Source organism: Haliotis cracherodii, unplaced genomic scaffold (assembly GCF_022045235.1).
Source record: "Haliotis cracherodii isolate W230 unplaced genomic scaffold, xgHalCrac1.p SCAF_9, whole genome shotgun sequence".
Taxonomy (NCBI): domain Eukaryota; kingdom Metazoa; phylum Mollusca; class Gastropoda; order Lepetellida; family Haliotidae; genus Haliotis; species Haliotis cracherodii.
The window spans coordinates 20,455,939-20,575,805 of record NW_027266343.1 but is presented as its reverse complement, the minus strand read 5'-3'; the positions used below and the strand labels follow the sequence as shown (position 1 = coordinate 20,575,805).

The following is a 119,867-nucleotide window of genomic DNA, read 5'->3' as shown; positions in this document are numbered from 1 at the left end:
AGAACTGTCCACTTTTAAGTGCCATGCACCCATTCGAATGCCATGCACCCGGCCCCGCCCCTTCCCAACCATACATTATCATGCAGTCTCGTAGAGCTAAAAGATACACTAGATCTACTAGCTTCAAACGCCCAAAGTCAAATCGAGCTAAAACTGTATGTAGATAATAATATTAATTACATTTAAAAGTTTCCAGTTTCGGTTACATGTGTCAATTGACGATAATTGGAAATTTATGGGCACTAAGAAACAGCGGTACCAGTAGTGACCATTCCTGGACAGTTGTCAGTTGTCATACTACATGTCTACTAATTGTTCTTTGAATATAACTTGCTTATATGTTATCATTATTCGGGCATTTAATTTGAACAAAATTACACTCACAACAGGCCATGTTTGATTACTTGATGGCAATATATTGATATCATCGGATCGATGAACAACAATATCTTTTGTTTGTTTATTTCAAATGAGTACAGTGTGGTGTGTGCCTCCTCATTGGCCCATAGATATAACCTTTCTTATTTTGTGTTAGCTGACGCTGGAGATAATTCCCCATACATGACATTTGTTTTGTCGGTACGTTAACTGAAAGGTAATCATATAACATATTCACAAAGTGAATGGGATTAGGGTTATACTAATATCCGTGAACAATTTTAATATACGTTTTGGGTGGATTGTATGAATTATATGCAAACAGCTTGAGAAAAAATGCTTTTCTGGCTTGATTTCATAAATACGAGGACTACAAAAAGGGCATATATCAAAATAACACAAATTGCCCTAATCTAGCCTGCCCTAACTGGCACTGTGATTACCCTTAAAATGTACTTTTACAAGTAAAATGATGATGATGAACTAAGAAAATATTCGTGTGTTGTCAGGCATGTATGAAATGGCCTATAACCTGAGGTAATTACCTGACACCTGTCCCGAAGTGATGACCTCACACAGTCCCGTGCATTCTCACAGGTGCAAATATCACCGAGTTGGGGATCGTCTCAAGGTATTGCTGTTATTGTACTCAATTGACATGTGCATTGATCGGGTAGCAATTAAGGATATGTACTACATTATACTTGCTTGGAAACATGATGGACTAGTTAAGAGCTAAGAAACGGGATGAGTATTGGAAGGTTGCGGTTTTGGAATCCAGAAGTATTTGTTGTTCTACAGATGGTTTCTTGAGGTAGCATTTATCTCCGCTGATGACGTATATGAATCTGTACTTTTGAATGTTGTGTTATGTCTTGCCACGAACCCTGTACATTTAGCCATGATGGACACAACAGGGTTGAGCTCACAACATCTGACTGGCGTACGTAAGAAAACGTGACCGTGTTGTGCCGCCAGCACATAGGTCCTGTACTTTACAGGGTTCTTATTCAGCCGAATTTTCTCCATGAGTTGAACGTTCGTATCATATAGTCTGAAGCCGACAATGTCATATATTCCTGTATGGTCGCCTTCAGACTACTCATGGTTTGGACGACAGTATCTGATTCCCGGACGTTATATTAACTGGCGTTATCTATGACAATGATACTGACGTTGTTTAAAATGGGCAACAGTTGAAGTTCCAACCAGTCTATGAACACATCACCTCCTTTAATTTCCTAATGAAAATCACCAGTTTTCTTTTTCATCTCGAAAGCTAGCACACATCCATCAGTAAGCCCCATATCATGGTTTGCAGCGTGCAAAATAATGACACGATTACCTTTACCTGGTGGTACCATGGGTGCTTTTTGTCCATCTGCCGATAGCCACATGTAGTCAGTGGAATGATTCACCAAGGTAAATTATCTGGACGCCCTGACTGTGATAGTTATGAATGGTTCGGAGATAATATGACCTCATAGACAGGATAGGGTATTTTCCCCTGAAAGAGCTCGGTCGTCGCCACGCGCAGTTTATCGAAATCCCATCTCTTGGAGAGCAATAGTTAGTGCAGTTAACATTAATTGTGTCTTTAATTCCTACCAAAAAATTTACTACAAGTCAGAGTTACCTTGTACACTATACGCCTAATTACCCTTTATCAAAGCTGTCTGACATACGTTTACGTCCCAGTTTTGTTTTTGAGACCACCCCTATACCTGTTTTGTTTTATTTATCATAGACTTGATGGTATGAATTGAAAACCCAATATCTTGGGCAGTTCGGTAGTTCACCCTATCTAAATCAATAAATGGTTTCCCTCTATTTCTCAAAAGTGTAAAGAACTTGTATGCATTTCCCAGTACAGACTCCATATCGTGTACCATTGTTATGGCCATGCAAGTGTAATGTAACATGCAACATGGGAGCAATGTTAACAACAACAAACGCAACGTCATTTTGTCATTTTAGAAGATGCACATCTAGAACTTTCTCAAAATGATTTTTGTGTGTGGATTAGACATTTTATCATCATTATAACGGAGTCACGTGCGAATATTTCTATAGTCCGTTTCAGACTGCCACCGTTGGACTTAAAATAAATGTATTCTTCCTGTTTTCGTTCGAATTTGTCTCCTGTAAACTTGCCGATATGACTCCTTGTTACTGAAATACTTCAAACCACAGGTAGGTTGATCGGTAGTTACTCGATATTTCAATAACAACAGTCTGTGAAAAATAATATCTTGTTTTAACAAGCAAAAAGCAGTTTTGTAGCATTTCCGACAGTACTTTAGCGGCCGATTGACGTCTGCCTACATTCCACAAATAAACAAATGTGAAAACTACATTTACATACAGTAATACAGCTTATTGTTAGTGCCCGCGTGTGTTGGATTGGTGAGGTTATTGTCAGAGAGTTGATAACGGAAGGGGGAGTAGCCTAGGGGAGTGACGCCTCGGCTCCCTAATTCGTCGACTCGCTTGCATGGTGTGCATGTGGAACTCATTCTCAGTGTCCTTCGCTGTGATGGGGATGTTGGAAACAAATGCAAAAGGTAACCTCAAGCAACACACTCACTCACTCACTCACCCACTGCAGCCGATTTGTGTGTCAGTTTTTACACAGGCAGCTATCAACAACTCGTCATAGGGCCGAAAGGCGTTACTCTCCTGGACAGAAGGGATGACAGAAGCGTACTGATATAGCGTGGCCACCTTTTGGGGCACAAAACTTGGTTCAAGCAGAATCTCTGGTTCCAGTCAGGAAAACTTCAACCGAGACAAATTGTGATGCCAGTTCATCCCAAATATAAAGGTCCCATGCGGATTCCGGGCGTTGATGGGTCGATCCCCTGGACTCCTGCTTTTAAGTGTCAGCTACATGATCCGGTGGCTACAACCCGTACCCGGCTTATAAATGTGTTATCGTGCCCCGAACACGTGGAGCCGTGTACCTGCCGGTGAGCTCTATGGGTTTGGTCCAGGATTTCTTCTTCACCGGCGAGATGGAAGACAACGTGTTTAACGTCGTCGAAATGAGCGTTTTGCCCGACATTGTGTACGTGAGAATTCGACAATTTCGTTGGAGGATGTGTCATGGCGTGGCCGGGGGCCATATCCTACACCACGAGATCTGACTTGGTTGTGGTTCAGGGATATTTGACAGCAAACCGCTACATGAATCAAATTCTTCAACCTCACCTTCTTCAACAGGACAACACTCCACCGCACACAGCTCGTGTCACGGTAGACTACCTTCATAATGCCAACATCAACGCCTTGCCCTGACCGTCGAGATCTCCAGATCTCAACCCAATCGAACACCTCTGAGATGGACTCGATCGACGTGTACATTAACGTCAGAACACGCCGCAGACACTCCCACAAATGGCCAACGCGTTTCAAGCAGAATTCCTCAGGACCAAATTCGTACACTTATCCAGTCAGTGCCGAGGAGATATACAGAGCCGTGATTGTTGCCCGAGGCGGTCACACGAGATACTGAGTTCAGCGCAACATTGTGGCCTTATGTGACATGACAATGAACAGTTTTTAATGCCTTTGTACAACGACAATATCTGACTACCGAGCTCCAAACTGTCATATTTGTATCTATGATATTGAGTTAAATACACGACTTTATAAGGTACAATAAATTTATCAAAAATCTACCCGTGCGTTTAATTTTTTTAAGAGTGTATATATCAGTAAACTAACCAACGTCTGAACAAGCAAAGAACACAAGTGACGATACATTTGACATTTAATCATGTTGACATGGCCATATATAACAATCCATATAAAATATACAATATATAATAATCATAAATATATGATGGTTATAATGAAAAATATAATTAGATATATTCTCCCGTGAGAAAAATACATTTTCACCGTCCTAGTGGTATCGGCAACCTGAAAGAAAAAGCATCCTTGGTTAATCAACAACGACGTCTCACAATGCACCCTCAACTTTTACGGTGTTGTATTAACCCATGAAGATTCGGGTCAGAACTGGTATACTTGTCGTAAAAGATGACTATACTTAGAGGCGACTAAGGGGACCGGATGGTCAGGCTCGCTGACCTTGTTGATGCCTTTCATAGTATCTCAATTGACTGGCCCAGACACAATTATTTACAGATCGCCATCATTTAGCTGGAATATTGTTTTTACATCGATAAGAGTAAACTTAATGTAGGTCAATACGGAAACAAAGCGGCGCTTCACCGCGTCACCTTTATGAACATCTTCATTTGTCCTTTACAGTGTAAACAAGACATGAAGCAATGCCGATGCTCATAGTGTAAAGGAAAATAAGTAAACCTTTAAATGTGAAGACATTTAGTGTCACCAAGACCGTGAAGTATTGACGATACTCACAATGTAAATGTGTAAAAGTAAACAAACAGCTAAATGTAAAGAAGTATAGAATCTTCCATGTGAAGGCGTATGAAGGATAATATCACAATACTGTAGGGTCTTTTATGAAGTGTACTAAGTGGTGTTGTCTGGTTGTGAAAATGAAACCATATCCTACAAGATCATCACTATCCAAGGTTACTATATATGAGCTAGACTATAACAAGAGGAAAGACGGAAGTAGATGCATGTGTCAATCACCTACTTTATTTGTCAGACACAGTATCTCGTTTCTCATGGGTGTTATGCTAAAAAACCCTTCTTATTTAGTTTCGCGGAATCTACAATACTGGGTTTGAATGTCCCAAAATAAATTTAACGTGACTAATAGTTTTAGATTCGATATAAGAATCCTTGCCTTAAGTTGATTACTACATGCAGCAGTGTAGGGTTTACCTTCGAAACATTAACTTGTCTTGTTTTTCTCCAAGGGCAAACAGCTTTCCCATGTGACAAGTGTCTTGGTGCCCCGTCGTCTGCTGCTCGGGTGAGATGCCGATGGTGGGGCGGCAGGATGTTCAGCACCGGAAGCAGTAGTGGAGGACACGGTAATGGCAGCTCTAGGGTCGGCCTGGCTAGCTGATGGCTGGTCATGTCGAGCTGCAGGTGGTGGGACTCTACCGCCTGTGTCTGCTGTGGCTGCAGTATTGGTGGTGGCAGCTGTCATGCATCTCTTTCTCTTCTTTAAAGGAAGATGGCGTTCATCAATGTCATGGGATACTTCTGAGCTCAGTGATCGCTTCAGGCATCGTGTCTTGATGTTCGGCCTTCTGCTCATGTCTTCTGTGATAGTGGTATGGTAAACATCGGTGACTGTAACGGCACGTGGTTCAAATAAGGCGACATAGGAGATGTGCTTGATTCGCCTCTTGATGTCGCTGAAATTGGTGTACCATCGATGAAGATGATACTCTGTATTGTGTTCGTCTCCATCTGTCCGACCTGCGTTCCTTAATCTCTGTTGTGAACTGCCCTGTTCGTCAGATGAACGGGAGGGTGGTTTAAAGGATGCTTTGGACGGAGCAGCTGTGGCCGTGGGTTGGCACCTTGAACACACACACGACAGACATGATGCTTCTCCTAATTTCCCATAAAAAAACACGCAGTGTCGGTGGTCGAAAACAACATTTATTCTTAAAATGTAATAAATATTAAGCCCACTTTTTTAATAAATTGGTTAGAGGATTACTTTTTTCGAAATATGAAATAAACATTCATTTTGACCATGTTTAAGTGATATCTTCATGAAATGTCGATCAGGTCAATTTACAAAGAAATAATATATGTCGCATTGGGGATGACAAATCAAAAAGTTACTTCCCTTCCTATTCATGTAATTAAGTTATGACAAACACTTATATTCCTCGAGCTCGTACATGCAGTTCTAGAAACTCACCTCGAGCAGTTGTCGTCAAGATCCTCCCATTCTACTGTTGCGATATTGTATTCATCTTCCAAGGTTAAGTCTAGGTAAACAACAACAAACTGATCAACCACACACAGACATTATATTCAACAAACATACTGTTTCAATTACGATCTGAAATGTGATATGTTATATTCTTTTTGCCACTGTATCTGTATTTCAGGTACATCCGACTTTTCATCTCATTCCGCGATTCACAACACGTACCTCTGTGTAGCCATGCATAGGACTTTCCCTGTTTCCGTCGGCAAGTCAGTGGGTCTCCAGCACCACCTTGAGATGAGCCTAACGTCCTGGACGAGACTTCATCAGCAGACACTACCAGAACACTAGATGTGGGTGGCATTGTGGAGATTCCTGTTGGTGATGATGCTTCACTGTGACTATCAGACGTGGACGCCTCACCACCGCGACTGGTGTTGAAAACACTGTACATATGCGGGTCAGTGCGAGGACACAGGTGCGGTCTTTGGGGTTGATCTGAAAACAATTCCTCTGTGCAGTACACATGATTCATCAAATGCTTACATCCCTGCAGACATTCAAATATTTTACCGCAGTGTGTATGAAGAATCTATACATGTATACACATTATCTTACGAAATATATATTTTTTCCTACCATTTATGGGTATGAGTAATATCATGAGCACCTACAAAGTTCAGAACCACAGCCTTTTCTCAGGACGATCACTGCCGTAGGTCACAAGTCACTAAGACTAGCAGCCAAGTTTTCTGAGAGTCCGACGAGTGGTGCTGAATTCTAAAGGTAGGTCCAATACACAAATGTATACATGTGTACAAATTCTCTTCAGAAATACATATTTCTTATTTCTTATAATATCATAATATTTCAGTCACGTTTAGATAATCAAAAGCTTTCCTCCCACATTAAGCTGACACGCCGCGATATAACTGGAATACTGTTAAAAGCGGCGTTAAACCCAACTCACTCACTCACTCACTAGATAATCAAAACTTACTTTTGAAGCTCATTCTTCGTTGCAAAATTATGTGAAATCAACGTCAATGATTACAGAAATGTTTCAGAGAGAAGTCCCCACATATAACATGCAATCAGCTCGATGATCTCCTTGTAACTGAGCTTCTCTTCTATGATGTCACAAGACTGTGACGTCACCAATAGTATATTGTTTGTGACGTCATACCTTTGTAATTCATGACCGCGTAGATACCAAATTTGGATCCACTCCGTACATTCTGCTACCTGTGGATGCCATCCGAATGAGCATCCGTTAGACGTTAACATAACCTTAAGGGAGTGTTTATTTACAATCTGTCTCTTACAACAGAGGGTATTGATATTAACACATGTGTGTATACGGTTAATATAATAGTATGTAGCATACATGGTTTTATTAATCGAAATCCCAGTTGATTATATTATCTGAGTTTGTAGAGTTGCTGTTCTGCGCCAGTCAGCAATATTTCAGCTGTATCAGCCAGGTCACATATTGTAGCCTCCCGATCCATAACTGTCAACCCTTAATAGGCAAGCAAGTACACTCTTCAAAAAAGGAAACGCACAGGTAGTATGTAGTTCACTGAACCCGACTTCACAAAATATCCGGTATATAAATTGGATATATGCTATTGGAAAATGTTGATGGCCTGATATTCGACAAAAGGTGGTCAGAACGCAACCCCTGCGATTTGGAATGTCTTAAACGGCATTTTTTTCACACTTGTTCAAAATTGTCATGGAGGAAAACAGAAAAGCAAAATGCACGTGCAAGTTCGTAACTCGTTACTCGTGGTAGTGGCTATAAAAAGTCAATCATGAGCCAATAATTTGTCATTCAATTGTCAACATTTTTCAAGTTCGAAAATGCCGAGACTCAGTGCTGCCGATCGAAACATCGCCATTTGACGTATCCAAAGAGGGAAATCGCAGTCTTCTGTTGCACGCCACTTCAACGTCCACCCCAGCACCATTTGCCGCCTTCCTGGCCGAATTCCACTGCAGACCGTCCGAGAACCGGTCGACCAAGAGTTACCACCCCTGCACACGATCGCTACATTCGACTGTTCAGCCTACGTCATCGCAATGTCACAACTACGGAGACCACAGGTTTGAAGAGGATATCGGACAAGACTGTCAGGAACCATCTTCGCCAGGCTGGAATCCGGCCCAGAAGACCAGTTATCGTCCCTGTTTGCAACAGATCCATCGACAGCCTTTGGATTTGAGAAACTGGAGACGAGTGTGGTTTAGCGATGAATCACAATTTCGTCTTCACCGGCGAGATGGAAGTCGTATTTATCGTCGTGTAAATGAGCGTTTGGCCCGACATTATGTACGTGAGTTCGACAAATTCGGTGGCGGTTGTGTCATGGTGTGGGGGCCATATCCTACACCACGAGATCCTACTTGGTTGTGGTTCAGGGACATTTGACAGCAAACCGCTACATGAATCAAATTCTTCAACCTCACCTTCTTCAACAGGACAACGCTCCACCGCACACAGCTCGTGCCACGGTAGACTACCTTCACAATGCAAACATCAACGCCTTGCCCTGGTCGTCGAGATCTCCAGGGCCCACTTGCACAAAGCGATCTTAGCGTTAAGATGATCGTAACTCCCATACTTTAACATAGGCTTTTAATAGTCGTAGCGCTAAGATCGCTTTGTGCAAGTGGGCCCTGATCTCAACCCAATCGAACACCTCTGAGATGAGCTCGATCGACGTGTACGTTAACGTCAGAACACGCTGCAGACACTCCCACAACTGACCAACGTGTAACAAGCAGAATGACGCAGAATTCCGCAGGACAGAATTCGTATTTTTATCCAGTCAGTGCCGAGGAGATGCAGAGCCGTGATTGCTGCCCGGGGCGGTCACACGAGATACTGAGTTAAGTGCAACATTGTAGCCTTATGTTACACGACAATGAACAGTTTTCAATGTCTTTGTACAACGACAACATGTGACTATCGAGCTGCAAAAATTCATATTTGTAGGATAAGGAAAGCTTGTAATAATTGCATTTTTCTGAACTTAAAACATGCGATGCCCATTTTTGCAAGTATATATCCTTAAGTCTTTGGCGTAAAGATACTTAAAATGAATCTGGATTGTTTGGTACACATTGATTATGCCAAACATACCCATAGCCGTAATCATTTAATAACGAATTTACATCATATACCCAATTGCGGATTCCATGTTTTTCATACAATAACATCATATTGTAACATTTTCTAGGTAATCTATCAATAAGCATTTTAAGAATCTTGAACCAATACTTGAGAATTCTAATATGTTGAAATATGTAAAGTGGTACACGTCCACATTCACCATACACCATAACCCATGTACGCCAAGAAATCGTTTACAAGCATATAGATGGACCAGTTAAACAGTTCTGTATTCAGTATGCCCCCAGACCTCTGCTCCATATAAAAGAATTGGAGTAATTTTTGTATCAAATATTCTAAAAAAGGTTTGATATGAAAGATCAGTGAAAGTTTTTAAACTATGTATCTTATAGTATCTTTTTTGCCTGCATTGCTGCATTACTGGTGTGGTAATTCCACGATAATCTGCATGTGAAGGTTACCCCCAGATATTTATAAGAAGTGACAATTTGTAACGGTTGTGAGTTGAAGAAGCATTTTTCCCTACTTGATAGTTTATTTCCCTTTTGAAAACTAACACTTTCGTTTTCTCAGTGTTCACTTGGAGATTACAATTAGAACAGTATAGCTCCAGTTGATCTATCAAATTCTGTAAACCTTTTATTGTACTAGAGAACAGGACTTTATCATCAGCAAAAAGCAACAGAAATATCTTAACAATATCTGGATGCAGCTGTATACCATCCGTACTAGTTTCCTTAATTTGTGCAGCCAGTTCATTGATGAAAAAACAACAGGAAGGGGCTAAGAATACAGCCTTGGCGTACACCAATTTTACATGTGAAGAGTATATTCCCCGATGTTTAACACATGACTTTCCATTCTGATAAATATTGCATAATAGTTAACCCATTTTATTACTCACACCATTTGAAAGAAACAATGACCACATTATATTTCTGTTAACAGAATCAAACGCTTTTTTGAAATCTACAAAAATTGCATAACATTTTCCACCTTTTCTCTGGATGTATTTGTAAATAATCGCATTAAGTACGAAAATATTATCCGTGGTTGAATACCCTTGTTTAAAACCTGCTTGTTCTTCCGAAATTTTATCTAATGAATCTGACCAAAAAGTGAGCCTTTTATCAATAATAGAAACAAATATTTTGCTAAAAACACTCAGAAGGGTAATTCCTCATAATTTTTGGTATCGGTATGTGATCCTGATTTATGTAGTGGAACAATCACCCCGAGAGTCCACTCTTTTGGGAAATAAGACGTTTCTAAAATCATATTAAACAGTAATTCAAGGTATGGGAGTAGAATATTAACAGAATGTTTAAAAAAATCTGTAATTAAACCATCTATGCCGGAACTCTTGCTTTTTGAATTTCCTCTCTTGTGATTGGCGAGTCAAGAATTGTAGCTGTTATGTCATTATGACATGTTTCCTGATCTGATAATTCAAAGTAGGTATCATCCCCAACAACATTACCACTAAACATATTTTTGAAATAATCATACCATTTATCAATTTCAATATTATTTTTAAACTCATAATGTGGATTTAGCTTGTGGAGGGTTGTCCAAATTTCTTTCGACGACTTAATGTTATCTTCCAAATACTGTTTTTTTCTTTTCAAGAAATATAATCTTCTTTTCCCTGCACGTGGTTTTGTAAAGATTTCTAATTCTTGTATATTCCCTTAACGACTGTAAATCTTTATCTCTTCTGAATTTGTTCAGGCATGTACACCTCTCTTTTTTTAGTAACTGACATTCCCTATCAAACCATTTTTGTGTTATCTTGTCCACGAGAACCACTTTCTTCATTTCGTTCCAAGGATAGGAGAGTGCCTCTCTAATAAACTCGATACTTTCATCAATATTTGTGAATACGGCATCTACTGCTTTTTCAACCAGTGCTACAAACTTGTCCGAAGCTAAGTTACAAAGAAATACTTCTTCTTTATCAATTCTCCACATAAAACTAAATGTACTTGCATAATTAGTATCATCATAACCCTCGATGACTGAGTGAAGCTTACACGTACGTAAAGCCATTGTTAATGGAAAATGTTGCGACTCGTACCGTGTGTCTATGTCGAATGTTTTACAGAGTTCAAACATATGCACGGTGGAGGTGAGGTGAAATGGGGTTTAACGTCGCGTCTAAGATTATTGCACTTATATAGCGACGTGTATGTACGGTGGAGATATATAGTCATTTACGCTTGCCCCTGTACTACTGATGAATGTATAGTCCCCAATACCAGCGTCACTGCCACAACGACCATTCATAATATGAATATTTAAGACAGAGCATAGGTTCAACAAACATTTACCAAACTTATTCAAAATAGTGTCAGCAGAGTATCTATGCAAATCAAAATGGTCTATCAAGAAATCCCACGACGAGTTATCACGCCCTTCAAGATAATCCAAAATGTCGTCTTCCACAAAGTCGGGTTCTGTCCCTGTTCTGGAGTTAAAATCTCCCCCCAAAATACATGAAACGTCATCGATCTGATTTAAAATGTCCAGGAGCTCGTCTTGAAACATCAGTAAACCATTTCTAGAAGTAGCACATTTATCATAATAGGTTGAGCCTTTTCGGTGTATATATGCACAACAGTATAGCACATCTGTTACAATACCAAACAGTAATTTATCTAATAGAATGTAAATACCACTTTCTTTCATCCAATTCCGCTTAATATATTTGTTCAGCTGTTTTCTAACCATAACTATGATGCCACCAGAGAGTCTCCCTGCTTTAGCTAACTTATCACCTAGCCTATTATAATATAAATAATCATCAAACTTGTTCTGGAAGTCTAACTTCTGAATCCACGTCTCTGTGATGCCTACAATGTCAAATGAATGTAAATATGAAACAAAGTCACAGTCATCTTATTTAGATTTCAATCCAGATACATTCCAATATAAGAGTTTTATTGTAGGAGAGTCATCACTTTTTAAATCCTCTGAGTCTTGGTATGGGCCCCGGCCACACCCTTAGGTAGTGCGATAGTGAAGCTTTTTAATTCCAGTCAGGAACAAGTTTTCTGAAGCCACCCTGAAAAAAACATTCACGCCAGCTCAAAAGTCATCGTTGTCGTCATAGTGCTTTCCACGAAGGTGTTCTTTCAGTTTAGGGAACAGGTGGAAATCACTTGGTGCCAGGTCTGGAGAGTATGGAGGGTGAAGCTCTTCGAACCCATATTGTCGCACGGCAACCTCTGCCAGTCGAGAGGTGTGAGAAGGGGCATTGTCATGAAATCGTAGAACTCAAGCAGTCAGCATTACTCGCCGCTTTTCTATGCTAGACGATCTCAAGCGATGAAGCAAATCAGCATAGTAGGCACCGGTAATCGTCTTTTGACTTTCAAAGTAATCAACAAGGATCACACCCTTCACATCTCAGAATACAGTGGCCATAACTTTCTTCATTGATCTTGAAGAATTTCTTTGGTGCCGGAGAAGGGGAATGGTGCCATTCCATGGATTAACGTTTTCACTCGGTATCATATTCGTAGAAACATGTTTCATCACCCGTGACTAATCTCTTTTTAAATTGGACGAAATCCTCCTCAATTAGCTCTAAATTTTCTCCCGCAATGTCAGTTCTTTTTTCCTTCAGATAAAAATTTAGAAACGTTGGCACCCAACGAGCAGATACCTTATTCATCTGGAAATGTTCATGAATAATAGTTTCAGTGTATCTATGGCTTTGACCTGTGTATTCCTCGCGTTCAGCAATGATAATTCACCTATCTGACAGTAAGTGTTTATATTTCCTTGATTGAATCTTCATTGATTGAAGTTATTGATCCTCACTTATTTCTGTGTTTCTTATCTCCCGCCGCCTGCAAATTTCAATCCTGCCGAAAGAAAAACATATTTTCATCCTGAATTATCCCTTTCATGCGATCGCGTGTAATGTCAAATGACATCTCAGCTTTTCGTCGCCTCGATTTCTCGGCTCGGATACGATGTTTTTAATGCCAAAATATATGCATATGAAATCTTTGTCACAGCTCGTAACCTAGCACTATGCATCCATGAAGTTCCATATTTTTAATATAGATCGCGATTTCATGCTTAAAACGTTCAGAAAAACACATTCGTGAAGTCTGAAAATTACCATACACGAGGATAGTACCGTTGCTGTAATTTGATTGGCTGACTTAGGTCACGTGCTTAAATTTGACCAATCACGAACCTTGTAGCAGATTGTATCGGGTTTTTTAATGTACATATTGACATGGCATCCTTCGACATGTGTTATTCATACGAAGCTTTGAAAACGGAGGTATTTCATGTTAGTGAGCGGACAACCACTATCATCGGGAAATGGGTGATGACAGATATTATTTGTAATTCTTTTTAAAATAATGTTCCGACTACGTAAACAAATGAAAATAAAAAAGAAATAGGTTAGAGGATTTTATGAAATCGTATATTTGTTAAATTTTCGCTTCATTGGTCCTTAATCTGGACGTTATGAAATTTTTCTTTATTAAAGTATTAATGAATTAATGAAATAACGTAATACACATATCTTTCATATTTATAAACAATAGGGTTAATTATACCTTTCAACTAGTGTATGCCCAAACATGTAGTAGCCAAGATGTTTTACAAGCAGATAATTTCCTTGATAAATGTTGGCTTCATCTATCACACAAGTCTCTAGGAACTTGGTGTCACCGCAGTAATCTTCTGGTTGGCTGGTGTTGAGTAAACAAGCTGAGTGCCAGGGATATGATAAAATGTTCTTGAATTATTTTTTAAATTTTGTTACTCCAGATTATTTGTTTTATACCTACCTAACTTTTTAGGACAAAGTTCAAGTCAATAAAATCTCTGATTTTTTTTTTTTTAAATTGGCCTACCTCACTTTTGAAATGAGTTTGAAAACCCGTAAACCAAGGAATAAAAAATATGTCATAATAACGTTTATTAATTCATTTGTGTCAGTGAACCAGTAGGGAATTCATAACTAGTTCACCTGTTTCATGTTGTGTAAATTCTGGCTCATTGGGACGACGCTGGTTTCAAAAACTGGACACACACTGTCGAAGAGAACTGACATCTGACTTCTCCTTGCTGTAGGAGACAAAGACAAACAAGAGACTTGTGTTGTGTGCTTAGAGTAACATTTATTTCTGGATGGAATTAACTTTCTGCACCAAATAAAACCTTCATCTAAAAACTGAGGAAGAGATAACATTAACAAATTGTTTTCTGAAAAATACAACACAACATGTAACAAGACCTGATTGGGAACCATTCTGATGTACACAGCACAGCCATTGCATAACAAGACCTGTTGGAACCACACTGTTGTACACAGCATGTTACATTGTATAACATCATTGGCAACCTTCTGTTGTACACAGCATGTTACATTGTATAATATCAACGGCAACCTTCTGTTGTACACAGCATGTTACATTGTATAACATCAACGTTAACCTGTTGTACACAGCATGTTACATTGTATAATATCAACAGCAACCTTCTGTTGTACACAGCATGTTACATTGTATAACATCAATGTTAACCTTCTGTTGTACACGGCATGTTACATTGTATAACATCAATGTTAACCTTCTGTTGTACACAGCATGTTACATTGTATAACATCAATGTTAACCTTCTGTTGTACACGGCATGTTACATTGTATAACATCAATGTTAACCTTCTGTTGTACACGGCATGTTACATTGTATAACATCAATGTTAACCTTCTGTTGTACACAGCATGTTACATTGTATAACATCAATGTTAACCTTCTGTTGTACACAGCATGTTACATTGCATAACATCAATGTTAACCTTCTGTTGTACACAGCATGTTACATTGTATAACATCAATGTTAACCTTCTGTTGTACACAGCATGTTACATTGTATAACATCAGTGTTAACCTTCTGTTGTACACAGCATATTACATGGTATAACAACCTGCTGTTGTACATATCACATTCTATTGCATGACATCCAACAATGCAAACATGTGACAACGCACTCAGGTAAATGTCTTGTGGCATGTTTCTGCCGACATGTAAGACAGATTGACAACTATTGACAACTGACGTGCCCTGAGTCCAACATGTCATGTTCGTGTTAGCTGGCACCATTCTCAGCTTCAGCGTGCTCGGATCAGATGCATATTGCTCAACACAACAAACCAAACTGATCGTTACACCATGAAGTTGGGAATATGTATGGCAATATTCGTATGTAATAGTCCAACAGTAAAAACGTTTTACCCACATCTTAGTAATCTTCAGATGAGTGCTTTCATTGGACAGCTAACACAACGTACCAAAATAGATTATATCTTCTTCTAAAACCATGTTCAAAAACCTTGTTTCAGAAACTCATAGAAAGTTAAAGTGGATTGCATAATGAGATGTAGTTACTGCCACATCTACTGGTTCTAGCACTACTGGGAAATCAAGGAAAACAGCATGAGGACATCAACAAAATAGGTAACAAAGAGTCGAGTATTATTCAATGTCAATATATTCACCAAAAAATATGTGCAAATTCAACATGTTCGAAAACCTTTCATATTTGAAGAAATTACTGATTTGATCATTGTATATCATATTCAATTTGAATCTTAAAGTACTGCTAGAAAACAAATAGTCACCTCCATTTTCAGTAGCTGGAGGTAAAATGTGCAAGTTGTATAGCCTGGTTACAACTGTTCAATTTCATTTTCACATTCAGTCTCCATTACACAAATGAACAATGTGGTTAAGAAACAAGCATTATCAAAATAACAAGATAACAAGGCAGGGAAATCCATTTTCCTGGCAGTGTCATGCATAAATAACAACAGACTATGATACTCAATCATTACTAATGGTGATGAGGATTACTGTAAAGAGAAGATGGCAGGGCTTTAATGATGCAGTCACCTGTTCCCTGAGTCTACCTAAGGTTATGTGCAGTGTAATATATGACATGACAGTGAGAGTGAGTGAGTGAGTGAGTGAGTCATAATGTCACTTTTAGCAATATTCCAGTAATATCGTTGCGAGGGATGACAAATGAGATATGAACTTCACAAACATGATACATATACAACACATAACAAGACGTTTCTTGTTCTAAGGGTTATACTTTAACTCACTCACTCTAAGGGTGAAATTGTTGCTCTAAAGAAGAAAACAAAAGGTCAGTGCTGTAATGTTGTTCTAGAGCTGGGATTAATGCCACTTTGAACAATACTGCAGAGGAAAGACCCAATGATGAAGGTGGTAGACCTGTCACAATTTTGTGGAACCCACCAACACTGGCATGGTGCTGACAAACTTAGAAACATAATCAGGGCAAATCTTGTTTTCAAACGGATGATCATAGGTTTCTGGTACTCCAAAGGGATGTAACTCTGCCTTACAAATTAGTTTACCTGGGCTCTCCTCCCCTGAAGGTGGGATGTGTAATAGGCTCTTGTAAGAAAAGATAATTTGCCTAATAAGAGGTATTATAAAATTAATATCCTGAAGTCCTATGTTAATGATCTCTCTCTTTGTAACCTGATCTTCAGTCAGATATGACTTGTGGTTCAAAAGAAACATCTTACTGTCCTCTGTATGTTCACTGATCCATAAAACAAGAAACACAAATCCTAGAATCAATTATTGCTTAACGCTGCATCAGCAATCTTGCAGCAAGAACATGTCTAATCTAAGAGTCAAATTGAAAGGACATTGACAACACGAGACTGTTTCTACTGTAACAGCAAGTTCCATTTCTTCCACTGTTTATGCAATTTGAATACATATATATGTATACATAACCAATGACGATCCGCAAACCTGCGTGAATCTGGAGCTCTATGAAAGACAAAGTTATCCCTGAATAGGGGCTACTGCTTGTGCAACTGTTCATGTCTAACCAAATCGTCACACTAACAACTCTCATACAAACATTTAAAAGAGAGCTCAACTAATTACCAAAATAAACACAGATGTTCATTTAGTGTTTAAGGGTGAATGGGAAGCATGCTGAAATCTCAGTATTCCACATACCTGGGGATAGCAATAATTGTCTTAAGTTATTAACATATAAACTTTGATTTGCTTTTCCTTTTAAAACTTGCAGATAAGTGAGAATTAGTTGTTTTATCAATACCCATGTGATGATATTCTGTCTAAAAGCAATCAACATCACAGGCAAAATTGACATCCTAGTTGAAATCTACATGATAACCAGAGCGTTAATGGGGGAAAACCTGTTTCAGAGTATGCACACCTGTTTCAGAGTAAGATAGTGAGAGGTGTTTAACAAAGCCTCTCAGCAGGGGATCAAGCTACGCTGCTACGCACACATTGTAACATGTGGGTCTACTGAGTTGATCAGGGGGGAAGTCAACAATAGCATCTGATGCTCTGTGCTGCTAATCACAATGTAAAGTACAGCCAGAGGCAACACCTACCTGACACCCCCGGGTTCTCAGATGGAAGATCCAATGAAACTACTGTGAAGGCTATTTCTACCAGATAATTATCTCAACATGCTTTCTAATTTGAAAGATACAAAATGTGACATGCATTTCATCAGATACTGTTGTAGAAGTAATTTTTATTAGCAGTTTTTCGAACTAGGAAGTTTTGCTGGATTAACCAATATTCATAACTTATTCTGTTTCACTGACAACATTGAAAATCTTAGATGGCAATATCAGCTAATCAACCCTGGGTCCTTATCTTCATAACTGTCCTAACACGTCTAGGAAGGATGCTATGTACATGTGAAATTGACAACACATGGCTCGATTCAGCTACACAAAACATGTACCGCTGCATCCTATTATTGAAAAAAAAGCATCCTAATAAATATGTCACCAAGTGCATATAAAACAAATTCAAAACAAATTTTTATCGGAGAAACCCTTACTTGCCCAAACAACATTGAGCTTTGAAGTCACTCAATACCTGTGTAAGCTTTATAACCATACTACATCACTAATCTGTGTTGTGTGTAATTCATGACACTGTCATCAGTGATCTTACTTATTAAATTTTTGCATCTGTTTCAACTTGGATAAATTTATAGGACTATGCTGCAACAAGGTTTTCATGTCAACAACACCAGCTGCAAGTTTAATCAAGTCGCTGGAATCGAGCCCTGCAACATCAGTGAGAGAAACTGGAATAAGCCCAATTAATAACATCTAAACATAACCTAAAAGGCTGAACTTTACAAGCCCTCAGGATGCCTAACACGAGGCGGCCATGCTGAGGGTGGATGTAAAGTCTACCCCTGCTACACACGTCAGTCACAGACTACCTAAGGTGATTATCCACAAGCTGCCTTTTGAAGAGCTTATCTTCAAACCTCTTTTCATCACACAACAAACTCAGGCATAACAAAACCCCAAACACCAACAAACCAGTTGACTACACTAATACCTAGGGGAGTAGACGGCGATACATAGACAGACAACAGGAGCTACACAGCTAGTATTATCTACATAACAACCTGTCTCAGAGCAGGCTACAGGAGCTGCAGTACAGGGACTTTCATTCATTAACAATTCAGGAAACGGTCAGTGACATTTTTGCCAATATTCCTACGTAGAAAATTTGGAGAGTTTCACAACTAAAGACAAATATAAAATCCACCCTGCATTACTGATTACAATGCTCACTGATTGGTCTAGGTGTAATCTCTGGGTTACAAAACCCCTGTGTTTTCTACAAAAACTGTTCATGCAACCTTGACTGTTTCTGAGGAGAAGTTGTTAAGTAAAGGGAATTGCTTCACACCTTACACAACTGGGCCATCCGCATCCCAAACTACTGTAAATATGTACATTAATGCGTCTCCAAATTAATATGACTGCTGACCCCTAGCCAAAAATGTGACTCAATATCAATGCAACTCCCCAACCCCATCCCCAGTGGAATGATGCATATCCTTACCTTAATTCAACACCATTTTAATCCAATCAAACAGTAAATAGCACCGCTTATTAGCACTGAGTAGAGCACTTCCATAAAAACAATAAACAGTCTTTTCGTAAAAGCAACACACAGTTTATATGTTTAGTCTGTGGACTGGCATTAAGGACGTTCAAAGGCAATAAAATAATTGAACCAACAACAGTGTAATTCTTATGCTTTGAATGACATAAATTGTTTGATAGGCATTACTTAGAAGTTGATGGATGACGAAATAGACACAATTTTATGGATAACAACTTCTTTAATACTGTGAAAAGCGACGTTTCTGTATAGATCCTTATACCGTTGCCTCTATCCAAAGTGTGCAGTCTTATTGTTGATAGTCATTTTGGAGAAATAAATGTGAAGTTAATTAATGCGAGTAAAGACCACTTGCATTTTTTACATGTAATTCACGCTCACATAATTTCAAGATTTACAGTATACCATACAAATTAATTATCCTAATTTTCAAAAATATCACTTCTTTTTATAAAATCACCTTAATGATGCCTGTTTAAAAATATTACCCAGCAACTGGACATGCATTTGGATAGACCAAGCAACTCCCTCCTTAAGAACTACCTGGTACCCGTCAATTGGCAAAGCTGTCATGGAACATGACCGATGACAAACAAACCCTAGTGGTACATGCTGACCTGTTACAATCAATTTCAAGTCACTTCATGCTAACATCAAAGTACAGCCTGGTAATGCCATTTTTCTGGAAATTCATTACAAAAATAAAGTGAATGTCTTTACAAATTCCTAAAGCATACAACTTCTTATGAAATGATGAATGTTTAATATATATTAAAGATGAATTATGAATAACACTGACAAAATCTGGACCTGAAACAAGTGCCATGAAATATATTAGATATACAAGTCGCTCATCTAATAAATATGTGGTTATACATATACTTTTTTTAAAGTCTGTTTAACAGACTCAAAATGAAGAAGAGACACAAAAAGCACAAGATAGTATGCATAGGCATAAAAGAACAACTCTATTACAGTATGGCGACTACATGCGTGTACGACAAGCTACCTGTAAATATATGCTGGGTATACCTGAGTATCGCACAAGGCAAAAGGGTGAGATAATTTGAGTCCACTAGCCTTCACATCTCAACAAAGGCTAAATTTTCACTAAAGAACATCATGTGGCAAATAAAACATTTGAAAGATTTGAAATGTCATTTGCTTTCCACAAATCAGTTTTTCATGAAGACATAAATGATGTCAGAACACCAGTGATCAGTTGATCTTTGTTATAATAGTCTGAACAATATTCCACTAGCCAAAGGTATTTATAGCCATCAGTACATACATTGACAGCTATCTATACACATGAAAGCTGTCTGTATATATGCATGTAGCTACAGCTATGTTTACATTGGGTTATTCGGAGAGCATCACCAGTACTAGGCAACCTGTTGAGTACATTAGGATCCTACTACAATGATATCTAGAGATGGACCGACACATGCCATAGGCCTCTGGCTGGAGTATTGCCTGGCACAAACACAAGCTGCAGTCCAGACATTGGGGTACTGGCCCTGCTCTCATACACTGAATTCAGGATTACTTTCCAAGCTAAACAAAGGCTATGCTTCAATACACCATCACCATGTAGTTCCTACCAATATTTACATGTGAATAGAAGAAGTATATGTTAAACTAACATGGTCACCTGAATGCAACGTTTCAATGTAGATACTAACAACATTATCAAGCAAGGTAACAGTGTTAGTATCTTCACCTAAACATTGCATTCATTGTAATATAGAAGTTGCATATCCACAGAACTATCTCCCTTGTGCATCATACTACTTCTAAAGGCCACCTAAAGAAGTGAACATGGTCAAATGGATAAACAACAACACCATTGAGGTAACATAATAGCAGAACCTATCTACAGGTAGATGTAACTGAGTTCCAAACACCAAGACAAGTGTTGTATCCCACGGGGAACTGCAGCCCTCTGTGCATAGCGAGATGACAAGATTCACATGACAGAGCACCACGACCTGGACTTAGTAGTGGTGATCTCCATGTCCCCACTTGACGACATGTACCTAGTGCTGTACTCTTCTCCAACCATGTCATCGTCATCATCATTCTCCTCTTCATCATCCTCTCTATTCCCGGAGTAGCTATACTTACTTGATGTGTAGGATCCATCCAAGATGCTGTTCTCATTTCCATATCCACCCCTAGTGCTTGAGGACTTGTACAATGTTCTTGACATGTTCTGCCTGCTTGAGTGGACAGCACTTCCAAAGGAAGACCTGAGACTAGAGTTAGATGACAGTCTTCCTACAGGTGTGCTTGAAACCAGTGGACTGTCGACCAAGTCAGTACTGTCATTAAAACGCCGTTTCTTGGCAGTAAGGCTTTCATAAAAGGGGGTAAGAGCAGTCTTGCGTTTCTGACCAGACTTTAATGCCACAGGGGAAAAGCCTTCAGTAGATCTATATGTAGACGTTACAGATTCAAAAGATTTCTTTGCAGAGCCACTCTCAGATTTTAAACCTGTAAATGATTGTGGTGTTCCAACTGATCTTGTTTTTGAGGAAGTTCCTTCCAAAGAAGACCTGGATGTATTCTGGAGCTTTTTTCGGGGTGAAGCTTTGCTGCTGGTCTGCAAGGTCAATGAGATTGTGGTCAGTTTGATGCTAGGGGTCAAGGGTGATGCAACAGATCTCCTCTTCTGTCCAGATTTAACTGAAGATGATGATTGCCGTCTAGAACCGGTGGATGATCGCTTAGCTGAACTAAGAGAAGATCGGGGCACAGATTTTCTTTTTACAGACTTGGGTGTTCTTGGGCCAGATGAAGAGTCTTTTTTAATTTCTGTAGACAAGAAAGATGAACTTGCGACTTCAAGAGATTTTCTGGCTTTTGAAGAATTCACATGGGTTCTCTTCTGTGATCCGGAGGAAGACCTGGCAGATCTCTTTGTGGATGATTTCTTCTTAAAACTAGATTTTGAGGTTGAAGGTGTCTGTTGAGATTTAACCGGAGTGGATCGGCTAGATGACTTTGATGATTTCCTACTTGACTTAGGAGTTACTTTCCTTGGTGAACGCGATCTGCCTCTTGATCTAGATTTAGCGGAAGTTTTTCTTGGGGTCGTACCAGGTGTTTCTTCTTCAGTTGATGCCACACTTGTGATAGATATATCTGATCCATCAGAGTCACTCTTGTACTCTTCAAATTTCCTTGATTGTGATCTGGATGACTTTGTTGAACTTGATGATCTGGTTGTGCTCTTCTTCTTTGACTTGCTCTTTGAAGTTGATTTTGGAGATCTTTTGGATGCCGACGCAGATTTATCTGCTTTCTTGCTACTGGATTTAGATCTTGCTGTCGATGCCGCCAATAACTGGGAACTGCTCAAGTCACCAAGACATACTTCAAGTCGACGTGGTGTGGATGGATTGGAAGGTGCACTTTTCTTAATAGATTTCTTGCTGCTTGAAACTGGAGACAAATCTGGGGACCCAGAGCTTTTCAACCCATCCACATGTACCAGTAGTCTACTGGATGTTGACCTCTTTGATGCTGAAGACTTTTTTAGTGGTGATGCTGAAACTGACAGCCTTTTCTTGGGACTTTGTCGGGATTTGGAGTTTGATTTACTTCCTGATTTTTTTGAGGAACTAACCACCACACGCCTCCGTTTTGGGGCAGGTGGTGTGATAGGTGTTACAACCTTAAAAGAAACTTCCAAGTCATCTCCTGCTGCTTGTTTAACCCTCGAACGTTTTTTGGTAGATCTTGCTGATTGTTTTGGAGAATCACTTGGACTTCTCTTCGGTGTTGTCTTAGCTTTAAGGGCGGGTGATTTATTTTGCCTCCTTTCAGATCTTGATGGAGATTTATTGGGTGAGAGAGACTTTCTGCTGGATCTTTTAGCACGGCTAGAACGAGAAGACAAAAGTGAAACATCCTTTTTAGAGTCTAATGATATCTTTGAGGACCTGCTCTTAGTTGTAGATGTTTGCTTCTTCAACGATGAAGCCCTCTGTGCTTTCAGAATCCTCCGTTTGGGGGGTGGTGATTCAGTTTCTTCTTCTTCCATCGAGGTAGATCTAACAATCTCCACCATCTCACGGACTGACAGAGCAGCAGACTGCAAGGGGGACTTTTTAGCTGGTCCACCAAACATGGAGGACCGCCTGCTTCGTGTCTTGACCCCAGGTGGGGAGAAGACGGTGGGCATCTTGAAGACATTGCTTCCCTTTACAGCCTTGGAGGTTGACCTCTGAGGAATCTTGGACACTACTGTTTTCTTGGTGTACACTGATGACCTGGGAGAGAAAGTTTACAGTTCAATACTAAATCACAAGTCTGGCAATCTAAACAGCAAAACAGCTTCATAGTTTACAAGCAGCAGACAAATGTAACTATTCAAATATAGATCAAAATGAAAACAACTTCAAATTTATTACATAAAAACGATTATTTACAAATTTTACTTCAAGTGTGGATACTGACCTGCGTGTTCGTGGTCTTTTAGGCGATGGTGATGCCGACTTAGGTGATTCAAAAACAGCAAGACTGCCTGACACCCATCCTGGAGTCAGTGGGGACCCTGGTGACAGCCGACTTCTCACTGGCGTGCTGCAGACAGGAAACACAATTATCAACAAGCATGAAATACTCATATCCCCTGCCAACATGACATGTCCGGTTGTGTGCAATGTATTAGCTCCTTTGAACTATGTGCACTGCGACTTTTTTGTAAATGGCCTACTTGCAGCACTAAAAAGGTTATTGCTGGTGTTGTTTTGACATCTGCCGTATATGATAGAAAATGTAACTGTATTTGTAAAGAATAAGGATGAGACATATGGACGAACAACTTCTTCATTACAATTAGGAGCGATGGTTTCGGTGTTGGTTCTGACACCGTTATCAAGCAAGTGAAGTACAAAGTATGGTTGACAAGAATATATACAGGATAGGAGGCAGTGTTTATACAGTTGAGTAGGTTTAAGATCACTTACACTGTTGTATTTGTAATGAGTTGTGTTTCTGCATGAAGTTAGTCAGTGAATGCAACAACCGTGTCTATGACACTTTTGGAGGAACATACACACAAGCGATGCAGAACTTACCACCAAGAAGGGAAATGTTTCAATACTGCGAGATGACATTATATGCCAAGTTAAGTGAAGAAATATGGTATGGTTTTCAAGATCTAGTCCGGAAACGACGACTACCTCCATTTTCAGTCTAAGTCAAAGTCGTAGCCATGGAAACTCAAAAAATAATTCTTTTAAACATCCCAAACTATCAAAACACACCGGTTCACCACTAGACCTATCTATGTGCCACATTTGGTGAAGAAATATGGTACAGTTTTCAAGATCTGCCCCAGAAATGAGGACTACCGCCATTTTCTCTCCAAGTCAAAGTCGTTGCCATGGAAATTCGAAAAACAATTTTTTTGAAAATCCCAAACTTCAAAAGGCACCAGTTCACCACTAGACCTATCTGCGCCAAGTTTGGTGAAGAAATATGGTATTTTTCAAGGTCTGCTCTGGAAACGAAATGTGACGGACGGCACCCTTTCCTATATCCCCCTTCCACTTCGTGGTGGGGGGTAATAAGGTGCCGAAAACAAGCTATGCAGAAACCTCATCACTAAGGAGTTGTAGAAAACTTTTGTTTATCCTGTAGATGGATTTGTCTTATCTTTTTGACTGCATGTGTAAGTTCCATTCATATTTTACAATAACATTTTATTCTGTTCAAACATTTTATCCTATTTCTGTGGTATCTGTGGGCTAAATCATTTTCTTTATATAGGACAATAAAACTAATTCCCAAAGAGATTCAAAACAAAAACATTTCCTGTAAAATTCAATGTTCGTAAAGTACCAATCTCACCTCACAATATGATAGAAATATACCACAAATCAAGTTCTAAATACAAGAACATGTTACAATTTATAAAAACAACCAATGGAAGCAAAGCTGACCTTGAGAGATTTAAAAAAAAACAATCTTATCTAAGGGAGACAACTGTACTACCCTGAAAACGTCATTTGAATCAATTGCCAATGTTTCACAGAAGATGTCACTAACAGTTATTTTTAACTTGCATGCGAAAAAGGGGAGTAGAACCAAGGGACCTTGGAGTGACAATGAAAGGTCTAACTTGTAACTTTATGAATAAAAAATAAAAAGTATCCCTGCTTTGACTTGGCTAGGGCTGGGACGATACAACTGTGTGATCTGGGGTTGGCGTATTGGCACATGGAAAGTATTGCAAAATATTACGATATGGAGATCTGTATTAAGATACATACTGGGGCCCAAATTATATATATATTTGTACTGTTCAAATGGTACTGCTTCACTCAATAATGCAAACTTCAGATTATGAGATAGGTTTTGACAGTATGGATAGATGAAACTACCTATTACATCATGAATATGGAATGTTAAAACAGTTGTCTAAGGCGCTGCAATTCGCTGTGCAGAGAAACCTATGGTTGTGGGTTCGAATCCTGGTTCGCCCTGATTATGTTTCTAGGTTTGTCAGCACCATACTCGTGCTTGTGGGTTTCACCGAAGTGGTAAACATCTAAGACCTGCATCACTTCGAGCTTTCCTCCCACATAAGCTGACATGCCGTGATATAACTGGAATACTGTTAAAAGCGGCGTTAAACACAACTCACTCTTTTATTAGTGGATCCGTAAACCAAATGAAGACAATATCACTTTTGCATGCTTAAGGGGCCTGAAAAAATCATTCACTTTTGAAAATAAATGGGCACTCAAATATTTACCAATGATTTACTGACATTACAACACTTACAGTGCCCTTGTCCCAATGGGGCTGTTCAGTGTCCTACTTGATGAGACCAGGGTGGTCACTCGAGAGGATGATGATCTGATGACAGTTGTCCTGCTGCTGCTGCTGCCACTAGACGTCGACGACTTCTGTATGACACTTATTCTTCTGCTTGGCATGGTTCAAAGTATAGGCATCACACGCTTACCTGCAAGGGAGATAACTCATGTCAGCATGAAGGCATGGAACAAACAATATAAAACATTTACTGTCACATATTTGTTGAAGGATAGTAGATAATACTAGATATATACTGAAGGATTGTAGATATATACTTAAATATGTATAAGATTTTGGCACAAACATTTACAATAATACCAGCAATAGAAACTAACAGGTTTGAACCACTAGTCCTCATATTGATAACATATAGCAAAACCCTTAATAAAAAGGGCAAATTTCTACTAGTCCTTATGATACCTTAACTATTGGGCAGTTTGGCAAGGACTACAGGACTAGTGCCAATTTCTAATGCTGAATACTAAATAAAATGCCAATTAATAATGTTTGAACAAGTTCACATTGTTAAAGGACAAGATGTTCAGTATTTTTACAATAATATCTGTATCTGTATTTATTTTACAGTGTTTGACACAGACCAAAATTGGTCAGTGGTCCAAACAAGTTACAGTGTTCCTGTTAGCTTTTGAAACAGCCAGTCCTGGTGGACGGGCAACTCTAAAAACTACCAGTCCCCACTAATTTTTGCCAATCCCAACTTTCAACAAATTAATAAAACACAAATGAAAATTATTTAGTTTTAAGTCTTTCAACATCATGTTTAGTGCAAAGAAGTCATCTCTGAAGTAACTTAATTAAATCTATACGTTATCCACACAAACTTCAGTCACAAATTTCTCCATTTTTTAAAAATATTTCGATAAGTCGCTACAAATGGATATTTACCATAGAAATAGACAAGGGGAAACCCTGATGGTAACAGACAAGCTGACTTTGTTAAGAAATGTACTTATATAAATATCACCAATGTTTTGTTCAACAACAAAGATATACAAGGTAATTTATTTGCCGGTCCACAGGGACTGGCAGGCATGAATTACCGGTCTAAGCCTAATTTTACAGGTACAAAAATGGTAATTACCAGTAAACGGGAACGCTGAGTTAACAACCAACACCAATATTTATCTACTGGTTCTGTTGGATCTCTACTGGATACAATGCTGCTGACAAAAATAGGTGTTAGATGGTAGTACTTCATTGTAATACTACAAGCTGTTTACCAAATGGCAGTAAAATAAGACAAGTTAATGTTGGTCAACTTCAGATGTTTATTTGCTTGCAACAAGTCAAATCTTCATGTGTGTGTGACACATCCACTAGTTCCCTTCCTGTGTTCACAGATACTTTATCATGTTTATACAACAAGTGAGCGTATTTACTAGAATGAGAAATCAGTCAAGAAGGTAACAACTGTACCACACACAGTTGTTTAGGTTGCTGATTTAATTGAAGCTTAGTCAATCTGTCACTGATATCAAAAGTCGAACAAACTCAAATTACTTTGTCCGTCCCCAATATAACACTAGACCACCATTCATAAGACAATATGTTAGACTTGGACCAGCGTTTGTGCCAAACGCTCTGTAAGAAGGTATTGTATTTTAAACAGATCTATATTATATAGCCTAGAGGTATTTGCAATTGTACTGTAGTTCTTAGACTAACATCCAGTCTCTGAAATGAACATATTTCACAGAAAAAAAGTTGTTAAATTATAGTCATAAAAATAATAAAAGGAAGCCCATATACTTTCTTCAGCTTTATACTGCAGTAATCTAGACTTGCCAAATATGGACTTGCATGGGCTGTTTAGGATATATTTGTTTCAGGGTCTGTTTGACAGAATATGTAGATCTAGCTTTTCAATTTCCTAATACATCAATGATGAAGCTGTCAAGTTAATAAAAAAAAATTATGAATACTATTTCTTTTTATTCTGTTTTGCAATGGTGTCTGACAGTCGAGTCCAAGAAACAAAAAAATATGAAAAGTCCCGAGAATGTCATGACCTTTGGCAGCTGTTTGTTTTGAACTAACACAAATGACTGGTCAAAATTTATTAAAGTACCTCTACATAGTCGATACATTACCTTGTTGCAGAGCCACCCAACTACCTCCTGGAATTATTGATTTCGTTATACAGCTGACCTATTTCCACTCTCAACTTACTCTTGCCAGGTACAATATGTAGCCTTACAGCAGGAAATAAAATAAAATAGTTTCTCTCAGAGATATCGGTCTATCCGTAGTTCACTGTGCCATGATGATCAAACATGAGCACTGGTTTCGCACCCTGTCCCCCCACACATGCCTTACTGTATTACCTAACACAGAATTGTCATTTTTCTGTTTACCGTTTACGCTATTTTTAGAATTACTACACACTCCAACGATTCGCGCCCAGCGCACCACTGTGCAAACTGAAATCGGCGGCACACCTTTCTGTCACCTGGTTTGAGTAAATGTTATTAAGTGTACCAGAATAATTTTGTAGCCAATAAGATCACGGGAGTCTACTTCAATGGGAAACTGCATACATACCTGTTAATTACTTGCAGTAGCTGCTGTAGCTAGATGAAAAGATCAACAAAAACAACAACACCGTTGAAAGCGTGTGTAAACGCACTATTACGCACTGACCCGTGACCTTTGCTGCTAAATATGGAAATATTGGATAACAGCCGTCCTCTTAGCCAATCAACGCATATCTCTTTCTCGATTCAAACTTTCTGTCTCAATGCGCCGTAAACAGCCAGCACAAAGAACGTTGGCCGTAAGTTTCAAGTAATTTGTCACCCAACAGTAGTTTATACTTTTGCAAACACTAACAATATATACGATATCTAAATCGGGATCATGTATTTATTGTATAAACACTTGTTATCGCAAACATTATCCTTTTTACAGGATGTACTATTTTAACATGCGCATGGATATCATCACTTCCGCAGTGTAGTAAGGTTTTGTACGATTCGCGCGGCGGTTTATCGAGAAGACATTGATAACATAACGCGTTAAATGTTTATTAAAAACATAAGCATCATTTGATTTGATGTCGAAATTACTTCATATAACAGCGCGAAATTAATCTGGTAAGTAACAAGGTAAGATATTTAGCAGTTTTGTTGTTTTGTTATGAATAATATTTGTCCCGCGTGGTTGATGTTTTGGTTTTAGATGCTGATTTCAAAGCTGCAGGCAGCTGATACTTTTTGTTTCATCGAGAACAAAGAATCGAAGTCTGCACCAACCTGATAATTTTCTGAATTGAGCTTGGAATCGTTGTTGTGTGACCGTATTACCTTCCTTCCGCGATTAAGAAATACTTTATAGATGTATGACAATATTTTGAAGTTCCCGCTGAAGAATGACAGCGCGCATCGCTATACGGTTTATGTTGCTTGATGGAAATAGGTCATGTGCCGTGGAAGCAGTCGATGCCAGATATAGCAATCTCAAATTTCAGTTGTATGTCAATATTGCACATGAAATTCAGTTGATAAGAAAAATCCGAATATTGCTAGCCGACATGTAACCAATATATTACTGTTATGTCCACCTGCATGATAGGCCTCAAGATATCTAGATAGATCTACATGAACATCATGTACATGTAGTTATTTTGCAATCGTGTGGATTATAAAAAAAGAAAACATAATTGACAAACTTATGTAAACAAGATAAAAGATATGCATTAAGAGGCATAATATTAAAGACATAGAAGCTAGGACAGACACAGTATAGAAATATGGACACTGTTAGACAGGTTTATTAATTTCTTTATCATATTGTTAGTGCATGGTAGTTACTATATGATATTATTCACTTGTACACATGCTTATCCTCAACACTATGTACTGTTGATATGTACTATATTGAGATATTATCTAGGGTTATGAATTTTGGGAAAAATAGCTCAAATAGGTTTTAGAATTGTAATTTGGGAAAGAAAGGACAGAACTGAATGTGCATCATCGTGGGTGCTTGTCCGTCACATTTTGTTTCAGTAGCTCAACTCGGCAGCCGTTACATATTTTCTTATGAAACTTTGCATACATTGTATGCATAAACGCATGCTCAACTGGTGTCTTTTGATGTTTTGATATTTCTCAAACAAATATTTGTTTCCTTGTTTGACCTAGTGCATATTGTCTGCAATGGGGACAAGTTTTCTCAGAAACCAGTAAAGTTAGAGGAATGAAACTTTACAAGCATATCATCTCAGAGATACTTATCAAGACTGGGATTGAAAATTTGTGCCACAAATATCTGTCCAGAGTTATGTCCCTTGCTACAAGTATTTTACAAACCTCATGCCCTTGCTCCTTTGTTTTCACCATAAAACTTCACATTATTGACGACTATGTGAACAAAAATAATTCTACTGTAATGTTGGGGATAGAGATAACACTGCTTTCTTGTTTTTCGTTAACTGAAAGTGAAAATGGCATTTACTTAAGAAACATTTCATTACAAGGACTCGTGTAGGGAGCTGGTCCCCCAATACCAGAGATGGTGAAAATGTAACTATTTCCACTGTTTTTATTACCTCTTGTTGCTGTATGAAGAAGCCAACAGACTTTTCTATTGCCCTGCACTTTAATGAAGTTTTTTACAATAGTGTGAACATTGATCATAAGGCTGCTTTCAAACATGAATTAATCATAAAGTGTTCCTCTAACAAATGCTGTTCTTATTTTCAGGTAACCTACCATGTTGTATGGAAAAATCGTTGTAATAAAGCGTAATGGTCAGGATGGTGCCCATTTCCCCTTGACTGCATCAGCCTGTCTATTTGGACGGTAAGTAAGAGATGCTTGTGGTTTTACTGGTAGTATTACAAATGTTGATCATGAAGCATACTTACATTACTGTCACTGTTTAAAATTAATCATCATTCATAGTTGACATAGCCTTGGTCGTGCTAATGTTAATAGGTATAGGTTTAGGAGGTCAATAGATCTATATACTTTTTCAGCTAACACTGAATTGAGTGACTTTGATACTGAAAATGATAGAATTGTGCAGAAACTAGTATCAGTGATGATTCAAAGGCAATATAGGTATAGACAATAACTCACTACACATGCTAAAAAGAAACTTTGTGCGGATACATTTTGGGCTTGTTAACTTGTTTCTGTTTTGTTTTTTTAAAAATTTTGTCACAGATTGTAGTACCATAAAAAACTTATTATGGACATGTCCACTTGAGCATAGATTTTAGAACTATATGTCATGTATATAACCTGTCATAACATCAGATTGCTGTTCTGGTTGTGGATTTTGGCAATTTCATGGATTATTGATCATCAATGCACTTTTTTTAGGAGCAATGAATGTGACATTCGAATTCAGCTTCCGAACGTGTCGCAGGTCCACTGTCGTGTTGATGTAGATGACTCTGCTGCTGTAAGTGTTTTCAGCCAATAAAAAAGAAAAAGAAAGTTTATGTTCTGAACTTGCTTAAAGCTACTAAAGGAAGTTTGTTTATGATAAAATCGTTGATAGACCTTGAACATGTTGATAGTGATGTAGCTTTCAAAGTACTTAGAGAGTAACCAACAAGCTACAGGAACTTATGGGTTATCTTTCCCTGAGTAAATGAATGAACACTTTTATTTCAAATTTTGAGCAGCTCTAGATAATCACTGACACATCCTATTTTTCTTGACAATGAAGCACAAGGATGTCATTTGGGTTCAACTGACCAATCAGCATGGCTAAAATGTACATGTGCAAATGCCAGAAAGTTATTACACACTTTCAACTATTGTTTTCTAAGGGTTTGGTCATGGATTATAGAGGGGTTGGCATGGAAAATGACACAGATATTAAGTGGGGGCAATGAAAAAATGTTACTTAAAATGGGAGAGGTGTCATTTTCATAAACAGCAAGTCTGAAATGTGCTGTGGGCTTCTTGATTTTAAGTCATATTGTATGCCTGATCATGTTGATTGATGAATATCCTTACTTACTTTCAGATTTTCTTGACAAACCTAAGTCAGACGAACCCGACCCTTATCAATGGAAAGACGGTATCATCAACGACTCGTGTTAGCCACAAAGACATCTTTACGATAATTGACAGATCATTCAGATTTGAATTTCCACCAGGATCCCCCTTTAGAGAAGGACTGTCACCCAAACCCAACAAGAGCCCCATTAACAAGTCAAAGATTCTTAGTCCAAAGGTAAGGCCTGAATTTGAACATGATAAAAATATAAGGCCTTTTAGTTTTAGTGTTGAATTTTTTTGCCATTTTGTAGATTTCAAGTATTTGCTCATTTGGTGTCTTTAAGAATTGAAATATCTCATTGTCATTGTGATGTAGGCCATTGTTGATGGGTGTGTGGTCACAAAAAAACAATTCATGGATGTGCAAACTCAGTACTTTGTTGTTCAAATCTTTAAAAGAAAGGAATAAACCTTATATTGAGGAATAGCAAATTTACTATTTGTATTCTATTTTCAAAGAGGACAATATGTGTAGAATTACTGCACTTTCCTGAAATACAATCAAATATGAAGTTCTGGGTCCACTTGCACAGAGCACTATGCTTGCTGTAAGAAGTGACAAACAGGAATGGATGGTCACATAGCTGACTTGGTTGATGCATATCATATCCAAATTGCGTAGATCGATACTCATGATGTCAATCACTGGATTGTCTGGTCCAGGCTCGATTATTTGCAGACTGCCGTCATAAAACAGAAATATTGCTGAGTGCGGTGTTAAACAACAAACAAAACAAAACCATTCTTGGTTCTACAACAAAAATAGCTCATATCTCACTTACTTACTTGGTTTGGTTTGTGTGGTTGTTTGAAAAGTTGATTTGTTTTGCAGTCAAAACCTCCAATATCACCAGGGAGATCTGCATCTTCCTCCCCTGCAAGAACTCCGGCCAAAGGAGGTTCTCGACCAAACTCTCCTGCAGCAAGAAGGATGTCTCAACCCCTTTCCCCCAGAGCTGACAATGGCAATATTGTTACACCTTTGTCTGTGAAGCCTCAAAAGGCTGCCACACCCAAACCTGCCACTCCAAAAGCTTCTCCTAAAACTCCCAAGGCTGCTTCACCAAAGCCAAGCCCAAGAAGTAAGACTCCCAGCCCGGCACGATCCCAGTCTAAGACAACCCCAAAGAGTAGTTCCAAAGAAAATGCTGGGGCAAGGAGAAAGAGTCCCGTCATTGCACCATCTACACCTAAACAGTCGCCAAAGTTGTCTCCAAAGGCTTCTAGTAAGATATTGTTTCAATACTACATATACCATATTCTACAGCGGTATTTGCTAATATATTTGGCATGTGAACAATCCCAATAATTGCCTTCCCTATTTATCAATGTACACAAAACTTATTGATTTGTTTATGATACAGGTTTGTGTGTCATACACAACCTCAATTATGGACAATTACATCCTGGAATAATAAATCTCTCGTGTGTATACTAACAGACCTTTCTACAGAATCATTCATGCTGTCAGTGTCAGTATATATATATATATGACTGTCATGATCCGTCAATGATATTGGAATATCAACATATCCATATTGAAGTACACATGTTAACCCTTTTGTTACACTATTTAAGTGTTCATTGTAAAATTGGACTTATCTTTGTAATCTATTTTATTCAAAATTTCTTACAATAATGTTTACATTAGTTTTGGCGAAATAATGTGTCCCTCCTATACTTACAACTTCGTTTACCTTGTTTACCGAGAGCTCGAAAATCAGTCCTTTTCATAGTGGATCCCCAGATTAAAAAATTACAGGAGAAGACCTAAAAACACTCAATCCCTTTCTTCTCTCCTTTTCCTTTCTTCCTCCCTCCCCCATCCCACCCTGCATAATTTTGAATACACAGGACCTCTTGAAATTGTCTTTCAATTGTATTCATATGCAAATAAAACACAAAAGGTGTGAATTTTAACTGGAAATTAAAAACATTGATCAGTTTAGTTTTTTATGAATTTGTTCCTGATATTTAGTTAATGTTTTTGCTGTTCCCTTGTTTTAGGCTCCGGAAACAAGCGGCGTGCGAGTGGAGGGAAGAAGGTAAGCACATTCCTGATGGTATGGAGTTGGGTGGCAGCATCTTGCATATATCGGTCTATTGCAATTGATCCAGGGTCACTCAACAATGATGATGTTGACTGACATTACAAGCTCCCTGTCTATTACACATACATTTTCATGGAGGAAGACCTGTAACTTTCAATTAGGGGTCATATTTGTCCTGAACAGGAATTTAGAAATAAGCAATAACTGCAATGTGTGAATTGTGAAACTAAATAGTTAATGACACGTGAGTCTAAGTGAGTTCAGCTGATATATGGTAGTATTTATACCAGATTATATCTAATTATATGTCCATAGTTAGATTTTGTTATTTATTGATGATGAAATGTGCCACTTGTTAAACAGAAATAAACACTGACCACCTTGAAGAGAATAGTGTTTGTCCTTGTTTTCCGGCTATGACATCAACAATTAACAAGACTCGACTTAAGAAATTGTTAATGTTTAATTTAATGTCTTCTCACCATTTTAATTGGTAGCTAGTTATATTGATTTCAGGATCTTTGTTCTTTGTAAGCATTTTGAGTTTACCTACTTTTTCTTTGGTGAATGATTGGTGAAGAAGTAGGTCTGAAAAAATCATGTAAAAGAAATCTAGAAGTTTAAATGTTGTGCCTCCATGAACTACCAAAATGCCTTCAAAGACCTGAAATGTTTGTTTGTACAGAAAAAAATAAATAAATAGACATGTTTAAAAAGTTTCAATATCCAATGATCATATGAATTTTGCTTTTTCATTAAGGGTAGGTTATAGAGTATTTTTCTGACACGTCTAGATCACACATGCCATGCTATTGTTCTCAGTAAATGAGTCCAGACCAGAGTAATTAGTGAAGAAGAGCTAACCGTGGTTAACGAGCTACCAGCAACTGACAACTCACATCCTGTCAATTAGAGTTATTGGTGACAAGTTGTCTAGGAATTAAATGATCTTATCTGCTTAGGGGATAAGTTGAACATCTATATGGGTTAGTGTCCTTTTCCCTCTGAAGAAAACTGCTCTTGAGGCTGCAGAACACAAAGGTTTGCACGGTCCCCTCTGATTGTGAATGTTGTTGTCTAAAGGTAATACAAAGACAGTACTGAACCAGTAAAAGGATGGTGCTTTTGTGTAACTGAGCAGTAATTGATTTCAGACACAATCTATTACCAAGGCAATGCCAGTTGTAAACTTTATGATAAAGGATAAAACTTGATAAATACATGTAACTAATGTTATATTTGGGATAACACTTTCTTAGTAAAGTACAGATTCTAGTACTTTTTGGGGGGTTGAGTCCCGTCCGGGATTTGAACCCACACCTGCCAGGGTGAGGCACCTTATCGCCAGCACACAAAGTCAGCGGTCTAACCCACTCAGCCACCGAGGCTTCCACAAAAATGGAAGTCCGCCAACTGGTAGTCTAGATCATGTACTTTGAGTACCCCCCTGACAAGTGAAAATTGGCACGGCTCCCATGGCCGAAAGCTATGAATGCTGTCAAGGAGATATGTACATTGTTCACAGCAGCTCCTATTCAAGGACAAATATTGGCCAACAGTGGCTCAAAATTCCCAGTATATGTACTCAGTAGCCAGTTGTAGAATTTGTCTTGATAGACGTGGAGCAAACCAGAAGGTTGATTTTTCTTGTTTGAAAGGAAAGGTGATTAATATTACCTGATAACCACCATTGCATTCAGTGTATTCATAATTTTAAATGTGTCATTACCTTTCATAATGTGTATACAGTCCCAAATCTGAAAATAATGTGGACATTTACTGTGCCAACATTACTATCTCACAGCGTTTCAAGTAGACGTAGAAAGAGAGGTCTGCAAACCTGAACACATATGCTTACCTCCAAATTGTCACCTGCTTGTACTAAACAAAATGTCCACTTTCACACCTTGTATGCTTGATTTGTGTATCAAGTCAACATGATTTCACTCCCTGGATGTGTGTGTAAATGTACTTGTTGTTTCTAGTCCCTCCCAGCTGGCAGCCCTTACCCAACTCCAGCAGGCGGCAAATTGCGAACAAGCATCTCCGACCTGAGACGCAAGTCAGAGCCTGTGAAAGAGGCTGAACCTGTTACCCCAGCAAAATCACCTAAGGGAAAATCCCCGGCTAAAAAAACTCCCTCATCAGGGAAAAAGGGTGTGTGTCTTATTAAATTTTCACTTCTCATGTGTTTTTGTCTAGATTGCTTTCTGTTGTCAGTAATTTTATAGATGTTTCTTTTTTTATTGTGGAAAAACCCCATTCAGAACCGCAGGGTCAGTTGTCAAAATACAAATATTATTGAAAAAAACATTGTTCCAAAATATACAAATTGCTGCTTGATTTTTTTATTACCACCCCAGCCTACTTCAGGAAGTGCTTGTTGTTAAGATTTTCTGGGAAGAAGACAGATTGTTCCTAAAATTTTTAGTTTGTAACACATTTCATAAAAATGTGGTAGGTGAATCTGTGATGCAAGTACCAAATGATGGATCACAGATGATTTTGAAAATGTTAAGACATGTAATTTCTTCTTTCTTTTTTTAGGCAAGACTCCAAATAGTGGAGGAAGAAAGCGAAAATCAACAGATTTTGAACTGCCCAGTGCCAAGAGAAAGCGAGTTTCTTTTGGCCCTCAGCTCACCCCTGAGCAATTTGACAAGAGACTACCCCCAGCCACGCCTATTAGGAAGGGGGCCACACCTATCAAGAAGGGAAACACACCAAGAAGGCTGTCCGAACCCATCCAATATAATAGGAGCCCCAAGTCACTGCTGAGAAGATCCCTAGCTGCGCAGTCAATCAAGGAAGAGAGCCCTCAAAAGACTCCACGTGGGCGCTCCCCAAAGAAATCTCCAAAGGCATCACCTAAGGCTGGACCAGGAAAACAAGATATTAAGACCATGCCATTATCTATACCAGTTAGCTCAAGGTCACCATCAACTCCTAAGTCTGCCAGGAAGGCTTCACCCAAGTCAGCAAGAACTCCATCAAAATCTCCATCACGTTCACCCAAAACACCAACGCATGCATCTTTTTTAACCATTGCTGATACTCCTGTATCATTGGTGAAGAAGACCCCAGCAAAGTCTCCTGCAGAATCTCCAGCTAAATCTCCTGCCAGGTCAGAGACAAGATCTCCAGCCAGATCGCCATCTCCACCATCGGCACGCAAATCCAGATCACCTACAAAAAAAACACCAAGCAAGAGCCCCCAAAAGTCTCCAGCGAAGTCTCCAGCTAGGGCAGCGACACCAACTAAATCTCCAGCTAGGGCAGCAACACCAGCAAAGTCTCCTGCTAGGGCAGCGACACCAACTAAATCTCCAGTTAGGTCAGCGACACCCGTGAAGTCTCAAGCTAGGGCAGCGACACCAACTAAATCTCCAGTTAGGTCAGCGACACCCACAAAGTCACCAGCTATGGCAGCGAAACCGGCTAAATCTCCAGCTAGATCAGCGACACCCGCGAAGTCTCCAGCTAGGGCAGCGACACCAGCTAAATCTCCAGCTAGGGCAGCGACACCAGCCAAATCTCCAGCTAGGGCAGCGACACCCACAAAGTCTCCAGCTAGGGCAGCGACACCAACTAAATCTCCAGTTAGGTCAGCGACACCCACAAAGTCACCAGCTAGGGCAGCGAAACCGGCTAAATCTCCAGCTAGATCAGCGATACCAGCTAAATCTCCAGCTAGGGCAGCGACACCAGCTAAATCTCCAGCTAGGGTAGCGACACCAGCTAAATCTCCAGCTAGGGCAGCAACACCAGCAAAGACTCCAGCTAAGTCTCCTGCAAAGTCGCCCAAAACAACTCCAGCTAAATCATCAGTTTTTTCTTCTCCTATTACATCTCCAAGAAGAGCACAGTCTGAATCCCCCAAGCGAACACCAGCTAAATCTCCCAAGCGAACTCCAGCTAAATCTCCCAAGAGGACACCAGCTAAGTCTCCTGCAAGAGCACTACCTAAATCGCCCACAAGGACACCAGCTAAGTCTCCTGCAAGAGCACTACCTAAATCGCCCACAAGGACACCAGCTAAGTCTCCTGCAAGAACACTACCTAAATCGCCCACAAGGACACCAGCCAAGACACCTTCAAAATCACCCAAGAGGACACCAGCCAAGACACCTCCAAAATCACCGGTCCTAGAACCAGCGGTAGTTGCTTCTCCTGCAACTAAATCCCCTAAGAAAACACCAGCCAAGTCCCCCAAGAAGACACCAGCGAAGTCTAAGAAAACACCATCTAAGTCTCCCAAGATGACCCCAGCCAAGTCACCAACAAGAACCCCAGCTAAATCACCAGTAGTGGTTCCACCTACACCTGAATCAGCTGCTAAATCACCAGCAAGGATTCCAAAAGTTGACACTCCTAAATCGGGAGGGAAAGTTAAAAAAGCTAAAACAACTAGGACATCTGTGCCTATGAATCTGACTGGTATCAAGGAACTGATGAAAACTCCACGAAATAAGGCTGATGATGTAGGTCTGTCTGCAATCGCAAGGTTAATAAAGACCCCCAAAACATCTAGAAGAGGGAGTGGTAATCTGAACTTAAGTGGACTCGAAGATTTGTTCAAATCTCCCAGCCCAGCAAAGAGTAAGACTCCCAAATCTACTCCCCGATCTGTGAAGAAATCTCTAGTTGCTTCACCAAAATCAAGGAAAAATACTCCCAAGTCTGCCAAGAAAGCTGTCACTCCTTCCAGGACTTCGGTAACACCTAGAACACTGAGCATGAAGAAGACTAAGTTGCTACAGAGCCCAGCTGGAAAGATAGTCTCGCCCCCATCAGACATGAATATGGTGGTGGCCCTCAGAGCAATCCATGGAAAGGCAGCAACACCTAAGCTTGGACTGCTTATGAAGAAAACGCCTGGACGCAAGACACCAGCTAAATCAAAGACACCTAAGAAACTATGGGCTGATGTTGTGAAAGTAGGTATTGCTGCTGTGGGTGTTGCTAGCAAGAAGACTGGGCCTAAGCCTAAGGCTGTCAAGATTGTCTCTAAGACGGCAACAAAACAGGTAAGATGTCAATCTATTTCCCCCTATAATTGAAGCAAATGGCAATCATCTAATTTCATGAAATATTGCATTGAGGATGAAGTAATTTCAATGATATATTTCTTTGTGATTTGAAATTCTAATGCAATTGTCACACTGTTAATTTTTTTAAGGTACTGCTGAAATCTGCCAAGAAGACTCCAAAGACTCCCCGAGCCCTGGCTCGTGCCACTGCTCCCTCCACTGGACATGCAGATTCCCCAGCTACCCTGGTTGTGGGCAGAAAGATCAGTAAGAGGGTCAAGACACCTGGACCTGTACCTAGAAAGGGACGTAAAGTTAGCAAGGTAAGCTAGAGTTATGTAATATATTAGCTTCATGTTCTTTCATGTTATCTTTCTCATCTGATAAACGTGAACTGAAAATGAAAATTCAGATCATTATAATGAAGATCAAAACACTGTTTGCAAAATATTTTTGGTAGCTATTTCACTTAGGTGTTTTTTTTTGACATTCACTTTCATTCCCTATTTTAGGCTGCTCGCAAATCTGTAGGAAATACAAGTTTTACTGGTATTTCTGAACTGTTCAACACTCCAGTCAAGACCGGAAAGACTCCAGGAAAGAAAAGTCCCAAGTCATCGTCCAAAAAGACACCTGTTTCTGTACAGGGTACACCCCACGCTTTGTATGAAGATCTTCCTGACACGCCCATGGGTCCTGGTGAGATGATTGTCTCGCCCCTCACCAACCGGCGCAGCAGCGGAGGGAAGAGTCCAAATAATTTGAATGGTGTGAAGCAACTCTTGACAACACCAAAGACCAAGAAAGTGAAAGGCGTAAGTCCAACAGGTGTGAAAAGATTGATGAAGACACCTAGAGGGAAGAACACAAATGCAAGTAATGCCAGCCCATCAGGCGTTAAACGTCTCATGTCCACACCCAAGGTCAAGAACACACCTGCCAGTCCATCTGGTGTGGCTGAGCTCTTCAAGTCCCCTGCAAAATCTGCAAAGGCTGCTACTCCTGCAAAATCTGTAAAGGCTGCAACTCCTGCAAAGGCTGCTACTCCTGCAAAATCTGCAAAGGCTGCTACTCCCGCAAAATCTGCAACTCCCGCAAAGGCTGCTACTCCCGCAAAGGCTGCTACTCCCGCAAAGGCTGCTACTCCTGCAAAGGCTGCTACTCCTGCAAAGGCTGCATCACCAGTTGCCTCTCAACCAGCACCTAGAGGAAGAAGAGGTGCTGCAGCAGCCAAAGCCAAGACAACTCCTGCTAAGGTAAGTAGCATGAGAATTTTGTTTAAAAGCATTAACAATTCATTTGGATATAACCTTGCTGAAAGCTTAAAAAAAGTGGCATACATGCCACTTTACCCATTGTTAACCTGAAACAATTATCAATCCTACTGAAATAATTAGCCCCCCCCCCCCATAACCTTTTATATGGAAAACTCATACTTAACTATAGTTTGAAATATAAAATATTGGTGCCTAACACAAATCTCCAATCATCGTCGACAAGAACGATGTCAAAGTGATACAGCTTTATTCACAATTACATTGAGTAGTCTCTGATTTCATTTGCTGGTATCTTATGAACTAATGTGTACATTACAGACAACTGGAGGTGGTAGAAACAGGACAGCTTTGAAATCACCAAAGGTCAGCCCAGCAAAGACAAAGAAAGCAGCTGCAGCAAAGAGTGCATCCCCAGCCAAGTCCCCATTACCTGCAAGGTATGTTTATATTAGTACAGTAAACTGCGGTTATAACGAACACAAAGGGACCACTAATTGTAGTTGTAGTAACCATTGTTATAAGCATATACACAGCATGTATACAACAAATGTCCGGGACTAAAATTAAGTTTGTTATGTCGGTCAGTTCGTAAGAAGCGTGTTAGTTATTAACGGTATTTACTGTATGTGAATTAATCGGCTTGTTTTGTCTAATCGTGAAGGGGTTTCGCCCATTTCTGAAACAGATACATATTTATTTTGCCAAGTGCTATGGCTTTGGTTGTTTTTTTAATTACCTGCTGTGGAATATTTGTGTGAGTCATTGATTTGTGACTTTGTTTCAGGCGTAGGGGAAGAAAACGTCCTGCAACTCCTGTCAAGACTGTGAAGAAGAAGGCCAAGGTTGAACCAGAACCAGTTGAGAAGGAAGGTGAGTACATGCTTTTCTTATCATTTGTGGAGCGCTAATATTTGTGTTTTTACTGTCTTACTCTTGGATTCTCAGTCTTAGGATTATAAAGTTTGGAGTTTCTCATCTTCACTATCTTAGCCATTGGGCATTCTTTATTCGGCTACATTACTAATTGCAACTTTCTCAAGACTTGGAAGTCAATGGTTGAAAAATGTTCTTTCAGATTCTTTTTTTTTTTTGTCTTTTGTGTAAACATATGATGGATAGGTATGAAAATTATTATTTTTTAATTAATTCAATGTCATGGCCAATATCGTGAACTATTATTGAAACTGTTTAGTTTAGTATCTTGTCTCAATTAATTTATTTTCCTGGTAGATCCGTAACCCAATTAATTGTGAAAAAAGCACCTTAGTGTATGTGTACCAAATAAATTCAACTGTAGAGGATGCACAGGGAAAATATTTTATCAGTTAAATTCTGTTGTATGGTGTAAAAACATGCAGCTGGTAAAATGTACCACTAATACAGATTTTTTAAAATATTATCGGATATTTAATAACCTAAACATTTTTGGAAGAAAAGATGGACATATGAGTGCACTTTGAGAAACTTTTGATTAATGTAAAATGTTTCCCTTTCCTTGTAGTCTCACCAGTGAAAGCAGCCCCTGTGAAGAAAGCAACTCCAGTGAAGAAAACAAAAGCAGTTCAGTCTCCTAAGAAGGCTGTTTCCCCATCTAAGCCAGCAGCAAGATCAAGAAGAGGGGCTCCAGTTCCAGCCCCAGAACCTGAAACCAAACCTGCTCAAGTAAGAGGCACAAAGAGAAAGGCGGAGGATGTCAATCCTCCCACCCCAAAGAAAGCAAAGACAGTTGTCAAGTCGTCCACACCTAGAAAGAGCCCCAAGCCAGCTGGAAGAAAGACAAAGGCAACAAAAGCTGCTTCACTGGTAAAGTCTCCATCGCCAGTTAAGGCTCGAGGTCGAAGGGGTCAGCCTGTGGCCAGTCTAGTGGCCAGTCTAGTGGCCAGTCCTGTTAAGACACCAGAGAAGCGTGGTAGTCGAGGTAAACCTGTCAAGGCTAGTCCAGTGAAGACAAAAACTCCACCAGCAAAGGTAGCCAAAGGAAAAGCAAAGGCAAAGGAACCAGAGGTTGTGGTCAAGGAAGTAGAACCTGTAGCAACTCCTGTCAAGGCTACCAGAGGAGGAAGAAGGGGGAATGCTGTTGCTAAGTCACCAGTTAAAAAGTCACCAGCAAAGAAGACTACAAGAGGGAAGGCAGCTGTTGCTAGCCCAGCAAAGAGCCCTGCCCCAGCAAAGAGAGGAAGCCGGTCAAAACCAACTGCTTCATCTGTCAAAATAGTCACTAAGGCTCAGGAACCAACTCAGACGAAAAGTCCAGCTCCTGCCAAGAGAGGCACAAGGGGTAAACCCGTTGCCAGTCCGGCCAAGACTCCTGTCAAAGTTGGCAGCAAGAGATCTGTTATTGGTGCTGCCCCATCTGCTCCATCTCCTGCCAAGAAAAAGAAGGCTGCTAATAAAAAAGCTGTAGCTAAGAAAGATGTCCTAGTGGCAATTGAAACGCCAGCAAAATCTCCAGCTGTGTCTGTTTCCAAGAGAGGAACAAGAGGGAAGCCAGCTCCCAAGACCCCTAAAAAGCTGCCATCAAAGAAGTCAGTTTTGGTTGTAGTTACACCCCTTTCTGCATCAAGGGGAAGGAGTGGAAAAGTAGCTGACTCAGCTGCAACTCCAGCAAAGGGCAAGGCTAAGAAGACAGCAACGCCAACAAAGGCTGCCACTCCCGCTAAGACTCGAGGAGATAAGAGAAAGGCAGTAGTAAAGCCCAAGACTCCAAAGCCGACCCGAGGAAAGAAGGTTGCCCCTAGCCCGAAAAAGGCAGCCCCAAGTCCGAAGAAGGTGAAAAAGGCATCAAAGACTAAGGCAACTCCCCAAAAAGCCACACCTGCAAAGAGAACTACACGAAGTAGAAAATAATTTCATGCAGCCTTAGCTGGCCAAAATCTGTCTGTAACATTGGCTGTAGTTCAACTGTACATTTGTAATATTTTTAAATTGTGTTGGAGACTTCTTTGAATTTGTAACCTCAATAGTTACCTCAGATGCCTTTGAAAAGACAGTGTTAAATAATGTGTTTAAATGTCTCTTTAATAAATAGTTTTTATTTTTATGTCCACTATGTTAAATGGTCATTTGATTTTATACCAAGTTTGACTTGGTGGTGTCAACGTGTTATTTGTTGTCATGTTATCTTTTAGTCACTGTTAAGTGTCCCATTTGTAACATACTCATTCATTGCTCTTTGGGCAGCTGCGACAAAGATATATATCATGTTATGCTTTATGTCATCTTGTTTTTAACGTCATCACATCCTCATGATTGCTATGCATACTTGCTATGCAAGAAAGCATAGTTTAAAAATTTATGATTGTGCTCATTGTAAATAGCCACTCTTCTCATGGACAGATAGTTTATGATAAATGCTGCTGTTACATTTGGACAGGCAATATTTATTAATAGTGTACAACCTGAGAAACCATATCAATTCTTTTGCCTTCAACCTTGCATGATTTTCCTTTCTGAAATTGAGGTGAAATTTAAAAAGGTTTTAATGAAATTTCGTAATTGAATAGCATTATTTCTTCATGCATCAAATGTGTAATTGACTCATTGGTTTAATGGCATTTTTATAATGGATCTTTATTGTAATGGAAATATTTGATTATTTCTGCAACATTGTTAGAACTTGGTACTGAATGATTAACAGTAATCAGTAAAGTGGTACATGACTATGTCTCAAGTATTTGTATAACAGTATTGTGGTTGGTGTTTTCCATGTGAAGTAACTGTTAGACCTATTTATTCAGCTTAGTTTGTGTGGGGTAACCCAATCATTTTATGTACCTTTTGCAAATGGGGACAAAAAAGGTGATGAAATATTTGGGATTTGGCTGAATCTTAAAAAGTGCTCTTCCATTTTTGATACTTTTTGTGTAATATATTTCACAGAACCATTTGACTATACATTTTATGATTCCATGCATTGTCCTTAAATGACCCAATTGTGTTTGTTTTGAATATGCTCTTTCTGGATTAACTGAAACAGATGTATCTTCTCCTCACCAATGAGTTCCGGTCACTTCACATACATATTATTACCTCATGTTAATGTCTGTCAATCAAACAGTCATTTTGGATTCAAAAAATCATTTTGCATACTATCTTACGGACATTTGCGTTGCACATTTCTTATCTAAATTTTAGATTTATATGTGTAGATTTCATTTATGACCAATCACTAAAGCCTATACTCAGGGTTGCAGTTGATGTCAGTTTCATTGTACATAGCCATGAATCATCATGTGTTCTTACTGATCATCTATCATCATGTCTACTTAACCTGGTTCTATAAAAAAAGGTGGAAGGCATTTCAAAATTTATATTTATTTTAATGTCAAGGTGATAGATATATTACCACTTTCTCTAGATACTCCATCTGATTTGTTTTCTTGTGAAACATTCATTTTGGCAGGTCACCACAAACTGTAGATATAACAATATTTCAGACAATGATAATTTTATCACACCTACAATTGTGAAACAAACTGAAGGCAGTTGACTGCTCATTATTTACTGCAAATAGTGTAACCCGTATTTCAATATAAGATCTTACAATAAAAAATAATCACAAATTCAATCAGCGTTTTGTTCTTTAGTTCATTGACTGTTCAGTACTTGATATGCTGAACACCTTATATAATATACACCTTGCTGCCGCAAGCAGTCAGCTTGAGTGCAGTATTTTTGCATACAAATATGACACTAATTTATCTAAAATACCATGGGCCAATTGCCTGATAGTAGGAAAGCAAAGCTTCCTGCAGTTTGTGTTGGAAATGCTGATTTCCTGATTGCATCAGTTGTGGCACAAGCATTGAGCAGCTTGTTCAATTCATCTCTGGATCTGGGAGTCAAAGCCAAGTGTAGAAACTGTAATCCACTTTCTGATGTACACAATATTTCATGTTTATTTCAAGTTCAAGCTACACAAGGGACTATGGCCACCTTGAGCATTGATGCAGGTCTGTCCAGATTCAATTATTTACAGACTGCCATCTTATTGTTATCTTGTTTTGCTATAAAACAAACAAAAATACCCATTTGCTTCACTTAGATTAATAAACGTTGAACAGTGGCTGAAAGGAAATACCCTGAGGAAGGATAAGCCAGTGTTCCTACAACATTTAAGGATTGAAGTTTTACTTGTTGACGTTCATCAGCTGATGAAGATGGTGCCTCACATGAGCAAATTCCATAATATGCATATACAACTTCAATCCTTATATTGACAGATACATAATTCCTAACAAAACAAGCCATTAAACATCAAACTTAAATTATTGAAAGCGAACTATATCAATGTGGAGAATCGTGACGTCATCCGTACCACACATTCCATTTGGAGTGACATCCTTTGGTTTTACAAACGGCAGAAAATGGTAACTTCCGCAATGTCATTCGCTTGAAATACAAGTTTCACCCAGTAAAGTTAGCTTTGGAATTGGAAAGAAATCCAGACCCAGCTCATCCTGAAAATGGACACATATTAACGTGCTGTGAACTTCTGGTGTGTGTTTGAGTCATACTACGGCTGCTGATGATAGGAATTACTGCTTAAGGCAGTGCAGTTGGACTGATGCCGATTTATAGTGCTAGCACACATGAATATCCCACTCAGACACAGTATACTGACTCCGAGCCGACCAGTCCTTGTTTTAAGCCCCTTAATGCCGAGCGCCAGACAGGGTAACAACAAGTACCATCTTTTGACGTCTTTGGTATGATGCGGCTGGGGATCGAACCCCGGACCTTCCGCGCTCCAGGTGGACGCTCTACCACTAGACCATGTAGGCAGTCTAAAAATTTTGGGTAGAGTTTTGGTATGATCCATGTTTACAATATTAAATATCCTAGCTTCAGCAAACTTGCTACATTAAGCACTATGATTGTTTTTTATCTTTTATTAGATTCTGAAAGTTTACTCTTTTGCTGATTTCATGGAAACATGATGGAATTTAGAAATTTTGATGACTGGTTTTGTATAGCTAATATATTTTCAAAATTGTTTCCACACATGTAGATCATCATAAGTATCTGTGCTTTGTGTTAGTTTGAATTTATGACTTCTTTACCATATCTGTTAAGGCTAGATGGAAATGATTAATTTATTGATTTTCTTATATGATATTGTTCGATGTTTTATGTGTTTTTATATCAACAATTTTTGGTCCTTTTGATAATTCTTCTTATGTAACTCTTCAATCAAATTTTTATTCAAAGGTGTTCATGGTGATCTACTTCCTCATAGTGAACACTGGTTACATGGGAGATTGTGGGGTGGGGGTGGTGGTGGTGGGGGTGTTCAATTGTCACTGGAACTCAATCTTAGTTTTTAAATCATGGAAGTTAAATCAGTTAGAAAAGTGTAATATTTCATTAATTAACAAACTATTTACTATTTGTTGTTGAGCAGCAGGGATAACGGGTGTATGTCAGCTTTGATCACTTCCTTCTTGTGTGGTTATCACGTTCAAAGGGAACATCAGTTCATAGGTTTAATTCAACTCTAAAATCCATCTACAATCATACACTGAAAACCATTGATATTTATCGCAATAGTTGCTTGCAATATCAATAGTTATCGCAATAGTTTCTTTAAATATTAATAGTTATCGCAATAGTGATTTCCAGACCAATAGTCACCCCTATTCCCTACAATCACAATCATTTGAGTCCTTGTAACCATTAGTGCACCCCCGATCATGACCTAGTGCAATCGCTGTCAAGAACGTGGTGTAATGTAATGTTCACCTTGATGCCTGTAGACTTGGCCTTGCCAATTGGATTTGTGAAGGAGGCCTCAAGGATCCTTCACAACAATTGTCTGTACAGCTGGAGATGGCAATGTTGCTTGGCTCCTGACGCCCCTAACAAGGATACCACAGATGTCGTATATCTTCTCTCACAGATAGGCATTTGCTGATGGGAATGGCACAGACTGTAAGACTTGCTGTCTTGGTTGGTTGGTTTGTTGTTTTACGCCACACTCAGCAATATTCCAGCTATATGACGGCAGTTTGTGTAAATAATCAAATCTGGACCAGACAATCCAGTGAATAATATCATGAGCATGGATCCACGCATTTGGGATCGATGACATGCATCAACCAAGTCAGTGAGCCTGACCACCCGATCCCGTTAGTCGCCTTTTACAACAAGCAGAGTCACCTTTTACGGCAAGCATGGGTTGCTGAAGACCTATTCTACCCCGGGATCTCTTGCTGTCTGGGACCCCAGTCAAAGCTGTATGGTTCGAATGAACAAGCAGGAAGACTATTTGGAAGTGTGCATGTTAAAAACATTCCTCATAATTTACCTTCTATACCTGAACAATTAGGTATTTGGACTGCAATGTTGGGATATTATTTGCAATGTGTCACGTTTTAATGTTCCCTGTGAACTCATAATCAAGTCCAAGAACATGCTGATTAAATTGTATATGATTCTACTGTAACTTTGGAAATCCCTTGTGACTTGTCAGTCAGAAGTTTCAAATCATGTCCCAAATTGAACTAGCTAATTTTAACTGAAACTTAACTAGGTGATACATGTATCTTCAAGCGGATCTTGACTACATGGAACAGGTATGTTCAAGTGAATTGTTTGAGTAAATGTTGCATAATGCCACAGCTGTATTATGATGGTGTGTAGATATTCAAGTCTTGACCAGACACTCCAGTGATTGAAAGCATGAGAAAAGATCCAAGCCATCAGAGCACAGTGAAGTGACCACCCCTGCCACTGACTTACCACAAGAATAAGTTACTTGAGACCCATTCTAACCCAGACTCCCATGGGGTAAGTGAATGTTAATTGGGTGATACAGGTGTAGTAGGTGTATGTACATATACAGTGGATTGGTTTGTTGTTTAACGCTGCACTCAGCAATATTCCAGCTATATGACACGTTCTGTAAATAATCGAGTCTGGACCAGACAGTCCAGTGACTTATATCATGAGCATCGATCCATGCAATTGGGATACGATGATATGCATCAACCAAGTTAGCGAGCTTGACCACCTGATCCCATAAGTCGCCTCTTTTGACAATCATAGTTGTCTTTTACCTTTGTACCCCGGATTGTCTTCCAAATTCATCTTCACTGTTCCTGTGTTTTCAGAGATGTTTGCAGAACAACTAGGACAACAGTTCCTCGGTCAAATGTTTATTAAAACTTGTATACAAAAACATTTTGACATATTTAACAAACTATCCAAGCATTATGCATGCCATTGGTACAATGTAAGTGTCTATGCAGCAATATGACAACGCGATGGGGAGGTATCATGTAAGTTGTGAAGCATTACCATTTCTTCTGAGGTCTTCATATGCACTTGTTTGATAGGCATTACTTAGAAGTTGACGGATGACAAGATAGACACAATTTTTATGGATAACAACTTCTTTAATACTGTAAAAAAAAGTGCTTGACAATGGTATAAGGATCTATACCGAAACGTCGCCTTTTTACAGTATTAAAGAAGTTGTTATCCATAAAAATTGTGTCTATCTTGTCTTCATACGCAATGAAGATCTTTCGTAACATTCTACTCAACATTTGATGGGGATATTCCGGGTGATAGTTCTGAAAGCGACTTTCTTTAATTGATTAATAACATTCACTGATGCCAAGTTACTGAAGCATGTTCATTCAAGTCCATTAAACATAAGTACACAACTTAATAAGTGATGTCTTCTATTTTCATAACGTTATGAAGTAAGCCAATAATCTTAGCAAATGTTGAGTAGTACACAATGAACACATTCCAACAAAAGGTCTACCAACGATCAGAAACAAACAACAACAACTCTCGAGAACAAGACAACCCTTTCACAATGTGTCGCACTTTGGAATGCTCTATAACAACAGAATAACATAATGGTGTTCCAGTGCATGCTGTGTGCTTCATTTGAGCAACAAGTCTTACAAAATGAAAAACAGTAAATTTATAATGGTGGTCCCAGTGAAATAACAAAAATCTGGTTTAAAGTATCAAATGAACATCAGTGATCTAGTCCAAGTAGCTATAATAACTATTGACTTTTCTGAATATTTATCAGACAAGAAAACATTTTCTAAAATCAAAAACAGATGTTGTGAAACATATTAAGATGTCTGTTGGTTATATTAGCTGTACCCTTTTGTTCCTGTTTCAACTTGGTTTTCCCCCACAGTGGCAAGGATTTACACACTTTCTTGCTTCATGCTGATTGTTTAAATAGTTTAGTGTGGGGAGGCATATAGCAAATGTGGCAAAGTATTGAACATGTTGTCATCCATTGTTCATGTCACTCCAACAATAGAGTTACTGATATGTTGTCTTAACTTTATGCATTTTCTTGGAAAATGTCTACATTAATGTAAAGCATAACCTTGCAACTCTGAGTTACTCATGAATTTATGTTGAATGTGTCTCGCCAAGGCTCAGAATTTTCTAAGTTCACTCAGGACACATATTTCGTAATTTCTCATAGCTTAATGCCACTTTGGTCTGAAAACAATTCACTTTTTTTAAATTCAGAAAACAGGGCACCCAAATTATCAAATTGCTATGTCTGTTCCTGAAGTGCCCTATATTGAGATACAACGGACACTGAGAGCTGTCCACAAGGTGGACTTTGTAACAATGTCATGTAGGACCCTCTTTGAGAGATCAACAATGTTGTGCATATTTGGGGATCGCATTGTGATTAACATGTGAAAACTATCTATACATACAGAAAAACTTTGTATCATGAAACTTTCCAATCAATGTCACCCCAAATATAAAGCACCCTTTAGGGAACAGTCAGAATTGTTGCAACATCGTGCACAGCCCCACAACACACTCAGTGCTCATTTCATACATATATATATATTATGCTTTTTGAACACAATGTAATGATAGGTAATAAATACATAAAATTTGTACTTAGGTTGACAATGGTCTTTCCCCAAATTTGAGTTACATATGAAATGTTCATATAAGTTTTTTTTGAATAAACAGACTATGACATGGGCAATCATCGGATGTCCTATAGATGCTGGTGCTCAGGGGATAAAGACATTTCTGAATATACACTTCCAAAGCTGAAATATCTGCATGTCTACATAATACTGACATAGCTGAAAATGAATGACTGTAAAAACATAGAACAATTAGTCAGCTTAATTTTAGTTAGAGATAAAATAATGAATGCTCCCTGGGGCCTAAATGTTCACTGTCTCAATGCAGACATGTAATTCTCTCATGCTGGAATGTTATTTCCTTTCATACATAATTAACCTATCGCCAGTTAACCACTACCCCAATAATCGGCCATCCACAACTGTATTTTCCTAAAAATGTTACATTGTCAGAGACACTCATGTTTTCCACGAATGTATTTCGCCCATCAGTGTGTGTATCCAGTTCTAGATCCCCTTTTTTAAACAATCTGGTAATTTGTCTTCAATCTTTTTTTTGACTTTTCACTTAGTTAAAAATTTATGAAAAACAAAACACTTTCCAGAAAGTTGTCCTGATTGTCCATCTCATTCAGAAACGTTTCAAGGTTTTCAATGAAATGGCGGATTCTGTATCACCTCAGGCGATCTAATCATATCAACTCCGAACAATTTGAGCATGGTTTGAGGCATTTGAAGCCATATTACTGACCAACTTTATGTCAACTCGAAGCATGCCACCAACCCATGCATTTTACCTGTGCCATGAAAACAACCCGGTAGAGATAAGTTACGAAGCTAACATAAGTAACGTCAATTGTTGTATAAAAAAAGTCTTTGGTTCAACCAGTTGTGAATATGCAAAAGTGAAAAACTCTATAAAAGCTACAACAGTTGTGCAATACGCATATTTGATTTCAGTGTCATACAGTATTATGTACAAAATGTTTTTGGACATCAAGAACCTAAACATTTCTCTAAATCTTTTCATAATAATAAAATATATACCACCATACTAAAACAATCTTGAACTCAGATTCACTTTTCTCACAAAAGCCTGACTGCTATAGCACTATATAAATTGTACATTTCATGTTTATAAATTATAATATCATTATTTTAGGACCTATTCACTAAGATTTGGAATTACAGTTGTATTAGTTGCTCAGAATCTAGGATATGATATTAGTGAAAAGCAAAAACGAAATATATCACTACCCTGACCTACAACAGGCATGCACTAAAAGTAGAAAAGACGGGACAGGCTCATTAACCTCAAAGCTACGTACAAAGTATCTTAATCTATAACTGCAACGGTATAAGAGTTATGTAACTTTTAACGGTATTCAAACAATGTGACACTGGGGACACACACACACTGTCCTCATGTGGGGAATCTGCCCTGGTGTCTTCATGAGCAAGTGCTTACCGGTACCACTAACAAGGCTACTTACTGCTCTTATATTCTCAGTTGGAACCTGACTCCAAGTGTTGGGTTTTCCAATCAGTACTTCAATGGCTGTCCATACACTCTACATATATTGTTATCTTGTACCCCTCACATGGTCTTATGTGTGTTGCGGTTCAGGTTACAAGACCAACACTATCATTACAGACATTTATTATTATTTATTACCTGACAATGACATTAGGTTTTCTTACCTGTTTTACTCCTATAATAAATGCCATATTTGGGAATCTATTCTCCCACATCAAATACGTTTGTGTACAAAAATAAAGTCAGAAAATGTGATTATGCAGCTTTAACAAATATATGTTGACAGTGATATTTTGTACCGATGACTGAGAACTCCGACCAGTACCACACATAAAGTGCAGGCAGCAGTTGTTGAGTCTGTCACAGCCTTCAGCTACACAGCTACTACCATCACAGGAAGTCTCAAGTAATTGCTACACCCAAATTGGAAGACCTGAAAATGTACATGGGTTACCACATCAAAATATAACTCACTGACGATCAAGAAATATGAATGCACAAAAATGCTGAATTATCAGCACAGTACCTCTTTGAAATTTTCTGGATCAGTCATCTCCAAATATATACTAACATTACTAAGATCATGGCTCTTTGTGTTATCCATTGATGATAGACCAATTTCAGAAACAATGTGTGTCGCCACGAAGTCCACACTGAAGGCTAACCTCACAGGGAGATTTGGTAGCTGCAAATTTGTTCCATGAAACAAATATATCGAAAAGAAATTAATCAGTGCTGTTTGCTCATAATTATTGCATCCGTATTAAGTGCTGGAGTTGTTATGATGGATATAGTGGACACAGCCCCAGGACATGCATGTCATAACCCAAGTTGCCAAAGAGTGAGGTGCACGTGGTCAGGTGCACGTGGTCAGGCCGACTCACACGGTTGTCTCATAGTTAAGCATAGTGGTCTAGAATACTAGTATCTTTTATAATACCGCTATCCAAACAATGTTGTTTAAACATTGGATGCATGGGCTCTTGAAATGTTGGCCATGCTTTAAGTAGGTTCATCCACACGGACCAAGGTGTCTAATTGTTGAAATCCTTCATGATACGTGCCTCAGATTCTACTTGACCATTTCAAGGACCAAGTCCTCGAGAACTAACCTGTACATTGACCTGTACATCCGTCATAAACCATGTGCTAGTGATGATGGAACATTTACTTAAATCATTCTCCCAAAATTTATGTCAAAAGGCAAAAGTAAATTTATTTTTTCGATTTCCCCCACCACCCCAACCTCACTGCTGAACACCCCCCCTCAAATCATTTACAAATCATTTAATTGTCCCCAATACCTACAAAGAAATCACTGCTCCCATCTCTTTATTTCATGAACTTTACCATAACAGTAGTCCATACACACAAACAGTCAACAGTTAATGAACCCAGATGCCTTGAACAGTTTGCTATACATAATATCAAGAAAAAGAAATACGCCTCCTGCTTCTCATTTTTGAAAATTTTAGATGAAAATCTCTTAATTTACCATATCCAGCAGAATATATGCCTGCCTATCCAGAAAACTTGTATCAGAGCTCTAGTTATTAGACAAGAAGAGAAGCTATGGCTGGAGGCACTGTGTGGGTGAGTGTGGACTGCTACACTACTTACATTGGCATGGTTCTCCAAGCGGTGTGTTGTGGCTACTTGCTGAGCGGAATGACCAGCCTCGTGCTGCCTGCTGCATTCTTGGCGTTAGGGTTGAGTTTAATCAGCTGCTTCTTGAAGTAGTCCACAAGGCCAGACACTGTGTCAAAGTCCTGAAATACACAGAAACTCAGTTATATCTTGACAATGTCAAATCTGCTCTCTCAAACTTGTCGAGGAAATACCTGTGAAGATCCGGAATAGAATAGGTCTTCAGCAACCCATGCTTGCTGTAAAAGGTGAATAACAGGATCGGGTCAGGCTCGGTTGATGCATATCATCATATCCCAATTTTGTTGATCGATGCTCATGATGTCAATCACTAGATTGTCTGGTCCAGACTCGATTATTTACAGACCGCCATCATATAACTGGAATATCATTAAGTGCGGTGTTAAACAACAAACACAAAAGTAGGGGAGCATCAAGTATAAATCTGTGATATCTCCACCTTCCATTGATGGGAGGGATGACTTCAGCATTGGGTCACACACAATATTTTCTACGTGGTATTTCCACATCAGACTTTTCTTCTTAGGCAAATGATACGATTCACGTCACACATGACAGAAACTGATCAAAAACATGCTTATACACTTATACCCATATTATATATTTCACAGATTGTTTTTAATCTGATAAAGGGATGATTGGTTACATTCTACTTTGTGACATGGAAACTGATAGATATTTTCCTTGGTTTTCACAGAAATGGTGGTTGTTTCATGATACTTACAAGTTCATTTGGTTTGGCTGCTCCAAGGGCAAACTTGCCATCTGTGTTTCTCTTCCTGATGGGCAGGTTGTAGACGCGCCCCTGTTTGTAGATTGTTAACGTGTACTGCTGCTCCGTGCCACCACGCTTGCTCTTCCGGATCAGGTACATCCCGTCCTGGAACATCAACAAGGAACCCTGCACTCATTCAACTCCATCTTGACAAAGATATTTGGCACGACACTGGCAAAAGTTGATCACAATTAACTGGAGCATGTAATCTATGGAAATCACCATTTCTTATGTCAAATATCTACATATTTTAGCAGATAAGCCAAAAATTGCCATTTATATCACCCCCTGAATGATGCACATGTCTGGCTTTTAATGCCGCCAGAGTTGTATCACCACTTCTGTGAATCAGAGGAATACTATAGTGCTGATGATTCCCTCAACTCGCTACACTGAACTGTGTAGATGTAGGGCATAGTTTTCCCATTTGAGGTACATTGTACATTCCAAACCTATTTACATGAATGTTGGTTAATGTGACAGTCAGCACTAAGACAGCTACAGAACAGCAGCCTGTAAATAATCCCGACTGGATCAGACACACCAGTGGTCGATGTTCTGAGCAATGTCATACAGTGAACCAAGCCTGACCACTCAAACAATAGAGTGCTGTGGATCTTGTTGGATCCCGGTCCCCATGACGCAAATACATAATGATACAACTATCAACAACCTTTTATACATAATAAAGAGATTAATATATATATTCAGGCACAGTCCAAAGTCGGATATATTCAGTTTGCATTACCAGTATTTGGCCAATTTCCTAGTAGCAGTTAAATAGAGAATTTAATTCGTGCAAATTAGGCTAATAAAGAAATGTTGTTGCTTCCTTTCTGTGACAAACAAATAGTGAAACTCCACTGATATCACTGATGGGAACATCTAGAGTTGGCGCTCATCACAAGATACTGGGGACTACCAAGGCTGTAGATACAACTGAAATATGCAGACAAATCAAATCCCTAGCATATCAAATATGCAACAAAAACTATAAAAACTCTATTGAAATAAAACTAATGCATATATTACAACTGACAGATACAATGACTGCGTATCAACTGATCGTGAAATTCATTTACGGACAGTTACATTTGGTAAAACATGTGTATAACACTATTCTTTTGGTTTTAAATGATTTACAGGGAATGTTACAAAACAGGTTTTCAAGTTAAATACCCAAATGTAAAGAAACATATGGGTATGTGTTTTGAATACCCACAAATAATTGTGGCTACCCAATAGAAATCCAATACCCCAAAAACAAAAAGTTTATCTGGAGCTCTGGACTACGACTACTTTTTCATCATAAAAAAACCCCATGCATTTAGCATAAGGGAAAAGATTGCTTTTTGGGTATTTTTTGCCCATTTCATGAGAAGTGATGTATCTGAAAACTGACATAAGTATTGCCTAACAATTTTACTTATCAGACCACCCCACCAAACATCACACACAGGTTGGTAGATGCAACTCACCTCCCTCTTTTCCATAAGTCGGGCCTCCGCTGCCGGCCTCTCGATGTTCTTGTGGTACCACTCATACTCCTCCAGGTCATCCTACAAGATGACAAGCATCAGCATCAGCTCAACAGTCTAGCTCCACAGACAATACAAGACGACAAGCCACGACATCAGCTCAATAGACTAGCCTAACACACAATACAAGATGACAAGCCGTGACATCAGCTCAACAGACTAGCCTAACACACAATACAAGATGACAAGCCGTGACATCAGCTCAACAGACAATACCAGACGACAAGCCCTGACATCAGCCCAACAGACTAGCCTAACACAATAACACACAATACAAGACAAGCCATGACATCAGCCTAACACACAATACAAGATGACAAGCCGTGACATCAGCTCAACAGACTAGCTTAACACAATAGCACACAATACAAGACGACAAGCCGTGACATCAGCCCAACAGACAATACAAGATGACAAGCCGTGACATCAGCTCAACACACAATACAAGACGACAAGCCGTGACATCAGCCCAAAAGACAATACAAGATGACAAGCCGTGACATCAGCTCAACAGACTAGCCTAACACAATAACACACAATACAAGACGACAAGCCGTGACATCAGCCCAACAGACAATACAAGACGACAAGCCGTGACATCAGCCCAACAGACAATACAAGACGACAAGCCGTGACATCAGCCCAACAGACAATACAAGACGACAAGCCGTGACATCAGCCCAACAGACAATACAAGATGACAAGCTGTGACATCAGCTCAACAGACTTGCCTAACACACAATACAAGACGACAAGCCGTGACATCAGCCCAACAGACAATACAAGATGACAAGCCGTGACATCAGCTCAACAGACTTGCCTAACACACAATACAAGATGACAAGCCGTGACATCAGCCTAACACACAATACAAGACGACAAGCCTTGACATCAGCCCAACAGACTAGCCTAACACACAATACAAGACAAGCCGTGACATCAGCCCAACAGACTAGCCTAACACAATAACACACAAAACAAGACAAGCCGTGACATCAGCTCAACAGACTAGCTTAACACAATAGCACACAATACAAGATGACAAGCATCAGCATCAGCTCAACAGTCTAGCCCAACAGACAATACAAGACGACAAGCCGTGACATCAGCCCAACAGACAATACAAGACGACAAGCCGTGAAATCAGCCCAACAGACAATACAAGATGACAAGCCGTGACATCAGCCTAACACACAATACAAGACGACAAGCCTTGACATCAGCCCAACAGACTAGCCTAACACACAATACAAGACAAGCCGTGACATCAGCCCAACAGACTAGCCTAACACAATAACACACAAAACAAGACAAGCCGTGACATCAGCTCAACAGACTAGCTTAACACAATAGCACACAATACAAGATGACAAGCATCAGCATCAGCTCAACAGTCTAGCCCAACAGACAATACAAGACGACAAGCCGTGACATCAGCCCAACAGACAATACAAGACGACAAGCCGTGAAATCAGCCCAACAGACAATACAAGATGACAAGCTGTGACATCAGCCCAACAGACTTGCCTAACACACAGTACAAGACGACAAGCTGTGACATCAGCTCAACAGACAATACAAGACGACAAGCCTTGACATCAGCTCAACAGACTAGCCTAACACACAATACAAGACGACAAGCCGTGACATCAGCCCAACAGACAATACAAGACGACAAGCCGTGACATCAGCCAAACAGACTAGCCTAACACACAGTACAAGACGACAAGCCACGACATCAGCTCAACAGACAATACAAGACGACAAGCCGTGACATCAGCCAAACAGACTAGCCTAACACACAGTACAAGACGACAAGCCACGACATCAGCTCAACAGACAATACAAGACGACAAGCCTTGACATCAGCTCAACAGACAATACAAGACGACAAGCCTTGACATCAGCTCAACAGACAATACAAGACGACAAGCCACGACATCAGCTCAACAGACTAGCCTAACACACAATACAAGACGACAAGCCGTGACATCAGCCCAACAGACAATACAAGACGACAAGCCTTGACATCAGCTCAACAGACAATACAAGACGACAAGCCATGATATCAGCTCAACAGACTAGCCTAACACAATACAAGACAACAAGCCATGACATCAGCCCAACAGACAATACAAGACGACAAGCCGTGACATCAGCCCAACAGACTAGCCTAACACAATACAAGACGACAAGCCGTGACATCAGCCCAACAGACAAGCCCTGTGCATCTTAGAATGACTATTTCAGCAGTGTTGATATTTCAACTGTTTTTTTCATCTATTTCTTGTGTAGTGTTTGAGCCAGTTTGTTAGTATAATCATGAGCTGAGCTGAAGTGACTAATACCGGTACTAGTTTGGACTTTACACTTTACAGTGCTAGCACACTTAGATAACATACCATAGTTTACCATGACTACCCATGAGCTGACCTGTCCTTGTTTTATCACCTTAATGCTGTGTGCCAGGCAGGGTAACAACAAGTACCATCTTTTGGTATGACATGGCCCGTGGTCAAACCCTGGATCTTCCGCTCTCCGGCGGATCCTCAACCACTGGACCACGGAGGTTCTCTACTTGAAAAAACAACACTGTGGCAACTCACCCGCTTTGGTGATGAAGGAACGCCATTTTTTGACCTCGCTGAAATGGACAATCATCAGCCAATCATAATACAGCACTGTCACTTCTTGATGCATGTAACAAGCATATTAATACCACATAATTTTTCATATATTTTTATGTATCAAAAAACTTACATATTATAAAAAGTATGATATATTAACTAAGTGACTTAATGTATTGGACAACAGGTCATTTCCTGAACCACAGCCTTCAGCTGACTTACTGGTACTTATGCTATTGAAGTTTGTCGGTCTCTATACATACCCTTTCAGACAATCTCTGATGGGACCACTTTAACGTGAACAAATTTAAGGTGATTACTCATGATTCATTAATTCAGAATTTGTTAATTTGGAAACATTCAGGGGGAACAGATGCATCCAGAGTGACAGTTTCACTGTATGACAGCATGCAACCAGCTCCCCTCCTACGAGGCCACATGGCATCATGCGTGACTGGATACATTAAGTATGATGCATTATAAGAGTAAAATATCATTGTAAAATATTGTGTTTTAACTTATAATGATTGCCAAATCAAAGGCCTTTTCAAGCCATCTATCAGGTTTCAAGGTATCTTCCCAAAGCAAGGGAGTTAACTGACTTCAAAAGTCCAGTTTCCACCCTTGCCGAAATACGCTGGATTTTTTTGGCTTGATCATAGGGCCACCAGTGGCTATTACGAGAAATGTCCCTTCTATGTTCCGTCTATGTCCCTCCTATTGACCAATCACATTCCACCTCTCATATCACTTGCATTTGCAGCAAACAAAATGAGGGCGCCCTGTCTAGACAATCTGATTGAGAGTCAGGATCTATATTGTGATAAAACAGGCCTTACCTCATGAAATGTATCAATTCACTTGAGCACCTTGACTAAAAACATCAAAAGATTTGGAAAATATCTGTCTGCACCCAGTTGATGGCACACGTTTGCAAAACTTGCAGTCAATCAAAATCTGTATATTGAAATCCATGTTTACGAACTGGATGTCTAGTTCATTGCGTGATTTTGATTGAACAATGCCTAGTCTCGTTAGTCCAGCCAAAACGTAGATTCAAATTTTTTGGCCTTTGAAGGCTTCAAGCACACACTACAATGTATGGAGCGTCACCCTAGTTTGATTGTTTGCTTAATTAGCTTTACTTTTGTGATGGACTAACCCACAGACCACCGAGATCTGTAGCTATCATCCAGGAACAAACACATTGACAGCATGACATACTGCAGATGCTGACCCTTTGTATAAGTCCTTCTGGAGTATGTCCAACTGAGATAGGAACGACTTATGTTCAAGTTTGCTGTAAGATTATTTCTATCATGACAGTAATAAGAGGTACCTTTTCTTTCAGGCTTCTCTGTTGAGCTCGGAACATTAGGCAATGGACGACTTGATCTTTCAGCTGAGAAAAATACATGTTTGTGAACATATAACTCGTCCTGTATTAATGAGTGAGGGAGTGAGTCGGTGAGTGAGTGAGTGAGCAAGTCTTGTGTCAATTATCATAAAACAACTAAGAAATCACCAAGTGAGCAAATCATAAAACTGAGTATGATTTAAAGCCTCTTTCAGCAGTATTCCAGCAATAACAGAATTGACTAAATGGAGAAGTAGCTTGATGAAACCAATCGCTGAGACGACTACTGTATTTGTTATGAATCAATAAGGGGATAAACCTAGTGTGATTTTAATTTAGAGGTTTCAAACAGATTTGATACCTGTAAATTTCACTCGAAACAGAACAGAAAAGTATAAGGTTTTGCATTTTTAAAAATTTGCAGGTATGAAGTTCAAAACCTCTAAATTGAAAACATAATAGGTTTCTCTTTACAATGGCCAATGACAAAACAAATGCAAACTCAATGCTAATAGCGGCAAGGATAACTGATGTGTGATTGGTTAGCTTAATGATTTCATTAAGTTGACAGGGTGAATTCAGGAATCAGTGATGATTGGTTTTAATCTTTTAAGTACCCAAACCAATTAAGTATTGACTGTAGTTTTTCCGGTTCATTGAGGTATGAATCGAGAAAACGATGTGCAAAATGTATGAATCCTCGTAGCCGTCCCAGCCCTACAATAAGCCGAAGATTGATGAGGTAATTGTTTTGCCATATTTGTATCTGGGTATTTATTCCAAATATATCTTATTCTATTTTCATGTATTTAATTTGTGTATTTAAGTTCCATGCTATTTTATAACAATCACAGTTCCACTCCACAAAACTATCTCGGGACAACTGTTATAACTCCAATATTCTAACACTGACTTATAACTGTTGTATGGATAACATGAACCTGTCCTGGGGTCCTGGTAGTCTTGAAGTAGTACTTGATGATAACCCTTAGATATTGGCAAAATTATACCCTTAGTGTTTCATCAGAAAAACCCTCTTGTAAAACAAGTTCTAAAATATTGAAATATGAACCACAGTCACACAAATTGATTCACACGATGCTTGAGAAAATAATTATTCAAGCAAGTCAAAACTTGAACAGTGATAAGAATGCAGTCATGAAATATATAACCAATAATAAACTAGAATATGTTCAGAAGGGTTTGTAGCTCATCTATGCATAGATCACATGAACTACAGTAGCCAAGGGTCATGACAATGCCTCAAACAAATTTGTAACTATTATTGTCATGGAAGTACAGTAGAGTCCTCTGGACATTGTGAGAGCAGTGTTCTGTGGTGTGAAACATGAGTTTGACATTTGTGACAAATTATTCTTTGAAAAACCCCATTATTATTGATCACTGCTTCAAAACATACAATGTTTGTGCTGTGAAAGAAGGAGATTAACAAGGATTGTTTTTTCAGGATATCCAGCATGGCCAGCACACAAATATATTTTTTGTTACATCTGAGGACAAATAACTTTTCCATATTTATAAAAAAGTAAAGTGGACACAATTTATAGATAACAACTTCTTTAAATGCTGTAAAGGCAACACTACGGTATAGATCCTTGTCAAGCAAGACCGATTAGTGTAAAGGCGTTAAGTAATGCTTATCAAACAACTGAAAAAAAACAACTTCAAAATTTTTGTTTTAGATTGTCCGTCCCTTATACTAATCCAGTTTCAGTATATGTGGCTTAGTGAATTCTACTAAAGGGATAAAACATGATCCTCAGTAGCTGAGCTCATGCACAGGTCTAACACATGACACACTCTAACCTGGCACTACATTTGTTGAGTACAATAGTCTTTATAATGAGGCATATAAACAAAGCATTTTTCATTATGAAACATTCCAATAATACAAAAGTACACATTAAAAACAATCTTGATATTTCTAAGAGAATAATGTATGTATTAAATTTTTCATGATAACACAAATACACACTAACTTTTTATTAAAAAAATGACGGTTGGATGACAGACAATGTACATCTTACATGGCTTGTTTGAGGTAAACATGCTTCCATAATTTGAACATGATATCCTAATTTACAACAAACAAGCCCATGCAAAGTAAGAAAAACAAATTATCTATGCTTACATTTGTGATAATTAAACCTTTGTACTTACAAGGTTGTGGGCGGGAGGATTTAGGTGGGTCAGGGACTCGGCTTCCTCCTGAAACAAAGAGAGATCCTGAAGTCTTACACATCATGGACATAACAAAGAGAGATCCTGAAGTCTCACACATCATGGACATAACAAAGAGAGATTGTTAAGTCAAACATATCATGGACGTAACAAAGAGAGATTGTTAAGTCAAACATATCATGGACGTAACAAAGAGAGATTCTGAAGTCAAACGTATCATGGACAATAGCAACAAGAGATTCTAAAGTCTCACACATTCATGGATGTAACAATGAGATATCCTGAAGTCACACACATCATGGACATAGCAACTAGATAATCTAAAGTCTCACACATCATGGACAGAGCAACTAGATAACCTGAAGTCTCACACATCATGGACATAGCAACTAGATAACCTGAAGACTCACAAATCATGGACATAGCAACTAGATAACCTGAAGTCTCACACATAATGGACAATAGCAACTAGATAACCTGAAGTCTCACACATCATGGACATAGCAACTAGATAACCTGAAGTCTCACACATCATAGACGTAACAATGAGATATCCTGAAGTCTCACACATCATAGGCATGGCAACTAGATAACCTGAAGTCTCACACATCATGGACATAGCAACTAGATAACCTGAAGTCTCACACATCATGGACATAGCAACTAGATAACCTGAAGTCTCACACATCATGGACATGGCAACTAGATAACCTGAAGTCTCACACATAATGGACATAGCAACTAGATGACCTGAAGTCTCACACATCATGGACATAGCAACTAGATAACCTGAAGTCTCACACATCATGGACATAGCAACTAGATAACCTGAAGTCTCACACATCATGGACATAGCAACTAGATAACCTGAAGTCTCACACATCATGGACATAGCAACTAGATAACCTGAAGTCTCACACATCATGGACATAGCAACTAGATAACCTGAAGACTCACAAATCATGGACATAGCAACTAGATAACCTGAAGTCTCACACATCATGGACATAGCAACTAGATAACCTGAAGTCTCACACATCATGGACAATAGCAACTAGATAACCTGAAGTCTCACACATCATGGACATAGCAACTAGATAACCTGAAGTCTCACACATCATGGACATAGCAACTAGATAACCTGAAGTCTCACACATCATGGACATAGCAACTAGATAACCTGAAGTCTCACACATCATGGACATAGCAACTAGATAACCTGAAGACTCACAAATCATGGACATAGCAACTAGATAACCTGAAGTCTCACACATCATGGACATAGCAACTAGATAACCTGAAGTCTCACACATCATGGACAATAGCAACTAGATAACCTGAAGTCTCACACATCATGGACATAGCAACTAGATAACCTGAAGTCTCACACATCATGGACATAGCAACTAGATAACCTGAAGTCTCACACATCATGGACACAGCAACTAGATAACCTGAAGTCTCACACATCATGGACATAGCAACTAGATAATCTAAAGTCTCACACATCATGAACATAGCAACTAGATAACCTGAAGACTCACAAATCATGGACATAGCAACTAGATAACCTGAAGACTCACACATCACGGACATAACAAAGAGAGATCCTGAAGTCTTACACATCATGGACATAACAAAGAGAGATCTTGAAGTCTTACACATCATGGACGTAACAAAGAGAGATTGTTAAGTCAAACATATCATGGATGTAACAAAGAGAGATTCTGAAGTCAAACATATCATGTACATAGCAACAAGAGATTCTGAAGTCTCACACATCATGGACGTAACAACGAAAATAGTTTATAGTCATGTGACACAGAATCACGTACCTCCACACGGTGGGAGAAAGCTCAAGCTGCCCATATCTGTGTGGTCTCCCACCATAACACTGGGTCTCTATTGTGCACATAATTATTGATAATGTCTTCCTGTTCACAGAAACAGGTCATGAACTTTTCGTAGTTCATAGTCACAACAATCTTCCCAGAGAGTTTGGGATCATAAGCTGGTGTGATAGCTACTTGACTTACTGTATGTATTTCAACTTTGGTGGGAGTATGAAATATCAGTGGTGTATCAACTTAATGGTAAACACAATATGACATCAGTAAAATATTCAAAGGAACTTAAAAGAAACATGTAAGAGTAGCGACTATAAATACACTTGGAAGAGCATTGTTTCTGAGAAATATAGAATAGAAACATTATCTTTGCAACATTGTCTAAAGTGAGTTAGTGAGATGTGTTTTCTGCAGCTATGGACATTATTTCAGCTATGTCATGGTGTGCTAGATTAAAAGGGGCAAAGAAGAACAAAGGGATGCAGATCCTAGACGTAGATCACTTCGTCGACCCCAACAAGCCCGTGATTGGTACAAACACGTCTTCATATAATCAGGGCAGATCTGGCGGAGTATCCCACCACACAGGATGATGGCGCCTGCCTAATGTATGCAACTCTGCCTTGTGAATGTCAGCGACTGCGACAACTGACCACCTGTGCCCCTGTGAGCAAATATTAAACAAAAGGCTTTGACGTTGTTATCTTAAGAATTCTAAGATGTTGATTTGATGAAAACAAGTTACAATTTCCCATCAGAATGATCATGATGAAATCATTATGATGCCCGGCACACTCCTTAGATGTTAAACGCTCTCCATTGTCCTTTAGGTGAAGAAGTAGAAAGGTAAATGGAAGTTAACGGCAATGTCCGTTCACATGGACCTCTCGTCCTAGTCACCTTAAAGTGTTACACTTTCCAGACTGTATAAACAGAGTTACTATTGTATCTAGCATATTAATAACTACAAAAACATTATTAACTGTCATTTTGTAATATCACTGTACACTGGAGCAAAGAGATAAAAAATTTCACACACACAGGAGCCTATACTAGTCAAAAGAATGCAAGCAGGAATTCACACTGGTAAGATATATGATTGACATATGATTGACATGTGACTGACATATGATTGACATATGATTGATAATTGTTTGATTGAAATACTCACCAAATGTATCACAATATGTTGGTGAATAAACCTAGTGACATAAGCTCAGAACTCAGCATTCAATGGTCCAACTTCAGGTGGGTAGCTCTTTATATGTACTTGCCAGGAATGTGAAATACATGTCTTGTGAGCAACTTAACTAAGCAGTGGATGAAATATGTTGTAGCACAAGCCTGCAGTAGTGGAGTACATTGAATAACACAGGCCTAGAAAATCACACAAAATGGGTGCTGGTTCTGTTTTGTAAATAGAATGCAACTTCAGCTGTCTGTCGGTAGGAACAACATACCACCAATACGATGCCAGTTGTGCTGTAACTATGGTTTGTGTCAATATAATGCCAGTTGTGCTGTAACTACGGTTTGTCTCAATACCATGCCAGTTGTGCTGTAACTACGGTTTGTCTCAATACCATGCCAGTTGTGCTGTAACTACGGTTTGTCTCAATACGATGCCAGTTGTGCTGTAACTACGGTTTGTCTCAATACGAAGCCAGTTGTGCTGTAACTACGGTTTGTCTCAATACCATGCCAGTTGTGCTGTAACTACGGTTTGTCTCAATACGATGCCAGTTGTGCTGTAACTACGGTTTGTCTCAATACAATGCCAGTTGTGCTGTAATTACGGTTTGTCTCAATACAATGCCAGTTGTGCTGTAACTACGGTTTGTCTCAATACCATGCCAGTTGTGCTGTAACTACGGTTTGTCTCAATACGATGCCAGTTGTGCTGTAACTACGGTTTGTCTCAATACGATGACAGTTGTGCTGTAACTACGGTTTGTCTCAATACGATGCCAGTTGTGCTGTAACTACGGTTTGTCTCAATACAATGCCAGTTGTGTTGTAACTACGGTTTGTCTCAATACCATGCCAGTTGTGCTGTAACTACGGTTTGTCTCAATACAATGCCAGTTGTGCTGTAACTACGGTTTGTCTCAATACGATGCCAGTTGTGCTGTAACTACGGTTTGTCTCAATATGAAGCCAGTTGTGCTGTAACTACGGTTTGTCTCAATACGATGCCAGTTGTGCTGTAACTACGGTTTGTCTCAATACCATGCCAGTTGTGCTGTAACTACGGTTTGTCTTAATACCATGCCAGTTGTGCTGAAACTACGGTTTGTGTCAATACCATGCCAGTTGTGCTGAAACTACGGTTTGTCTCAATATGAAGCCAGTTGTGCTGTAACTACGGTTTGTCTCAATATGATGCCAGTTGTGCTGTAACTACGGTTTGTCTCAATACAATGCCAGTTGTGCTGTAACTACAGTTTGTCTCAATACGATGCCAGTTGTGCTGTAACTAGGGTTTGTCTCAATACAATGCCAGTTGTGCTGTAACTACGGTTTGTCTCAATACCATGCCAGTTGTGCTGTAACTACGGTTTGTCTCAATACCATGCCAGTTGTGCTGTAACTACGGTTTGTCTCAATACCATGCCAGTTGTGCTGTAACTACGGTTTGTCTCAATACGAAGCCAGTTGTGCTGTAACTACGGTTTGTCTCAATACGAAGCCAGTTGTGCTGTAACTACGGTTTGTCTCAATACAAAGCCAGTTGTGCTGTAACTACGGTTTGTCTCAAGTGGGCCATGTCATTATAAAACATGGGAAACTATCATAAGCTGACTTTCCCTAGTTCATATTTCAGCTTCAACCATGGATAGCAGCTGAGAGGAACTCATCAAATCCCTTGTACTTGAGAATTGTTGAGTTTAATCACCAACTGTCTACATAGCACCTGTACATGTCTTCACTTGCCATTTCCAGTATGTGCTCACTGAAATCTTTTTCCCTGGCTATATATTTTACTCTTCTGCACTTCATACCAATATATGTGTCACCCTTTTAACTCTGTCTACTGTAAACCATGAAATTAATGTGAAAAGTGTCAGTTGTCTGGTCATATTGTCCCTGCAATTCACTGCACATGGTTATACTGGAAACAACAGTTGAAGGAAAACCACAACTCTCATCTCTTAGTCTGCATGTTTAGTGCGTGAAATATCAGTGTTTTAGTCTGTAGATAATTAGTTGGATACCAATAGCACTGGGTGCTGGCTTCCATTGAAATGAGATGGGATATCACTGGAAATTAATAATTGTTATGTTGTAGTAGTTTTGTTGTAACAGGTAATAACTGTTGATTGTAAGTGGCAGGAAACTGATTGAAGCACTCATACAATATCAAGTTGTGGTAGTGAAGCTATTAATTTGAGTCAACTCCTTTAGTTGTGGTTGTTAGTGCAAACTGCCTCCCAGCGCTTGACCCCTTTGTTACCCTCCCAGTATAGAGAGTGCCGCTAGCGGTACTTGTTAACAGTTGTCAATTCATTGCATGATTTGATACGCTTTGATGTAGTTTCTAACCTAGCTGTGCCTGTATACAAGCGGGACAAGGGTGATTCGAGGCTTGCCTCTATGACAACATGAGACAGGATACCTATCAGACAAAAGCAGCTTTTCTACCTCCTTCCAACACTGGATCCAAGACTGTAGCAAATGCCTCAGTCAAGATATTCAACTGTGCCAAATTCTGAACATTCGTGTTGGTATTAGGGTCTGATGTATTCTGCTGCTGCCACACCTTTGACCCACTGTAGTGTCTTTAATGACTGGAAGCCTAATCCTGCGTGTTTCAATGTAATTTGTTTATTTTACATTGATCCTGTGAGGTTATTTACTGATTTCACAATTTAGTTTCGTACAAATTGATTTCTGGATTTATCTTCACGTTTTAATTTGGGAATCAACACATAACTTCATTCATAACCTTCAATACACCAATGTATTCCACACAAAAGCCAGGAACACTTGCGGCGCTTACTAATGTGATGACTACTTTTATCTCAGAAAAATCATTTATTACAGATTTTTTTTTTAGAAACATTTTCACATAAAAAGACAAGAGATGGATGAAATTCAATGAGGTGATTTGTATGGAAGGATAATGTGAGTGAATGTCAAATGCCAGTCAGCCTTATTTCAGCTGCATCACAGCAGCCATGGATTAATGGAGCCTGCCTGGGACAAATCAGTGGTTGATAGCATCATCAATTATTCATGGGTTGCTGGAAAATTGCTTGGAATTGCTTGGAATTGCTACGGAGACATGGAAATAAGCGCCAAGCTACAACTCAGATACATGTCAATATACTGGTATACAATGGCAACTGGTTCAGGCTATTAACCTTGTTGAAGCATCACAGTCAAGTATTCAAGGACAAGCTCATATTGGGGTTATTAGTAGCTGTGGTAACCGTATCTGTGCTGCTTCCTAGGAACAATTATTATTTGGACTTGTGTTATACAGAGCTATGGCTGTCCCATAGTGTCTTCCAAATCCACTCTTTATCGCAATTCATATGCTTTAGCAAAGTGCATGCGTCATGATCTGAAAAGTCTGTTCCCTCTTGATGATTCCAGCCCAAGATGTACATAGAAAGTTGCATGATCGAAAATATAAGTACACATATTTGAGAGCAAGCATTTTAAGAAGCAAATCGATATGCAGTTTCAGTGGGATTACGATGCATGTACTTAATGTTATGTTCCAAATCAGGAATCAATTCGGGAAACATAATAGAACAGTCCGTACGTTTGTGTAGCGATAAGTCAGTATCAAAATGGTTTATAGGGAGCAGCATGGAGATATGGTTACTGAAGCTGTTGTTATCAGCTATTCTCACTTGATGCTTGTTCCAAGCTGGTATAGTCATCTTGAAAATAAAATGAATAATAAAGTCTCATGAAAAATGCCCTATCAATGGTTGGTAGTTTCAACATCACTGCCTTTCCCTGGCTATTTAAGATCCATGTTCGTATTCATTTCAATACAGTCTACACAAAATGTTCAATAATTGGTGTATGCAGGGTGAGTGAGTGGGTTGGATGCTGTAGTGGGATACCACGGGATTAGACGGACATCACAAAGAGATCAGGGGGAGGTGTCACTGATTCAACATGATTCCACTGGAATGGGGCTGACTGGTCAAAAAGGGTTGGAATCAGTTTGGATGAGGGTCGGGTGTGACCTAGAAGGAGTGGGGTTCTGACCAAATATGTAGATCTCTCTGAGACCTTGACCCTGCCAGAGTTTCCACGCATGTTAATACATCACATACAGGAAAAGGAACAACTTCTTCATGTAATTACAATAGAACAATGGGTCCATACAAATAATTAATATTCATGATGCTTACAAAATTGATGGTTTACTTAGTTTTTTATCAGAAAAAGATGGTGTCTGAATTTTTTTGGGGAGCTATTTCTATGACAAACAAACAAGATTTTAGCAAATTCATTGAGCTATGATGTGAGTGAATTTCTCACACCAGTCAGCAATACTACAGCTGTAGCCTGTAGCCTGTAGTTAATAGAGCCTGGACCAGACAAACCAGTGGTCAATAGCAGGAGCAATTATCCGTGGGGTGCCGGGAAAAACATAAAGATGAGGCCCTGGAATTCCCAAGGAGACATTTACATAGAATTAAGCAGGTATACAACAGCTGGATGAAGCTATTTCCCTGGTTCAAGCATGAGGGTCAGGTATGCAAGGTTAAAATCATTCTCACTTGCCGCTAGTTCCAAGCTTGTGTACTCGTCTTGAAAACAAAGCAATGGTTAATTGCCCTGTTACTGTTTTCGGTATTGTTCTCATTCCAACATCATCTAGATACTAACTGTTGTGTTATATATTTATTTCGAGCAAGTCCATATTACAAAAGTGGCCATGTTCCTACAGGGTGAGTGTATTACCATATTCGACGTAATAAGCACCCCGCTCTAATAAGCACCCACGGCGATATTGGCCAATATATTGGCTAGTGAACAATCCCAATTAGCACGACTGATCAATGTACACAATTCGTGTACATTTATTCGTGTATAATACACACTTGTGTGTAATATGGACACTTAATTAGAGGCAATTAAATTCTGGAATAATATATCTGTTGTGTATAATACGCACAGACTTTTCTTTTGTATCATTTCAGGCTGTCAGCAGAAACCATCAAATTTACGATCTTTCGACTCTTTCACCAAAACTATATTCTAATAAGAGCCCCCTATTTTTAATTTTGAGAGCACCCTGGGCGCTTATTACGTCGAATACGGTATGTTGTTTAAGCCTGCTTGTCAAAGGACTTCAGTCCTACCAATGAGGGAGGAAGCCCCAGGTCACTGGCGTTTACCATCGTGAAACCCATGGGCACTGAGGAAGGGTGCTAACTGTATTTTCACATGATACAAACTAAACAATGGAAAATACATGTTCTTAACAAATCACCAAAAGCACTATATTGCTTTCTAACTGAATTATCAAAAATCCTTTCCCAAATGTTAATGATCCTGTAAGTAATATCGATCATTAGATATTTGGGCTAACTAAAAGGTTAGTAAATGCTGAATTTTGGACAGGATATCATACAATGAAGTAGTATAGAAAGAAAAAGTGAGAAATCTTACGTACTTGACAATTCTCCTTGATCCATTGGCTCATATAATTCTTGTTCCTGAACAAAACAAAGTACACCGTATGGAAATGTCCTAGAGCAATGTGAAAACATCTTTCATCTCCTCCATAGGAGAAAAAACAAAAACTATGTTGGACTTTTATCGTGCAATCGAATCGTATCGTATCATAGAAATTAACTTCTGTGTGGTCCATATTCCCTTTAGCCTTAGTAAATCATTGACAATTACATTGTAGTCCCTATAGCTGTAATGAATCGTGGGAAAAGAAGAGGACACAGTCGGCCTAAGATTGCCTCTACTAGATTAAACGTCCTTCGTAGAGAAACAAAGTTCTATGTTGGAGAAACATTCCAATGGAGGAGATAAAAGGTCATAAATAGGCGATAAGAAGTGCCACATAGCTGTTTTCACTCCTACAGATAGGTATTTCTTTTTGAATGTGGCACTAGGACCCTCCTGTATAAGTTATCTGCTATTCTGATTACAAATTAGAGTTATTACTGGGAAACATATAGTACATATAGCTTTCTTTATCAACTTTATCAAATAAATAAACAATGAATTAGTATATTAAGGTGTTTTGAGTACAAGACCACAACAATGAGTGAAGGATAAAACAATATATTGTGGTACTTACTTGTTGTGGAACCTGAGGGGGAGGCCTGCCACCCGTCCGGCCACCTACACAGTACAGAGAACAATGAGCATCAGTTTCCCATGTTTCCATAGACTAGAAGGAACCATAAACCTATAGCCATGACAGCTGTACAGAATCACAGAGGGTGACAACCACTCTATCTGACACTGGAACATAATCATAGGTTCCAGTGACAATGTAAGATGTGTTTTGTCCATGTGACCCAAGCATACAAAAGGTAAGAGAATGTACAACTGACCGTATACATGTTCTTGGTTTTGTCAACGAACACAATGTCTACACCAGTCCAGTCTTGTTCTAAGATCAAACTGACTGGCTAACTTATCAAGCAAGCTTTACATTGTATGTATTGATACCATCAGATATAGAATAACAAATGTTCTAATTTTGAAGATATGAACACTTAGTGTAAGCAGTGGACAAGATGGTTGCAGTCTAAACAATCAGACCAGTAACAAAAATATAAGTGTGGATCTTGTGAGACACATCTTTCAGAATTACCAGTGTGATGCTACACACCAAAATATCAATCCTATGATGTCTCACTAATTACAAACCTCAGTCATGGATTACAGTTTACAAGGCAGTAATACTGACACAAACCACCAATTCTTGTGGCTCTCAAACTGAAATTTGCATCATTGTAATGAAGCCGTGATCAATATTTATATGTAACAGTGAAAAGCCTTCCACCTGTATCCCCCGTCCAAATGTTATAAATGTAAATATATATGGATTGCCACTCAATCCATTATCTTGTATATATCTTTGAGGGGGATACAACTGATATAGACAGCCAGTGCTTCAACAAGACTACATAAAGTCACCACACAAGAGGAGGCAGTACCTGACTTGCTTGGCGGGGGCAAAGGTGGCCGGTCATCCTGAAATGACAAAGATACGTCATCAGTTACCCTGTGTCCTCCCTATGATGGGGAAATAAGGACAAGTCATCACATCCCCCAGACATGGAATGACATCAACTTTTGCATGTAGCTCCCTGAATCTGTGGATATCAATGTCAACAAAAGATGGTGCATCTATTATTTCTGAAAATATACTTTCAAAATGTCAAACATTAAATTTCATGAGTTCCTGTTAATTTATCACAATCCCATCCAAATTTGTCAAGTTTACTCAATGATATTGTGTTTTAAACATTTACACCAACTGACATACGTGTTCTTATTTAAGGATCAGTTGACAAAATGTTTAGTTTTTGTGGACAGATGAATCTCAACAAGCTTTCATGTAATACATGTTTCTGTCAATGCACTGCAGAATCCAATATGATCAGCTATATGAAGCAATATGATGGCAACCGCTACCCAGTAAGTACTATTCACTCACTTAATGTGTGTGTTCTGATTTTCTAACAAGGTTTGTATCAAATTGTGTGGCAGAAGTGAGTTTCGCTGAATAAGATGACATGGCTATGAGTGTGAATTCGGTTATTGATGACTTGGTGATAATCAAGTAAGTAAGGATAAGAATTTATGGATGAACAACTTCTACAACTACAATTGTAATAAAGAAGTTGTTCATCCATAAATTCTTATCCTTACTTAGTACTCCAACTTCTAAATGCCTATCAAAGAAGATAATCAAGTAGTGTGTTTTTATCTCACACCCAGAAGTATGGCCATTAGGTGGAGGTCACATCACAGACTTGTTTAGTTCTGTGTCACATGTAAATTTTCCACATCAATATGGCCATGGCTACAGTGACATCCAAATACCTTGAAAGTAAAAAGTCTCTAAAATGTGTCCACTTGCTGTAGCGACTGACCCAAGCACAACTAAGTTAAAATCTTAAAGGTGTAGTATCACCACTTCATTATAATGCTTAAAACCCTTACTGCAAACTAATTCTAACAAGAAAACAGTGTTATCACTATCCCCACCCTTGGCACGAATAAGAATTTTGTTTGTGTATATATTAGTGAATATAAACCATAAAATAAGTCCTATAAAGCCTTAAAAAGAGATAGCCACTTGGGCTGCTTCATGTCATCAGAATAACGATTAAATGTGTAATTAATACACACAAAAGGCCCATTCTCTGGAAAAATAACACAGTTTTGATAAGTATCGCTTAGATAATTGAGTGAGTGAGTGAGTTTGGTTTTACGCCGCTTTTTGCAATATTCCAGCAATATCACGGCCGGGGACATCAGAAATGGGCTTCACACATTGTACCCATGTCGGGATTTGAACCCGGGTCTTCGGCGTGACGAGCGAACGCTTTAACCACTAGGCTACCCGACCGCCCCCTCTTAGATAAGCTAACTTCAGTAGTTTCTGAGAAAAGTAGTCCCCATTGCACACACAATGCTCTAATTAAAATAACATGTATCAAGGGCCATAACTCTAAAACAAATTTACGGGGCCAATTTTCGTAATTTCAGTAGTTACTGAGAAAACTTGACCACAATTTCACACAGTATGCACTCAGTTGAAAAGCATATAGAAGGGCCATAACTCTGTAAAAAATTAATGTAGCACCAATTTTTTAACTCATTTGAGATCATGACCAGTAACATCAATGTGTAAAATTTCATTTCTCAAACTTGATTAGTTTTTGGGAAAATTTGCCACTTTGAGAAGCAGACAACCAGTGACGGACACGCTCTGTTTCTATATTCCCCCGCCCCACTTCATGGTGGCGGATCATAACTAACTGCTCATATTAATATAATACTAACTACGTTATATACACTTTTCTTTTCAGGTGACACAATCGCATAAAATCTGTGACTGCTACAAATGTACAAGATGATAGTTCTGCTTCCAGTTGGGTTACTCACAGTAATTAATCATATATGGAAATAATAAAAAACTGCTGGTCTGACAGTGTGCATATATGGTCATTTGCCAGTTAAGATTATAGCATCTGATTTGATCATTCTTAAAATTATTACTTATATATTTAAAAATGACATGGTAACAGAATTTAAAAGGATTGTATGTGGTCATGTTCGTGTTGACAATGCCACAGCAGCTGAGTCTCGGCCATTCCCTGAAGGAACCATGTCACTCTTACTGTAGGGACCGGTGGGACTGGTGGCAACTGACGACTTTTCTTCCGTGTTTTCTCTTCTTTTTTGTTCATGACAAGTTCCTCCTCAGGCTCCTCATACACATCCTACAATGAGACAAACATCTCACCAGTGACTACACATCTTACATTGACACCAACACCTCACCAGTGAGTACACATCCTACAATGAGACAGACACCTCACCAGTGAGTACACATCCTACAATGAGACAAACACCTCACCAGTGACTACACATCCTACAATGAGATAAACACCTCACCAGTGACTACACATCTTACAATGACACCAGCACCTCACCAGTGAGTACACATCCTACAATGACACAAACACCTCACCAGTGACTACACATCCTACAATGACACAAACACCTCACCAGTGACAACACATCTTACAATGACACAAACACCTCACCAGTGACTACACATCCTACAATGACACAAACACCTCACCAGTGACTACACATCCTACAATGACAACAACACCTCACCAGTGACTACACATTCTACAATGACACAAACACCTCACCAGTAACTACACATCCTACAATGACACAAACACCTCACCAGTGACTACACATCCTACAATGACACAAACACCTCACCAGTGACTACACATCTTACAATGAGACAAACACCTCACCAGTGAGTACACATCCTACAATGAGACAAACACCTCACCAGTGAGTACACATCCTACAATGAGACAGACACCTCACCAGTGACTACACATCCTACAATGAGACAAACACCTCACCAGTGACTACACATCCTACAATGAGATAAACACCTCACCAGTGACTACACATCTTACAATGACACCAGCACCTCACCAGTGAGTACACATCCTACAATGACACAAACACCTCACCAGTGACTACACATCCTACAATGACACAAACACCTCACCAGTGACAACACATCTTACAATGACACAAACACCTCACCAGTGACTACACATCCTACAATGACACAAACACCTCACCAGTGACTACACGTCCTACAATGACAACAACACCTCACCAGTGACTACACATTCTACAATGACACAAACACCTCACCAGTGACTACACATCCTACAATGACACAAACACCTCACCAGTGACTACACATCTTACAATGACACAAACACCTCACCAGTGACTACACATCTTACAATGACACAAACACCTCACCAGTGACTACACATCCTACAATGACAACAACACCTCACCAGTGACTACACATCTTACAATGAGACAAACACCTCACCAGTGACTACACATCTTACAATGACACAAACACCTCACCAGTGACTACACATCTTACAATGACACAAACACCTCACCAGTGACTACACATCCTACAATGAGACTAACACCTCACCAGTGACTACACATCTTACAATGACACAAACACCTCACCAGTGACTACACATCTTACAATGAGACAAACACCTCACCAGTGACTACACATCCTACAATGACAACAACACCTCACCAGTGACTACACATCCTACAATGACACAAACACCTCACCAGTGACTACACATCTTACAATGACACAAACACCTCACCAGTGACTACACATCCTACAATGAGACAGACACCTCACCAGTGACTACACATCTTACAATGACACAAACACCTCACCAGTGACTACACATCCTACAATGACACAAACACCTCACCAGTGACTACACATCCTACAATGACACAAACACCTCACCAGTGACTACACATCTTACAATGACAACAACACCTCACCAGTGACACTAACACCTCACCAGTGACTACACATCTTACAATGACACAAACACCTCACCAGTTACTACACATCCTACAATGACACAAACACCTCACCAGTGACACAAGCACCTCACCAGTGACTACACATGCTACAATGACAACAACACCTCACCAGTGACTACACATCCTACAATGACACAAACACCTCACCAGTGACTACACATCCTACAATGACACAAACACCTCACCAGTGACACAAGCACCTCACCAGTGACTACACATCCTACAATGACAACAACACCTCACCAGTGACTACACATCCTACAATGAGACAGACACCTTACCAGTGACTACACATCCTACAATGACAACAACACCTCACCAGTGAGTACACATCCTACAATGACACAAACACCTTACGAGTGACTACACATCCTACAATGACACAAACACCTCACCAGTGAGTACACATCCTACAATGACAACAACACCTCACCAGTGACTACACATCCTACAATGACAACAACACCTCACCAGTGACTACACCTCCTACAATGACAACAACACCTCACCAGTGACTACACATCTTACAATGACACAAACACCTCACCAGTGAGTACACATCCTACAATGACAACAACACCTCACCAGTGACTACACATCCTACAATGACAACAACACCTCACCAGTGACTACACATCCTACAATGACAACAACACCTCACCAGTGACTACACATCCTACAATGACAACAACACCTCACCAGTGAGTACACATCCTACAATGACAACAACACCTCACCAGTGACTACACATCCTACAATGACAACAACACCTCACCAGTGACTACACATCCTACAATGACACAAACACCTCACCAGTGACTACACATCCTACAATGAGACAGACACCTCACCAGTGACTACACATCCTACAATGACAACAACACCTCACCAGTGACTACACATCCTACAATGACAACAACACCTCACCAGTGACTACACATCCTACAATGACACAAACACCTCACCAGTGACTACACATCCTACAATGACACAAACACCTCACCAGTGACACAAGCACCTCACCAGTGACTACACATCCTACAATGAGACAGACACCTTACCAGTGACTACACATCTTACAATGACACAAACACCTCACCAGTGACTACACATCTTACAATGACACAAACACCTCACCAGTGACTACACATCCTACAATGAGACTAACACCTCACCAGTGACTACACATCTTACAATGACACAAACACCTCACCAGTGACTACACATCTTACAATGAGACAAACACCTCACCAGTGACTACACATCCTACAATGACAACAACACCTCACCAGTGACTACACATCCTACAATGACACAAACACCTCACCAGTGACTACACATCTTACAATGACACAAACACCTCACCAGTGACTACACATCCTACAATGAGACAGACACCTCACCAGTGACTACACATCTTACAATGACACAAACACCTCACCAGTGACTACACATCCTACAATGACACAAACACCTCACCAGTGACTACACATCCTACAATGACACAAACACCTCACCAGTGACTACACATCTTACAATGACAACAACACCTCACCAGTGACACTAACACCTCACCAGTGACTACACATCTTACAATGACACAAACACCTCACCAGTTACTACACATCCTACAATGACACAAACACCTCACCAGTGACACAAGCACCTCACCAGTGACTACACATGCTACAATGACAACAACACCTCACCAGTGACTACACATCCTACAATGACACAAACACCTCACCAGTGACTACACATCCTACAATGACACAAACACCTCACCAGTGACACAAGCACCTCACCAGTGACTACACATCCTACAATGACAACAACACCTCACCAGTGACTACACATCCTACAATGAGACAGACACCTTACCAGTGACTACACATCCTACAATGACAACAACACCTCACCAGTGAGTACACATCCTACAATGACACAAACACCTTACGAGTGACTACACATCCTACAATGACACAAACACCTCACCAGTGAGTACACATCCTACAATGACAACAACACCTCACCAGTGACTACACATCCTACAATGACAACAACACCTCACCAGTGACTACACCTCCTACAATGACAACAACACCTCACCAGTGACTACACATCTTACAATGACACAAACACCTCACCAGTGAGTACACATCCTACAATGACAACAACACCTCACCAGTGACTACACATCCTACAATGACAACAACACCTCACCAGTGACTACACATCCTACAATGACAACAACACCTCACCAGTGACTACACATCCTACAATGACAACAACACCTCACCAGTGAGTACACATCCTACAATGACAACAACACCTCACCAGTGACTACACATCCTACAATGACAACAACACCTCACCAGTGACTACACATCCTACAATGACACAAACACCTCACCAGTGACTACACATCCTACAATGAGACAGACACCTCACCAGTGACTACACATCCTACAATGACAACAACACCTCACCAGTGACTACACATCCTACAATGACAACAACACCTCACCAGTGACTACACATCCTACAATGACACAAACACCTCACCAGTGACTACACATCCTACAATGACACAAACACCTCACCAGTGACACAAGCACCTCACCAGTGACTACACATCCTACAATGACACAAGCACCTCACCAGTGACTACACATCCTACAATGAGACAGACACCTTACCAGTGACTACACATCCTACAATGACAACAACACCTCACCAGTGACTACACATCCTACAATGACACAAACACCTCACCAGTGACAACACATCCTACAATGACACAAACACCTCACCAGTGACTACACATCCTACAATGACAACAACACCTCACCAGTGACTACACATCCTACAATGACAACAACACCTCACCAGTGACTACACATCCTACAATGACACAAACACCTCACCAGTGACTACACATCCTACAATGAGACAGACACCTCACCAGTGACTACACATCCTACAATGACAACAACACCTCACCAGTGACTACACATCCTACAATGAGACAGACACCTCACCAGTGACTACACATCCTACAATGACAACAACACCTCACCAGTGAGTACACATCCTACAATGACACAAACACCTTACGAGTGACTACACATCCTACAATGAGACAGACACCTCACCAGTGACTACACATCCTACAGTGACACAAACACCTCACCAGTAACTAACCATCCTGCAGGTGACACAAACATTTCTAACAAGTCATCCAGTCACATCAAACATTACCTCATATTACTTTAAACCAGCATGGATCCACTTTAAAAAAAGATTTAATTGAAACACTGTTTGTTTGTTTCTATGTTGTTTAATGCAGCATTCAGCAATATTCCAGCGATATGAAACTACAAATTACTCGGCATGCATTACAGCATGTACTGTTCTGATGGTTAAGTAACTGTTAACACTGTGGTGTCTTACCTCATCGACTGGTGGAGGTGGGGGTGCTGACCTGTGTTTAGGGCGGGGCGGGGCTACTCTCTCAGGTGGTGTTGGTACAGGTTGTTGGCGACGTGAAGGTTTCGGAGGCCCTGGATACAACAATCACACATGTGTGTCATGAATGCGAAAACTGTCAAGGTATCCTAGCAACCTCTCCACTGACAGTGTTCTCACAGCCTAACTTCATCAAAGGATCATCAATAACATCCATCCAAGTTCCTTAACACCTGTGTCTCAACTGGAGCATGGTCAATACAGGAATTGAAGGTTCTAAACAAGTATTGCAAATAACTTACTCTATGTACAAGGGGCATTCAGCCATTTCATTTCATTTGATGATGGAAATGTTCAATAACATTACATATAAAGCTTTTTGAGACAAATACATAAATATTTTAGAAAGGTAAGAGAAAAAGAACTAATTCCAACAGCAAATTACTCATAATGATCAAACAGATACACATAACAAGCCTCATTAAATCAGCTTGTGAGAGAGCAAATGAAATAAAAATGCAATATACAAAATCATTTCTTGCATAGAGTTAACTTTGATGGTTGACTACATGACATGCTATCTAGAATCAACCAATTCACACTATGCCTAATCGGGCAGCCTGTATGTTCTACTTCACGTGGACAGATGACAGTGACCTTGCCCCTGTAGATATGTCTACCACAGACCAGCCAAGGGTTGAGGTTACCTTCAGACAGCGGCTCCACATAGTCCTCATCCGAGCTGTCATCACTGGGGTCTGGTACTGGAAACACATGACACTCATACAGACAACATCCTCCATTGGACATTCAGATTGTGATGAAGAAGTCGACCAAGTCTTTTGTAAGACAGATTAATGTACTGAATGATTCAATAGTTCTCATGGCAAAAGCTCATTCAATCTATCACATGCCCCAAACAAAACTAAACATCCTCCGTCTTTCTTTCTTAAAGCAAACTGCAGAAGTTGACTTGTGTGCCCACATGTTATAGACCTTGACATTAACCTGACCTTGAAGTCCTTACATGGACAATGTATAATAACAAGGCTAGAGTATACAGTTTCATAAGTAAACCTAAAATCTCTCACAGTACATCACTGGGGGACCCTCCTACAACACTACATCACTGGGGGACCCTGCTACAACAGTACATCACTGGGGGACCCTCCTACAACAGTACATCACCGGGGGACACTGCTACAACAGTACATCACTGGGGGACTCTCCTACAACAGTACATCACTGGGGGACCCTCCTACAACAGTACATCAATGGGGGACCCTCCTACAGCAGTACATCACTGGGGGACCCTGCTACAACAGTACATCACTGGGGGACCCTCCTACAACAGTAAATCACTGGGGGACCCTCCTACAACAGTACATCACTGGGGGACCCTCCTACAACAGTACATCACTGCGGGACCCTCCTACAACAGTACATCACTGGGGGACCCTCCTACAGCAGTACATCACTGGGGGACCCTGCTACAACAGTACATCACTGGAGGACCCTCCTACAACAGTACATCACTGGGGGACCCTCCTACAACAGTACATCACTGGGGGACCCTCCTACAACAGTACATCACTGCGGGACCCTCCTACAACAGTACATCACCGGGGGACCCTCCTACAGCAGTACATCACTGGGGGACCCTCCTACAGCAGTACATCAATGGGGGACCCTCCTACAGCAGTACATCACTGCGGGACCCTCCTACAACAGTACACCACTTGGGGACCCTCCTCCGTGATGCTGAATTGCAGAAATAGCTTGAACATGTTGAATCCATATCAATTCCACTTTAATAATTATTTTTCGGAACATTCTGACCATAGATATATCTATCTTGCCCTGAATTCAATATTAAAACTTATTATTGCAGCTAACACTTATATAAATACATAGCAATAGGAAGAAATCGGGAGGGACAAAGCCCCTTCTTCTTGACAATACATGTATGTTAGATTTATCCTAGTTTCCCACAAAGGAGCCTGACACTAGTCAATCAGTTAAATCAGTTTTGACTAACACCTGCAGTGACATTATCCGTTCCATACGAGTATCATGCTCCAACCTGTTCCCAACCTTGTGATGACTTCGGCTTGACTGCGACATCATTAAACAATGTCAAAGTGATCTGAGCACATTAATTTCAAATTGTAATATTTGATTAAATATTTAATAATACTAATTCAATACATTATAAGTATTAGCCAGACATAAAAATAAGAATTTTGGACAGAAAATATTGTAATAAGAGAATGATACACAACTCATCTTCACAGCAGTGCTTTCTGGGAACAAAGTGTCTATAATACATGACTCGACAGTATTTGTTTTTATTGTTTCTATATTGCTATTTTGCCATCAAGTTTGGAATAAACCCAGTTGTCGGTATCATTCCAGTTGTTGTATTCCAGGTTGTTTCAAGCTGTTGTGATGCTCCTTAGTCCAACTGTTCCAACAGGAAGCAGCACCAAGCCTACAATCGTGTCCAGCACCATCAGCAACCATCATGCAGGATACAGGAACATGGCTACACTATTTCACAGTCCACCATGGACTGTCCTATGTTGAGCAAGATGGCAGGCTAAACAAAGGGGGACTAGTAGATGAACATGTAAGCCAGACAGACAACTATGGGTTGCAGGTTTGTGTTCCACAACGTTATTTGTTCTTACTCTGTGATAACTGCATTGTCAGAATGGATTTAGGACACAGAATTCTAAGTTTAACTGACACAGGTTTACAGGGATAAAGAGGTTTCTTTGGCATTTCTTGCCCAAGAAGAGTGTGATGGGCTTGACAGTCTGAAGTCTTCCTGAGTCCATACACTTGCCATCTCAGTCTCAACAGTGAGCACCTGAACATGCACAAACTTTAAAGGATGCTTGCTGGTATAAGTTTGTGTTCACTACACAGCTCAAACTCTTCAAGTTTTTCTGAGGGTATATGTTAAGAACACTGAGCATCTATCTCCAATATTAAGCCATGCAGCCATAAGTCATAAGCATACGTCAAATCCCAATATTGCAGTACACAATCAGTTCCCATTTCTCAACAGATCACTTACAGCTTACAGCATATAGGATTACACTACTATCTTCTATGTGTTCTGTATCCTGTAACCTTGTTGTGTCACACATACCACATTATCAGCACCTCGCCCTTCACATTGAACGAGGAAGGAAATACTTAAATGTTTATCCTTTTGGTCAATTTGTTTATATACTGAAGTCCTGCTGTGTTCTAAAAGATGATCATATTGTCAATATGTGGTACAGCTCAGAACACAATGCAATACATTCAATGATAAAGTTATTCATGGAAGTAAGGATAACATATCTGGAGGAACAACTTCTTTATGACAATTACCAGTAGGTGTGACATTTTGGTGTAGTTTGTAACACAGTTATCAAGGAAGTGTCAGAACCTACACTGAAACAATGCTCCTAATTGTAACAAAGAAGTCGTTCATCCATATATCTTATCCTTGCTTAGTCAACTTCTGAATGCCTCTCAAAGAATTCCTAATTCATACAACTTCATGGTGGCTGAGTTCTCTTATGCCTCCATGGTCAAGTTTGTATTTGGCTTGTTTTATGTAAGAATGTTCATGAAGAGCACAAGCATGCACAGTCACACAAATAGTGTTGTCTTTTGTACTGTTAGATTCAGCTGTTCAGACTTTAGATAATATACCTCCTATAACTTCACTAAACTTTTCAGTTTCATGCAAATCTGAGTCCTAGTATGGCTACCGGTATATACATCATCATAAAGTTTCAGCCATCTGGATCTTCTGGCTTCTGACAAGTAGTTTTTTAAGGAGTTTCAAAGGAATTTTCAATTTTTAGGATTTCAAAAAGATTTCAGCTTTTACTGGCATGAACAAATGTGAGTCCAATTGTCTTGCTACACATTGTATCAATGTTTCAAATTCCTAGACATTGTGGTTTCTTAGACTAAGATTTTTTAAACAGTAAAGTTTGATTTTAATGCCATGAAGAAATCTGTCAGATTATGAAGTTGGAGATCCCCCTTGTCTCATGAGCTGTGTCTGAGAAGAAGTAGACTGACAGAGGTCAGGCAGACAACACACATCATGCCACGAGCTCCTGATGAGCACAGAAAGGGTCCTACATTTAATATGCACCAGCAGACATCCTTTATTTCTGTTTCCATATACAGCCCTGGGCATGCAAACTACAAGCTCCATCACAAGGGACATAGTTCTGTGGATATACCACCTACTATATTACAATGAATGTGACATTTTGGTGTAGATACTGTTATCAAGAAAGCAACTAAAAGAGGTCATTCACCGCTATGGAGTTGTGGCAATTACAGCCATCAACAAACTCACCAACTGAGAGAATGTTGAGTCCTCCACCCACCTCACCTTCCTCATGAGATGCAGACACAGCCATCACCTGCTGTCTCCACCAAAACTATATTCACTGTAAGAAGTTGTATGTCCATAGAACTATCTCCCCTGTTCATCATACCAAAGTTGTCATGGGATTGTAAACACATGGAAAGACCAACATGAAGTACGTAAATATTCAGTTGTAATCCCTTCTTTCAAGTTCACAATTCCTAGCTGTAGAATATAAAGACAATGCGTCTGATGCACTCTCTGAAGAATACATGTATATTAGTGGTAGTTAGACATTGTAAACCAGGCTTTGTGGTTTAATAACAACATTCAGATAGGAGGAAAGTCCATCTTTTATCCGACTTGGTATTGTCAAGGACTTACATTTGTTGGTGAACCTTTTGATGAAACAGGTGAATATATTCTTATGACTCTTTTATTGATAGACATGGAATAACAACAAATTTCCTAACATATCAGGGCATAGTTCAATCAATAATGCAACTTGCCAAAAAAACACAATTGTAACCTTAAGAGTACGCCTAGAGTCTCTTTTTAACCTATATTGCCATACAATGTTTCACTACTCACAAGGTGTAAAAAAGGCAGTAAACTCTTCTATAACACACTCTTACATCCAGCTTTCATCAAGTGTCAGGGAATGAAACTTTACAGAATGTACCGATGAACAGTGGGTGGGATTTAATTTGAGACTAGAACTGAGATGGTTTCAGTGTAGGATTATCCACAACATATTACCTTTAAATAAGTACTAACATAGTATTGTTATAAAGATTCACCAAGCTGCAACTTCTGTGGTAAATATAGTGAAACTATTGTACATGCATTTTATGATTGTGAATATGTTGCTCACATGTGGGAGCTTGTTCTCAACTGGTTAAAAACATCTGTGGAAGGAAGACTTGACTTCTGTAAAGAGAATATTTTATTTGGATTTAAGGGGAAGAATAACAACTCTCTCAAAGTAATTATATTAATCATACAAACTTATTGTGTTAAAACAATCACGAAAGGGTTTTCAGCTAAAGTTGAAATATATTCAACGTGAAGTTATTAGATACTACAATATGACCAAATTAATTGCATTCTCAAATTGCAATTATACAGCTTTCTTTCAGTTCTGGTCTTTCTTCCACAGACTTTTCAATCCCAGCAAAGAATATTAGTATGATATATTTTATGATTGTCTATATTTGCAATATAGTTTGAATGTTTGATGTATAAAGGAGTGGATTTTCAATAATGTATAATTGTTAAAATGTTACACATTGTATTTTATTTGAAATGTCAATAAAGATTTAAATAACTTTTTTTTTTAAATCACAAAAAAATAAATAAAAAAATAAATACTTTAATCAGGACCTGACAATCTAGTGATTGACATTGTGAGCAACGATCCACACTATCAGGTAGGTGAGCCTGACCAATTGATATGCTTGGTTGCCTCTTGAGGCCCATTGTAACCCTGAAACTCCACAGGGAAATAGACATAACAATGGTGCATTCATCTAAGGGGGTGAAGAGGGTTGGATGCCATGAGTGGACTTGACCTTGGTGGACTGCCCCAGTGGTTGCCTGTCTGTACTGACCATATCAGTGCAAGTACTACATCTGCTAACATTTACCTGTACACCTGACCAATCAACCAGTCATCATAACATGTATGCTCGTACAGCTACAAGATTGATGGTCATGGTGAAAAAACACATGCCTGAACAAAGTAATGCTATGCCAGGCTGTCTACAGCAAATATTTGACAACACACATGCAACACAACAGACCGGAGCACCAGTTACACAGTAATGATAGTCAAGTTTCAAGAAACAAGTACTCCCAGTAGCATAACAGAATATCTGCCTATCACTTACCAAAACAATCTGAATTCTCCAAACTGAAAGGCGAAACATGTCTCTAGTTTCAAGATCTAAAACAATGTAAGGTAATTATTCTGAGTAACTTAACAAATTAATTGCAAATTGAAGAATGGAGATCCTTACTAGGACAAAGTCAGCATAGTCAAAGATGGGCAATCCTTCATTTAGGTCAAGTTAAAGAAGGGAGATCCTTCTTTTAGGTCAAGTTTAAGAAGGGAGATCCTTCATTTAGCTCAAGTTAAAGAAGGGAGATCCTTCATTTAGCACAAGTTAAAGAAAGGGGATCCTTCATTTAGGTCAACTTGAAGAAGGGAGATCCTTCATTTAGCTCAAGTTAAAGAAAGGGGATCCTACATTTAGGTCAACTTGAAGAAGGGAGACCCTTCATTTAGGTCAACTTGAAGAAGGGAGATCCTTCATTTAGGACACAGATGAAGAAGGGAGATCCCCCATTTAGGACAAGGATGAAGAAGGGAGATCCCCCATTTAGGACAAGGATGAAGAAGGGAGATCCCCCATTTAGGACAAGGATGAAGAAGGGAGATCCCCCATTTAGGACAAGGATGAAGAAGGGAGATCCCCTATGTAGGACAAGGATGAAGAAGGGAGATCCCCTATTTAGGACAAGGATGAAGAAGCACAATCTTTCACCGAACCCAAATGTCAGACTTTTCCAGCAACATCTGAACAATCCAATCACTAATATCTAATCAATAATTCTTTTTTTTATAGGCATTGACTCTGAAATCTTTATCTGGAGAGTGCCTGATTTGAGACATGTTCAAGATCAGCAGTCAAAGCCTAACTAGCATGTACTGTGAAACACACATCATCCACATGAATACGACTGCTAACAAATAAGGGTTTGTAAACTGATCCTAGAAATATGTATGATTATCCAAGCTTTTCAAAGAAATTTATGATTACTATCAATCTTGATACATATATAAATGTTACATGAATAAACAAGCTTGGTTGGGTGGTCGGGTTATATGTTGGTTGGTTGGTTGGGTGGTTGGGTTGTGTGTTGGTTGGTTGGTTGGGTTGTGTGTTGGTTGGGGGTAGGGTGGGGTTGTGTGTTGGTTGTTTGGTTTGTGTTGGTTTGAATGGTCGGGTGGTGTGTTGGTTGGGTGGTTGGGTGGTGTGTTGGTTGGCCTGTGTGTTGGTTGGGTGGTGTGTTGGTGGGTTCGGTTGTGTGATGGTTGGGTGGTTGGGTTGTGTGTTGGTTGAGTTGTTGGGTTGTGTGTTGGTTGGGTAGTGTGTGTGTTGGTTGGTTGAGTGGTTGGGTTGTGTGTTAGTTGAGTGGTCGGGTTATATGTTGGTTGGTTGGTTGGGTGGTTGGGTTGTGTGTTGGTTGGTTGGTTGGGTTGTGTGTTGGTTGGGGGTAGGGTGGGGTTGTGTGTTGGTTGTTTGGTTTGTGTTGGTTTGAATGGTCGGGTGGTGTGTTGGTTGGGTGGTTGGGTGGTGTGTTGGTTGGCCTGTGTGTTGGTTGGGTGGTGTGTTGGTGGGTTCGGTTGTGTGATGGTTGGGTGGTTGGGTTGTGTGTTGGTTGAGTTGTTGGGTTGTGTGTTGGTTGGGTAGTGTGTGTGTTGGTTGGTTGAGTGGTTGGGTTGTGTGTTAGTTGAGTGGTTGGGTTGTGTGTTAGTTGAGTGGTTGGGATGTGTTGGTTGGTTGAGTGGTTGGGTTGTGTGTTGGTTTGGTAGTGTGTGTGTTGGTTGGTTGAGTGGTTGGGTTGTGTGTTGGTTGAGTGGTTGGGTTGTGTGTTGGTTTGGTAGTGTGTGTGTTGGTTGGTTGAGTGGTTAGGTTGTGTGTTGGTTGAGTGGTTGGGTTGTGTGTTGGTTTGGTAGTGTGTGTGTTGGTTGGTTGAGTGGTTGGGTTGTGTGTTGGTTGAGTGGTTGGGTTGTGTGTTGGTTTGGTAGTGTGTGTGTTGGTTGGTTGAGTGGTTAGGTTGTGTGTTGGTTGAGTGGTTGGGTTGTGTGTTAGTTGAGTGGTTGGGTTGTGTGTTGGTTTGGTAGTGTGTGTGTTGGTTGGTTGAGTGGTTAGGTTGTGTGTTGGTTGAGTGGTTGGGTTGTGTGTTGGTTTGGTAGTGTGTGTGTTGGTTGGTTGAGTGGTTAGGTTGTGTGTTGGTTGAGTGGTTGGGTTGTGTGTTAGTTGAGTGGTTGGGATGTGTTGGTTGGTTGAGTGGTTGGGTTGTGTGTTGGTTGAGTAGTTGGGTTGTGTGTTGGTCGAGTGGTTGGGTTGTGTGTTGGTTGAGTGGTTGGGTTGTATGTTGGTTGGGTGGTTGAGTTGTGTGTTAGTTGAGTGGTTGGGATGTGTTGGTTGGTTGGGTGGTTGAGTTGTGTGTTGGGTGAGTAGTTGGGTAGTGTGTGTGTTGGTTGGTGGAGTGGTTGGGTTGTGTGTTGGGTGAGTGGTTGGGTTGTGTGTGTGTTGGTTGGGTGGTTGGGTTGAGTGTTGGCGGTATGGGAAGAGATACTTTTGGTGTTCTCCTTTGACTGACAGTAATGGCTACTATTATTGGTGCTTGTAAACAAACTGTTGCCTGGCTTTCTACAGTGTTAACCAGCATAGGTAGGGGAGATAGGGAGACACGGCGAGACATTGGCAGGTAGTTCATAATTTTGATTCAGAGTTATGGGTATTTGGTATGAAGTGACAATAACTAAGAGAACATTTCCAACAGCACTTGTGTTTGTTTCACAGATGTGTCTTTCCTACATTTTCCCAAAAGTCAAGTAAAATAAGTTTAACTGAAAATCCAGCATTATGGACAGCATTATTTTTCATTTCAGCAAATCATAGCTGGTCATTTTGTCCAAGAAAATCCATTGCACCAGAAACAAAACTCTTCTAGTCATATGCTCAAACACAAATATTTCTGTCAGCACATATGTTTCAGGTTTCAGTGGATTCACAGACGGAAGTGTTTTGTTTCAAGATTCCTTGAACCAGCATCAATGAATCTCTGTGAACACAGTCAGTACATACAGAAGCAGGAGGAAATGGTATAGGGATAGGGGACTAACATAGCATAGAAAACATGACAACCTGGGTCTCTTTTAGAACCTTTCAGGGTTCCTCTTCGTGAAAGCTCTGCCTGTAGTTTCTCCAGAATTGTGCCACTGCGACTTAAATGTGTTGGGGAATTTGCTGGTTCTTCATAATCCTGATGTCAACAACACCCACATATAAGCAAGACGTAAAACCACAATGCTGCATTCTAACTGAGATAAAAAGGTCACCATTTGTTCAGGTTTTCCCCCAGGAAACCATAAAAAGATATGCAGATTTAGCAAGGAAAGTCAGGAGAACTGCTGATGTGTGATGTTTGTACCTGATCGTTACGGGACATACGGGTATAAGTGAAAGTGAATCAGAATGTTGTTTTAAAAATACTGTGAGCAGGACAACCCTTGCAGAGATACAAAGGTCCTTGCAGAGATGCCCCATCAGTTCATTGAATGTCTGTATGTAACTGTCAAACAACAGTTCCCTGAATGTCTGCACGTAACTGTCAGTTCACTGAATGTCTGTATGTAACTGTCAAACAACAGTTCCCTAAATGTCTGTACATAGCTGTCAGTTCACTGAATGTCTGTATGTAACTGTCAAACAGTTCCCTGAAAGTCTGTACGTAACTGTCAGTTCATTGAATGTCTGTATGTAACTGTCAAACAACAGTTCCCTGAATGTCTGTATGTAACTGTCAAACAATAGTTCCCTGAAAGTCTGTATGTAACTGTCAAACAACAGTTCCCTAAATGTCTGAATGTAACTGTCAAACAACAGTTCCCTAAATGTATGTATGTAACTGTCAAACAACAGTTCCCTAAATGTCTGAATGTAACTGTCAAACAACAGTTCCCTAAATGTCTGAATGTAACTGTCAAACAACAGTTCCCTAAATGTCTGAATGTAACTGTCAAACAACAGTTCCCTAAATGTCTGAATGTAACTGTCAAACAACAGTTCCCTAAATGTCTGAATGTAACTGTCAAACAACAGTTCCCTAAATGTCTGAATGTAACTGTCAAACAACAGTTCCCTGAATGTCTGAATGTAACTGTCAAGCAACAGTTCCCTAAATGTCTGTATGTAACTGTCATACAACAGTTTCCTGAATGTCTGTATGTAACTGTCAAACAACAGTTCCCTAAATGTCTGAATGTAACTGTCAAGCAACAGTTCCCTAAATGTCTGTATGTAACTGTCAAACAACAGTTCCCTAAATGTCTGTATGTAACTGTCAAACAACAGTTTCCTGAATGTCTGTATGTAGCTGTCAAACAACAGTTCCCTAAATGTCTGAATGTAACTGTCAAACAACAGTTCCCTGAATGTCTGTATGTAACTGTCAAACAACAGTGTCCTAAATGTCTGTATATAACTGTTATGTTACTGTCAAAAACCAGTTCCCCATTTGCATTAGGCCATGGAACCTTTTTATCTCAGTTTTCAACACACAAAAAGTGAAGAAGATGCCAAAGCAATAATAAACACAATATAAAATAATGTTAAAATGCAAACTAAAATAAACATCAAGTCAATTTAGTGAAACTATTTCTAATATATCATCAAAAAAGTGTAAAAAGCCAGAAATGGGTTTTTTTACTTGCAGAATGAAATGTCAAAGTTTTAACTATTTTGGTAACACGTTGAACAAATACTTTATGCTTCTTAAAAGATTTTGTTGGTTGATTCTTGAAAGCTTATAATTCTCTAGAATAAATATTCATGGTTTGCTTGTTTGTATTTTAACGACGGTCAATACACAATTCAGTGATTGACATCATAAGCACCGATCCACACAATTGGGATACGATGACATGCATCTTCAACAAGTCAGTGAGCCTGACCTCCTCATCCTGTTAGTCGCCTCTTATGACAAGCACAGTTGCCTCTGTCAACAAGCATGGGTTGCTGAAGACATATTCTAACCTGGATCTTCAGGGGTCTAAAATATTCATGGTGTTAATGAACGGATGAAAAGGATGACATTATGACCCAGTCAGACAGATGACATGAACTACACATCCCACAAGGAAATATAGCTAAAACCAAACAATAACAATGAACAACTATTCCTTGCTTAACATTTCTATAAATGTACTCCAATATAAATAATGAGATCTATACCAACGTTAGTCCATTAAACTAAAAAGCAGCTGATTGAAAATGATAAACTAATATCATGGTATAAATATAATTACATAAAATTATATAGAAAATATCAAAGATGTTAATCCTTGTGTTATCAAGCCACTGGGAGCAAGGCATATGCAAGAGTTATAAAGAAACAGGTAAAAGATGGTGAGGCATGCATGAGGTGCATATAGCAGGCAATCTGCATCAATGTAAACGAATACATTTGTCACATTCAAACAAACTTTAAATCAGGTTCTAAACACATAAAGACAAAAAATATTTCCCCATGCTGAATGTAGATTGTATTTTGCCATTATAATAACATCATCATAAACAAGAGTATCTATCTATCCATCATCATCATCATCATCATCATCATCAGAATGAGTAATCTTCTGGGTGCCACAACCCATACAATAACCAACAACATGTTCACCTTATCTGTGTACATGCATAACTAGGATTTCCTGATACCGTACAGATATTCAAGCACACACAATTAAATAATTAATTATGCTAGAATATGAAAAATGGTTATTCCAGTATATGTCATCAATGTCAAAGGTTATTCTTTGAGACAGAAAGTCTCATATAATCTTTTCTTCAGCTGTGAAATCATTGTGTATAGCTTAAAGTTTAAAAAAATGGGAAAAAAATAACAAAGTAGTTAATATCACGTTAACCGTCACATGACTCTCACATCAAACTCCACTCAGGTCATGTGACCAACTTCTTCCGGGAAAACTACTACGCAGAATCCTAAACATTGTACACATCAGCTGGTATTTCAAATACGTTTCTCAGGTATCGGAATCATGTCGTCGCGATACAATATCAGGTAAGTTGAGATGGTGCATATGTGCAGCATGTGGCAGAGACTGCATGGGGGAACTCACGACTCCCTGCACGTCACAGGCAGCAGTCACCAGGGCAACAGTCTGTATAGCAGCAACTTCACATCTGTCCTTTACTTCATAAAGTTAACAATTCAAAAATCACCCTATAAAAAGAATTCATTTGACCAAAGACAATATATTCAAATATATCTTTTGACTATCCATCATTCAAAATGGAAACATTCATTTCATAATATATATATCAAAAAGTTATTCCATCATAAAGCCCTACCTAATATGAAGTACCGTGGCAACGATCTAGATCCAGGAGTCTCTAAGAATCTCTTGTAATTCCTTGACCGACACTTAAATCCATTTTCATAAACCGATTCCGGCAAGTGAAACTGAAGCGGGCGTGAGAGCACCCGAGACAGTGTGTTACCAGTAAGCCACAACCTCTTATGTTCCAACATCACTGAACACTGAGCAGCCTCCTCCTCAGAAGGACACTAGCAAATGAGGGGATGATGATGTGCTGGGAGGAAATAAATACACACACCTGAAAAAAGTAGGTGAACATTTCCCAAGGTTTCAAAACAACTTAAATTCATGGAACATTGCTGCAATTATAACGGCAGCTTGTGTATAAAAAGCCATTAGGCTGATGAGAATTGTCCCCGGTAAGGCAGGTTGTGCATTACAACAAATTATTTCATTCTAGCAATGATGGGAAAAGTCATTTGGATTGGCCACTTTCACACAGAAACATACCACAACACTTCAATGTATTTTCAGGGTGCAAGGACACCAGCTTCCCATAGCAAAAGGCCGAAAACCTTTGAGCTTCGGGGCAAAGATAAAGTGCGGGAGTGTGCAACACATGAAATGCACATTTTCTCAGGGCTGGGTTTGGAAAACAACGAGGCCAAAACTGTGATGATGTAATTCTTTGGTTTTATGGTAACCTTTTATAAGAATAGCAGAAGAATCATAAGCTCATGTTTTTAATAATATTCTTCTTCCTAAAACTCTTTATTTCTATTTAATTGCTGAATCTGTTTAATTATTCCTTTCCTTTCCACTTATCCACAGATTGAAATTAGTGACAGCAAATCTTGGTATGGAGTGAAGCTTCTTGTATTGTCTTGGAGAATAAGGGGAGACAACTCTTACATGATCAAGATGGGAATGATAATAAAGTAAATCTGTAATTAAGAAGTTTAAAGTGGTTCTAATTTCTTTCTGTAATCACCTTTTATGCTGAAGATAATTAACCTTAAACTTACAAATCACTTTGTTCAAAAGCATTATTTCCATGAATCTTTTTTGAAAATACTCCATCCTAATGTGTAGTAAAATGCAATTATAATTTATTCCAGGAGTCCAAAATCTCTCGTTTGCATGATGAATGAAGCTAGTGAAACTGACATATCTGGGAACAAGCACCAGTTGTTATCTCATGTGAAGTAATTTTCTACAGGGCCGAATTGTGTGGGATGAAACACCCCTTTCCAGCAAGTGAACTGTCCTAGCCCTGATCCATCTGTTAGCTACTGGACTTGTCTATTGTGAAGAGTGGGTGTTGTGTTGGAACATTTATTTTGGCAAAGATCTATAATAGAGAGTGGCAATTATTTAAAAATGCTCTTCTCTTATCAAACAGTGTATTTATTTTCTACACCCATAAGTTTGTTCAACATTTCTAAGAAATATCTCATATTTCTGTTGAAATTTGTATTTTGAATACAACTGAGTTAAAATAGATAGATATATATACCGGTATATATACGTATATATTACTAAAAAAGTACTATGCAATGACTATATGCATATCTCAGCAAGAAGACTAGGAAGCAAGCTAAACGATATGATCATGATTCTATATAACTGGAACATATTCTTTAAGGAAAAAAACATTTAACTATAATTTGAAATTACCAGACTTTGTCATTGTACTTTGAACTTTATTAGATAATTCTGGTCATGTGACTAATAGAAAATTCATCGGAAGTGTGTTAAATACGCTGCCTGATGTCACTAGTGCAGGGAGTCGTGTCATGGGTCCACTAATCGTGTGGGAATAGACAGCTTCCCATATAGCCAATATGCCACTTAAAGGACAGATAATTACTACAAAGTGAATTCCATGCTCGTCAATTACACAGGCTGGCTTGCATCGGTAAGTGTCAACGTTGCAGATAATTGCAGCAATATTGAAGTGTTGGATGCCTGCGGGACTGTGTAAACTAATTTGGGTCAGCTACATCTATATTAGGATTACATTATCATCAAAATAAGTACAAATCTGTTACTTGTTTCAAAATGTCAATCAGCTGACAGCAAAATGTCAAAGTACCAGTTTAATATGATTTAATGAGTTCAAAGTTCATTGCTTTTTTGTTTATCTCAAAATTATGTGGTAACATTGATGATTTGAAGGCATGAAACAATTATGAAATACATTTCAGTTTTGATATAAATCATGAACAATATAGAAGTCAGTGCAGAATCCTGATACTCTTGTCGTGCATTGTTATAACATACTGTCATCAGCCTGAACAAGTTACACAAACATAGGATCCAAACTGTATGTGGCCACACCATGCCTGGACCTTGTACAGGAGTGGATGCACACAACATGTCACATCTAATTTGCATTGTAACATGTCAATTTCATGGATGATTATGGAAACAAACAAACTTTCTTTGTACTTAGACTTACAATGTTTTTACTGACAAAGTCGGATGCCGATCGTCAGATTGCCCTGATTATTGCAGAATCATTGACATTACAAGCTCATGCAGTTATCTCTGAACTCACCATGCTGTTCAGGTCAAAGGTTAAATGTCAACATGTGCACCATCTTATGTATTTAGTTGACATAATTCATTGTGAAAATTATATGTGTCAAAATTATACCAATATTTACAATTAATGACATCGTGAAAATAAAGCTCTAATAAAAGTTATTTTTCAATCATTGATTAACATGTAGGCCATGATGACAAATATAAAGAAGACAAGCATGCAATGGGTACATATGTACTGGGGTACACTGAACATGCAAATCAAGCTGGCCCTCCCCTCTGTGGCATAACTCCTATCTATGGTAGATCTTAGTATTCACAAACCTGGCAGATTATAGTAGTTTTTTAATCTTAGTATACATCTCCATCCTAACTCTAAACTAAACAGCCCTAAGGGGCTGAGATGGTCACATCACAACATGGCATCATCTCAGACATGACGTCACATCACAACATGGCGTCATCTCAGACATGACGTCACATCACAACATGGCATCATCTCAGACATGACGTCACATCACAACATGGCGTCATCTCAGATATGACGTCACATCACAACATGGCGTCATCTCAGACATGACGTCACATCACAACATGGCATCATCTCAGACATGACGTCACATCACAACATGGCATCATCTCAGACATGACGTCACATCACAACATGGCATCATCTCAGACATGACGTCACATCACAACATGGCGTCATCTCAGACATGACATCACAACATGGCATCATCTCAGACATGACGTCACATCACAACATGGCGTCATCTCAGACATGACTTCACATCACAACATGGCGTCATCTCAGACATGACATGACATCACAACATGGCATCATCTCAGACATGACTTCACATCACAACATGGCATCATCTCAGACATGACGTCACATCACAACATGGCGTCATCTCAGACATGACGTCACATCACAACATGGCATCATCTCAGACATGACGTCACATCACAATAGGAGTATTCTTCCACCAATGAACAACCTACCACAGATAGGAGTTCTACCCAAGTTCTATGGCCGACATGACACTTTATACACTCAACTCCACAAATGTAAAAGGATCATCAGAATTAATTTCTTCTACCAAAATTCATTACTTCAAGAAAGACCTGGTTTCCATTTCAAATTGGAGATCTACCATGACATTTTGCAATACAGTGTAAATATGAAATATCAGATTTTGCTTTTATAGCAAATTTGTTAATTGCATAAATGAGTAAAGACAGGAATTTTATAACGGTTATCCACACGATTTTTTGTTTTCTCTGATTTTCCATTACAAACTTTGTTTAAGGCAGAGTTGAATGTATGTATACATATATATCAGGACCACTTACATCTCCTTCACCAACTGGAGAAATATACACAGAGCATGTCACAGAGGGAGGACACACACAATCTGTCACAACAGAGAGAGAGAGAGGGAGAGAGAGAGCGGGGGGAGAGGGAGGCACACCGCACACACACACACACACACACACACACACACATAGTGTGTCACAAACAGAGAGAGACAGAAGGGCACTGTGTGTCAGTCTCATCACAGCAAGATTCATGATAGTATATGAAATGCAGGTAGGTTACTGCAGACATATGTCAGTTGTTGTCACTCACGTCGTCATCAAAAGCTGGAGAAGGATATACACAACATGTCAGTCATAGCAGAATCAACGTCACAAGACCAGCCTATAAAGTATTTGTTTCTTGCCTTGCTTGAGTTTCTTGAAAATACACAAGAAACAAAAGCGCTCAGGTCCCCTGCTTGCATCATCAAATGTCAACAAAACCATGATTACCTCCCAATGTCATATAGAATTTCAATTTAAAAAAATTCAAATACATGGCACTTTATTTGTTTGGCATCACATAAACTCTAACATCATTAAACAATTCACACTGAAGGTTCACTCAGAGAGTTAAAGTAAAAGCATGCTAGGTTCTGACCACAATCAAATGAAAGTCCATAGATATCCTACTACTATCACAGTAGGGCTATATATCACAAAAGATGACATCATGCTGTTAATACAGTGTTTGATTCACAATTTTAAAAAGTGTTATAACCATCACAAGTGAAAAATTACACATCTGTAACGATAAAATGTCTATAGGTAAGAAAATACCTTTCATTCCTATCCTATCACATGGTGAACTTGTGTGTGAGGCTCTACAGGCTTAGTGTTATTATACACAGACATACTAGAGAAATCATCCTCAGAAATCAAGGACAGTTTTGTTTCACATTTTCTCCACTACTAACGCTAGGACTACATGTAAGTGTTTCACAATGTCATGGGGTTTACAGGACAGACAGACAGAAAGTTACTACATACCTTGGGACTACATGTAAGTGTTTCACAATGTAATGGGGTTTACAGGACAGACAGACAGAAAGTTACTACATACGCTGGGACTACATGTAAGTGTTTCACAATGTAATGGGGTTTACAAGACAGACAGACAGAAAGTTACTTCATACGCTAGGACTACATGTAAGTGTTTCACAATGTAATGGGGTTTACAGGACAGACAGACAGAAAGTTACTACATATGCTGGGACTACATGTAAGTGTTTCACAATGTAATGGGGTTTACAGGACAGACAGACAGAAAGTTACTACAGACAGACAGAAAGTTACTACATAGGCTAGGACTACATGTAAGTGTTTCACAATGTCATGGGTTTTACAGGACAGACAGACAGAAAGTTACTACATACGCTAGGACTACATGTAAGTGTTTCACAATGTAATGGGGTTTTCAGGACAGAAAGACAGAAAGTTACTACATACGCTAGGACTACATGTAAGTGTTTAACAATGTAATGGGGTTTACAGGATAGACAGAAAGTTACTACATACGCTAGGACTACATTTAAGTGTTTCACAATGTAATGGGGTTTACAGGACAGACAGACAGAAAGTTACTTCATACGCTTGGACTACATGTAAGTGTTTCACAATGTAATGGGGTTTACAGGACAGACAGACAGAAAGTTACTACATACGCTGGGACTACATGTAAGTGTTTCACAATGTAATGGGGTTTTCAGGACAGACTGACAGAAAGTTACTACATATGCTGGGACTACATGTAAGTGTTTCACAATGTAATGGGGTTTACAGGACAGACAGACAGAAAGTTACTACATATGCTGGGACTACATGTAAGTGTTTCACAATGTCATGGGGTTTACAGGACAGACAGACAGAAAGTTACTACAGACAGACAGAAAGTTACTACATACGCTAGGACTACATGTAAGTGTTTCACAATGTAATGGGGTTTACAGGACAGACAGACAGAAAGTTACTACATACGCTGGGACTACATGTAAGTGTTTCACAATGTAATGGGGTTTACAAGACAGACAGACAGAAAGTTACTTCATACGCTAGGACTACATGTAAGTGTTTCACAATGTAATGGGGTTTACAGGACAGACAGACAGAAAGTTACTACATATGCTGGGACTACATGTAAGTGTTTCACAATGTAATGGGGTTTACAGGACAGACAGACAGAAAGTTACTACATATGCTGGGACTACATGTAAGTGTTTCACAATGTCATGGGGTTTACAGGACAGACAGACAGAAAGTTACTACAGACAGACAGAAAGTTACTACATACGCTAGGACTACATGTAAGTGTTTCACAATGTAATGGGGTTTACAGGACAGACAGACAGAAAGTTACTACATACGCTAGGACTACATGTAAGTGTTTCACAATGTCATGGGGTTTACAGGACAGACAGTTATTTGAATGTTGAGATGTCACACAGTTAACAACACAAGTGGGTGGTCTGAATGACAAGTTCATCAGTGTATGGACATTATAGCCAACTGCCACAGGTTGAGGATACCACTTACCACTGAATTATTCATATAGACTAAGTTAGAAGGATAAGATCTGGACTTCTTAAAAGTTGCCTTCTTCCAACCGTATGTTATATTTCACTTTGACTAAGGGAGGTAACTCTACTACATAACCTAATGTCTACATGCAATGCAGCTTTCGTAGTTTCCACTGTCTTTTGCATTGAAAGTTTTACTAACTACTGCTGTGATCAATCATTCCTTGGAAAGTGCTGTCTTTGATCCTATGAACATGACCAATTTTCATTCTATGAATTGATTTGTTATTGAACCAGCAAAATGTGTGTGTATAAAGGAACATTCCAATATATATGAGTAGGACAGGATTTACCTGATATTGTGAAATAATGTTGACTGTAGCGAAATATCAATGAATGTAGGAAAATAAGAAATCTTATCCGATATGATTTTGACTTTATTAATGAATATTGGGAGAATGGTGGGGGTCTGGATATTAGTGTGGTCTCACTGTTTCTCAGAACAATTCAACCTATCATTGAACTAAATAAGTCGAAACTCCATCCTCGTATCAGGCTACTACAAACCTGACAAGGAACCATACTTGTTATACTCATGACATATCCACAAGCCCAAACAGAAGAAATACTTTGGGCTTAACTCATGCTTACACAATAAAGTGACACACTGGTTGACGTTGACGAAACAACCCATCCACCAGGAGACCTACCTTCATAGGTATCTTGTTGATCGTATCCCCTGTTGGCATGCTGGTCCTGTGGAGTCCACTGCTGTTCATTTATATAGTCCTAGCAAGTAGAGATTTGTGTCAAACTCTAGAAACAACATCTTCCCGAGGCAAGGGAGTTAACTGAATATAAAAGCCCAGTTTCCTTCCTTGCTGAACTAGGCTAGAATTATGGAGTTAAGTTTGGCTGGACTTCAATCAAAATTATGTAATAAAACGGCATTCGATTCATAAACAACATGGTCAATTTTGGTCAATTGCAGGACTTGCAGAGTATGTGTACCATTAGCTGGGCATTGACTGATGTTTTCCAAATCTTTTCATGTTTCATGTTTCAATAGGAGGGACATAGAAGGGACATAACCCCTTATCGCCAGTATTTGAGATTGTAAGCCTAGTTCGGCAAGGGTGGAAACTGGACTTTAAAAGTCAGTTAACTCATTTCCCTCTAGAAGATGTAGGAATAAAAACACAGCAAATATGACAACATTTCTTAATACATATTGATGTATTAGATATTCCATTAATAGCTTCACCTATAACATAAGTATAAGCTATCTGTAATTCTTAGCTAACCTAAAATGTGAAAATTTCTTTTTTATCACATTGAATATATCTTAAAGGTATCAAAAACATGGACTTTGAATGACGCCTTAGAACTTTCAAAGAGATTTTATTCAGAAATATTTTCATTTCAGACATGGGTAAAACCGTTCATGATGCCTAAATGATCCAGCAGGCTATCTGATATCAACAGAATATGAATATGAACAAATTTGAAACAAGTCCTTATCAGTCAGGAACAGAAACAAACAAGCACCCATGTCTTACATTGTTGTGATGGTACTGATTGTACTGAATGCATTGTAGACAACATCAAGTTTATGTAATGATGGACAGTCATTAATTCATTCCTATCTTGTAAATCAAATTATCTAATGATTGCTTGATGATAAATAAACATGTCCATTCCCTTATAAACACACATGCATCACAGTCAAAATATGTACATGCAATTTTCAGACACAATTATACCCACTAATCATAAGCCTGTCTCCCTCCCTCCAACCCAAGCTGAAAAAATACCACAAGCATACATACTGGATGAGTACAAAAATGTGTAGATAGGTTGATGAAGATAGTTTGAAAATTTCAGATCCACATCGCTCCTGATTGTAAAAATGTAGGGGGCAGTTCGGAAATAAAGATAAATTCAAGTCTCTTCAATTATTTGTTTTTGTTTCCGTAAAAACAAGGTTGGTAGAAAGAGGAAAAAATAGAAAAATTCAAAGTCTCTATTTCGATTTTGGCATCTTTGTAAAATGACACTTGAATGTTAATTTAATTTAATAATGTTCCCATGGGAACAAGGTACAAGGACCAAAGCCACACACTGTTTGGAGTACAAGTGAAACTGTGACTAGTATCTCAGCAAACAAACACGCATCACTGAGCATTTACCATTTGTCTCAGTCAGTCAGGGACATAATTGGTGTTTTTTTACTCATAAGTGTGATTATCAGGCTTGGCATTAATAAAAAAAATGGTTTGAAATGTTTAATTTTTTTTCACATTTCAGATTTCAGCAAATCTGTGAACCAATTGATAGTAAAAATAATACCTTAATATTTGAGTCACCAAAGTGAATTGCAAAGGCTGCCATACCAGTCACAGTGTAAAGCTCTGTATTTGCTATTTCATCACCCATACTTTCTTGGTAATTTGCTTTAACAACCAAGCACACCTTCCCTGTCCTTCCCTCCACCACAAGCAGGCCACACAGTATGACAGACATACAAAACACAACCACATGAACAGGCATGATGGGGAGCGGGGTGCTGGGACTGCCACACCTACACGGCTGCCCGCTACACATGGATCAAGTTTAGTTGTCTGGTCTTCAACCATTCCCGAGCTACACACTGACATAGATATATAATAATGTGACGTCTTTTCGTACATCACATTTATTGTTCGTCCATCCTTATTATTCTGTGTTTCTCATCAATGCTCAGCTTCAGAGGTTGGTTGGAAAAAAAATATAAATAAATACAATAAAAAAACTTTCTTTGGGTACAGCAAATAATTTGTCTGTTATTTAAGATATGTGCAAAAACGGTTACAATTGGATTCTTATTGTGCTAATTTCAAAGTTCAAAGGTTGCGGTGTCTGTTTAGAGATGGGGAAGAAATAAAGTTATATAAACAGTGTTACTTCCCTCCTTCAAATATGATAACTACAGCCGGATACTAACTACCCTGAACCAGTTCATATCTATTTCTTATTTCATATTTTCCTTGAAGGAGGCCATTCCGTGTCAGAAATTCTTGTTTTGGAATAATTGCCCTATCAATTTCATTCTTAGTCTTCTTATAAAAGTAGTATTGGTCAGATTAGACATACAGAATACTTTCAGTCAGAATCAAAACATAAAAAAAACCCGATCCTGTGATTTGACCATTTCATCTCATTTGAAGCAGTGCCAGGAAGGAGCTACAGAGGTCACTATTGAAAGTGATGTTTCCCAAACTTGTTTCTTATGTAATTTATATCCCATTTTTAGGTAGGGTACATTTACATTTGTTTGGGTACATTTATATTTGTAGAAATGAAAAAAAATATCATTGACATTCTGCTGGCAGCTAAAATATGGTTGGTAAGGTGATGAAAAATAAAGGAAATATAAAAAATTAACATTGAAAATATTGCAAGCTTGAAATCAAGTACATTGATAACTTTGCATATCACAACACAACAACACAGTGCATGATTTGCCATCAACATCTTTCCAATCATCCAATAAAGCCAACATCCTGAGAAGACATTCCAATATTGTTTTGTAGTGTCTTACCTTAGTCTTGTGACACGCCTGTTCTCAAAACACCCAACAAATGTCACTTACATGTCCTGACATCCTTGTACAGAAGCTAGGGATTCTTGTACTGATTCTTGTTATGTTATTCTCAGCTACATGATGGCCTATGTCTCGGACGTTTCCAGTAACACAACACATTTAGTTGACATGTGTGAATCTCACTGTACAGGGGTATGAAAGGTTGTACTTCAGCTTTGCTAGAAATCCTTGTTCATGGGTTCAAAACCCAGGTTGTCCCCAGCTATGAACCTCGGTCATGGGTTCAGCAAAGAAGTTAGTAAACATGACAATTACAATCTGAATGAATTTTGGGCTTCCTTTACCTTAAGAGAACCCTGCCCCCCCCCCCCCCCCCCCGCCCACACACACACACATCACACACAGTAGATGATATTGTCATCATGAATGCTAGACTGTATCTTTGTCTTCTGGCACAAGTGGGAAACTGAGAAACAGAGAAATGGCACTGGAGGAGGTGGAGAAAAAGCAGTAAGCAGCAAATCCTCAACGCCAACAGTGACACTGAACATGTTCTAAAACGTTGTTCGTTGTTGAACGAGTAAGCAGACTGGTTCAAGCTAGAGTAGACTGTTGTTCCTTGAACTTGTGTGTAAGTGTAAACTTGAGAAGACTGGCATACACAAGTGTCTGATAACTGATCTTGTGTATGCTCATATGTGTGAGTTGGTGTAGACTGGTGGAGATTGATGTAGACTGGTAAAAACTTGTGCAGACAGGTGAAAGCTGCTGAGAGCAGGTGTACACTAGAATGAACAATAATAGACTCACATCTTGGTCTTCTGGGTCAGATTGGTAGTCAAACTCATCACCCCAGCTGTAGGCGTCATCGTCCTCGTCATTATACGCAGCATGCCGTGACGAGGGAGGAGGGGGTGGTGCAGGTTCTGTTGGGAATGCTGGACAAACAAAAACACAAGAAAAGTTTGTCACTAAAACACTTTATTGAAGTGAGTCTGTTGAGGACATATATGGTTCATGACTAGAGACAGACTTCCACCTTAGGTATTGTTTCTTAATCCTTAGTCTCACTACATGTTAAGTTAATAACCTGACAAAAGAAAGTTACACCAAAAAATCCCGTTATGAAAGCATTACAAGACTGAAAACAGTCACCATTACACTGCAAACCTAAGGTTGGAACCATAACTGTAATACCCGTCAAACACATCACCATCTAAAAACAATTTCTTGTTTGTTTCATTTATAGCCACCATCAAACATGCAGTTTACATATGAATCAATTATTATTATGCTTGCAAAATTTGTTATCAACTGATTTATTTGTAAATGAATTGAACCCACGTCTGCTGTGGAAGTTTACCAGTTCTTGAGAATTTGTGATCTGATCCTGAAAGTTGGATCAGACCAGTTCCAAGTTTTACCAGCAGTGGTAGAGTGTCACAACATGAGTTGGAATTGTCTCTTATTATTGGGAGGAGTTCATGTTAAAGATGCAACATCAGGTCTGCATTTGTTTCCTAAAGCCTGTTTTGGGCATATTGTGAAAGCAAAATATATTGTGTACACATCTAATTTCTAAGTTCTTACATGATCAAGACCATGGAGTATATTTAACACTTAACACATTCATCCTCAGTCATGTGCTGTAATGAAGCCCTCTCATGTGGACTGCATCATGACTGTTCTGCATCACCGTATGGATGTTTAGACAGGCGGAGAAAACATTGTCTTTTAGCAATCTATTCTCATTAATATTTATCGAAAGTCCTGGCCCATGTTGGGATTGCCCATTTTGTATTATTTAAACATACATTTCCCCATATTAACCAGAACTCAAAATGGAAAATATGATCTTGGATCTTTAACAGAAAGACCAGAGCATATTATTCATATCTGCATCTGCTAATAACTGCTTGAATATTTACAAACACATGAGTTAATATGAAAGTATTTGTGTCACATTTCCTACATTGTCTCTTGGGAGGTCGCGGTGGAGGGGCAGGCTCACTTGGCATACTGCGGAACGTGTTCATCATTCTGAAAGTAGACACACACAAATTGTTACAAACAAGTAGGATATCCTTGTCCAACAAGTGACCTTCACCTTGCCAAGTATCTCTGTTGTCTGGCAAACACAATGAGTTGGGGTGGTGGACAGTGTGTTTTCGTGTAAGACACATGGTCCTTCGGTGATGCTTAAAAGAAGTCCTATATGACAACCCTTTACACTGTCCTTACAATCTGGTCACAATTATGTCAGCATGTCTCCAGTAACATCACTGATTGAATCACCCAACTTTCATCTTCCGACATCAACAGGTAATGGCGATGTCCCAAACATACAATATTGACACTTGAAGGGACATGGCATTTGGCAACACTGCCCTTTGATTCATATGCTGGAGATAGAATGTTGGTGTCTTACCCCTGTGTTCTAGGAAGACTGTTCACTCTGCTTCTGTCAATGCTACTGACAGCGTTCTTCAGTTGACTGAAGAAAAAGAAGGAATAACACTGTGACCTCAACATAACATAACATAATCAAACAATAAAACACTATTTAACCACTACACTGAATAGCTTTTCATTACTTACTGCATGGTAAACCCAACTTTAGTAACATTTCTTTTATGACCAGGGAGAAGCAAGCAATCAGTATAGATAGATGGATATCCGATGGATAGAAGGTGGTGGTGGTTGCTGTGGTAGAAGGATAGAAAGTGATGGATGGTTGCTGCGACACATGGATAGGTGATGGATGGTTGCTGTGGTAGATGGTTGCTGTGGCACATGGATAGGAGGTGATGGATGGTTGCTGTGGTAGATGGTTGCTGTGGCACATGGATAGATGATGGATGGTTGCTGTGACACATGGATAGGTGATGGATGGTTGCTGCGACACATGGATAGGTGATGGATGGTTGCTGCGACACATGGATAGGTGATGGATGGTTGCTGTGGCACATGGATAGGAGGTGATGGAAGGTTGCTGTGGTAGATGGTTGCTGTGGCACATGGATAGGCGGTGATGGATGGTTGCTGTGGTAGATGGTTGCTGTGGCACATGGATAGGAGGTGATGGATGGTTGCTGTGGTAGATGGTTGCTGTGGCACATGGATAGGTGACGGTTGGTTGCTGTGGGACATGGATAGGGGGCGATGGATGGTTGCTGTGGTAGATGGATAGAAGGTGGTAGATGGATAAAAGGTGGTGGAAGGTTGCTGTGGTAGATGGTTGCTGTGGCACATGGATAGGAGGTGATGGATGGTTGCTGTGTTAGGCGGATAGAAGGTGGTGGAAGGTTGCTGTGGTAGATGGATAGAAGGTGGTGGAAGGTTGCTGTGGTAGATGGATAGAAGGTGGTGAAAGGTTGCTGTGGTAGATGGATAGAAGGTGGTGAAAGGTTGCTGTGGTAGATGGATAGAAGGTGGTGGAAGGTTGCTGTGGTAGATGGATAGAAGGTGGTGAAAGGTTGCTGTGGTAGATTGATAGAAAGTGGTGAAAAGTTGCTGTGGTAGATGAATAGAAGGTGGTGAAAGGTTGCTGTGGTAGATGGATAGAAGGTGGTGAAAGGTTGCTGTGGTAGATGGATAGAAGGTGGTGAAAGGTTGCTGTGGTAGATGGATAGAAAGTGGTGAAAAGTTGCTGTGGTAGATGGATAGAAGGTGGTGGATGGTTTAGGTGGCAGATAGATAATAAGTGTTGGATGGTTGTGGTGCTAGAGCGATAGTGGGTGGTGAATGGTTAGTGTGGTAGAGGGATAGACTGTTAGTTACTGGACAATGATTGGGTGGTGAAAGGTCATATTGCTTACATTCTCTTCTTTGTTGATGAAACTTTGAAACCATCAATATCAGTATCAGTAAGTTTCTGAAAAAGAAATTGAAAGTGTAAATGCTTGGAATAATGTAAATTCTACATTGCCCAGTTGGAATGAAACCATGAGGGCACGACAAAGACAGAAGTAGTTCTTGATTCATAAAGCATTACTCCCAGAGCTGTAGATAAACTGCGTATTTGCGGAAGACATGTATTAAATGAACTGAAATACACAGACATATCCAATCCCTAGTGTATCAAATACGCAAAGAAACCCTATAAAAAATGCTACAAAATGCATATGTTACAACTGTTAGATAAAATGATTGCGTATCAGTCGATCTCAAATTCGTGTTCCAACAGTTACATTCGGTTTTGTTTTAAATGATTTACAGGGATTGTTACAAAACAAGTTAAAATACCAAAATGTAAAGAAATATGTGGGTAAAAAATATTTAATACCAACTATAAATTGTGGATGCCCAATACAATTCATGGGTAAAATACCAAATAACCAAAAGCTTCTTTAGGGCTCTGAGTCAAACGCAGATGTCTTCCTGCTAGACTGTGAGAAAACTTATACCCCTAAACTACGAGAACAAAACACCATGTATCCATATATCCTTTATGATGAAGCATAACTTATCCCTGTGACATACTGCCTATCAACAACATTGCTATATAAGTGCAATAATGTTGGGCGCGATGTTAAACCCCATTTCACCTAAAGCCTATCAACAATGGCAGCAGTAGTTTCTACATCCTTGACTACATCCTATGACTACAAAGCAAGACATTACACTGCAGGAAACAGGGTCCATTTTTCTTCAGCAGCCGTATGTGCAGGACTATTTCAACTACTAAGAACAATGGTACATTAATGCTCTCAAAGCTACTGTTGAACTCAGTCGACAGGTGCATAGTTGAAGGACACCCCCAAATGAAACGCAATAACTGTTTAACGAGAAGGCTTTGTGTATATTTTAAGTTACATATGGTATGCATCAATGGCCAGCTTGCAAAATATCACAACTTTCAGTAGTATATTTACCTCAAAAAGAAAACATCGCAAGGTAAAAAAGTATCTGCTGCACACAACTACAAGAAATGGCCATTGTTGACTTTTGGCACTTCACGTTTGATCATAATTTTTTGTTACCTGGTGAAAAGAAATCACTCAAGTTCCTTAATTTCTCAAAAAACTGTAAAATCATCAGCCTATCTTTCGATTTCAAGTGTGGTGTGTGTGGTGCATGTGGTGTGTGTGCTCTGTGTGGTGCGTGTGGTGCATGTGCTGTGTGTGGTGCATGTGCTGCTTCTGGTGCATGTGCTGTATGTGGTGAATGTGCTGTGTGTGTTGTGTGGTGTGTGTGGTGCATGTGGTGTGTGTGGTGCATGTGCTTTGTGTGCTGTGTGTGTGGTGCATGTGCTGTGTGTGGTGCATGTGCTGTGTGTGGTGTGTGTGTGTGCTCTGAGTGGTGTGTGTGTGATGTGTGTGGTGTGTGCGATGCGTGTGCTGTGTGCGTGGTGTGTGCGGTGCGTGTGCTGTGTGTGTGGTGCGTGTGGTGCATGTGGTATGTGTGCTCTGCGTGATGTGATGTGTGTGGTGCATGTGGTGTGTGTGATGTGTGTGTGGTGCGTGTGCTGTGTGTGCTCTGCATGGTGTGTGTGTGTGATGTGTGTGGTGCGTGTGCTGTGTGTGGTGCATGTGCTCTGCGTGGTGTGTGTGTGTGATGTGTGTGTGGTGCGTGTGCTGTGTGTGTGTTCCGCATGGTGTATGTGTGTGATATGTGTGTGGTGCGTGTGCTGTGTGTGTGCTCTGCTCTTGACTCCCACAAGACATATATACCCTTGACCCTCACAACAAGACATATATACCCTTGAACCTCACAACAAGACATATGTACCCTTGAACCTCACAACAAGACATATATATATATATACCCTTGACCATCACAACAAGACATATATACCCTTGAATCTCACAACAAGACATATATACCCTTGACCCTCACAACAAGACATATATACCCTTGAACCTCACAACAAGACATATATACCCTTGAACCTCACAACAAGACATATATACCCCTGACGATCACAACAAGACATATATACCCTTGAACCTCACAGTAACTGTGTGTTCACCCTCGTTCAGTGACAGCCTGTGGTGTAAAGTGGAATCCTAAGGATATACAGAGCTATGTGTCAGGTTATAGTGAATGAAAACATGCCCTGTGTTTCCTGCACATATACTAGGAAGTAGAATGAGAATCCTGAAATAACAGTGACATGTGATGTAAGCTGACACTCCACCATCATTGTTCTCTACTCTCCTGTTGCAGGGTCAGTGAAGTGTGAAGCATACTAACCTTCCTCATTGTTTTCTGCACTTGGACTCTACTCTTATTACTTAAAACAAACCATATAGTTCATTTATGAGAATAAGATTTTTTTCATCATAATATAGTCCATTATAGACCAGTTTATTTTTCAAGATTTGCCTTGACTTTTAACATTATATTAAACAAGAGTCATCAGAAAGATGACATATCCCCCCGGCAGCTGTCTGTAAAGTAACCATAAGTAAATGTGCAATTCTGTATGTAATGAGTCAGGAGTTGAATATTCTTTAAGAAGCATACATTGTTTACCAACAAAAGATCCACCATGGTCGCATCCATATGAAATGGAAAGTAAAACATGTGTGTTTCTGTGGGTTTTTTTTAGCAAACAAATGACAAATTACTCCCATATTGCACGAACCTTCAGTTGCTCCCGTGTTGCCGTTACCAACTTGATGCAACGTTACAGACAGACAAGGCGGATCGCTGACAGGCCAAGAACAGGCAGACACAGGGTGACCACGCCCCATGATGACCGGTACTTGCGTACCTTGCACCTCGGAAATCTCTTCCTGACAGTGACGTCATCGGCGACAAATGCCTTAGGTCAAAGGGCTAGTCGACAGACAGTGGCCAGGAGACTCAGGGCTCATGGAATCAGGGCTTTTAGACCATACAGAGGACAGCTATTGACAGCGCAACATCGTCGTCTGCGATTGAGATGGGCCCGGAATGCAGGAGGTCGTACCATATTTGTGGAGGGAGTGTCATGGTTTGGGGAGGGATCTGTGGGCAGGAGAGGACACCACTGGTCATCGTTTACGGAAACTTGACAGCTCAGCGTTACATGGATAACATTCTTCGTCCAGTTGTCCTACCATTTCTCCAACAGCAGCCACCTGGTGTCATTTATCAGCATGACAACGCTAGAGCTAGAGTCACTAACTTCCTCGCAGCCAACAACGTCAACGTCCTGCCGTGGCCTGCACGCTCACCCGACATGTCCACCATGGAACACCTCTGGAACTTGATGGATCGTCATGTTCGACAACGACCACACTCTCCAGCCAACCGGCAAGAACTGATCTTGGCCCTCCAAGAAGAATGGCGTCAAATCCCACGTGACCTCATAAGACGACTGACTTTTTCTGTGCGTCGAAAAGTTTTTGCGTGTATTGAGGCATTTGGTGGTCACATACGCTACTAATGACTTGTTATTGAATGTGAGCGATTGTTTATGTACTCTGCCTATTGTCCATGATTCTGAAAGCTCGAGTTTTGTACCACACCCAACTTTGGGGGGCTCTGACGTCATTCTCGGTTGCGGTATGATTGTCATTTTCAGTGTTGATTATGTTGATATATTGATCTCTTCAATACACTTTAATTCATGCATGTATGTTTTGTTGTTTTTGGGCAAGAGTGCTTTCAAACTCTGGTAAAGTTTCTTTTGGACGTCAGTTTATATCCCCCGCCCATTTTAACACGTTATGATCCCAAACCAGGTAACTGACCCAACATTTCTCTTAGCCCATGTCAAAATAGCTGCTATGGAAATTCTAAAATAAACATTTCTAAAACTCCTTATATCAAATGGCACCAGTTCAGTATGTACTTGATATATAGACATGCAATGTTTGGCAAGGAAATATTTAACAGATTATTTGTTATACTCCATAAGTGAACCCACCCTATATGAAAATTTAAATCCAACTTGTTGCCATGGAAACGTAAAAAAAATAAAAATTTAAAATTCCTAAGTAGCAAAAGGCACCAGTTCAGTATGTGCCTGGTAGACATGCAAAGTTTTGTAAGAAAGTATTTAATGTTTTTTGAGTTACGCTCCGGAAACGAACACCACCCTTATAGAACCTAAGTCCAACTTAAAAAATTGTTACCATGGAAACATAAAAAATAAAAATGTATAATATTCCTAAATAGCAAAAGGAACCAGTTCAGTATGTGTTTTGGTCATCTTCCCGAGGCAAGAGAGTTAACTGACTTTAAAAGTCCAGTTTCCACCCTTGCCGAACTTGGCTGGAATTTCTGGGTTCGATTGTAGCGCCACCAGTGGCTATTGCGAGTTATGTCCTTTCTATGCCTGTCCTATTGACCAGATTCATCCTCTCGTATCACTTGCATTTGCTTCAAACAAAACGGTGGCGCCCAGTCAAGACGATCTGATCGATAATCAAGATCTATATTGTGATAAAACAAGTCTTACATCGCGAAGTGCATCAAATCATGTGAGCACCTTGACACTTTTCGAACCGGATTTCTATTTCGGTGCGAGATTTTGATTGGACTATGCAGAGACTCGTTAGTCCAGCCAAAATGTAACTCCATAATACCAGCCTAGTTCGGCAAGGGTGGAAACTGGACTTTTATAGTCAGTTAACTATCTTGCCTCAAGAAGATGGTGTTTGGTAGACATGTAAAGTTCTGTAAGAAAGTATTTAACGTTTTTAGAGTTACGCTCCGGAAACGAACACCACCCTTATAGAACTTAAGTCCAACTTGTTACCATGGAAACGTAAAAAAAAAAATCTTCTAAAATTCCTTAATAGCTAAAGGCACAACTTTAGTATGTGACTGATAGATATGCCAAGTTTTCGATCAAATACACTGAGTTCTGCCCCTGAAAAGGAAATGATAACGGATGGACAGACAGATGGACGGAGAGGCGGACGGACAACCAGACAGACTGGCTGATCGCTATATCCCCCAACATTATATGCCGGGGGGGATAAAAAGTGAATATGTGTATTTAAAACACAACTCCGAGGTTTTGGTTGAAAATATATAACCTCAAGCAAGGGAAAGCCCATGGGGGTACTGCATAGTGAAACAATACAGTTGTCATGGTATGAAACGAACTCAATAACAGAGGACTAGAGTAAAAACACATGCAACATGCACACAACTGAAGTCATGACTTGTTAGATTGAACACCCTTTCATCACCTGCCCCAGTGTGTTTCAACACCAAACATGAAATGTGAGGTTGTAGATTCATGTGTAAAAAATTGTGTCTTTTAACCAATCAAAATTAACATTAGATGGATATCAAAAGGCTGTTTTCACTATTCATCTGTAAAACTTGGCCAATACGTAACGCTTACGTGGATTTATATTCATGTCACACCCAAACTGTACTGAAACAGTATTATAAACTACACTTGGAAACTGCTACGTGGCCATGACTGCTTTGAAAATACAGAAGACATGTGTAGGTGTGGCAACTTACAGCTAGTTTGGATCCATCAACTCCTTGCTTTTTGAACGGATCCTTGAAGTCATCCAGATGACTCTGAAAAAAATATAAATTAGCAATCAATGAACCATTGAATTTTAAAAACAACCATGCATCTTAGAATCTATCTTAGTGATGGAGACTTCATTCCACAATGCATCTTAGAACTATCTTAGTGATGGAGACTTCATTCCACAATGCATCTTAGAATCTATCTTAGTGACGGAGACTTCATTCCACAATGCATCTTGAAACCTATCTTAATGATGGAGACTTCATTCCACAGTGCATCTTAGAATCTATCTTTGTGATGGAGACTTCATTCCACAATGCATCTTAGAATCTATCTTTGTGATGAAGACTTCATTCCACAATGCATCTTGAAACCTATCTTAGTGATGGAGACTTCATTCCGCAGTGCATCTTAGAATCTATCTTAGTAATGGAGACTTCATTCCACAATGCATCATTGGGCCTATCTTAGTCTTGTACCCTTCTTTCCACAATGCATCATTGAGGCTATCTTAGTCATGTATCTTTCTTTCCACAATGCATCATTGAGACTATCTTAGTCTTGTACCCTTCTTTCCATAATGCATCATTGAGACTATCTTAGTCATGTCTCCTTCTTTCCACAATGCATCATTGAGCCTATCTTAGTCATGTCTCCTTCTTTCCACAATGCATCATTGAGCCTATCTTAGTCATATACCCTTCTTTCCACAATGCATCATTTAGGCTATCTTAGTCATGTACCCTTCCATCTGATAGGAAGAAGGCAATGCATTCTTGTGGCCTCAATCTGATAGGAACAAGGCATGCGTTCTTGTGGCCTCAATCTGATAGGAACAAGGCATAGGTTCTTGAGGCCTCAGTCTGATAGGAACAAGACATAGCTTCTTGTGGCCTCAGTCTGATAGGAACAAGGCATGCGTTCTTGTGGCCTCAGTCTGATAGGAACAAGGCATGCATTCTTGTGGCCTCAGTCTGATAGGAACAAGGCATAGCTTCTTGTGGCCTCAGTCTGATAGGAACAAGGCATAGCTTCTTGTGGCCTCAGTTTGATAGGAACAAGGCATAGGCTCTTGTGGCCTCAGTCTGATAGGAACAAGGCATAGCTTCTTGTGGCCTCAGTCTGATAGGAACAAGACATAGCTTCTTGTGGCCTCAGTCTGATAGGAACAAGGCATGCATTCTTGTGGCCTCAGTCTGATAGGAACAAGGCATAGGTTCTTGCGGCCTCAATCTGATAGGAGCAAGGCATAGCTTCTTGTGGCCTCAGTCTGATAGGAACAAGGCATAGGTTCTTGGGGCCTCAGTCTGATAGGAACAAGGCATGCGTTCTTGTGGCCTCAGTCTCAGAGGATCAAGGCATAGATTCTTATGGCCTCAGTCTGATAGGAACAAGGCATAGGTTCTTGCGGCCTCAATCTGATAGGAGCAAGGCATAGCTTCTTGTGGCCTCAGTCTGATAGGAACAAGGCATAGGTTCTTGGGGCCTCAGTCTGATAGGAACAAGGCATGCGTTCTTGTGGCCTCAGTCTCAGAGGATCAAGGCATAGATTCTTATGGCCTCAGTCTGATAGGAACAAGGCATGCGTTCTTGTGGCCTCAGTCTGATAGGAACAAGGCATAGCTTCTTGTGGCCTCAGTCTGATAGGAACAAGGCAAAGGTTCTTGTGGCCTCACTCAGTCTGATAGAAACAAGGCATAGGTTCTTGTGGCCTCAGTCTGATAGAAACAAGGGATGCATTCTTGTGGCCTCAGTCTGATAGAAACAAGGGATGCATTCTTGTGGCCTCAGTCTGATAGGAACAAGGCATGCGTTCTTGTGGCCTCACTCAGTCTGATAGAAACAAGGGATGCATTCTTGTGGCCTCAGTCTGATAGGAACAAGGGATGCATTCTTGTGGCCTCAGTCTGATAGGAACAAGGGATGCATTCTTGTGGCCTCAATCTGATAGGAACAAGGCATAGCTTCTTAAGAACAAGGCATAAAAGTCTCAAAGATTAAATCTCACTTGCCTGAAAGTTAAACTGTGTATTTGTATACAAATTGCAAAATAAATCAAATACACATGAAATATTTCAACCATCCTACAGTATAACCGCACTCTGTGTAATTACCTAATGTATCCATCTGAACTTGCATTCATGTTGTTCTTTACAGGATCCCATTCCACAAGGTTATCTCAGCGCTATGACTGTCATACGAGGTCTATGTGATTGTAGGAGAGATGACAATACTATCGACTCGTTTTGTCGCTTTACTTACTGCTAAGATTGCTTTGTGGAACGAGGTCTTGATCTTTATATACTGATCGAGTGCAGGCATCACACATTTATGAACTCCCCTGCAGTGTTTATACAGAAGAAGTCACAACGTCTCACTCATCATGAATTAGACATGTATATCGCTAAGTTTATGCAACATGTTCCATACTTAGGGCAGCACACGAACAGATACAAATTAGAAGTGCCCTGAAACAGCATTTCAAGCAGATTTCTTTTAAAATGTCTACTCATTAGAGTAACATACCCAAAGACTGGACCCCAGAAAGCAAAAGTATATATTGAATACTCAAAGTAAACTATCAATACCCAATGTGAATCATAACATGTGAGTAAATACTCTATGGCTACAAAAGGTTGTCTGGGTCCTTGTTTGAAAATAGGTTATAATTCCACAGACGTCAACAAACTACTGCCACAAGGCTCTGTAGCTCACCTGAATACTTCTTACAAACACTAGATCAAAAAGGTAATTTGTAGCAGAAGTTTTGACACAACTTTGATAATTAGAGTCCATTTTTGAGCAGAGAGTCCATCAACATGATTTCCTTGACAGCCACTGAAGTACATAAAGGCCAAATGTCAATTTTTTCAAATACACCACAAAACCTGCCACATGTTATTTGTTACCAAATGCTCAACCTGTATCTAATCTCACAATGTCCAGGTTCCCCTCCCCATGGCCATCGTAGCACTATGCCAGTTGTAAGTTTATGTCTAAGAATGGAAGTTACGAGCATCTGAGGACTAAGATCACTTTGTGGAAGGGGGCCCTGGCCACCATGTTAACAACAATATTAGAATTCTGTGAGAGTTTTACAAACACTATTGATGAGATCATACACACTATTTAAACTTCAAAATCCAAGAAGATATACAACAAACACACTAAAAGCAGGGTCAAAAATGAAAATATGGTACAAAATGTATTCTTTTATTGCACATAACATATACTTACTACATATCACATTTCACCAAAACACATGGAGAAATGGCTTAAGAAGAACCAACCAAATTAACATTAGAATACGTACACAATATTGGTGACAAATCAGGATTCTGTGATCAAACTTCAGAGACAGCACGTTCAACTCATGCATCTACATGAAATCTATCAATAAATATTTCTATAACTGTAAAATCTTTCAGAAAAACAATTGTACCAACAGTATGATTATGGATTATTTTTCTGCTGCTTGGTAATTGATAAGCATTAAGTAAATCACTAAGATAAATAATTACAATGAAACCTAGCTAATCTGGATGATTCAATTTCACACCAACTCCCTGCAGTAGCAATCCCTCGAGTAATGAATAGTGCGTTATGGCCTTTGCATATTTTTTACACATCCTTTCCCTACAGTATATCATCCGCAGAGCAAGATTTCCAGAATAACAGGGTGTGGATTAACAAGGTTTCACTGTTCAGTAAGCAATATAATGAACAAAAATAGTTTGGGATCATGAATATTTGGGGGCATATCTTTTTTGTAGTGAAGACTGACTGAGCACACACTTTCATAAAAAACAAACCCTTTTCTTATTGCCCTGATAGGAGGTAGCAAGTAGTGTTAAAAATGTGTATACGTTACATCACTTGCGCAAATGTTTTCTGTCAGTATATAAACTGGCGGGCAAAAGAAACACCACCAAATAAATAGTGGTTGTCAGTTTTCAAAAAATTTGACATACAGCACAAAAACAGTTGGGAACACATAGCTGGAATGCAGCTTACATATTCCCAGTAAACATGTGCACATGCTTCACGTGATTTGCGAGAAAGTGAATTTCATCTCTAAAACCTGCAAAATGTGCAAAAAGTTACCCTTTTGAAATTCTGGTATAAAACATGAGCAGGATTGTACTCTCTCATTACATGAAACCGTTTAAAACAACGAAGATGCCAGGACTGTACAGCAGTTGCAGCAGAGAAATTGGCAAAGAGTGCCTTTCAGCAATGAGAGTAGGTGCCAGCTCTTCAAGTCTGATGTGCGGGTTAGAATCTTACGACGATGTGGTTAATGGACGGCACGTTGTTGCATCCAAGAAGTGGAGCCTTGTGGAGGTGGTAGTGTCATGGTCTGGGGTGGCATCTGCGGGGACCAGAAGACAGATCGGGTCATGATTGACGGAAATCTCACTACACGTCGTTACATTGATGAAGATCTGCGGCCAGTCGAACTGCCTTTCCTGCCACGACACCCATGGACGCTGTTTCAGCAGGACACCACCACCCCTCACACAGTTCAAGTCACTAGCGACTTTCTGCACGAAAACAACGTGACTGTATTACAATGGCTAACATGTCTGCAGAACTTTAAGTACATGGTTTTTGATCTTGTCATTTTCAAATAATTTTGAATAATTGTTTTTTTTTGCAACAAAACATGAGATGTCACTACATTTTGTGTCTATTTTGTTTCAGCCTAGAAAATTGTTACGTGGCGTTTCTTTTGCTTGTTAGTTTTATATACATTTTGAGGTTCTCTTCCAACCACAATTTCCAACATTTTTGTGTCACTTATTTTGTGACATTTAAAAGCTCCAAACACTTGGTACCAGTACCAGGATTTAAATTAATAATGACATAGATTTGAGTCGTTTTGCTTCAAAATCAAATTTGTAATAAACATAACTGAAGAAATATCAAGCTGACCTGTTTTTTATAAGTGTGCCATGGTAGTAATATTTTTTTTATCACATTAGGGCATATTTATCCTTGTGCGTATCATCAAAATATTGTGAAGTAAACCTGTGTATTCGATTAGCAAATCAGCAACTTATTTTGAAATTATAAACGGGCATTCTGTCAACCTTGCCAAACTCCACGATGACAGTTACATCATGATCATTTGCCATCACACTTTCTTGTGGATGTATCGTGGTATTTTTGAGTCCTATAAAGCGCTCGAACACACACGACACCAGTTTGCAGGGACTAGATGAATAGTGTTTTTAAATATTTAACTTAAATACCCACATGTGTAAAAACTAGTGGGTGACAGAAATTTGAATACCCAGATATAAATGCTGATACCCAATGATTTTAAAATGCATGGGTAAAATACCCACAACACCAAAAGCTTATCTGGAGGTCTGATTACTACAATTCTGATTGTAGCTGCCTCACTTCCAAACACACACACACACACATTCACTCTGTACTTCCCGCATATACTTAGATAAAACAAACTGTGTCATGTTCCTGGCTAAAAACAGACCTATTGTGACCCACTGAAAACATTATACACACAACTCATATTTGTATCCTGAGAGGTGGTGGCTTGACATGAGTCAATAAAAGCTCCCATGAAAATAAATATGTCAATATCATTCATCCATATAATCTGTCTGCTGGCGAATGATTTAGTTGAATCTCAGCAGTTGAAGCAGTTTGTGTCGAACCACTGCCAACAGCTACTGTGTCTAGGGTTAATAAAGTTTTGGATCTAGCTTAAATCAGCACTTAATGCTCCCTACCTCTGCCAGCCACCTCGTCGTGTCCACAACTGTCCAGCGCACGAGTTCTTCGTATGGTGGGAGAGAAGCCATTTTACTTGTCACATACTCCTGACAGCACGATGTTGTCTAAAACCCGTCCTCCGTGTTTGTAAAATTTAATTTGCTTCCTGGTTGAACATTGTAACCTAATACCTACAGAGTTACTCCCCTTTGCCCATGACCGCAATCACTTGCGATGCCGATCACATACATGTAACACTATTTGTCATAATGGGTAGGTTTCTCGACAGGATAAAGCCAACGGATAAAAACGATATCCGTTGGGGTCATATGCGGATAGAGATGCAAATATGAAAGGTCGAGTAGGGACTTCTTTCAGTGTTTACAAACAAACATAGCGTCGCTCCTTGTCATTCGACGATCGAGTCGGAATTAACCATCGGGAATCTGGATAAACTACAGGGATAATTGCTATCATTATCAAAAGAACAGTCCATTATACTGAAGATCAGTGTCTAACTGTGATGTAGCTAAGGCATTTTATAACTTTTGGCAACTTTGGAGATATAAATTACGAAACAATTTTGCGAGGGCACTAGGCCTAACCAAGCGGGATCAGTAGCCATATCTGTGCTGGTAGACCTCTGCGGCTTGAAACCTTTTCCACAAATTCAAATGGTTGGATTTGGCCGAAATATGTTTGAATGGTTACCTTGTTTCGTTTTGTCGCTGTGTGTACATCTGACTGCACTTAACCTTCATACTCAGACCGACTGTCAACAACGTCTGAACGTGGCCGTGACGTCTCATAGACTAGCGTTAAAGTAGCTTCCCTTTGACAAAGGGCAGTTACTCTAGCGGACAGACCGATGGATTGCCGCGAAAGGCAAGTAAAGACAATTGTTGTTTTGCGTATATGTTGCTTCGCCACTGTATAAGAAACAGATTTTTAGTTGGAGCTACACTGGCTACTGTCACTGTCCGACTGACACTTACCCTGTGACGTAATAAATATTAACGCGCGCATTCCAGGACAACTCGCAATGTTTCGGTAATGTTTGTGAGTGATGGAAAGCAATTTTCAAGCACAGAATTAAAGAATGACATTATATGATAAAGAGGTTATCACGCTTGTGTGTTTGGGGATGGTAAATATCCCGTATTAGGATAAACACTATGTATTTAGCTGGCCAAGGCTCGCATGATAACCTCTATTGACGCGGTTTGGGATAAAGGAGAGATACGTTTTACACTTCCTCTATATTTACTTCCTAGTAATGGGAGATATTGATAGCATTGTATTTCTGTTAGAAAAGAACATAATATGTTAAACAAAGCGAATGTCAAACATTTTGTCAGTACTGATTTTTCTGTAAGCAAAATGTGACACATTTCAATACACCCGTAATGTGTATACATTACCTGGGGAAACAATGTCTGTGGTATATAGTTCTACTACAAAGTGTATACTACTCTAAAGAAATTAAAGAACATCCATTTCTTTCATATTTCTTTTTCATGCCATGACAGATTAACTTTTGTAAAATGAAAGAATCGGGTGTTCTTTGACGTTTGTCGTAGGTTGGAGGGTTGGAGGGTGCATATTTATTTTCGGAAACACGTTAATGATACCAACACGTGATCACTATTATAATTGGTCATTGTGAGCAGGAGTGTGATCTCGCGGACAGGTAGGAGAGAGTGAATTAGGTGCTTTGAACAGAAGTTCGGTTACATATAACAGGACTATTGTAACTGGGAATTCGCACTGGCGTATATAATGCAGATATTGTAAAGATGAATACAAAACGGCAACGCCAGAGTCAGACAATGTCCAGTAAAGTCAATGTCCCAGTTTGCCTCAATGTACACATGATTGTCGACACTTCGGGAACGATAACAACAATCAAGCAGCAGTAAATAGCGGACACTCTTTGTACCGGGCACTGATACCAAATGTAACATATATAAAGGAATAACACGATTATATGTGATAATGTATGAAGCACTAAGATATATTATCATATTTTCTCTTGGACTTACATTGTTATTATTACACTGCAAAAAGGAAATCAAGATATACAATATTGTATATGGTTTGGATAGATGATATATCCAAAATATACATTTTTGTATATATGATATGTCCACAATTGTGTTTTTTTATGCATTGGTAAAGGGAGATAACTGCTATGTTTTCGTATATATATATATTATGTATGTGCTAATTGCAGTGTTTTAAGTTGATCACAGTGTTGGTAAAGGGGGATAACTGCTATGCATTTTTATATAATTGGTCTGTATGTGCAAAATGCAGTGTTTTTAAGTCTATCAATATTTTTAGCAAGTTTCAAATAAAACTGATATAGTGGCGTGTAACATTAATGTAATGTTTAATTAGTACTCCACTCTGTTAGCGAGGTACGTACTCTCCTTGCAATGATATTGGTATGTGAGTAGACATTAGGATTAAATGCACACAGCGGATTAGCAGTCGGAGGTGATTGCACTGACGGCGACTTCCA

General features: G+C 39.4%; 4 protein-coding genes across 11 annotated transcripts; 1 reads left to right on the top strand and 3 right to left on the bottom strand.

The window, feature by feature from the left end:
* Window positions 1-5,215: 5,215 nt before the first annotated feature.
* LOC139453363 (uncharacterized) lies at window positions 5,216-7,230 on the bottom strand. Its single transcript, XM_071235039.1, has 4 exons — window positions 7,218-7,230; window positions 6,443-6,715; window positions 6,206-6,275; window positions 5,216-5,855 (listed from the first exon to the last, which is right to left on the bottom strand). Exons 1-4 carry the CDS (start codon window positions 7,228-7,230, stop codon window positions 5,216-5,218), a joined length of 996 nt encoding a protein of 331 aa, XP_071091140.1.
* Window positions 7,231-14,518: 7,288 nt separating this feature from the next.
* Window positions 14,519-28,838, bottom strand: LOC139453360 (micronuclear linker histone polyprotein-like). 2 transcript variants are annotated; one of them, XM_071235032.1, is made up of 4 exons: window positions 28,753-28,838; window positions 26,155-26,338; window positions 23,821-23,946; window positions 14,519-23,633 (listed from the first exon to the last, which is right to left on the bottom strand). In XM_071235032.1, the coding sequence occupies exons 2-4, from the start codon at window positions 26,307-26,309 to the stop codon at window positions 21,326-21,328; spliced, it is 2,589 nt and encodes an 862-aa protein (XP_071091133.1). In that variant the 5' UTR covers window positions 26,310-26,338; window positions 28,753-28,838; the 3' UTR covers window positions 14,519-21,325. The 2 variants fall into 2 exon arrangements, with proteins under 2 accessions (XP_071091133.1, XP_071091134.1); XM_071235033.1 differs by lacking the exon at window positions 28,753-28,838 and adding an exon at window positions 27,293-27,367.
* Window positions 28,839-29,186: 348 nt separating this feature from the next.
* On the top strand, window positions 29,187-45,153 carry LOC139452122 (mucin-2-like). 2 transcript variants are annotated; one of them, XM_071233447.1, is made up of 13 exons: window positions 29,187-29,303; window positions 30,915-31,013; window positions 31,539-31,620; window positions 32,194-32,403; window positions 33,061-33,454; window positions 34,236-34,273; window positions 36,265-36,436; window positions 36,827-39,306; window positions 39,459-39,632; window positions 39,822-40,565; window positions 40,905-41,023; window positions 41,371-41,456; window positions 42,088-45,153. In XM_071233447.1, exons 2-13 carry the CDS (start codon window positions 30,925-30,927, stop codon window positions 43,431-43,433), a joined length of 5,934 nt encoding a protein of 1,977 aa, XP_071089548.1. In that variant the 5' UTR covers window positions 29,187-29,303; window positions 30,915-30,924; the 3' UTR covers window positions 43,434-45,153. The 2 variants fall into 2 exon arrangements, with proteins under 2 accessions (XP_071089548.1, XP_071089549.1); XM_071233448.1 differs by having other exon boundaries at window positions 29,187-29,315.
* A 3,581-nt stretch (window positions 45,154-48,734) lies between these two features.
* On the bottom strand, window positions 48,735-117,536 carry LOC139453302 (lymphocyte cytosolic protein 2-like). 6 transcript variants are annotated; one of them, XM_071234951.1, is made up of 24 exons: window positions 117,361-117,536; window positions 111,583-111,645; window positions 105,987-106,042; window positions 104,597-104,662; window positions 104,141-104,208; window positions 102,979-103,106; window positions 102,166-102,183; window positions 99,296-99,374; window positions 96,341-96,354; window positions 88,967-89,084; window positions 80,347-80,403; window positions 79,625-79,734; window positions 74,368-74,469; window positions 72,172-72,208; window positions 71,304-71,347; window positions 70,662-70,704; window positions 68,878-68,907; window positions 62,148-62,195; window positions 59,949-60,011; window positions 58,589-58,626; window positions 55,923-56,003; window positions 54,394-54,549; window positions 53,622-53,770; window positions 48,735-52,434 (listed from the first exon to the last, which is right to left on the bottom strand). In XM_071234951.1, the coding sequence occupies exons 1-23, from the start codon at window positions 117,430-117,432 to the stop codon at window positions 53,654-53,656; spliced, it is 1,608 nt and encodes a 535-aa protein (XP_071091052.1). In that variant the 5' UTR covers window positions 117,433-117,536; the 3' UTR covers window positions 48,735-52,434; window positions 53,622-53,653. The 6 variants fall into 6 exon arrangements, with proteins under 6 accessions (XP_071091052.1, XP_071091054.1, XP_071091053.1 ...); XM_071234953.1 differs by lacking the exon at window positions 68,878-68,907 and having other exon boundaries at window positions 117,361-117,535; XM_071234952.1 differs by lacking the exon at window positions 102,166-102,183 and having other exon boundaries at window positions 117,361-117,535.
* Window positions 117,537-119,867: the final 2,331 nt, after the last annotated feature.

Bases quoted from the DNA above. Each gene is read 5' to 3' on its own strand.
- LOC139453363 (XM_071235039.1), bottom strand. The intron at 6,276-6,442 runs GTACGTGTTGTG...TTGTTTACCTAG, and splicing joins CTATGCATGGCTACACAGAG to ACTTAACCTTGGAAGATGAA. The intron at 5,856-6,205 runs GTGAGTTTCTAG...TGTGTGTTCAAG, and splicing joins CTTGACGACAACTGCTCGAG to GTGCCAACCCACGGCCACAG.
- LOC139453360 (XM_071235032.1), bottom strand. From the start codon at position 26,309: ATGCCAAGCAGAAGAATAAGTGTCATACAGAAGTCGTCGACGTCTAGT. The intron at 23,947-26,154 runs GTAAGTGTTGTA...TCCTGTCTGCAG, and splicing joins CCCATTGGGACAAGGGCACT to CACGCCAGTGAGAAGTCGGC. The intron at 23,634-23,820 runs GTCAGTATCCAC...TTTCTCTCCCAG, and splicing joins AAAAGACCACGAACACGCAG to GTCATCAGTGTACACCAAGA.
- LOC139452122 (XM_071233447.1), top strand. From the start codon at position 30,925: ATGTTGTATGGAAAAATCGTTGTAATAAAGCGTAATGGTCAGGATGGT. The intron at 31,014-31,538 runs GTAAGTAAGAGA...CACTTTTTTTAG, and splicing joins TCAGCCTGTCTATTTGGACG to GAGCAATGAATGTGACATTC. The intron at 31,621-32,193 runs GTAAGTGTTTTC...ACTTACTTTCAG, and splicing joins ATGTAGATGACTCTGCTGCT to ATTTTCTTGACAAACCTAAG.
- LOC139453302 (XM_071234951.1), bottom strand. From the start codon at position 117,432: ATGGCTTCTCTCCCACCATACGAAGAACTCGTGCGCTGGACAGTTGTG. The intron at 74,470-79,624 runs GTAAGACACCAC...GTCTCATTGTAG, and splicing joins CACCTCCACCAGTCGATGAG to GATGTGTATGAGGAGCCTGA. The intron at 72,209-74,367 runs GTAAGAGTGACA...TTGTCATTTCAG, and splicing joins CAGTCCCACCGGTCCCTACA to GATGACCGGCCACCTTTGCC.